Raw genomic sequence first — 105,787 nt, 5'->3', positions numbered from 1 at the left:
AATGCAAATATTATTATATTCGTGCTCATTTTCTCATCTATCAGTTGTTGTTTTTTAATATAAAATAAAAATAAATAAAAATAAAAAATATTAATGATGTTTTCATTTTAGATGACAAAACATATCAATCTGTGTACGTTTATCATATTCACATGTATATCTAAATGAGGTGTCTGGGTGATAGATTTCGGAGAATTTTGATGACAAACGTCCTCTTAATTACGATGTTCTAGCTGTAAGGCTTGAGCAAGAAATGAATGATCTAATAACAGACTGGTTTCTCTGCTTTCACAACTTGCCTAATTAATGGAAACATATTCTGAAAAAAGATTAAATGACTTAAAACTAGACATAATGTAGGACACAGATATGGTTTTACAAAGAAATGAAAAAGCTTTGTGCTAGTGGGTTAGGAGGGTGAGTGGCAGCCAGGTGCTGCTAATCAAATATATCTGATTAACTGATCATCAGTAAGTGTGAGCACCTCTAAAAGCACAAGTTTTGTCAGTTTGCTTGTCTATAACATTCAGGTCTGTAACTCAATTCAAGGATACGGTCATAAGGCCGTTTCCAAACTATTTGGAGTCCATCATACTACAGAGAGAAAGATTATTCACAAGTGGAAAACATTCAGGACAGCTGTCAATCTTCCCAGGAGTGGACATCCCAGCAAGGTCACCCCAAAATGAAAAACCCAAGAGCTACATCTCAGACTCTGCAGGCCTCAGTCAGCATGTTAAAGGTTAAAGTTCATGACAGCACAGTTAGAAACAGACTGAACAAGTGGCTTGTGTGGAAGGGCTGCAGGAGAAAGCCTCTTCTCTCTAAAAAGAACATGGCAGCACAGCTTAGGTTTGCAAAGCTGCATCTGAACAAACCACAAGACTTCTGGAACAATGTCCTTTGGACAGAGCAGACCAAAGTGGAGAAGTTTGCTCATAATGCACAGCAGCAGATGTGAGGCCGTCTGTCCGACAGCTGAAGCTGGGCTGAAACTGGCTCATCAACAGGACAAAGATCCCAAACACAGCAGCAGATCTACAACAGAATGCTGTAAAAATTAAACATAAAGTGAGAAAATCAAATCTAAGTTCTGAGCAAATGACCCTGAGGAGGTAAAAAGGAAAGAAAGAAAGAGACGGTCTGCACCTCTGGATGCTGGGGAGTTGTAGAACATACAGAAAAGTGTGCTGCCACAAAGGCCGGAGTGTGTTGCAAAAAAAAAGAACAAAAAAGAAATAAAACTGAAGAATAAAATCATCTCACTGAGCAATTGTCTGTTTTATGATCATTTAAGGGTTAAAGTGCTCGAACAACAAGGCCACACATGGTCTGAAGAATATTTGAAGTGTCCACATTCTCACCACAGATTTTTATTTATAAATACCTTATAATTACCCGCATAATTATGCGTGGTTTATGCATTGTGCCCGTCGGTTCATCAGATGAAGACTTTCAGCTGTTCCCTAAATTAGATCCAAGTCTGCTGAGGGTGCTTTCAGGTACCGTGGAGAAAAAAATCAGTAACAAATATGTCCACTTTCAAAAGTAGAAAATAAAGATTAAAGACACACACAGTGATGGTTTTAACACATTCACAGGCTGCAAACCGGGTTATAGAAACGGCTATGCTCCCCCTTGTGGTGACATAACAGTACTGCACCATAGTTCAAACATACTGTGGCATTAACAGTGTTAACAAAAGCAACGCATTACCGTAATATATCATGTTTGGGCAGCAACGGAGTAACATAACACGTTACTAACTATATTTTGGTGATATTATTACAGTTACTGAGTCCGTTGACGAGTTAAAATCCGAGAGGTTTCAAAAAGAACAACCCAGGCACAACAGCCGTAAATAAAGCGAAGAAGAAGACAGTTTCAAATCAACAGAAGAAGAAAACGGTTTCAAATCAACAGAAGAAGAAGAAGATGGGAACAACAACTGATAATTCAACGTTTCCCAAGTGGTTATACTCGCACTATTTTGAATTTCCCACAGAAATGGATAATAACCCCACAGTAAGGTGCACTTTATGTGCTGGTGGGAGGCTAAAAATAGTACAAGTAACCTCAAGAAACACCTGGAGAGAGCAGAAACCTTAAGCTGGAGGCTAAACGAGCTCCTGCTAGCAAACAGACGGAAGATGACAACTGTGTAACAACTGTGTCCATAATCAACAAGAAACCATAATCAATCAACATTACCCAAAATTAAATACTTCATTTTTAAACCATTAGAAATTAACCTTGAAAATAGGTAGAAAATACCCATATTTAAAGCCCCCAAAATAAATTCAATACGTTTTAAAGCACTCTTCAATGTTTTAACCTTACAAACTTTAGCAGCTTTTAACTCCTGTAAATTCAGCTTGAACCTTTTTTAAAATACATTTTGAACTGATATTAAATGTGACATTTTAACTTGTATTTTAATCACATGACTTTGTTTAATACGTCACATTTAACCTGATCACATGATTAGTCCACAACAGGTCAGTATTTTCTGTCCTTTTGCTGACGTTTGAGTGAAATATCTGGCAACAGGTGTCTTTTAAAAATAATCTCTATGAAAACAACTGGATTCAGCTGCCAGAAAACATACAAATAGATTCTTTTTATCAAGTAAAAATGTTCTGGTTCTGGTTCCTGAACAGATTTTAGACCTGTTCTCAGCATAGTTGCTACAAATAATGACATCAGGAACCATAAAGTCACAGCAGCGTGAGTCATTATCAGTGGGTGATTCTTATTTCAAAGACATGAAGAAGAGGAAAAGCTTTAAGAACAGAAACATTGTCCTGCTGGTTCTGCAGGACATCAATAACTTACTCCTGCAGCTCTGATGGACTGCAGGAAATATTTACCATCACACACAACAGATGTCTGTGTACAGGCAGTTTGGTGTGACACCACTTTATTTTATTCTATCTTCTTGTTGAGTTTTTCATGTTAAACACACAGTTTCTGCTTCAAACCGCTCCTCTTCCGTGAATCAGTCTCAACTTTATAACTCCTCCTTCTGCTTCTTATGAAACACACTCTGTCCACATATTTCCCTGATCCCTCCCCCTCAGATCTGCAGCTTTATAGATGGGTGTAACCGACCTGTGCTGAACGCTAAGAGCTGATTGGTTCATTTCACTGCAGACATGCAGGTTGTTTACATCAGAGCTGAAACCTGTTTCTGTTGTAAGGAAGTAAAACTCACACAGTCATTGTTACTGAGAGCTGAAATGGCGCAGAAAGGAGTTCAGCTGGATCAGGAAACCATCTCTTGTTCGATCTGTTTGGATCCACTGAAGGATCCGGTGACTATTCCCTGTGGACACAGCTACTGCAGGAACTGTATTCAAGCCCACTGGGATGGAGAGGATCGGAAGGGAATCCACAGCTGTCCTCAGTGCAGGGAAACTTTCCTGCCGAGGCCTGTGCTGAAGAAAAGCACCATGTTAGCTGATTTAGTGGAGCAGCTGAAGAAGACTGGACTCCAAGCTGCTCCTGCTGATCACTGCTATGCTGGACCTGAAGATGTGGCCTGTGATGTCTGCTCTGGGAGGAAGCTGAAAGCCATCAAGTCCTGTTTATCCTGTCCAGCCTCTTACTGTGAGAAACACCTTCAGCCTCACCGTGATGCTCCACCATTACAGAAACACAAGCTGGTCGACCCCTCCAAGAAGCTCCAGCAGCACATCTGCCCTCGTCATGATGAGGTGATGAAGATTTTCTGCCGTACTGATCAGCAGAGTATCTGTTATCTCTGCTTAATGGATGAACATAAAGGCCATGAAATAGTCTCAGCTGCAGCAGAAAGGACTGAGAGGCAGAAGGAGCTGGAGGGGAGTCGACAACAGATCCAGCAGAGAATCCAGGACGCAGAGAAAGATGTGAAGCTGCTTCATCAGGAGGTGGAGGCCATCCATCAGTCTGCTGATAAAACAGTGGAGCACAGCCAGAAGATCTTCACTGAGCTGATCCGTCTCCTCCAGAAAAGAAGCTCTGATGTGAAGCAGCAGATCAGATCCCAGCAGGAAGCTGAAGGGAGTCGAGTCAAAGAACTTCAGAAGAAGCTGGAGCAGGAGATCACTGAGCTGAAGAGGAAAGATGCTGAGCTGGAGCAGCTCTCACACACAGAGGATCACAGCCAGTTTCTGCACAGCTGCCCCTCAGTGTCAGCACTCAGGGGGGCTACACACTCATCCAGCATCAATATCCGTCCTCTGAGGCACTTTGAGGATGTGACAGCAGCTGTGTCAGAGCTCAGAGATAAACTACAGGACATCCTGAGAGAGGAATGGACCAACATCTCACTGACTGAAGTGGATGTTTTACTGCCAGAACCAGAACCAAAGAACAGAGCTGGGTTCTTAAAATGTTCAAGAGAAATCACACTGGATCCAAACACAGCACACACACGTCTGTTATTATCTGAGGGGAACAGAAAAGTTACAGTAATGAAACAACAACAGTCTTATTCTAGTCATCCAGACAGATTCAGTTTCTGGAAACAGGTCCTGAGCAGAGAGAGTCTGACTGGACGCTGTTACTGGGAGGTGGAGATGAGAGGGGAAGAAGTTTATGTAGCAGTCGCATACAAGAATATCAGCAGAGCAGGATTCTCTGAATGTTTATTTGGAAACAACAACAAATCTTGGTCATTACGTTGTGATAGAAACAGTTACAGGTTTTATCACAACTCCGTCCAAACTCCAGTCTCAGGTCCTCGGTCCTCCAGAATAGGAGTGTATCTGGACCACAGAGCAGGTATTCTGTCCTTCTACAGCGTCTCTGAAACCATGACTCTCCTCCACAGAGTCCAGACCTCATTCACTCAGCCGCTCTATGCTGGAGTTTTGTTTTTAGATGATGGAGACACAGCTGAGTTCATTAAACTGAAATAGACAGAAGTCATTTCAGGGACAGTTGGTTAGAATGTGTTTTAGTTTCCACTTTATTTAGTCTCCATCATTGTTGAGTCATTTCTTCACTGCACAGAGATCAGCTGTCAGTCACACTTTATGGGTGGTGTAGGAGCTATTTCTCTGTTTTTAGTTAAGTCTTTGAATTTAGATTTATTTTATATCATTTGATTAGTTTTTGGCCGATAATTTGTATTTTTGTTTAATTTTAGTTGTTTAGGATAAATTGGTTAGTAATTAATTTAATTAATTTAATAATTTTTTGTTTGGGGAAATGGGCGTTTCACACATAAATACGTAGGTTTTAGGGAGCTCTGGACGCACTTGGGTGGTCACATGGTTTTTTACCAGTTCTCAGTTCTCAGTCAGTCAATCAGTGGGTGAACAGGTGAGGCAAGCAGGCAGAAAGAGCGGGAATCAGAGCAGGAGAGGCAGGAAGGATCCTGTGAAGCATGAACCATGTTGGTTTTACCTGCAAACTTGGAATAAATCCATGATGAACTACATTTTTTGACGTTTTGGACCTTTTTGTGATGTTATGTTATGTTTATTTTTAGTTTGGTCACCTTTAAGTCAAAAGTTTTTATTATTTTCATAGACAAATAGTCACTACAGGTGGTACTTTGACCTCTGATTGGTTGGTGTTTAGTTGGTGTTGGACTTTGTTTGGGTGGCGCTCCTTCCTGTCTGTTCAGTCATGGAGGCTATCACTGCTCAGCAGGACTTTTATCCTCCTGAACTAATTACATTTACAATCACTGGTTTGTCAGACCAAATGTTGTTGTTGTTCAGATCCATGTACAGATGAGGTAAACTGTGATTATCATGATCATCATCAGTCATTATTTTATTGCTCACAGCTGATATTCTGAGTCATTTAGCAGATTTTACTGATTTAATGTGTCAACAAGCTGAAGTTTTATATGATCAATAGAGATTAACAAAGCTGGTGGTGTTTTAATTTCTGCTGAACTTAGTTATTCAAATATTTGAATCAACAGTGAGGAAACAAAGGGAATGTAGCAGTCACAGTGCCGTGTGGATTAAGAGTTTTTCAAACTTTGACAAAACCAACATTCCTGTGGGGGATGTTTACGTATATGGATAAAAACCAGATCTTCATTTTCTTTCCACAAAGGAAAAAGAGACAGAAACTGCCTAATTTACGTTAACCTTCTACCCTTTTGAGAGTTTTTGGGGAGTCGAACTCGCAACAGACGCTCTCCATAAATTGGGATAAACTCGAATGAACAAAGAACCTTTCTGTTGGAGATGTTGGAGACTTACTATCTTATCTTCACCATGAATCGCGGTTGACGTTTTAACGCCCTCTCCCACCAGAGAAAGAGACCAGATGGCTACACACGAACTGAGAAGACTTCACTAAGACTCACTTTTAGTCGAATCTTAAAACTATATTAAATGTGTTTGATAACCGTATACAATTTCTTTCAGGTTTCCAGCTTGATCACAAGACGCATATAGAGACAATTTGTACGATTCTGGCTTAAATATTGACAAAGAACTGATTTTGGTGGAAAATGCCCAACCTGCCTGATGGAACCACATTGCCCCCTAGTGGTCTACAGTGTTGATTAGTTGAACATTTAAATCCCAGAGGACTCAGTAAAATGGACAATATATGCAACTATTAACTTCTAACAGTGTCCCTTCGGTATCTATTTGGTATTTGTTTGGTATCCCCATTGTTAACACAGAAAATTAACATTGTGTGGTTCACTATTCATATGTCACGATTTCATAGATATTCATCTGAATTTTGAAAGTCATAATCATCAATTACGTTGTGTGTTATTTTGATGTCTTTATATTGCAAGTCTATGTTATATCTTTAATCTGCATATCTTAACAAGATGTGGTGTTTTCAGAATCACCGAGACAAATGTTCAATGAGACAGAGATTCTCATCCAGAAATCCCCATATAGCACAGATCATCTTACACAGACACCCAGGCAGACATTCACCACAGTTCAGGCATATCATTGGCTGAAAGAGTAGTGTAAGCTTACGTCACGCCCCGCCTCCGAGAGTCAAAACCCGGAGCCCGCGAAAAACACAGGTTTCTTGCTTCTGGCTTCTTGCTTCTTGCCTCTTGTTCCAGAAGAGTTTCAACCCAGAGTTTCAGAAGGAGATTTGAGCAGAGAACAGCTGCTCAGAGAGAGTTGGAGATGGTTTGAGCAGAAAAGAATAGCTCACCAGAGTTTGGGAGTTTTCCCATAATCTCAGGAGAGAGCGGAAGGACGTGAGGATAACGATGCAGCGGACGACCGGAGGAGGCCCTCCAGAACCCAGTGAGACCCCGGAGACGAGAAAGAAAGACCCGAACAAAGATAAGAACAGAATGAAGTTTTCCTACCAAGAAAGCCAATCCAAGCAACCTTTTATTAATCTCCTGTGAACTTAAGTTCACTTCATCAGAGAAGCAACGGACCAACTGACACTCGGAAGATTCGATCATCTAACCACAGCCCTCGGCACCATCGTTCCCGTTTCCCGGTGAAAAGAAGCAACTGAGAAGTCCGCTAAAGTCAGCCACCACAACCAGGAAGGTCCAGAGAGCGGAAGAGAAATCCCCTCGGACCCCGCGTGGCCGCTGCCGTGGTCCGAACCGACTGAACAGAACTTCAGCACAGTAAGACCGACCCGTTTTCACCTTAAAGTGGGTTTGATGGATGTCTCGAGGCTTTCACAGAATGATAAATTAATCCGAAATGTCAGTATTTAGATTCAAACAGTCAGCCAACCTAAACTATTTGAATACATCCAGTATCTCCCCATTCCCCATATTTTATTTTCCATTCACTAAGTGTTTTATGTAATCACCCATATTCAATGCATCTCCTGTTTGTTTTAAAGGTTCATGTTTTGGTCATATCATTTTAATAAATAGTTCATATATCTATATATATGTTATAATCACAGATTGTGTCGTATGCTTTCTTTACGTAATGTCTGTCCAACCAAACGAGAACTTCACGAAAGTAGCGAGATATGAGACTGATTATTAATTGATTATTATCTGATTATTAATTGATTATTAATTTAATATACCAGGATCGTAAGATTTTAACAGTTTTCCTCCCTGACTGTGACTTAAAGTTAAAATAACGGTAGGTGGTGCCCTAAATTATTCGAGGTTTAAGGTTTACTTGAGACAGTGAAAACGTCTTCTAAATCCTTATATTTGATGCAGATGCCCGATAACGCTACAGGAACCTGCATTTATTTTCAATCATAAAATGATCTGGAAAACAAGCCTCGTTCAGCACACATTTAATGTTGGTGTAAAGGTTGCATTTATAGTTCTGGACTGTTAAAAGTGTTGCTTTTGTGTAAAAGATGTTCTATAAATCTGAGAGTTAGAAGTCAACATGTGAGCAGAATGCTACATTTGTATTCATGCTAAAGGTTTTGATGTACAAGGGAAATAAAAATCACAAAATTTACAGCAGACTTGTTTTTTATTGTATGTTCTTCATGATTATGGTCAGTGATCATCATTTATGTTCAGGATGATGTAACCAGAAGCAGACACGTGTAGAGGTGGAGTCTGAATGTAAATAACTTAATCATTTTAATAATATGCAGCAATGAGCCCACACTGGAAGAAGAGGACTGCAGGGTGGTTTACGTGGTTCAGTCTTCAATGCCTGACGCCAACTGGTTGGGGTCCAAGTGTTCATTTATTGCACAAACATGTCCTTAATTCAAACATCTGCAGCCACAATCGACAGCACGGAGGCTTCTGGTGAACAGAGAAATCCCACGAACATACATTCATAACAACACATCTTCTGATATAAAAACGTGTGCAGGAACGGCGGGGGAGTCTATCCGTAGCTGCCGTCTGGAGGTCGGTAGAGTTTGGGAAGGTGAGGAGCTGCACGCCGCTGAAGGCGAACTTCCTGCTGCCCACGTTCTTCTGCACGTTCTCCATCCTGCAGCCGTCCCTGCACACATGCAGCATCGCACAAACGCACGTGCACACGGATCAGCAGTGAGACACAAGTTCACACCCGCCTCAACATGTTACTCTGTTCACTTCTCTGCTCACAACAAACATGGAAAACTGGAAATAAGAGGATGTCAGCATCTATATCAGCCCCTGGGAGGGTTTTCCATGGGAAACAGGTTTCAGAGGAGGGTCGGACTAAGATCCATTCAAAGGTCTGGGGGGGGGGGGGTCTCACCTGCGAGACTTGGCTTATGGGGCTTGGCCAGGCTGGTGTGTGAGATGGAGAGGTACCAACCAGATGTAGCTGGGCTCAGCTCCACACACAGCGTGGGCCCTGGAACCTGGGCTCTGCACGTAGATTCATCGGCCGATTGTGGGGATACTTCTGGTGTGTTCCCACAATGCAGTCCGGTGCGGCTCGGGTCGGAGCGGTTCTCTTATTTCAGTGTTTCCACTACCACGAAAGCGTACCGATCCGTACCGTTACCATGTCTGTAACCCTTCTGCTCGGGGTACCGAGCACACAGGACCGGTTCCAGGCTCTGCTCTCCGGTGTGTTTGAGGAGGCTGTGCAGCGGGAGCTCGATGGCGTTGTGCCAAACCAAAAAGTTTTCCAGCTGATTGCAGCAAAAATGGCAGAGAGTGGTTTCAACCAGACCGCGAGCCGGTGTGGCATTAAGCTTAAGAAGCTTGAAGGTGGTTCCAAATTATGGATGTTATTTGTTATTTGCTATTTACGCTTCGGCACGCACTCCGCCCACCCCCGAGGGTCCCTTTTGTACAGTGGGAACGCAAAGCTGACCCCAAAGCCACCCGACCCGTACCGTACCGTTCTGAACCGACCCGTAGCGGACTGCATAGTGGAAACGAGGCTTAAAGCTCCCGGCTGAGAAGCCCAGTGCTGGAGTTCTCCCCAGTGACCAATAGGGTCGCCTCGCTGCGGCTGCCAGTCGCAGGCAGGACGGTTGTTTGCGTGTCTGCACCCAGCAGCAGCTCAGAGCATGCAGCTTCTCTTGGTGCCACGTGGTGCTTCCATTTCTCAGCTGGGGGACTTAAATCCCCATGTGGGCAGTGATGGAGAGACTTTCAATCCAATTTCTGTGCCAGGAATTCTCCATTCGAGCAGCAAGGCCGGTGCATCAATGTACGAGGTACCCGGCCGCCTCAGGCCAAAGGTTGATGCTCGACTTTGTCGTCATACCATCAGAGCTGAAGCCATCTATCTTGCACAGAATGCAAATGTGTGCTGAACGTTAATGTCTGCTCAGATTCCACCAAGTTTACTGGATGGTGCTTCACAGGACGGGCCGACAGCTGCTGCTACACACAGATGCTGCACACACAGCTGCACACAGCTGCTGCACACGGCTGATGCACACGGCTGCTGCACACGGCTTCTACACACCGCTGCTGCACACCACTGCTGCACACGGCTGCTGCACACGGCTGCTGCACACGGCTGCTGCACACGGCTGCTGCACACGGCTGCTGCACACACAGCTGCTGCACACACAGCTGCTGCACACACAGCTGCTGCACACAGCTGCACACACAGCTGCACACACAGCTGCACACACAGCTGCATACAGCTGCTGCACACACAGCTGCACACACAGCTGCATACAGCTGCTGCACACACTGCTCCACACGGCTGCTGCACACGGCTGCTGCACAAATCTGCTGCACACAGCTGCTGCACGAATCTGCTGCACACAGCTGCACACACAGCTGCACACGGCTGCTGCACACACCTGCTGCACACAGCTGCACACAGCTGCACACAGCTGCTGCATACACCAGCTGCACACGGCTGCTGCACACGGCTGCTGCACACGGCTGCTGCACACGGCTGCTGCACACGGCTGCTGCACACAGCTGCACACGGCTACTGCACACGGCTGCTGCACACGGCTGCTGCACACGGCTGCTGCACACACCTGCTGCACACACCTGCTGCACACACCTGCTGCACACAGCTGCTGCACACACAGCTGCACACACAGCTGCATACAGCTGCTGCACACACAGCTGCTGCACACAGCTCCACACAGCTGCTGCACACGGCTGCTGCACACGGCTGCTGCACAAATCTGCTGCACACAGCTGCTGCATAAATCTGCTGCACACACAGCTGCACACGGCTGCTGCACACACCTGCTGCACACACCTGCTGCACACACCTGCTGCACACAGCTGCACACAGCTGCACACACCTGCTGCACACAGCTGCACACAGCTGCACACGGCTGCTGCACACGGCTGCTGCACACAGCTGCACACAGCTGCTGCACACACCTGCTGCACACGGCTGCTGCACAAACCTGCTGCACACACAGCTGCACACGGCTGCTGCACACAGCTGCTGCACACAGCTGCTGCACACGGCCGCTGCACACAGCAGCTGCACACGGCTGCTGCACACGGCTGCTGCACACGGCTGCTGCACACAGCTGCACACAGCTGCACACACAGCGAAGACGGTTTCAAATCAACAGAAGAAGAAGATGGGAACAACAACTGATAATTCAACATTTTCCAAGTGGTTATAGTCGCACTATTTTGACTTTATTTTATTCTATCTTCTTGTTGAGTTTTTCATGTTAAACACACAGTTTCTGCTTCAAACTGCTCCTCTTCCGTGAATCAGTCACAACTTGATAACTCCTCCTTCTGTTTCTTATGAAAAACACTCTGTCCACATATTTCCCTGATCCCTCCCCCTCAGATCTGCAGCTTTATAGATGGGTGTAACCAACCTGTGCTGAACGCTAAGAGCTGATTGGTTCATTTCACTGCAGACATGCAGGTTGTTTACATCAGAGCTGAAACCTGTTTCTGTTGTAAGGAAGTGAAACTCACACAGTCAGTGTTACTGAGAGCTGAAAAGGCGCAGAAAGGAGTTCAGATGGATCAAGAAACCTTCTCTTGTTCGATCTGTCTGGATCTGCTGAAGGATCCGGTGACTATTCCCTGTGGACACAGCTACTGCATGAACTGTATTAAAGCCCACTGGGATGGAGAGGATCGGAAGGGAATCCACAGCTGTCCTGCTGCACATGGCTGCTGCACACGGCTGCTGCACACGGCTGCTGCACACGGCTGCTGCACACGGCTGCTGCACACAGCTGCACACGGCTGCTGCACACGGCTGCTGCACACGGCTGCTGCACACGGCTGCTGCACACGGCTGCTGCACACGGCTGCTGCACACGGCTGCTGCACACGGCTGCTGCACACAGCTGCTGCACACAGCTGCTGCACACAGCTGCTGCACACACCTGCTGCACACGGCTGCTGCACACGGCTGCTGCACACACCTGCTGCACACACTGCTGCACACACAGCTGCACACACAGCTGCATACAGCTGCTGCACACACAGCTGCTGCACACAGCTCCACACAGCTGCTGCACACGGCTGCTGCACACGGCTGCTGCACAAATCTGCTGCACACAGCTGCTGCATAAATCTGCTGCACACACAGCTGCACACGGCTGCTGCACACACCTGCTGCACACACCTGCTGCACACACCTGCTGCACACAGCTGCACACAGCTGCACACACCTGCTGCACACAGCTGCACACAGCTGCACACGGCTGCTGCACACGGCTGCTGCACACAGCTGCACACAGCTGCTGCACACAGCTGCTGCACACGGCTGCTGCACAAACCTGCTGCACACACAGCTGCACACGGCTGCTGCACACAGCTGCACACGGCTGCTGCACACAGCTGCTGCACACAGCTGCTGCACACGGCCGCTGCACACAGCAGCTGCACACGGCTGCTGCACACGGCTGCTGCACACGGCTGCTGCACACGGCTGCTGCACACGGCTGCTGCACACGGCTGCTGCACACAGCTGCACACACAGCGAAGACGGTTTCAAATCAACAGAAGAAGAAGATGGGAACAACAACTGATAATTCAACATTTTCCAAGTGGTTATAGTCGCACTATTTTGACTTTATTTTATTCTATCTTCTTGTTGAGTTTTTCATGTTAAACACACAGTTTCTGCTTCAAACTGCTCCTCTTCCGTGAATCAGTCACAACTTGATAACTCCTCCTTCTGTTTCTTATGAAAAACACTCTGTCCACATATTTCCCTGATCCCTCCCCCTCAGATCTGCAGCTTTATAGATGGGTGTAACCAACCTGTGCTGAACGCTAAGAGCTGATTGGTTCATTTCACTGCAGACATGCAGGTTGTTTACATCAGAGCTGAAACCTGTTTCTGTTATAAGGAAGTGAAACTCACACAGTCAGTGTTACTGAGAGCTGAAAAGGCGCAGAAAGGAGTTCAGATGGATCAGGAAACCTTCTCTTGTTCGATCTGTCTGGATCTACTGAAGGATCCGGTGACTATTCCCTGTGGACACAGCTACTGCAGGAACTGTATTAAAGCCCACTGGGATGGAGAGGATCGGAAGGGAATCCACAGCTGTCCTCAGTGCAGGGAAACTTTCCTACCGAGGCCTGTGCTGAAGAAAAGCACCATGTTAGCAGAGTTGGTGGAGGAGCTGAAGAAGACTGGACTCCAAGCTGCTCCTGCTGATCACTGCTATGCTGGACCTGAAGATGTGGCCTGTGATGTCTGCTCTGGGAGGAAGCTGAAAGCCATCAAGTCCTGTTTAGTCTGTCCGGCCTCTTACTGTGAGAAACACCTCCAACCTCACCGTGATGCTCCACCATTAAAGAAACACAAGCTGGTCGACCCCTCCAAGAAGCTCCAGCAGCACATCTGCCCTCGTCATGATGAGGTGATGAAGATTTTCTGCCGTACTGATCAGCAGAGCATCTGTTATCTCTGCTTAATGGAGGAACATAAAGGCCATGAAACAGTGTCAGCTGCAGCAGAAAGGACTGAGAGGCAGAAGGAGCTGGAGGGGAGTCGACAACAGATCCAGCAGAGAATCCAGGACGCAGAGAAAGATGTGAAGCTGCTTCAGCAGGAGGTGGAGGCCATCGATCAGTCTGCTGCTAAAACAGTGGAGCACAGCCAGAAGATCTTCACTAAGCTGATCCGTCTCCTCCAGAAAAGAAGCTCTGATGTGAAGCAGCAGATCAGATCCCAGCAGGAAGCTGAAGGGAGTCGAGTCAAAGAGCTTCAGAAGAAGCTGGAGCAGGAGATCACTGAGCTGAAGAGGAAAGATGCTGAGCTGAAGCAGCTCTCACACACAGAGGATCACAGCCAGTTTCTGCACAGCTGCCCCTCAGTGTCAGCACTCAGGGGGGCTACACACTCATCCAGCATCAAGATCCGTCCTCTGAGGCACTTTGAGGATGTGACAGCAGCTGTGTCAGAGCTCAGAGATAAACTACAGGACATCCTGAGAGAGGAATACACCAACATCTCACTGACTGAAGTGGATGTTTTACTGCCAGAACCAGAACCAAAGAGCAGAGCTGGATTCTTAAAATATTCAAGAGAAATCACACTGGATCCAAACACAGCAAACACACGTCTGTTATTATCTGAGGGGAACAGAAACGTGACAGTAATGAAACATAAACAGTCTTATTCTTGTCATCCAGACAGATTCAGTGACTGGTTTCAGGTCCTGAGCAGAGAGAGTCTGACTGGACGCTCTTACTGGGAGGTGGAGTGGAGAGGTGGAGCAGTTTGTGTAGCAGTCGCATACAAGAATATCAGTAGAGCAGGAGACTCTGAATGTTTAGTTGGACACAACAACAAATCTTGGTCATTACGTTGTGACAGAGACAGTTACAGGTTTTATCACAACTCAGTCCAAACTCCAGTCCCAGGTCCTCGGTCCTCCAGAATAGGAGTGTATCTGGACCACAGAGCAGGTATTCTGTCCTTCTACAGCGTCTCTGAAACCATGACTCTCCTCCATAGAGTCCAGACCTCATTCACTCAGCCGCTCTGTGCTGGAGTTTGGCTTTTAGATGATGGAGACACAGCTGAGTTCATTAAACTGAAATAGACAGAAGTCATTTCAGGGACAGTTGGTTAAAATGTGTTTTAGTTTCTCTGTGTGGACAACACCATCCCCACCAGAACAGTGAGATGCTTCCCTAATAACAAACCCTGGATCACCTGTGAGCTAAAGGAACTATTGAACAAGAAAAAAAAAGCCTTTAGGGAGCGAGACAGGGAGTTACTGAGGAGTATACAGAAGCAGCTCAAAGTCAAGATCGGAGAGAGCAAGGAGGTGTATAGAAAGAAGCTTGAGAGTAAACTGCAGAGGAACAATATCAGAGATGTGTGGTCAGGAATGAAGAAGATCACAGGCCTCAAACAGAGGGAGGATCGGATGGATGGAAGTCTGGACAGCAAATGAGCTGAACACATTCTTCAACAGGTTCAGTTCAGGAACAAGCTCACCATCCTCCCCTCCTGTTCCCAGCCAAAGAGACATCCCACCCTCCTCTGACCCACAGCTTTCCTGTAACATCTCCACCTCCACCTCAGTCATGGATTCTTCTGCTTCCACTAGTTTGTCTTCAACCAAATCAGGAGATGCTGCTGTCCCCTTTGCCTCCCCCTCCCACTTTTCTGTTTCTAGAAGTCAGGTGAAGAGGCAGTTGGAGAGACTGAACCGGAACAAGGCTGCAGGTCCAGATGGTGTCAGCCCCCGAGTCCTGAAGGCCTGTGCAGAGCAGCTCTGTGGGATTCTGCAACACCTTTTCAACCTTAGCTTGACCCAAGAGAAGGTACCACTGTTGTGGAAGACATCCTGTCTGGTTCTGGTACCAAAGAAAACTCACCCCTCAGACATCAATGACTACAGACCTGTTGCCCTGACATCCCACATCATGAAGGTCCTGGAGAGACTCCTGTTGACCCACCTGTGTAAGCAAACCAGCACATATCAGGACCCCCTGCAGTTTGCTTATCGCCATGGAGTTGGAGTTGAAGACGCTATCATACACCTGCTTCAACAAACCCACTGTCATCTGGACAAAGCAGGCAGCACTGTGAGGATCATGTTCTTTGATTTCTCCAGTGCATTTAACACAATTCAGCCTGATCTGCTTCGTCTGAAACTCCAGAAGACTCAGGTGGAGGCCTCAACAATCACCTGGATTAATGACTACCTGACAAACAGACCACAGTTTGTCAGACTGAAGAATTGTGTGTCTAACCAGGTGATCAGCAGCACAGGAGCACCACAGGGGACTGTACTTTCACCATTCCTTTTCACTCTGTACACTTCAGACTTCCAGTACAAGTCAGACTCCTGTCATCTACAGAAATATTCAGATGACTCTGCAGTTGTCGGGTGTATCAGAGATGGACAAGAAGCTGAGTACAGAGAGCTGGTGGACCGCTTTGTGGCATGGTGTGGGAACAATCATCTCATCTTGAATGTTAACAAAACACAGGAGAATGATTGTAGATTTCAGGAGAAACAGGGTCAGATCAAACCCTGTTTCCATCATGGGAGAAGAAGTGGTGGTGGTTGAGGAATATAAATACCTTGGTGTTCATCTGGACAACAGACTGGACAGGAGACACAACAGTGATGCCATCTACAAGAAAGGACAGAGCAGACTGTACTTCTTGAGGAAGCTAAGGTCCTTCAAGGTTTGCAGCAAGATGTTGCAGATCTTCTACAAGTCTGTTGTTGAGAGCGTCATTTCCTCTTGCGTCATCTGTTGGGGCAGCAGCATCAGAACCAGGGACCTAAAAAGACTCAACAACCTGATAAGGAAGGCTGGTTCTGTTCTGGGGACGCCTGTGGAACCTCTGGAGACAATAATGCAAAGAAGGATTTTGCATAAAATCAAGAGAATTATGGACAACCCTGAACATCCTCTCCATGAGACTGTTATCAGAAAACAGAGTCTCTTCAGTCAAAGGCTTCTTCAGTTTGGATGCAAAACGGACCGCTACAGGAAATCTTTCCTTCCCACAGCCATCAGCATCTATAATAACTCCTTGATTTAATTGAGTTACATCAACATTTAATTTCCCTCTGGGATAAATAAAGTATTTTTGAACTTGAATTTGAATTAAATACGTAGGTTTTAGGGAGCTCTGGACGCACTTGGGTGGTCACATGGTTTTTTACCAGTTCTCAGTTCTCAGTCAGTCAATCAGTGGGTGAACAGGTGAGGCAAGCAGGCAGAAAAAGCGGGAATCAGAGCAGAAGAGGCAGGAAGGGATCCTGTGAAGCATGAACCATGTTGGTTTTACCTGCAAACTTGGAATAAATCCATGATGAACTACATTTTTTGACGTTTTGGACCTTTTTGTACTGTTATCTTATGTTTATTTTTAGTTTGGTCACCTTTAAGTCAAAAGTTTCTATTATTTTCATAGACAAATAGTCACTACAGGTGGTACTTTGACCTCTGATTGGTTGGTGTTTAGTTGGTGTTGGACTTTGTTTGGGTGGTGCTCCTTCCTGTCTGTTCAGTCATGGAGGCTATCACTGCTCAGCAGGACTTTTATCCTCCTGAACTAATTACATTTACATTCACTGGTTTGTCAGACCAAATGTTGTTGTTGTTCTGATCCATGTACAGATGAGGTAAACTGTGATTATCATGATCATCATCAGTCATTTTATTGCTCACAGCTGATATTCTGAGTCATTTAGCAGATTTTACTGATTTAATGTGTCAACAAGCTGAAGTTTTATATGATCAATAGAGATTAACAAAGCTGGTGGTGTTTTCATTTCTGCTGAACTTAGTTATTCAAATATTTGAATCAATAGTGAGGAAACGAAGGGAACCTGCATTTATTTTCAATCATAAAATGATCTGGAAAACAAGCCTCGTTCAGCACACATTTAATATTGGTGTAAAGATTGCATTTATAGTTCTGGACTGTTAAAAGTGTTGCTTTTGTGTAAAAGATGTTCTATAAATCTGAGAGTTAGAAGTCAACATGTGAGCAGAATGCTACATTTGTATTCATGCTAAAGGTTTTGATGTACAAGGGAAATAAAAATCACAAAATTTACAGCAGACTTGTTTTTTATTGTATGTTCTTCATGATTATGGTCAGTGATCATCATTTATGTTCAGGATGATGTAACCAGAAGCAGACACGTGCAGAGGTGGAGTCTGAATGTAAATAACTTCATCATTTTAATAATATGCAGCAATGAGCCCACACTGGAAGAAGAGGACTGCAGGCTGGTTTACGTGGTTCAGTCCTCAATGCCTGATGCCAACTGGTTGGGCTCCAAGTGTTCATTTATTGCACAAACATGTCCATTATAAACATCTGCAGCCACAATCAACAAGATGACGCAAAACTGTTTCAGTGGCCGTCATAATAGAGTCTGAGTCAAGAGCTTCCAAAAGAACGTCATCCACATACTGAAGAAGGGAGACGCCTGGTGGTAGTGTCAAGGATTGTAGTTGTTGTTTTAAGACATGATTGAAGATGGAAGGTGAATCAATAAAGCCTTGTGGTAGACGAGTGTAAGTGTATTGCTCACCCTCGAAAGTGAATGCAAACATCTGTTGAGAATCCTCATGCAGGGGCACACAGAAGAATGTATTAGCCAAATCAATGCAAAGGAAGAAGTGTTGGTCTGGTGAAATGCCATTTGACATAGTGTATGGATTTGGCGTGTCATAATTAGTGAGGACGATGACCTTATTGATGGGTCTGAGATCATGTATCATTCGATAATCAGGTTTTCCAAGTTTTGGGACGGGGTTTATGGGAGTGTTCCATAAAGACATTGTCGGTGTAAGAACACCAGTGTGTAAAAGTCCCCTTATTGTTTTCCCAATACCCTGTAGTTTGTCCCGGCTTAAGTGGGTATTGGGCCCTATAAATAGGAACAATGTTGTGTTTCAAAGGGATCTTCAGAAGTCCCACGTCCGTGGGTCCAAAAGACCACATTGGTTCAGGCAAACTCTCTAGCAACGCTTGTGTATGTGGGTGATCAGTGTTTTCTCTGCCATGAGTTCGGGACAAATAACATTTTTCTGGATGCAGTACAGTATGAGAGACATGAGCAATCATATAGGTCTGCGTGGAAGGAGAGTAACGAAGATTTTTATTCTGCGTAGGAGTCCAATCAGATGCCAGTAAACACTGTTTCACCATCGGACCCAAGTTCTTTGCTTCTCCTCCATTTGTTATCTGCAAAGTGATGTGAGGGGCAGATGTGTCTGACAAACCATACAATGTTTCCATTGAGGCCGGCACAGAAACAGCAGCAGCCGCACCCTCTTGTCCTACATAAATTTCACATATTTCAACACAGGGTTCCTCTCCAGTCTCAAGACATTGTAGTACAAACCCGTCCCACAGCGCATCATAGTTTTCATCACCATATAGCTCATAATTAAATGTGCAATGTGGTGGATCAACTGGATCGGTGTGGAGACGCATTACAGAAATCGTGGCGTGGCACAACGTTGTACAGAGCCATTTGGGAAAGTGATGTCCACATATTCCAGAGTCATAAGCACGGATATGTTTTGTGAACACAAGATATCCCTGGCTAAAAGATTCACCGGGCAAGAGGGTGAAAGAAGAAATGAATGATCAAAAGCAAGGGAATTCCATAAGCATGAAACAGGTGTTGACAGAGGCCACTCTTCTGTGTTTCCCGAGAACCCAACAACAGGTACGGTATTCTGTGATAGAGGAAGTGGCGTCTTAAGTGTGGAATACCTGGCTCCTGTGTCGATCATACACGTATAGTCTTGGCCGTTAATTGATAGTTTAACTAGAGGCTCAAGAAACAAGTCATTACAACACAGTGAGTCACCTGCTGTTAGTCCTGGGCCTCCCTATTGTGGCATTTGGTGGGAGCCAGGGGTGTGATGCCCAGACTCCTGGTGTGGGCCCTGTTGGGGACCCTGTTGTGGAGGAGGGAAGCTATTATACTGATACTGTGGAGTCCCTCCTCCTGATTGTACTGAATACGGAACATCACGACATTCAGAGGCCCTGATGTTGAAGTCCCGACGGTGTTTCCTTTTTTTATCAGTTATGATTGGAGATCTGCTCCGTTCTGGGTATGACCCATACAAAGAAGGTGGATGGTGTGGTCGTACAGCACGAGGAGGAGCATGTTGAGACATTTGTTTAATTTGAGCCTTATTTTGATTTACTTGGTTTCTCACGTCTTTCAGTTGTGATTTTGCCACTTGTGCTTGAAGGGAAACTAATTCTGCTTTCTCTTGTTCCCGTTCTTCGATTTCATTATCAATGTATTGAATGACATGGGCTGCCCATAATCCATACGTGAAGTTTGTTAATCCAACAATCCTTCTCAACGTAGCTTGCACAGAGGGAGAGAGTGATACTTCCACTGCTCCTCTAAAAAGCATCTCAATGGCATCACTGATGGCTGGATCTTCACCAGTTCTCTCATGCCATAGCTCTCTTACCCGCGGTAAATAGGCTGTGCCTTTCTCATTTCCATTAGGTGGAATTCGACACAACTCAACTGATTTGAGATGTACAGAGAACTTCTCTCGTACCTGTGGCCATAATAAGTACACAAGATCCTGGAGGCGTGTACTGTCTGGGGCCGAATCAGTTCGGCAGTGTTGTTCGATTTCTGTCAGCATGCCCAATGACGTACATGAGGCAAATACTCGTCTGATATTGCTTAAGGCTGGAGATAGTCCAGCACATGCCTCCAAGAATGCTTCAATCCATGCCCCCCCCCTTATCTATGTCTGGTAAATGGGATTTAATCATTACAGTATCCTACAAGGAGAATGGACTGTACGTGGTATTAATGCGACCATTAATATTGTTTGCTGATATCAATGGCATCTGATGATGACCCCGACGGGTGTCAGTGCATGCGTGAATATTACCACTATTTTGGTTCTGAGCAGGGACATCTGTGAGATTGTAATTTTCTGACTGGTTACTTTGATCCATCCACCCACCTAGTCTTTGTCTGTCCAGCAAAGCCGTTAAATCATGTACCAATGGACCAAAACATGCATCCCCTGATCTAATTATGTAGCCAGGTGCAGATGGTGTCGCATGCGATCAGGTTTCCAGTGATTGTGATCCAAATGTATCACTTGAGTAAATCAGTTTTTGTGACATATTTAAATATTATACACGTGTTATTCAGAGTGGCTGAATGGCGTAATGCCCAAATGTTGGAGCCGGTCAAGAAACTTCTACACAGAACCTAAAAGTTCTGCGCGCTTGATCGCTGGGGGTTCACCCACTCCAGTCATCCGTTTTAATTCAACCCTCTGTGTAACACCCTATCTACCGTTCCCCTTATCTATACCATTGGCCTTTTGAAACAGAACTACTCGAGATCTGCAGGATATGAGCAGTAAAATATCAATCAAGTAGCGAACCACCCCACATTTTCAAGAAAAATAACAAATCTTTCCCTGTGTCCCTATACCGAAATCTCAGCCTACCCACCACACGTGGAATGAAAGACCATTCGCGCCCAGATCTAAATCAGTCCTAACACCTGTCAGGGAAAAAAAAAAAAAGACTCTCCGCCCGCGGTAATCTCTCAAATTTATTTCTATTAGCCCACCCACCGCACGTGGAATTAAAGACCCTTCGCCCACGGAGCTCTTCGCGCATGGTAACCTCTCAATTTAGAAGACAATTCCCTCCATGGGATATTCATTTATAAGATTAATTTATTTTGTCTTTTATTTGTTCGAATTAAATTATCAGGACACTTATTTTTTTTCCCTATGTGAGACTATGTGTTTTATACTTCATGTGTCACTATTCAATGTAAATATCAGACAGTACATTCATACTTGGATTTTTAATGATCAGAGGACATCTTAATTCAGACAACTTAATTTAGCTTGACCAATGTGCAGAAATTTCACATGTATTCATATAAGAGGTTTTCTGCTCACCTTATGTTCGGGCGCCTCGAATCGTCTGAAAAAAGGGTCGCCCTCAATCACCTCCAGCTGTCCTCCCTCGGACCGTCCTCAGTGTCACCAATCCAGGTCACGGCACCAAATTGTTAGATCGATTCTTTCATTGGATGCTCAAGAACAAGCCGGAGTAATCTCAAGTTAAATTAAGTCTTTATTTGTGTGGTAACAAATGGAGTATATCAGCGCTGGACCCAGTATGACAGACCTCTCGCAGGAAATCCGTCAGACAGAGCCTTGATTTCCTGTAACATTTTGTATTTATACGCCTCATTATTTCACATAGGTTGGACTCCTTGTCGACCAAATATGATTGGATATGAGTAGGTTCAACATGCTACGTCATATTGTCTGAATAAGCCAAATAATGTGTGTGTGAATCTTGCACCTGCTTTCCCAGGCTAATTGTTTTGTCTCCCTATTCCTGGATCACTTAAGGTCATGTATCGTGTCCATCGTGGAAAAGTACAGCATTTAACAAAGCCAACTTTAACAAGCACAGAGGCTTCTCTTGCTTTCCAAATCCAAACTCTCACACACTGCTGTCTCCTCACTGTCCTGTGAGTGAGTCTCTCCAAACCCACCTGATGCACTCAATCTGCTGCCTTGAGGCTGGGAGACACACCCTGACCTGGTGCACTCGGGCAGAGAGGGCGCGGCCTGCAGCTCAGCTCAACAGTGTGTCTGAAACCTGAGACTTCAATAGACAGCAGCGGAGAAGAACATGATGATAACCTTACAGCCAGAGTTTCACCACCATGATAAACCTTTCTGTATCTTACAAGTGGTTTTATGAGGCTCATGGAGAAAACAAACTGTAATCGGGTGAACATGCCTCTAAAGTTCAGTATTTTCTGGCCTTTTGCTGAAATTTGAGTGAAAATCTGGCAACAGATGTCTTTTAAAATAATCTCTATGAAAACAGCTGGATCACACACAACAGATGTCTGTGTACAGGCAGTTTGGTGTGACACCACTTTATTTTATTCTATGTTCTTGTTGAGTTTTTCATGTTAAACACACAGTTTCTGCTTCAAACTGCTCCTCTTCCGTGAATCAGTCACAACTTGATAACTCCTCCTTCTGCTTCTTATGAAACACACTCTGTCCACATATTTCCCTGATCCCTCCCCCTCAGATCTGCAGCTTTATAGATGGGTGTAACCAACCTGTGCTGAACGCTAAGAGCTGATTGGTTCATTTCACTGCAGAGACGCAGGTTGTTTACATCAGAGCTGAAACCTGTTTCTGTTGTAAGGAAGTGAAACTCACACAGTCAGTATTACTGAGAGCTGAAATGGCGCAGAAAGGAGTTCAGATGGATCAGGAAACCTTCTCTTGTTCGATCTGTGTGGATCTGCTGAAGGATCCGGTGACTATTCCCTGTGGACACAGCTACTGCATGAACTGTATTAAAGCCCACTGGGATGGAGAGGATCGGAAGGGAATCCACAGCTGTCCTCAGTGCAGGGAAACTTTCACACCGAGGCCTGTGCTGGTGAAAAGCACCATGTTAGCTGAGCAGCTGAAGAAGACTGAACTCCAAGCTGCTCCTGCTGATCACTGCTATGCTGGACCTGAAGATGTGGCCTGTGATGTCTGCTCTGGGAGGAAGCTGAAAGCCATCAAGTCCTGTTTAGCCTGTCCAGCCTCTTACTGTAAGAAACACCTCCAACCTCACCATGATGCTCCACCATTAAAGAAGCACAAGCTGATCGACCCCTCCAAGAACCTCCAGCAGCACATCTGCCCTCGTCATGATGAGGTGATGAAGATTTTCTGCCGTACTGATCAGCAGAGTATCTGTTATCGCTGCTTAATGGAGGAACATAAAGGCCATGAAACAGTCACAATAGAAGACGAAAGGACTGAGAGGCAGAAGGAGCTGGAGGGGAGTCGGCAACAGATCCAGCAGAGAATCCAGGACGCAGAGAAAGATGTGAAGCTGCTTCAGCAGGAGGTGGAGGCCATCGATCAGTCTGCTGATAAAACAGTGGAGCACAGCCAGAAGATCTTCACTGAGCTGATCCGTCTCCTCCAGAAAAGAAGCTCTGATGTGAAGCAGCAGATCAGATCCCAGCAGGAAGCCGAAGGGAGTCGAGTCAAAGAGCTTCAGAAAAAGCTGGAGCAGGAGATCACTGAGCTGAAGAGGAAAGATGCTGAGCTGGAGCAGCTCTCACACACAGAGGATCACAGCCAGTTTCTGCACAGCTGCCCCTCAGTGTCAGCACTCAGGGGGGCTACACACTCATCCAGCATCAAGATCCGTCCTCTGAGGCACTTTGAGGATGTGACAGCAGCTGTGTCAGAGCTCAGAGATAAACTACAGGACTTCCTGAGAGAGGAATGGACCAACATCTCACTGACTGAAGGCGGTGATCCCTCAATGCCAGACAACTATCGCCCCATTTCCAGATTATCAGTAACTGCTAAAATATTTGAGTCTTTAGTGAATGAGCAGGTTAAACATTACTTGTCTGATAATGGAATTTTAACATCTACACAATCAGGATTCAGACAACATCATAGCACGATCACTGCCACTACTTTAGTTGCCAATGACATCATCTCTGCCCTGGATAACAAGAAGTCCTGTGCTGCTCTTTTTGTTGATCTTTCTAAGGCTTTTGACTGTGTGAACCATGATCTTCTTTTGCAACGTCTTCAACATATTGGTTTTAGTGACATAACATTGAAGTGGTTTTTAAACTATTTATCTGGGAGAACCCAATGTGTAGCTGTTGACAGCAGTAGTTCAGACCTAGTGGAGGTCAAAATGGGTGTACCTCAGGGGTCGATTTTGGGGCCTATTTTGTTCACCATTTATATAAATAACCTTTGTGTTGGTCTTGATTCAGCTAGGGTGCATCTCTATGCTGACGACGCTGTTTTATATACATCTGCCCCCTCTGTGAAGACAGCAGTTGATAATCTTCAATCTGCTTTTAGCATTTTGCAGGCGTCTTTGCTTAGTCTGCGACTGGCTCTAAATGAAAAGAAAACAAAGTACATGGTTTTCACGCGTACCCGCTCATCATTACCTAATGTTGAAGTGTCCACTACAAATGGGACCTTGTTGGAAAGGGTTAAAACATATAAGTATTTAGGGATTTGGCTTGATGAGAAGTTAAATTATGAAACACATATTGCCCATCTTCTTAAAAAGCTTAGACCAAAATTGAGTTTTTATTTCCGCTTGAAAAAGTGCTTTCCTATTGCTGCCAGATTAAGATTGGTACAGAGTACATTTTTACCCATCCCAGACTATGGTGACATATTGTATATGCATGCCTCCACCTCTCTTTTAAAAAAGCTGGATGTAGTTTACCATGCAGCGCTGCGTTTCATCACTAATGCAAACATGAGAACACATCACTGCACACTATATGAAATGGTATCATGGACTTCACTACCACTCAGGAGAAAAATCCATTCACTCATTTTTATTGCGAAGGCATTGGTTGGTAAACTCCCATCATACATCAACTGTCTGTTGTCACGCCAAACCAGTTCCTATGGCACTAGGTCAGGAAATAAAATAATGTTAAATATTCCTACTGTACGTACTGTACTAGGCAAGACTTCTTTTAGTTCATATGCCCCATATGCTTGGAATAACCTCCAAAACATCTTAAACTTGGAATCTGTCCCCTCTATAGATGCTTTTAAGAATCTTTTAAATACAACTTTGGTAGAGGAGTGTCACTGTTTTTAGGTTATCAGTTTTATTGTTTGTTTTTTTATGTCATTCTGTGTCTTTTGTGGTCCCCTGTATTCCTGTCTGTTGTGTGTTTGCTTTTCTTTTCACTTTTTTTTCCCTTTTTTTTTAGTGCTTGCCTGTCTGGCTTACTAGCCTTTGTCTAATATTTGTTTGTCTTTATGTCTTATGCATGTGCATATGCCGTCTTGGCCAGGACTCCCTGTGAGAAGAGGTTTCACACCTCAATGGGACCTTCCTGGATAAATAAAGGTCAAATAAAAATGTTTTACTGTCAGAACCTGAACCTGAACCTGAACCTGAACCTGAACCTGAACCTGAGCCTGAACCTGAGCCTGAACCTGAACCTGAACCTGAACCTGAACCTGCGCCAGAGTCAGAACCAGAACCAAAGAGCAGAGCTGAATTCTTAAAATATTCAAGAGAAATCACACTGGATCCAAACACAGCACACACACAGCTGTTATTATCTGAGGGGAACAGAAAAGTTACATTATTGAATTATCTTCAGTCATCAATTCCAAGTCATTCAGACAGATTCACTCACTGGAAACAGGTTCTGAGCAGAGAGAGTCTGACTGGACGCTGTTACTGGGAGGTGGAGTGGGGAGGGAGAGGAGAAGACTTTGCTGTAGCAGTCGCATACAAGAATATCAGCAGAGCAGGATTCTGCCATGATTGTTTATTTGGATCAAACAACGTATCTTGGTCACTAAGTCGTGGCACAAACAGTTACAGGTTTGAACACAACAAGTTCCAAAAGCGAGTCTCAGGTCCTCGGTCCTCCAGAATAGGAGTGTATCTGGACCACAGAGCAGGTATTCTGTCCTTCTACAGCGTCTCTGAAACCATGACTCTCCTCCACAGAGTCCAGACCTCATTCACTCAGCCGCTCTGTGCTGGAGTTTGGCTTTTAGTTGATGGAGTCACAGCTGAGTTCATTAAACTGAAATAGACAGAAGTCATTTCAGGGACAGTTGGTTAAAATGTGTTTTAGTTTCCACTTTATTTAGTCTCCATCATTGTTGAGTCATTTCTTCACTGCACAGAGATCAGCTGTCAGTCACACTTTATGGGTGGTGTAGGAGCTATTTCTCTGTTTTTAGTTAAGTCTTAGAATTTAGATTTATCTTATATCATTTGATTATTTTTTGGTTGATAATTAGTATTTTTGTTTAATTTTAGTTGTTTAGGATAAATTGGTTAGTAATTAATTTAATCATTTTTTTGTTTGGGGAAATGGGCGTTTCACACATAAATACGTAGGTTTTAGGGAGCTCTGGACGCACTTGGGTGGTCACATGGTTTTTTACCAGTTCTCAGTTCTCAGCCAGTCAATCAGTGGGTGAACAGGTGAGGCAAGCAGGCAGAAAGAGCGGGAATCAGAGCAGGAGAGGCAGGAAGGGATCCTGTGAAGCATGAACCATGTTGGTTTTACCTGCAAACTTGGAATAAATCCATGATGAACTACATTTTTTGACGTTTTGGACCTTTTTGTGATGTTATGTTATGTTTATTTTTAGTTTGGTCACCTTTTAGTTCAAAGTTTTTATTATTTTCATAGACAAATAGTCACTACAGGTGGTACTTTGACCTCTGATTGGTTGGTGTTTAGTTGGTGTTGGAGTTTGTTTGGGTGGCACTCCTTCCTGTCTGTTCAGTCATGGAGGCTATCACTGCTCAGCAGGACTTTTATCCTCCTGAACTAATTACATTTACATTCACTGGTTTGTCAGACCAAATGTTGTTGTTGTTCAGATCAATGTACAGATGAGGTAAACTGTGATTATCATGATCATCATCAGTCATTATTTTATTGCTCACATCTGATATTCTGAGTCATTTAGCAGATTTTACTGATTTAATGTGTCAACAAGCTGAAGTTTTACTTGATCAATAGAGATTAACAAAGCTGGTGGTGTTTTAATTTCTGCTGAACTTAGTTATTCAAATATTTTAATCAACAGTGAGGAAACAAAGGGAACCTGCATTTATTTTCAATCATAAAATGATCTGGAAAACAAGCCTCGTTCAGCACACATTTAATGTTGGTGTAAAGGTTGCATTTATAGTTCTGGACTGTTAAAAGTGTTGCTTTTGTGTAAAAGATGTTCTATAAATCTGAGAGTTAGAAGTCAACATGTGAGCAGAATGCTACATTTGTATTCATGCTAAAGGTTTTGATGTACAAGGGAAATAAAAATCACTAAATTTACAGCGGACTTATTTTTTATTGTATGTTCTTCATGATTATGGTCAGTGATCATCATTTATGTTCAGGATGATGTAACCAGAAGCAGACACATGCAGAGGTGGAGTCTGAATGCGTCTCTTTGTAAATAACTTAATCATTTTAATAATATGCAGCAATGAGCCCACACTGGAAGAAGAGGACTGCAGGCTGGTTTACGTGGTTCAGTCCTCAATGCCTGATGCCAACTGGTTGGGGTCCAAGTGTTCATTTATTGCACAAACATGTCCGTAATTCAAACATCTGCAGCCACAATCAACAAGATGACGCAAAACTGTTTCAGTGGCCGTCATAATAGAGTCTGAGTCAAGAGCTTCCAAAAGAACGTCATCCACATACTGAAGAAGGGAGACGCCTGGTGGTAGTGTCAAGGATTGTAGTTGTTGTTTTAAGACATGATTGAAGATGGAAGGTGAATCAATAAAGCCTTGTGGTAGACCAGTGTCAGTGTATTGCTTACCCTCGAAAGCGAATGCAAACATCTGTTGAGAATCCTCATGCAGGGGCACACAGAAGAATGCATTAGCCAAATCAATGCAAAGGAAGAAGTGTTGGTCTGGTGAAATGCCATTTAACACAGTGTATGGATTTGTCATAATTAGCGGGGACGATGACCTTATTGATGGGTCTGAGATCATGTATCATTCGATAATCAGGTTTTCCAAGTTTTGGGACGGGGTTTATGGGGGTGTTCCATAAAGACATTGTCGGTGTAAGAACACCAGTGTGTAAAAGTCCCCTGATTGTGTTCCCAATACCTGTACTTTGTCCCGGCTTAAGTGGGTATTGGGCCCTATAAATAGGAACAATGTTGTGTTTCAAAGGGATAGATACCGGAGGGATCTTCAGAAGTCCACCGTCCGTGGGTCCAGTAGACCACATTGTGTCGGGCAAACTGTCTAGCAACGCTTGTGTGTGTGGGTGATCAGTGTTTTCTCTGCCATGAGTTCGGGACAAATAACACTTTTCTGGATGCAGTACAGTATGAGAGACATGTGCAATCATATAGGTCTGCGTGGAAGGAGAGTAACGAAGATTTTTATTCTGCGTAGGAGTCCAATCAGATGCCAGTAAACACCGTTTCACCATCGGACCCAAGTTCTTTGCTTCTCCTCCATTTGCTATATGCAAAGTGATGTGAGGGGCAGATGTGTCTGACAAAGCATACAATGTTTCCATCGAGGCCGGCAAAGACACAGCAGCAGCCACACCCTCTTGTCCTACATAAATGTCACATATTTCAACACAGGGTTCCTCTCCAGTCTCAAGACATTGTAGTACAAACCTGTCCCACAGCGCATCATAGTTTTCATCACCATATAGCTCATAATTAAATGTGCAATGTGGAGGATCAACTGGATTGGTGTGGAGACGCATGACAGAAATCGTGGGGTGGCACAACGTTGTACAGAGCCATTTGGGAAAGAGATGTCCACATATTCCGGAGTCATAAGCATGAATATGTTTTGTGAACACAAGATATCCCTGGCTAAAAGATTCACCGGGCAAGAGGGTGAAAGAAGAAATGAATGATCAAAAGCAAGGGAATTCCATAAGCATGAAACAGGTGTTGACAGAGGCCACTCTTCTGTGTTTCCCGAGAACCCAACAACAGGTACGGTATTCTGTGATAGAGGAAGTGGCGTCTTAAGTGTGGAATACCTGGCTCCTGTGTCGATCATACACGTATAGTCTTGGCCGTTAATTGATAGTTTAACTAGAGGCTCAAGAAACAAGTCATTACAACACAGTGAGTCACCTGCTGTTAGTCCTGGGCCTCCCTATTGTGGCATTTGGTGGGAGCCAGGGGTGTGATGCCCAGACTCCTGGTGTGGGCCCTGTTGGGGACCCTGTTGTGGAGGAGGGAAGCTATTATACTGATACTGTGGAGTCCCTCCTCCTGATTGTACTGAATACGGAACATCACGACATTCAGAGGCCCTGATGTTGAAGTCCCGACGGTGTTTCCTTTTTTTATTAGTTATGATTGGAGATCTGCTCCGTTCTGGGTATGACCCATACAAGAAGGTGGATGGTGTGGTCGTACAGCACGAGGAGGAGCCTGTTGAGACATTTGTTTAATTTGAGCCTTATTTTGATTTACTTGGTTTCTCACGTCTTTCAGTTGTGATTTTGCCACTTGTGCTTGAAGGGAAACTAATTCTGCTTTCTCTTGTTCCCGTTCTTCGATTTCATTATCAGTGTATTGAATGACATGGGCTAACCCATAATGCATACGTGAAGTTTGTTAATCCAACAATCCTTCTCAACGTAGCTTGCACAGAGGGAGAGAGTGATACTTCCACTGCTCCTCTAAAAAGCATCTCAATGGCATCACTGATGGCTGGATCTTCACCAGTTCTCTCATGCCATAGTTCTCTTACCCGCAGTAAGTAAGCTGTGCTTTTCTCATTTCCATTAGGTGGAATTTGACACAACTCAGCTGATTTGAGATGTACAGGGAACTTCTCTCGTACCTGTGGCCATAATAAGTACACAAGATCCTGGAGGCGTGTACTGTCTGGGGCCGAATCAGTTCGGCAGCGTTGTTCGATTTCTGTCAGCATGCCTAATGACGTACATGAGGCAAATACTCGTCTGATATTGCTTAAGGCTGGAGATAGTCCAGCACATGCCTCCAAGAATGCTTCAATCCATGCCCCCCCCCTTATCTATGTCTGGTAAATGGGATTTAATCATTACAGTATCCTACAAGGAGAATGGACTGTACGTGGTATTAATGCGACCATTAATATTGTTTGCTGATATCAATGGCATCTGATGATGACCCCGACGGGTGTCAGTGCATGCGTGAATATTACCACTATTTTGGTTCTGAGCAGGGACATCTGTGAGATTGTAATTTTCTGACTGGTTACTTTGATCCATCCACCCACCTAGTCTTTGTCTGTCCAGCAAAGCCGTTAAATCATGTACCAATGGACCAAAACATGCATCCCCTGATCTAATCATGTAGCCAGGTGCAGATGGTGTCGCATGCGATCAGGTTTCCAGTGATTGTGATCCAAATGTATCACTTGAGTAAATCAGGTTTTGTGACATATTTAAATGTTATACACGTTTTATTCAGAGTGGCTGAATGGCGTAATGCCCAAATGTTGGAGCCGGTCAAGAAATTTCTACACAGAACCTAAAAGTTCTGCGCGCTTGATCGCTGGGGGTTCACCCACTCCAGTCATCCGTTTTAATTCAACCCTCTGTGTAACACCCTATCTACCGTTCCCCTTATCTATACCATTGGCCTTTTGAAACAGAACTACTCGAGATCTGCGGGATATGAGTAGTAAAATATCAATCAAGTAGCGAACCAGCGCACATTTTCAAGAAAAATAACAAATCTTTCCCTGTGTCCCTATACCGAAATCTCAGCCTACCCACCACACGTGGAATTAAAGACCCTTCGCGCCCAGATCTCAATCAGTCCTAACACCAGTCAGGGAAAAAAAAAAAAAGACTGCCTGACCAATGTGCAGAAATTTCACATATATTCATATAAGAGGTTTTCTGCTCACCTTATGTTTGGGCGCCTCAAGTCGTCTGAAAAAAGGGTCCCCTTCGATGGGCTCCAGCTGTCCTCCCTCGGACCGTCCTCAGAATCACCAATCCGGGTCACGGCACCAAATTGTTAGATCGATTCTTTCATTGGATGCTCAAGAACAAGCCGGAGTAATCTCAAGTTAAATGAAGTCTTTATTTGTGGTAACAAATGGAGTATATCAGCGCTGGACCCAGTATGACAGACCTCTCGCAGGAAATCCGTCAGACAGAGCCTCGATTTCCGGTAACATTTTGTATTTTTATGCCTCATTGTTTCACATAGGTTGGACTCCTTGTCGACCAAATATGATTGGATATGAGTAGGTTCAACATGCTTCGTCATATTCTCTGAATAAGCCAAATAATGTGTGTGTGAATCTTGCACCTGCTTTCCCAGGCTAATTGTTTTGTCTCCCTATTCCTGGATCACTTAAGGTCATGTATAGTGTCCATCGTGGAAAAGTACAGCATTTAACAAAGCCAATTTTAACAAGCACGGAGGCTTCTCGTGAACAGAGAAATCCCATGAACACACATTCATAACAACCCACCTGATGCACTCAATGTGCTGCCTTGAGGCTGGGAGACACACCCTGACCTGGTGCACTCGGGCAGTGAGGGCGCGGCCTACAGCTCAGCTCAACAGTGTGTCTGAAACCTGAGACTTCAATAGACAGCAGCGGAGAAGAACATGATGATAACCTTACAGCCAGAGTTTCACCACCATGATAAACCTTTCTGTATCTTACAAGTGGTTTTATGAGGCTCATGGAGAAAACAAACTGTAATCAGGTGAACATGCCTCTAAAGTTCAGTATTTTCTGGCCTTTTGCTGAAATTTGATTGAAAATCTGGCAACAGATGTCTTTTAAAATAATCTCTATGAAAACAGCTGGATCACACACAACAGATGTCCGTGTACAGGCAGTTTGGTGTGACATCCCTTTATTTTATTCTATCTTCTTGTTGAGTTTTTCATGTTAAACACACAGTTTCTGCTTCAAACTGCTCCTCTTCCGTGAATCAGTCACAACTTGATAACTCCTCCTTCTGTTTCTTATGAAACACACTCTGTCCACATATTTCCCTGATCCCTCCCCCTCAGATCTGCAGCTTTATAGATGGGTGTAACCAACCTGTGCTGAACGCTAAGAGCTGATTGGTTCATTTCACTGCAGAGACGCAGGTTGTTACATCAGAGCTGAAACCTGTTTCTGTTGTAAGGAAGTAGAACTCACACAGTCAGTGTTACTGAGAGCTGAAATGGCACAGAAAGGAGTTCAGATGGATCAGGAAACCTTCTCTTGTTCGATCTGTCTGGATCTGCTGAAGGATCCGGTGACTATTCCCTGTGGACACAGCTACTGCAGGAACTGTATTAAAGGCCACTGGGATGGAGAGGATTGGAAGGGAATCCACAGCTGTCCTCAGTGCAGGGAAACTTTCCTACAGAGGCCTGTCCTGAAGAAAAACACCATGTTAGCTGATTTAGTGGAGCAGCTGAAGAAGACTGGACTCCAAGCTGCTCCTGCTGATCACTGCTATGCTGGAGCTGAAGATGTGGCCTGTGATGTCTGCTCTGGGAGGAAGCTGAAAGCCATCAAGTCCTGTTTAGTCTGTCTGGCCTCTTACTGTAAGAAACACCTCCAACCTCACCGTGATGCTCCACCATTACAGAAACACAAGCTGATCGACCCCTCCAAGAAGCTCCAGCAGCACATCTGCCCTCGCCGTGATGAGGTGATGAAGATTTTCTGCCGTACTGATCAGCAGAGTATCTGTTATCTCTGCTTAATGGAGGAACATAAAGGCCATGAAACAGTGACAGCTGCAGCAGAAAGGACTGAGAGGCAGAAGGAGCTGGAGGGGAGTCGGCAACAGATCCAGCAGAGAATCCAGGACGCAGAGAAAGATGTGAAGCTGCTTCAGCAGGAGGTGGAGGCCATCGATCAGTCTGCTGATAAAACAGTGGAGCACAGCCAGAAGATCTTCACTAAGCTGATCCGTCTCCTCCAGAAAAGAAGCTCTGATGTGAAGCAGCAGATCAGATCCCAGCAGGAAACTGAAGGGAGTCGAGTCAAAGAGCTTCAGAAGAAGCTGGAGCAGGAGATCACTGAGCTGAAGAGGAAAGATGCTGAGCTGAAGCAGCTCTCACAAACAGAGGATCACAGCCAGTTTCTGCACAGCTGCCCCTCAGTGGCAGCACTCAGGGGGTCTACACACTCATCCAGCATCAAGATCCGTCCTCTGAGGCACTTTGAGGATGTGACAGCAGCTGTGTCAGAGCTCAGAGATAAACTACAGGACATCCTGAGAGAGGAATGGACCAACATCTCACTGACTGAAGTGGATGTTTTACTGTCAGAACCAGAACCAAAGAGCAGAGCTGGGTTCTTAAAATGTTCAAGAGAAATCACACTGGATCCAAACACAGCAAACACACAGCTGTTATTATCAGAGGGGAACAGAAAAGTTACAGCAATGGAACAACAACAGTCTTATTCCAGTCATCCAGACAGATTCAGTGACTGGTGGCAGGTCCTGAGTAGAGAGAGTCTGACTGGACGCTGTTACTGGGAGGTGGAGTGGAGAGGGGAAGGAGTTTATGTAGCAGTCGCATACAAGAATATCAGCAGAGCAGGATTCTGCCATGAATGTTTATTTGGACACAACAACAAATCTTGGTCATTACGTTGTTATACAGACAGTTACAGCTTTGACCACAACAAAGTCCGAACTCCAGTCTCAGGTCCTCGGTCCTCCAGAATAGGAGTGTATCTGGACCACAGAGCAGGTATTCTGTCCTTCTACAGCGTCTCTGAAACCATGACTCTCCTCCACAGAGTCCAGACCTCATTCACTCAGCCGCTCTGTGCTGCAGTTAGGTTTTACTCTCACGGAGTCACAGCTGAGTTCATTAAACTGAAATAGACAGAAGTCATTTCAGGGACAGTTGGTTAAAATGTGTTTTAGTTTCCACTTTATTTAGTCTCCATCATTGTTGAGTCATTTCTTCACTGCACAGAGATCAGCTGTCAGTCACACTTTATGGGTGGTGTAGGAGCTATTTCTCTGTTTTTAGTTAAGTCTTAGAATTTAGATTTATTTTATATCATTTGCTTATTTTTTGGTTGTTAATTCGTATTTTTGTTTAATTTTAGTTGTTTAGGATAAATTGGTTTGTAATTAATTTAATACATTTTTTGTTTGGGGAAATGGGCGTTTCACACATAAATACGCAGGTTTTAGGGAGCTCTGGACGCACTTGGGTGGTCACATGGTTTTTTACCAGTTCTCAGTTCTCAGTCAGTTAATCAGTGGGTGAACAGGTGAGGCAAGCAGGCAGAAAGAGCGGGAATCAGAGCAGGAGAGGCAGGAAGGATCCTGTGAAGCATGAACCATGTTGGTTTTGCCTGCAAACTTGGAATAAATCCATGATGAACTACATTTTTTGACGTTTTGGACCTTTTTGTGATATTATGTTATGTTTATTTTTAGTTTGGTCACCTTTAAGTCAAAAGTTTTTATTATTTTCATAGACAAATAGTCGCTACAGGTGGTACTTTGACCTCTGATTGGTTGTTGTTTAGTTGGTGTTGGACTTTGTTTGGGTGGCGCTCCTTCCTGTCTGTTCAGTCATGGAGGCTATCACTGCTCAGCAGGACTTTTATCCTCCTGAACTAATTACATTTACATTCACTGGTTTGTCAGACCAAATGTTGTTGTTGTTCAGATCCATGTACAGATGAGGTAAACTGTGATTATCATGATCATCATCAGTCATTATTTTATTGCTCACAGCTGATATTCTGAGTCATTTAGCAGATTTTACTGATTTAATGTGTCAACAAGCTGAAGTTTTATATGATCAATAGAGATTAACAAAGCTGGTGGTGTTTTCATTTCTGCTGAACTTAGTTATTCAAATATTTGAATCAACATTGAGGAAACAAAGGGAACCTGCATTTATTTTCAATCATAAAATGATCTGGAAAACAAGCCTCGTTCAGAACACATTTAATGTTGGTGTAAAGGTTGCATTTATAGTTCTGGGCTGTTAAAAGTGTTGCTTTTGTGTAAAAGATGTTCTATAAATCTGAGAGTTAGAAGTCAACATGTTAGCAGAATGCTACATTTGTATTCATGCTAAAGGTTTTGATGTACAAAGGAAATAAAAATCACTAAATTTACAGCAGACTTGTTTTTTATTGTATGTTCTTCATGATTATGGTCAGTGATCGTCATTTATGTTCAGGATGATGTAACCAGAAGCAGACACATGCAGAGGTGGAGTCTGAATGCGTCTCTTTGTAAATAACTTAATCATTTTAATAATATGCAGCAATGAGCCCACACTGGAAGAAGAGGACTGCAGGGTGGTTTACGTGGTTCAGTCTTCAATGCCTGACGCCAACTGGTTGGGGTCCAAGTGTTCATTTATTGCACAAACATGTCCGTAATTCAAACATCTGCAGCCACAATCGACAGCACGGAGGCTTCTGGTGAACAGAGAAATCCCACGAACACACATTCATAACAACACATCTTCTGATATAAAAACGTGTGCAGGAACGGCGGGGGAGTCTATCCGTAGCTGCCGTCTGGAGGTCGGTAGAGTTTGGGGAAGGTGAGGAGCTGCACGCCGCTGAAGGCGAACTTCCTGCTGCCCACGTTCTTCTGCACGTTCTCCATCCTGCAGCCATCCCTGCACACATGCAGCATCGCACAAACGCACGTGCACACGGATCAGCAGTGAGACAAGTTCACACCCGCCTCAACATGTCACTGTTCACTTCTCTGCTCACAACAAACATGGAAAACTGGAAATAAGAGGATGTCAGCATCTATATCAGCCCCTGGGAGGGTTTTCCATGGGAAACATGTTTCAGGGGAGGGTCGAACTAAGATCCATTCAAAGGTCTGGGGGGGCACACGGCTGCACACACAGCTGCAAACAGAGCTGCACACAGCTTCAAACACAGCTGCGCACACGGCCGCTGCGCACACGGCCGCTGCGCACACGGCCGCTGCGCACACGGTCGCTGCTGCACACGGCCGCTGCGCACACGGTCGCTGCTGCACACGGCCGATGCACACAGCTGCAAACAGCTGCACACGGCGGCTGCACACGGCGGCCGCTGCACACGGCGGCCGCTGCACACACGGCCGCTGCACACACGGCCGCTGCACACACGGCCGCTGCACACACAGCTGCACGGCCGCTGCACACAGCTGCACACGGCGGCCGCTGCACACAGCTGCCGCTGCACACACGGCTGCTGCACACACAGCTGCACGGCCGCTGCACACAGCTGCACACGGCGGCCGCTGCACACGGCTGCACACGGCGGCCGCTGCACACGGCGGCAGCTGCACACGGCGGCCGCTGCACACGGCGGCCGCTGCACACGGCGGCCGCTGCACACGGCTGCACACAGCTGCACACGGCCGCTGCACACGGCTGCACACAACCGCTGCACACGGCCGATGCACACGGCTGCCGCTGCACACGGCTGCACACAACCGCTGCACACGGCCGATGCACACGGCTGCCGCTGCACACGGCTGCACACAGCTGCACACGGCCGCTGCACACGGCTGCACACAACCGCTGCACACGGCCGATGCACACGGCTGCCGCTGCACACGGCTGCACACAACCGCTGCACACGGCCGATGCACACGGCTGCCGCTGCACACGGCTGCACACAGCTGCACACGGCCGCTGCACACGGCTGCACACAACCGCTGCACACGGCCGATGCACACGGCTGCCGCTGCACACGGCTGCACACAACCGCTGCACACGGCCGATGCACACGGCTGCCGCTGCACACGGCTGCACACAGCTGCACACAGCTGCACACAACCGCTGCACACGGCCGATGCACACGGCTGCCGCTGCACACGGCTGCACACAGCTGCACACAGCTGCACACCGCTGCACACAGCTGCACACAACCGCTGCACACGGCCGCTGCACACGGCCGCTGCACACGGCCGCTGCACACGGCCGCTGCACACGGCCGCTGCACACGGCCGCTGCACACGGCCGCTGCACACAGCTGAGGAAACCCCATAGCTTCAGAAATCAGAGAAATGTGGTGTTCTGAAATGCATGAGAGCAAACTGAGAGCAAAGCCACAAACAGGCAGCGGTAAAGGCCTGGAAAGATGTTCCCAGACTTCAGGTGGTTCATGACTGCAAAGGATTACGCCAGTTTAAAACAACATTTGCTCTTTATTCACTGGTGAGCCTGAGAAAACGGAGACTCCTGCATAGGTTGATGAGAAATCTTTAACAGTTGAATCTGAAAGTCTACATCGGATTGCTTCCTTTCAGATCCACCGAGGTGAAGAAAGAAGCAAAAACACTCAGATTGTACCGATGCTAAACACTCTGGGAAGCGGCTCTCTGAAGTGAGGCCTTGGTTCCCAGCGGTGGAGTCTGGAATTGTGTTGCTACAAACATCATTTCACCTCCGTAATGAGCTCATGTCAGCGAGGAATAAGAAGCCTCGGTGTTAAAGGAAGACTTGGTGCATTTCCAGTTCGGATGTTACTTGTGTCTGGATGGCTCACTTTTGGTCTGTGGGGAAAAAAGGAGTCGTACGAAACAATATCTGATCTTTACTGGTATTTGGCCAGCAGTATCACCAGGCTGAGGATGAGCCAAATAACCAAGAGGTGAGAAGTCACTAAGAGGAAGGCCACAGGGTAAAGGTGACGTCTGGGAGCCTTGGGGGCCAAACACTGCGGGAGCAGGGAGCTCTGCAGACCTGAGGGACGCTCGTCTGGATTTAACCCAGAGACGGTGAACCCGGAGTGGGTGTAACAGCCCAGCACCTGCCCCCAGGACAGATGAGATCTGAAGGAGGAGGAGGAGGAGCGTTTGTGTGCATGTGTGTGAGATGAGTGGGAGGGTCGGAGGAGAAGGAGAAAGAAAAAGAAAAAATGAAGACAAAGCAAAGAGAGCAACATAGAAAAAACAGAAAGATTGAACTGAAATTAAGAGGAAAGAAGGAGGACAAAGGAAAGAGAGCAACATAGAAAAAACAGAAAGATTGAACTGAAATTAAGAGGAAAGAAGGAGGACAAAGGAAAGAGAGCAACATGGAAAAAACAGAAAGATTGAACTGAAATTAAGAGGAAAGGAGGAGGACAAAGGAGAGAGAGCAACATGGAAAAAACAGAAAGATTGAACTGAAATTAAGAGGAAAAGAGGAGGACAAAGGAGAGCAAAGGAGGCCCAAAAGGAAAGAGGAAGGAGGCCGTGCTCACACCTCCTCATGCAGTCCAGCGCAGTGCTGAAGTGCTGCTGGCTGAGAGCGTGGCGCTCCCGCAGGATGGCACACTGCTCCAGCGTCACCGACATCGCCGTGCGGTCCTTGGCGCTCTTACAGCTCGTCAGCCGCACGCCGTTCACCTTCCGACACGCCTGCACACAAGGAAACACGGTCAGGGTCTGGCATCACTGCCTCAAAGAAGAACACAACCCTGCCCCACAGTCAACTCAAAAGTCTCTTTTATCTAGTTTAAGTCACGAGAAAGAAAAAGGCCCCCTCGTTCAGCTGTAAGATTTCACACATCGGTACTTATGAGCAACAATAACCTGCTCCTGACCGGGTCTGAAAATCAGGTAAATGCAACCTCAGGTGAAAAATAAAAGAGACAAAACGCAGAATCAGTGTGTGGAAAACTAAGTGAACCCTTCCTGCAAGTAGCAGCCAGCTGCTGCTGATCAAATACATCTGATTAAGTGTGAGCAGCTCTATAAAAGCAGCATTCAGGTGTGTGTTAACACGATGCCAAGGAGGAAAGACATCAGCAGCTGCTGCTGCCCATCTGTCTGGGAAGGGTTATAAGACCGTTTCCAAACTATCTGGAGTCCATCGTTCTACAGAGAGAAAGATTATTCACAAGTGGAAAACATTCAGGACAGCTGTCAATCTGCCCAGGAGTGGACGTCCCAGCAAGGTCACCCCAAGGTCAAAAACCCAAAAAGCTACATCTCAGACTCTGCAGGCCTCAGTTAGCATGTTAAAGGTTAAAGTTCATGACAGCACAAGTTAGAAACAGACTGAACAGGTATGGCTTGTTTGGAAGGGCTGCAGGAGAAAGCCTCTTCTCTCTAAAAAGAACATGGCAGCACAGCTTAGGTTTGCAAGCTGCATCTGAACAAACCACAAGACTTCTGGAACAATGTCCTTTGGACAGACCAGACCAAAGTGGAGATGTTTGCTCATTATGCACATCCATGTGAGAGACTGATGACATCACACAGAAAACCACGACTTCAACATATGCTGCTGCTGAAGCTGCTTCTACAGGCTGTTGGATCATGGGATGGACTTTGTGCATGATAAGTCGAATACAGGAAAGGTTGCTGAATAAAAGAAAATCACATTATATTTGAATCGGGTCAAAGGACCTTCCTAAGAAAACATCTGACGAGTCTTAATAAGTCTAAATAAAGGAGAGAAAATTTGTCAACAACCAGAAATTAAACAGTAAAGTGACTTTGAGTCACTCTGAGTTTTCAGAGCAACCTACCATCGCTGCGATCCACAGCACCTCCACGTTCTTCCTCTTCTTGGCCTCCACGCTGCGATCCAGAGACGCCAACATGTCCGCCAGCGACTGGACGGCAGCTGAGAATAAGAGAAGCTCGGTCAGGCATCGTTTCTGTCCGCCGCCCACTGATCACATTGAACTTTGACTCATTATAAGTTCCCTCATCCCTAAGAAACGCAGCCATCCATCAGAGCCTCACCCGTGTGAGGCAGGGCGCCTCTGAGCGAGTTACAATAAGCTCTGAGGCGCTCGCAGCTCTGCTGATTCACTCTCTCCTGCAGGGAGCTGTCACCAAACCTGAGAACAACAACAACACGTCACTGCAACATCCCAAACATCCCTACAGCGTTCAAACAGGTGATCAAACAGGTGTTCAAACAGGTGATCAAACAGGCGATCAAACAGGTGATCAAACAGGTGATGTGTGTGTGTGTGTCTGTGTGCGTGTGTGTGTCTGTGTGTGTGTCTGTGTGTGTGTGTTTGTGTGTGGCTGTGGCTGTGTGTGTCTCCGTGTGCGTCTGTGTGTGTGTGTGTGTGTGTGTGTGTGTGTGTGTGTGTGAGTGTATGTGTGTGTGTGTGTGTGTGTCTGTGTCTGTGTGTCTCTGTCTGTGTGTGCGTGTGTGTGTGTGTCTGTATCTGTGTGTCTGTGTGTCTGTACGTCTGTGTGTATGTGTGTGTGTGTGTTTGTCTGTGTGTGTGTGTGTGTGTGTGTGTCTCTACCTCTCAGCCAGACTCTGCTGCTGGTTGATCCCGATGTTGAACAGCACGGGCTCGACTCGTATCAAACCCCCATTTTTTAGTTCCTGTGGCAACGACCCGAAGGTTTCCGGGGGCAACGGGACCTTGACGACATAACTGCCCCTGGAGGAAGGTGAATACACACTGTGCTGAAGCTGCACCTTCCTTACGTATGTGTTAGCCGTGTGTGTGAGTAAGACTTCCCACCATGTTCCACTGAGCGCTGGCAGCAGGTCGCCCGGCTGCTCCGTTCTGGCCTCAGTAACGGTGAACGCCATTCCACTCAGGTCGGCCACGCCCACCTCCATGTCCTCCAGCATCCCCAACTCATCCCCTGCCGAACACAAACGCTTCATGGACATCCACGGATTGTAAGCATATTACTCTTAACTAACTGGAAGTGTGTCCTTATGGATATTTTTACGTGATTTTACAAAAAGTCCTGATTCAGCTCTTAAATCTTAAATTTTTTTTCCAAGCAGCCAGACTCTGCTCTAATCTTTTAAAGTGCTCTTGATCAGTAGTTCTCTTTCAAAGTTTTTCTTTGGACACTGGCTGCTTGTGAGGTTGGTCCTCGTCTCTGAGCATTTTCAGAGGAATGAATGTGTTTGTGAAGCCACTGAAAAAAAAGACACATAACCCAAAGGATGAACCAGTACTGTGTCCACACAGAACAGACAACTTAGCAAAGAAGCCGTTTTAAACTGGATCTTTAGGCACTTTGTTCCCAGCAGCCTGTCACAGAGACACATCAATTTGTATTTGTTTGTGTACCATACGTGCTCAGCAGGCTTTCAAACTGAGCCAGGATTCCCACAGTGTGAAGTTGTTGCAGGAAATCAGGATCCTCCAAACCTCCATACAGCTTCAGCAGGAAGCCACAGACCACCGCCGACAGCTGGGAGACAGAAGGAGACCCGGTTAGTTTAAAAAACACAGAGAAAGTTTGAAGTTAATCTGTTCCTTTCTCACCGCCTGGCTGAAGACGGCGTGGCGTCGCTGGACGATCTGCCCCGACCCCTGAGCGACAGTCGCAGCCACCGCCCCCTGCAGGACAACGAAGGTCATGGCGGCTCGAGCCTTCGTCACTGCCTCCCGAACACAATCTCTGAGAGTGACAACGAGGGGGAGCAGCTGCTCCTGCCAGGAGGAGGCGGAGGAGGAGGAGAAGGAGGAGAGAGAGGCTGGAGGGAAAGAAGAAGACCGAATATGAAGTTCAACCGACAAATATTACAGAATCAATTAAAAGTACAGCTTTTTATTCAAGCTGCAACACAGAAAAGGAACAACATCTCTGAACGAGATGTGCGCACGTTGGCGCATGGCGCATACTAACCCCAATGCGGAGGGGTTTTTGAAAATTTCTAGGGGGCGCCACTGAGCCATTTTGCTCCGCCCACACACGATACCCTTTACATACGTACGAGGTCGTCAGGGTGGACGTGTGTGCCAAGTTTCATGACTTTTCAATGATGATAAGGCTTTCAAACCACAAACGCCATCACACGATTTTCACCGCCTGGCCACGCCCACACCGTTTAGAGTTTGAAAAAGTTTCTCCATGATTTATTTCCCCCCATGTCTTAAGAGTAACCTGGCCAAGTTTGAAGTCTGTAGTATTAAATCTGTAGGACGAGTTCGATCATATGCAAAGCGTGGAATGGGTAAAAAAATGGCACCAAAACGCACTTTCAATTCAAAATGGCCGCCTTCCTGTGGACGTGGGATCATGGAGGCCTAGACTTTTTTGTGTGTCTGGGCATGATGAATGAGTGTACCGAATTTCGTCGTCCCACACGAAACTAACCCCAATGCGGGGACCATTTTTTAGCATCGTAGGGGGCGCTACAAAGTCAATGAGCCCCTCCCAAAAATATAAAGTTTAGATTCTTTCATGTCGTCGACAAATTTCAAGAGTTTTCCAGCACCTTTTGCATAGAATCGGACGGAAGACGGACGGAATAATAATAATAAACCTTACAGATACATAGGGTCCGTGCAGTTTCACTGCTCGGTCCCTGATAAAGGAGGGCGTAAACCAGGGCTATTCAAATGGCGGCCCGCGGGCGACATGCGGCCCAGAAGCAATACCCGAGTGGCCCAACTAGTGGTTCAGCCAAAAAAGCAGAGAAAAACCATGAAAAACACCGTTCGCGAAAATTAGCTCAAAATCCCTACAGTAGATCAGAATGTGAATGCAACACTCCACGTAGCCTAGCAACACACAACCAACCCACAAGGCAGCGCGTCGTTTTGAAAGTTATTGATAGAACCATGTTAGCAACTCCAACTGAAAAAGTACATCTCTCTCAACCCTCAAACGAAAAACTGACGATGAAAACCGTCGTTTTAACCCTGCCTGGGCGGACAGATACCGTTTAATTTTTCTTTACCTTGTGATGTGCTACGGTCAGACATGACCAGGATGTTACTTTGATTTCATTTCAAAATGTAGACAACATTTTGTCACCAAAATATTCTTTTTAGTATTTTAAAGTGAAAAATAGCATTGCTGTTACCTCAGGTTCTATTTATTTAGAGAAGTTTTTAATTCACTTTTTGATGTTCTTATGTCAGATATGTTTATTTCATTTAAAAAGGGAAAACTATTTCATCACCATGGATGTGCACTTTCTGTTTTAATGCCGGGATTTTTCAGGAGCGAGAGTATTGTGACTACCTCAGTTCATTTAAAAGTTTTGAAATGTGTTTTTATGCACTTTTTGAAGTGGCTGCGTTTTACAAAAATACGAAGAGGGGAAATGATGAATAAACATCACATGTTATTTCTTTATATTTGTGTTGGTTTGAAATTTGTCATCACCTCCTCCTTACTGACCGCTGAAAATGTCCGGCCCAGCTTAAGGTCTCGGTTTTAAAATCTGGCCCAACTGAATTTGTAATTGAATAGCCCTGGCGTAAACTAAGCAGCCTGTTACTGTCCTGCTGCCTACACAGAGGTGGAGCTTTTCTGACTGGCTGCTGATCAGCTGCAGGATGCATACACAGCGGTCTGATGGGGTTAGTGATGAAGCCGCCTGCTGCAGCTAAGGCACAACAGAGAGAACCCAACTCTCCCTTTCGGCTGTTTAAATCATACCGACGTCAGAAACATGAAAGAACGTCCCACCGGTGTTCTGAGATCTGGTGTCGCCTGCGGATTCCTTCAGCTCATGCGGGCGGCGCTCTCTCCCCTGCAGCCGGTCGACCATGTCGATGATGCAGTTGAGACTTTTGGCCACGTTCACCCAGGCCCTGTCCTGCACACACACACACACACACACACACACACACACACACACACACACACATCTGTGTAACATCTGTAACCAGAGATGGGACCCATCTCACACATGTGCAAGTCTCAAGTAAGTCAAGTCACCTTATTATTGCAGTTTTACCTGCAGAATCTGATCTTAATAAAGTGAAAACACAAGATATAAGTAACTGTCAGTAAACATCATTGGCCAATGTGTCCAACCTGTCCACCCCGTATCATATCAAGCTAACATTAGCTAAATACCGACTAGGCTAACAGGATAATATTAGCTAATTTGACAAGCAGTTACTGGTCAGAATGGATCTTCAAATGACGAACAAAGTTCAAAGTCATCTGGCTGTCTGAGATGTTGATGCCGCATGTCTTGCACTGTGCTGTTCGTCTTTAGCCTTCAAAATGGTAATTACGAAAGCCGAAGACAATGACTCTCTGTCCCGCTGACATGTTGATGCATATCTGCAGTTTATTCTCTCCAATAAACACTTAACCCTCCTGTTGTCTTGCGGGTCAAAAGTGACCGACTACCATGTTTAGCTGTAGAAAAAATACCTTAAACTATCTTTTTCCAACTTGAAATGTTATGACTTTTCCTAAAGGGAGTCCATCATTAGAAAAAGTCACACTTTATTTTTGTTTATGTTTCCATGTGGGCTGTACACCACTAGGGTACAAAGATTGTCTTTTGGGTCATTTTTGATCCGTGAATTATAAAAACATTTAAACACCAGAAAAAAGTTCACTGTTTTTTTCCCCTTTCAATATAATTAATTCAGAAGTAATTACTTCACATTTATATAATAGCAATAATAAACCTTTATTATGTAAAAGAAAACTGAGAAAACAAGAAAACTGTTGGTCCAACTGACAGTTGGTTTGTGGTAAAAAAAAAAAAGTGTAATCCTGAAAACTGGTGATTGTCTTTTTGTATTGTGTAACAAAAAATACATGATAAAAAATGTATTGAATTGAGTTGAATAGATAAATAACAGGTGGTTTCATCATACAAAATAGATTTTGGATTTAAAATTCAATTAAGTTGCTTTATTTTGGGGCTTTGGTAGGGCGGCTCATTTTTTACCCATACGACAAAGAAAAGGGGAGTAAACACAATGTTAAGACCGCACAAGGGTTAAGGTATGTAGAGAGGGCATGACTGATTGACAGGGTAGTGATCCAATCATGACGCCATTCTCAGCCTGCGCTCCTACCGGGTAATCGATATTATTTTTTAAATTAATTTATTAATTTCATATTAAAACTGAAAACATGAACTGAATAACACTCAAGTCATTCAAGTCATCGTGTCTCAGGTCAAGTCAAGTGCCGAGTCTTTAACTTCCAAGTCCGAGTCGAGTCTCAAGTCTTTTATTTTTTGTCAAGTCACAAGTCATCAAAACAGCGACTCGAGTCGACTTGAGTCCCCATCTCTGCCTGTAACATACTGTCACAGTCAGAGCGAGCTGCGGCCACACACACTCCAACTTGCCCACTCCTCCTCGTCATACTCCGAGTCACGCAGGCTGTCGAGCGGCGACTGACTCTCCTCAGCGGCGGGCGAGTCCTCGCAGAGCAAACCGTTGCTGTGGACGTGGCTGCCGCTGCAGTCCGAGGTGCACTGGTTGTGGATCGCCAGCAGGGCGCCTTTAACCAGCTCGTCTTTGAGCGCGTGGACCAACTGCTCGATCTGGGTGGGAGGCACAGAGAGGCCGCTGCAGACGTGTGTGAACCCAAAAGACTGGTTGCTACCTGCGCTCTTATTCCCTCCTGACCTGCTGCGTCAGGCTGTCCAGGACCTCCTGCAGCCGGGCGGTGTTCAGCTCCAAAGAGACGGAGAGCAGCTCCTCGGCGAGCCCGAAGATCAGAGGCAGCAGCTGGGCCACGCTGGCCAGCAGCTCCCTGGCTCTGGAGCTCTCGTCCTGAGAATACGAGACAGACCTGGGAGGGAGATGGGTCATAAATGAGGAGAGACTTCAGGGAACTAACAGCAAACTCTGACACATGTTAAAGGAGCCAATGGCATGAAATTTTCACTTTTTAAGGTTGTTTAACATTAATATGAGTTCCTCTAGCCTGCCTGCGGTCCCCCAGTCGCTAAAAATGAGGATAGACCTAAACCATGCAATGGAAATTATTCTCCACCTTTGGTAATGTGACCATGCAGGTGGCCTGATCGGGAAAGCCGCCGCTTATGACGTCGAGGTTGTTTCCCCCCAGAGCCCATATATGGCTATGCCAAAACTGCCTTTCCCCGCCCACAGCTCTTTGCCCAGCTCATTGCTCATTGCCGAACGTCTGAAAATGAACCCTGGATCAGTACCAACTCTCTTTGGCCCAACTACAGACCTCGGACAAGTAAGTAATTTAACGCTCTATAATTGTGTTGCTTTCCTGTATGTACAGTATAGTTACATAGCTTGTTACCACAAGGAAGTGTCTGTATCGTTAGCTATGCAGCTAATAGCATCAACTGGGCTGTGGGAGGTGTTTGCATGCCCATGAGATGGTTAGCTCGCTCATTTTAGACCAAAACCCCCTACTTCAAGCTTCCTGAAGAACAATGAATCCACAAATTCAGTGCATTTCATCAGGATAATGATTCATTCATGGTTCCAGAGTCAAAACGGTCAGTCTGTCTGTCGTTAGCTCTGCAGCTAATAGCTCAGTCACTGTCGCTACTGTAACGGTAAATAGGATGAGGTATGCGAGTGGACACCTCATTTACTGTAACGCCAGTGTTGTGTACTTATTTGTTGTTTTGATAGCCGTCCTGCTGTTGGTGTTATGGCGCGCACGATATCTGCCTTTCCCTTGATTGAAATGACTAGCTCTAGGTGCATCTTTGCAAACCAGAGCAATCTTTGCCCCGCCTTTCTCCTCCTAATTTGCATTTAAAGCTGCAGACCCTAAACAGCTCATTCTGAGGATCCTAAGGAAAGCTCATTTTTGGGACTGGCTGTAATTCTTCACCAAGGTAGAATTTTTGGGGGAAAAAACTCAAGATACAGTATTAGGGGACCAAAGCCTATAAAAATATATAAAAGCCTCCATTTATTTTCATGCCATGGCACCTTTAATATTTGATCATATCTTCATCTTTTCGCTGCAGACCGACTGACCCAAACAATTCCACGAAACACAAAGTATTTGTGTGCTAATCTACAACGCTGCGCCTCTAATCCAGACAGAGCAGAGATTACAGAGATTAACCGACACCAGCCAACAATGGAAGAGTGTAAAAAAAGAGTGGAAGAGGAGTGAAAACGTCCGAAAGGGAAGGTGAGGAGGTTACCCTTCCGTGTAGTGTGTGTGTTTGCTGAGAAGTCTTTTCAGCCCTCCGTGTTTGAAGGCGTGGTGGTGATCGGCCGCAGCACCGAACGTGATAACCTCATACCAGACACCTTCTGCAGAACGGGTGAGAAAGGTGCATGAAAGAAACCCGCAAAAGAAGCAGTGATTGGAGGTGGAGAAGCAGGTGGTGGGCGTTACCCGTGCTGCCTGGGCTGGTGACCTCCATGCGCTGCGAGTGCAGGTTGGTTGGAACAAACTGCAGGTGTCTGTTAGACTTGGTGCTGCTCGATTTGAAGCAGGAGGAGGCTGTTTGTACGAAAAAGATGGACAACTATCATATAACTGTTGTGCCAGAGATCAAAATAAATTTAAAAAAAGGCAGAATTCTGTTAGAACCATCATAAAACTCTGCTTTTTTTTAATAATATCTAAGAATTGGCGCCACATGGCCGTAAATTGACCTCACCTGAGAGTTTGTCGATCTCAGCCAGCGTTTCCTGATGAAGGCCGATGAGATGGTTACAGTGTTTGGTGACATCGTGGCGGAGCCCGTCCCAATGGGGCGAAAGCTCACCAAGCTCCTCGAGTTCCAGGATCCTGAGATGATTAAAAACAGACTGTTAAAAGTGTTACTGTCAGAAACACTCCAACCAACCGACGCCTGAACCGTCGCAAAATCCCGGAAAGTTGGTACAACAAGAAATATCCAAATGAATAACGAAGCAACAGGCTCGGAAAACTGCAGCCAGCAGCATCGGGAGGTCAGAGGAAGTCAGGATGTAATCGGACGAATCATCACCGGTGTCACAAAAAGGTCTAAAACAGAGATACTCATTAGTGGCTCCTCAAGATTTAATTGGCGGCTCGCACTCGCATAGTAGCTTATAACAATATGGTAACAATAACAATACATTTTTTCAAATAACACACAGCGAATACTGCACAGTATTAAGAACTTTTATTAAGTTTGCGTTTTTGTAGTATTAAGTATTTTTATTAAGTATTAATTAAGGCTTAATGGTGTTTCCTGAAGGGGGCTTTGTTAAACCTGGCAACGCAGCCCGCTTAAACCACCGTCACACTTGACCGCAGAGCACGCTAGCTCCTTTAGCCAGCGCGAGATGCAGGCACAATGGATCGGTCTTTAATCAAAAAAGGGCAAAAACCAGCACAAAAACCATGCTCATCCTGAATGTCTCACTATGATTACAACATCAAACTACAAATACAACATGAAGAAAGTCAAGGGCTGTGTTCGAGGGCCTACTTCTCCTACTACTCCTACTAACATTAACTTTTTTTAAGTTCCCGGATGCATACTAGATTCTCCGAAATGTTGGGTATGCATCATGAGGTTACTACTCATACTCAAACTACCCAAGATGCAACGTAACGTGACGTCGCAGATCGTCATTTCCTGTCAAAACGGCAGTTTCAAGCTAGCTACAACGAGGGTAGGTTCACTTCCTGTTTTCAAAACAAAAGCAACAATTGTTTCGTAATGGCTTTCCCTATGATAAAAGGCAACGGGTATTTTATTTTGTGAAAATAACCGGAAGTGCGTTGCTCACTGCGGCTAGCTTTAGTAGCGCCGAATTCGTGGGAACAAAATTGTAAACAGCCGGTATTTTGGCAGGTTTTCAACACGTTGGGGATCTAAACGACTACTTTCTCGCCTGAAAATGTTTCAAATGTTGCTAAAGTTTACAGAGTTTAGAGCTTAAGTGAAATCAGCTTCAGGCCGGCTGATTTCGGCTCGGGCAGGAGCGAAATGCATTGTGGGTAAACGCTCTGCATACTGTCTGATCGATGAGTATGCAGTATGTAGTCTGTAGTAGGCGGTTTCGAACACAGCCAAGCACATGCACGCCAGCTTCCGCTCATCCCAGTATTAAGGTAAATGTGGTCTTAATTGAAAATGTATTGGCTGTGTTGTTTCTTTTTTGTGGGATGTTTTATATGTACAAATGCATATTTGCAAAAAGGGACTTTAGTATGTTGTCGTAAGTGGCTCTTCCCTTGATTTTGCTCCGCCAATGTGGCTCTTGTGAGAAAAATAGTGAGTATCACTGGTCTAAGTGAACATACCTGTTCGTGTGCTCCTGAATGAGCGCGCTCAGCAGCTGTTTGGGTAAAGAGAAGGAGAGCGGCGTCTCTGACATCTGTTCCCGCACCAGCAGCCACCTCCGGTCCTCCGTCTGAAACCGGTACACCTTACACAGCTGCGCACACAGTGCTGCACACACACGTGCGACACAATGAGAAAGGAAAAGTCACGCAGAGGGTTTGGGTTAGGGGGTTAGAACATGTAGTACGTGTAGCTGTAAGTGTGCGTCTCACCCGCTCTCATCATCGGACTGTTTTCTTTGTCTTGGACGGAGCCGTGAAGCGTGTCGCACAGAGCAAGACACTGTGGCAAGACAAACAAGAAACGTGTTTACACCTCTTGTACCAACTATTGTGTACTCTCTGCCTCTTGTCAGTTTCCTGTGATCATACTTGAACCCGACAAACAAAATCAAACGGCGGTTTTGATAAAAACACGACCGTGACTCATTTAAACATCCAGAAAGTGACCAAGAGGAAACCACGAAGCAAAAGTGACAGGATGCCACCTCTGCAGTGTTTCACACAAGCACTACAGGAAAGAAAACAGCTGAGACTCTTTCTCAACCTTGTGTTCAGGAGCAGCTTTATTCTCGCTCTCATCTTGCATCTGCAGCCGGGACACCTTCACCTCCCCGACCTCGTTCACACCGTCCATCGTCCTGACAAAAGAGACGAAAACAGAGTGAGGAAAGCTTTCTTTATGCAGTTACATCATCTACAATGAAACACGTTCGACTTCCTCTCAATGTTCCTGCTCACTGAAAAAAATTTGAACTGGGAGGTAAAACTCATTTTTACACCAAGTGAGGAAGACATCGAGAAAACTGACTGGAAACAAGATAAGGAACAAAACAAAGACACTTGGAAACAAGATAACTAACAAAACAATGTAAACAGTAGTGAGATTAAACTAATTGAAACAAGATACCTCATAGGATAAAGATAAAAAAAAGAAGGTACTTCAGAGAAACCTAAGTCAAAACAAGATAAAGCCCAAGACTAAATCAACTGAAACAAGATACCTCACAAGACAAAGTAGACGAGGAAAGCTGGAAAGCAAGATAACCGCCAAGATGAAGCAGACTAGAGAGTTAACTGGCAAGAAAAAGCAGCCAAAACAGGTTAGCAGCCCAAGACGAGGCCCAAACAGCTTACAGTGCACTGAAAGACGAGCAAGAACTAGAAAAACTGTAACTCGCAGGACAAAGTGAGTTAGAAATGAGCAAAGGAAACAAATGAAGCTGCACAGTTAACTTTATCTAAGACTTAGAAAGTTACCTTGAACAACAAATAAAATATAAAAAGATAAAAAGCCGGTTAACTAATAAAACCAATCGTTAATTAATCATTTAACGAGCTAAATAACATAATAACTACAGTAGGCTGACAGTGGATAAAACTAACTGCAAACTAAATAAGGCAGATAATAACTAGAAGGAAAGACTAATGAGAAAAGATGGCTGCAGTCAAGCTAACTAGTAGGATAAGTGAAGTAGAAACTAGATAACAAGGGAGATTAACCACACTAGAAAGATAACTAACAAGGCAGACCGACAACAAACGAGAGGAAACTGGCTAACAAACCAGCTGAGTGTTCAGTGACACAAAGATAACGATCAGCACAGAGTGGGGCATTAACAGCAGGCTGCAGAAAGTTGACACAAAACAACTAACAATGAAAAAGACGACTAGCTAAATGAAATATAACCGGGAGAAAACAATGAAGAAGTCTGACGAGCGAGACGAGTTTATAAGAGACTTAATAAGTACAGAGAAAAGCCACCTGCACCCAAGATAACTAGCAAGGCAGAGCTGTGAACCCTACCGGGAAGACAAGCAACACAACAATAAAGACATGTAGCATTACAAAACAAGGTGATAGCATCAGCAAACATGCTTAGAAACAGACCAACACTAAAGAAATTAGAAGGCACGATACACTACAGAAATAAACCCAGAAGCACAAACTATTCTAGCTCAGGCTCTGCAAACCTGTGCCAGAGGAATGCATCAATCATCAGGCAGCTGGATGCAACATGCCAGGACAGAACTGTGCACCGTCTGCTTACATCTCGTTTTCTCCCTCTACGTGTCTTTCTCCGTCGTCATACTTTCAGCCCCGTCTTTCTTCTGCCTTTCCCTTTCTTTTTTAATCTCTTTAATACTCTCCGTCTGGCTCTCTGAAGGTGTTGTGATGCCAAAACAGGAAGAGAGTCTTTTTCCTCACAACTTAAGAGGCTGGGCCACATGCTACCCTCTCACTTCCTCTTCTGGTCGCAGGTAACCAAGCAACAGCCAATCAGCCACCTCCTGGACCTTTTGAAAGCCTTTATGACGTGCATTTCATTGACTTCAAAGAGCTTCTTCAACAAGTAATAAATAAGGGAGTACACAGAGGTCATGAATGGTGAGTATTTACAAATAGGGTTGAGGGATAATAGAACACAGGAAAAATTAGTTTTTTAATTATTTTGAATGTGTTTGGGGCCGTTTTCCCTGATGATACAAGATGTGACAGTAAAATGAAAGAGGTGACAAACATCTACAGCAAAACGATCAAGAGTTCAAGGTGAGTTTACCTGAGGCTAAGAGAGATGTGAGGTTCCTTGGCCCCGAGCAGATCTCTGATGGAGAAAGAGGTGAAGCCCAGAAAGCTCCTCTAAGACAGAAAGGGGAGGAGAGCGATGTCAGTGATCATATAAAACAGGGGCTGTGTTCGAAACCGCCTACTACATACTACATACTTGCATACTGCATACTCATCGATCAGACAGCATGCAGAGCGTTTACCCACAATGCATTTCGCTCCTGCCCGAGCCGAAATCAGCCGGCCTGAAGCTGATTTCGCTTAAGCTCTAAACTCTGTAAACTTTAGCAACATTTGAAACATTTTCAGGCGAGGAAGTAGTCGTTTAGATCCCCAACGTGTTGAAAACCTGACAAAATACCGGCTATTTACAATTTTGTTCCCACGAATTCGGCGCTACTAAAGCTAGCCGTAGTGAGCAACGCACTTATCTTGTTTCCAGTCAGTTTTCTCGATGTCTTCCTCACTTGGTGTAAAAATGAGTTTTACCTCCCAGTTCAAATTTTTTTCAGTGAGCAGGAACGTTGAGAGGAAGTCGAACGTGTTTCATTGTAGATGATGTAACTGCATAAAGAAAGCTTTCCTCACTCTGTTTTCGTCTCTTTTGTCAGGACGATGGACGGTGTGAACGAGGTCGGGGAGGTGAAGGTGTCCCGGCTGCAGATGCAAGATGAGAGCGAGAATAAAGCTGCTCCTGAACACAAGGTTGAGAAAGAGTCTCAGCTGTTTTCTTTCCTGTAGTGCTTGTGTGAAACACTGCAGAGGTGGCATCCTGTCACTTTTGCTTCGTGGTTTCCTCTTGGTCACTTTCTGGATGTTTAAATGAGTCACGGTCGTGTTTTTATCAAAACCGCCGTTTGATTTTGTTTGTCGGGTTCAAGTATGATCACAGGAAACTGACAAGAGGCAGAGAGTACACAATAGTTGGTACAAGAGGTGTAAACACGTTTCTTGTTTGTCTTGCCACAGTGTCCTGCTCTGTGCGACACGCTTCACGGCTCCGTCCAAGACAAAGAAAACAGTCCGATGATGAGAGCGGGTGAGACGCACACTTACAGCTACACGTACTACATGTTCTAACCCCCTAACCCAAACCCTCTGCGTGACTTTTCCTTTCTCATTGTGTCGCACGTGTGTGTGCAGCACTGTGTGCGCAGCTGTGTAAGGTGTACCGGTTTCAGACGGAGGACCGGAGGTGGCTGCTGGTGCGGGAACAGATGTCAGAGACGCCGCTCTCCTTCTCTTTACCCAAACAGTTGCTGAGCGTGCTCATTCAGGAGCACACGAACAGGTATGTTCACTTAGACCAGTGATACTCACTATTTTTCTCACAAGAGCCACATTGGCGGAGCAAAATCAAGGGAAGAGCCACTTTTACGACAACATACTAAAGTCCCTTTTTGCAAATATGCATTTGTACATATAAAACATCCCACAAAAAAAACAACAACACAGCCAATACTTTTTCAATTAAGACCACATTTACCTTAATACTGGGATGAGCGGAAGCTGGCATGCATGTGCTTGGCTGTGTTCGAAACCGCCTACTACATACTACATACTTCCATACTGCATACTCATCAATCAGACAGTATGCAGAGCGTTTACCCACAATGCATTTCGCTCCTGCCCGAGCTGAAATCAGCCGGCCTGAAGCTGATTTCGCTTAAGCTCTAAACTCTGTAAACTTTAGCAACATTTGAAACATTTTCAGGTGAGAAAGTAGTCGTTTAGATCCCCAACGTGTTGAAAACCTGACAAAATACCGGCTGTTTACAATTTTGTTCCCACGAATTCGGCGCTATTAAAGCTAGTCGCAGTGAGCAACGCACTTCCGGTTATTTTCACAAAATAAAATACCCGTTGCCTTTTATCATAGGGAAAGATGTTATGATACAATTGGTGCTTTTGTTTTGAAAACAGGAAGCGAACCTACCCTAGTTGTAGCTAGCTTGAAACTGCCGTTTTGACAGGAAATGACGATCGGCGACGTCACGTTACGTTGCATCTTGGGTAGTTTGAGTATGAGTAGTAACCTCATGATGCATACCCAACATTTCAGAGAATCTAGTATGCATTCGGGAACTTAAAAAAAGTTAAAGTTAGTAGGAGTAGTGGGAGTAGTAGGAGAAGTAGGCGGTTTCGAACACAGCCTATGTGTCCCGCAGACTGTGGTGGGATCACCATCCTCTGAGATGATTGGGTTAGTTTATCATCATTCCCAACAGATGTCGACCCCACAACAGCAGCACAGAGCGAGCTCAAAGCCATCGAACAGACGGCCGACTTATCGCTTAACGTGAGATTCCATGAAGAAACTGCGCCCACTCCGGCTGCCCAGGATGCACCATCCACCAGGTGTGGTGTTCTCCGATCAGAGTCGGAGCCGATAAACACCCGTGACTACTCCCGAGTTCTGGGACTGAACTCATGGTGGAACAAGTCATTTAAAATTCCACTCAAAAGCCAAATGTGAGCGTGTTTGGGTTTTTACGAGCTCGTCCACTGGAAGTTGGACAAGCTCTTTGAATTGGCTCTATATGAATGAATTGGATTATTTTGTAAATAATTATGATTACAATGAATTGAATTCCAATTGGCTTGAATTGGACTTTATTATTTAAGTTCCTTCAATCAATCAATCAATTCAACTTTATTCATATAGCCCTTTACAATAGCCAACTGGTACTCAAAGTGCTTTACAACAGGATAAAAACAACAATACATAAAACAATACATAAAACAAAACATAAAACAAAACATAAAACACGATTCAGAAATGGTGAAAGTGCTAAAAGTGCTGCAGGGCATTAAAAGCTTTCCACAAGAGCAATAAAATGAATTGAATAAAATTTGTATAAAATTAAGATAATTACAAAAGAGCGGATAGAATGGATGCATAGTGGCCCTAATCAGAGTTCGAACGCCAGTCTAAAAAGGTGGGTCTCGATTTAAAAAGGCCGAGATCAGTGATGGTGACATTTGTTGTATTTGGCGCTAAATAAATAAAACTGAATCGAATTGAATTGAAAGTTGCTGCTCGGTACTGGTTCGGTAAGTTATAGCTTTGCAGAGGGTAAATACTGTGTTTAAAAAAACTGTTTAAACGTGTTCCTTTTGGTGTAAAAACAGCAATGATCTAAAAGGTGGACTTAAAGGAAGAAGCCTGGAATATGAAAGCTGACTGTCACAGAGCGAGCGTCAGATCCAAAGTGATGGAAAACAAGCTAATCAGTGTTATATATTTAGTCATTTGTGTGACTACATAAAGCTAAACACACTGTAACATGTACATGACAAGACTTTAGAAAATGACCTAATCCAAACACACTCATGAGCTCATCTCCACCTGGTCACGCACCAAAAAGCTCCACAGCAACGGCACTGAAATCCCTCTGCTGCTATGACGATAATCAGAAGCTCAGAGGATTACCTTGACAAGTGAAAAGCACTCAAATATCACACACACACACACATGCAACCCAACACACTGAAGTGAAACTACGTTGAGTGGGACACAAATCTAAAAAGCACCAGTTCCTGCTTCTGAAATGTTCATATTTACTGGTTCTCACGAGAAGAGTCGGAAAATTGTCAGAGTTTTGGGCTGCTGGTCACAAATAACGGGGACATCGTGGATATTTTACAGAAACTTGTCCCACACACATGCTAATCCAGCATTTCACAGCTTTTAAGAAGTGAGAAATGGTCACAATTCTAACAGTTTGCATGCGCCTGAGGTGGCATCCCGTATGATGTCAGACATTTATAATCAGATTTTAGAAAAGAAAGCTTAGTAACTGTAGGAAATGGAGCAGGTGATATATTAAAGTGATACTCCGGAGTAGATTCAACCTGGGGTCATTTGAACCGTGATATCCAGCCAAGTAGCCCACCCGCAGTTTTTTCGATATTGGCTGAACATCAGCTGAGTTACTGAGTTATCCCGAATAGCTTTGTACAAGGGTTAATGGATCCTGGTCCGTATCTCCAAAATTACCACACTAAAATCACATGCCATGACACCAAACTTCTACAGTAGTACAAATATGGTCTGTACTCACCAAACGATGCATTTGGAAGTTTGAAAATAGTCCAGGAGTTTATTATTATCAACACAAGCCTAATAGCTTCTCTGCAGCTAAAGCTGCGTCGACGTCACTTCAGAGAGCTGGGAGCTTCAAAGTAAGATGAGGGTTGATCTACTACTGTAGACAACAAAGTATATGCTATATTCTACATGTTTTTTTATGAATTTTTATGTTGTAGAGTTGTGAAGTTATTTTATCAATGGAGAAACTGAGCAGCCTTGCTTTGTTGTCTACAGTAGTAGATCAACCCTCATCTTATTTTGAAGCTCCCAGCTCTCTGAAGTGACGTCGACGCAGCTTTAGCTGCAGAGAAGCTATTAGGCTTGTGTTGATAATAATAAACTCCTGGACTATTTTCAAACTTCCAAATGCATCGTTTGGTGAGTACAGACCATATTTGTACTACTGTAGAAGTTTGGTGTCATGGCATGTGATTTTAGTGTGGTAATTTTGGAGATACGGACCAGGATCCATTAACCCTTGTACAAAGCTATTCGGGATAACTCAGTAACTCAGCTGATGTTCAGTCAATATCGAAAAAACTGCGGGTGGGCTACTTGGCTGGATGTCACGGTTCAAATGACCCCAGGTTGAATCTACTCCGGAGTATCACTTTAAGGAAGATGTCCCCATTAGCACAATGCAGTTAAAATAAAGACATCTTAAAGCTTAAAGCATAAAGCTTATCCCCTACCTGTTTACGCATTAATCAGAGATCAAAACCGAAGGCATGTAAACTGTTGGAGCTCTTTTTGTAGCAGGTTTTGTGGCTTTTTTGAGAGAAAATGAAGGAATGAGTTGAAATTTGGTTTTCCAAAGCCAAATATTAGGTCTTAAATGAGCTGTTTTTGTATTTGAGTGCAACTCTGAAACCCAAAGGTGTTCAATTCAGGGAGAAATAAACCGATTCGTAGAACGTGAAAAGAAGCTTTCACTTCTCACCTTTGTGTTGAAAATGTAGCTACAGGCTAATTTTGTCATAAAATGGAGCTGATTTTACTCAGCGAGACATCAAGATGAATCGTGTGAGGTGACACCACAGCTTTGAAACCGCGAACGCAGTCCAACAACTGACGTCACATCCTTCATTTCCAAAGACAAACGCAAAGAAAGAGGCTAAATGTTGCCACATTTCCTCGCTTGCAGCTCAGAGTTTGGGCAACAAACACTCAGACGTGCAAATCAGCACTGAGCTCAAGGAGTTCTTGGGCAAAACAGACAAAGAAAAGAAAAGTTCAAAGTAGAAGCAGAAGCAGAAGTGTTGAGGAGAGTTCATTTAAGATGTATCATGGACACAGAAAAACTAAAACGCCTCTTTGGCCGCTAACGTACTTTGTCTCAGAAATCAACTGTAACTTGCCAAAATCTTCACCGTTTTTTTCATTAAATTCTCTTCTTCACAGACGTGAAAGCTGGACATCCCGCTGAGAACTATGTGGGATTAAATTCAGTGAAAATGTATTTAACATTTCAACCTAATAGTTCCCCCCAAACGTGTAAAATTCTGCACCATCTGGTTGCTTGATAATGCATTCGTAGTAGGGCTGGGTTGATTTTACAATACAAATCCTCAAATCCTTGGATTTATTTTCAATAGAAGCCATTTTTGGCATCGTCTGCGTTAGGAATCTCATTGTGGAGTTTATTTGATCTGTTTTTTGCAGTCATTTTTGTTAAAAACCTCTCTGACAGGAGGGTCAAATCTGTACTAAAACCAAATTATCTGAATAGAAAATTAATCGAGTTGGAAATCAAACTGAATCGCAACTTTCTGAAATAGAATTTAATCGATTCAGGAAATGAGAAGCGATACCCAGCCCTAATTAAAGGGATAGTTCACCTCTTTTGACATGAATCTGTATGACATCCCATATTAGCAATATCATTTCTGAACATCTTCTTACCCCCTGCTGCGTCCTGTGAGCCGAATTCCAGCCTCGTTTTGGTGTTGACGAAAGTAGTCCGGCTAGTTGGCTGGGGTTTAAAAAATAAAGCGGGGGGTAAGAAAATGTTCATAAATGATGTTGCTAATATGGGATGTGATACAGCTTCATGTCAAAAGAGGCGAACTATCCCTTTAAGTCGTCTGAGAGTGTTTGACCGTGCATGTTGGACTCTGCCGGGGATGCCCCCTCATCACTGATCCTGTTTGCTGTTTTCACCGACAGGAACTCAGAACAGAGCTGAGTCAGCTCCTTTTGGAGGTTTTTCTGAGTACATCCAAAGAGGAGGAGGCCCGGGGAAGACCCAGAACTCACTGGAGGGTATATATATATATGTACCTTCTGGCCTGGGAACCAGTTTGTTAAATAATGCCTGCTTACTTTATCACTCATGATGTTATCTCAGGCACAGCACTGATCAACACAGATCATATTTATGTGTAAGCCCCTACCTGTCCAGCCGAGGAGCTGCTGTTTCCTGGTGGACGGAGACACTCGGTGCACGCCATCATCGCCATCTGCATCCAGCTCTGCTCTTTATCTCTTTACTTCGGGCTTTCTAGAGTTCCCTGTTTCGGCTGCAGATTTCAGCGACTGACTGAAACTTTGATGAGAGTCTCTTCTTCTCCTTCTTTTGTTTATGTTATGTGCATTATCAGACGCTGTGACCTCTGACCCCTGATTATTGGGTTGCTTTAGAAATTTACTCCTAAAGAAAGCCCCCTAAAGTACTGCTGCACGGACATTAGTCATCATTTAATCATAAAAACAACATGAAACTGGCAAAAGACAGACAGAAATGTCCGTTTGCTTCTTGAGTCTGATAAAAAAGCCGAGATACAGCTGTTACATTGGACCTGAAGTTTCCTACCTGCACCTGAAGGCACCACAGCTATCAAAGCCTACTGCATATTTTACCGAGTGAAATAATCGAGAACCTAAATAATAATGATTCCTTTTGCTTGTGATCCATTTACAAGAAGAAAAACAAAGCAACGATTTAGACGAATTAAACAAAGATGCTGAAGAGCAGAAGTGTCCATTAATCCAGGAAGGAAGCAGGTCCCGACAAAATGTTTTGTCTCAGTGTCCCGATTTAGTCGTCTCCTGCGATTGCGTTTAGCCAAAAAGACCAACACACACCGGCTGAGTATCTGTCTGCTCCCTCAATCAGTGCTTTTTCATCACTGCCAGAGGGATTAAAAACACACGCCCCTGTGCATCATGGGAAATATGGAGATTACTGAAGTGCCTGGCGGGATGGAGTTTGGCAGAAAGGAAAGGAGAGCGAGTAAATATCTATTTATCTAAAACGTTACTTTCTATGTGTGTGTGTGTGTGTGTCAGAGAGAGATTAAATGAGAAGTCAGGCTCCCACACACGTACACACCCTCAACACTAATCCTCTCATACACCCACGTGCACCCAAACACACTCACTGTGGTTGGTGTCGCCGACTCCTCCGCACGGCAAACTGCGACTTTGATCCTGCTGTGATGGTACAGAGGGCAGTCGCCACGGAAACACACCGAGGTCAGAAACCCGCCGTCTTCCCGTCCCTACAACGACACACCGAGCAGTGTTCCCATCGCCTCAGATTAAAATACACTGAGGTGCAGTGAGGACCAACAGAGACGTCTCAGTGACACTGGTCCCCACGACAACACCATGTTGAAACAGGAGGACTTTGAAGCACACGTTTCAGACTGTATTTACATATCAAAGTGTGTGTGTGTGTGTACCTTTACTATCTGAGTGCTGCAGTGCTTCCTGGCTTTGTGTGCATCAATCACAGAAACTTGAACCTGGACTCCGGCCTGCGTGGCCACCACACCTCTGCACTCTGTGGGAGGAAGCAAAGCCACGTGAATAAAAGATACTCAGAAATTTAATGGACTGAATAAATAAAGAAGTATTTTTCTACAGTGTGTGTGTGTGTGTGTGTGTGTGTGTGTGTGTGTGTGACAACTCACCAACAGTTAGATGAAGAGGAGACACTACGGCAGCAGACTGGACTCCATCTTGTGGCCACAGAACAACATCACAACAATCATCAAGTGTAGGTTTTATAGAGTATTCAACATCAGCTTTAAAGGGATAGTTCGCCTCTTTTGACATGAAGCTGTATGACATCCCATCCATCATCTTCCGCTTGTCCGGGGGTCGGGTCGCGGGGGCAGCAGCTTTAGCAGAGAAACCCAGACGTCCCTGTTCCCGGCCACTTCCTCCAGCTCTTCTGGGGGGACCCCGAGGCGTTCCCAGGCCAGCCAAGAGACATAGTCTCTCCAACGTGTCCTGGGTCTTCCCCGGGGTCTCCTCCCAGTGGGACGGGCCCGGAACACCTCACCAGGGAGGCGTCCAGGAGGCATCACTTGTGAACAAGACCCCGAGATACTTGAACTCCTCCACTTGGGGAAGGATCTCATTCCCGACTAGCAATATCATTTATGAACATTTTCTTACCCCCTGCTGCGTCCTGTGAGCAGAGTTCCAGCCTCGTTTTGGTGTTGACGAAGGTAGTCCGGCTAGTTGGCCGGGGCCACAAAAATAAAGCATCTTGCTTCTCAAAACAATATGCGTTCAAAAGAGTAATACATTTGCATCACAAAATCGTTCTCCAGGAAAAAGTCAGACCTCACAATCGCTTGGCCCTATTTTCTCTCCCTTCGTATCACTGCCTGCTGTGCAGACCGTGCAGACCGAGCATCAAACACCGTAACAGGTGCGGCTATCGCTAGGTGGCTGAACGCAGTGATACGAAGGGAGAGAAAATAGGGCCAAGCAATTGTGAGGTCTGACTTTTTCCTGGTGAACGATTTTGTGATGCAAATGTATTACTCTTTTGAACGCATATTGTTTTGAGAAGCAAAACGCTTTATTTTTTAAACCCCAGCCAACTAGCCGGACTACCTTCATCAACACCAAAACGAAGCTGAAACTCGGCTCACAGGACACAGCAGGGGGTCAGAAATTGTTCATAAATGATGTTGCTAATATGGGATGTCATACAGCTTCATGTCAAAAGAGGCGAACTATCCCTTTAAGTAAATCCTTTCAAAGTGAGGCTGGTGGTTGTTTCTGTTCTACTAAATAAACTCTGCACATAACTCACCTGCTCCTGCATCATTTTCCAGGCTGTCATCCCGTGCCGTGCGCTCCGCAGCAGCGTGTGCGTGGCTGCTGATGAGCGTGCGCAGGTGTGCGATGCGTCTCCCTAGCGACTCTGCGCTGGCGTTTTTCAGAGCGACCACCCAGGACGCGCACTCCGCAGAGCTGCTGGACTGCATGAACACCGCAGGGTCGCCGCTCTCAAAGCCTAAACTCGCACACACCCAACACGGTTCATTGCATTTGCTCGCACTTTAAACGTTTTACATAAAAACGTACGTGTGACGTACCGACAGCCAGTCGTCTGCCGTCACCTGGAAGCTTCGTGGCGCTACATCTCTCCAGCAGCAACACTTCCTCCAGCTCTCCTGCCTGTGTTGACATTTTATTCACTTTGAGTCCAAAACAAATAACAATTTCCTCTGTTTCCCTGGTGTCTTTTCTCTGTGGCCCACCTGTTTCTTCAGGATGAACAGCAGGTTTCCTCTCAGCCGACAAAATCTCTCTGAGAGAGCTGAAACACAGAGGGTTTGTTCGTGAACACCTGAAAGGCTTTCTGCTTTCACTGGAGAAATTTAACAACCTTTTAAGGCCGTAGTGGCTTTGGACATTAGCTGCTTTATTACTGTCTTTCACCGCGTGTGTGGTGTCCACACAGAACAGACAACTTAGCAAAGAACCCATTTCTTCCCATTTCTTTAGTTGCATCTGTGAAAAACAGCAAAGATGTCTGACCTCCGTTCTCACAGCTGTCAATATACCCTTTAGGCTGTGGGAGCTGTGTTTTACAGGTTGCGAGATGTGTTTAAAGTCACTTGTTTGGTTTCCCTGTGAAGGAATTGAGCCAACCCCTCATTTATGGACTGAGAGGTCCATGTTGTGTGTGTTAGCGACCACTAGGTGGCGATAGATGGCAGCAGGACGAGTGTAATGAGTGAGACGGTACCGGCACTTTTAGAATATTGAATTAAGCTACATTTATGGTATTATAGTTTTGTTTAAATGTACTTAAAAGTCTTGATCCAGCTCTAATTTCTTTGTAATTTTGGTCAATAGTTCTCCTTTAAAGTTTTTCTTTGGACATTTTCTGCTTTTTCCCTCATCTTCAGTCCAGTCCTTGTAGCTGAGCATCTTCAGAGGAATGTGTTTTTTCTTTGTTAAACCACTTAACTCTGACCTATGAACCATTCAGGCTGGAAAAAGGCTCCTAACTCAAGAGATGAACCAGTGTTGTGTCCACACAGAACAGACAACTTAGCAAAGAAGCCGTTTTAAACTGGATCTTTAGGCACTTTGTTCCCAGCAGCCTATCACAGAGACACATCATTTGTTCCCATTTCTTTAGCTGCATGTGTGAAAAACAGCTTCATAGTTTCAACTTGTTTGTACATTTACATTAAAACTGCTTTCAGTTACCAAAAGAGACAAATTAATATATGAAATTCAGTTTTTAAAAAATCCTAATCCCAAAAAAATGAATGTTATCACATCTAAAAGTAGAAAAGTACGAAAAAAACAAACAATAATAAGAATTATATGTTATTCAACATCAAGAAAAAGTAAATAAGACTAAATTTAAAGCTTAAAAAGGAATATAAGATATAATCTAATGACAAATTATGGAACAATTAATATAAATTAAATGATTACACTGTTTTATGCCACCAGAAATGAATAATCTAGAAGCTCTTTGTGGGTTTTAGACTGGAATTAAGATTTGTTCCCATTTCTTTAGCTGCATGTGTGAAAAACAGCAAAGATAACACAGTGTGACAGACAGAAAACAGGATTTCTGCAGCAACAAGGTGATTCCCAAAGAGCTGTTAGCTGAAAACTTGGCATATCTCAGCATGGTGTGCAGCGTGTCCTGAAAACATTTGAGGAAACTGGACAAGTTGGAATTGTGCAAACGCTGTTTTTGCTTTGTTTATTGTACTAATATTTGCACAGTATGTTTTTTCTAATGTTGACTACACAAATATTCCAGGAAGTAAAGACGTAGTGAGTCATGGGATGGAAAGAGATGGAGAGGACCAAAGAGAGGACAAAGTAAACCCAAGAAGAATAAAGAAAAAACACAGAAACAATTCCATTTTCCCATTTCCCAAACAGTACATCTTTCAATCCTCTCTCCATTAGATGCATTTTATCCCGACACAGGCAGAGGGAAGAAGGGATGAGGAAGCACAACTTAGGCAAACCGAAGTACGCAAAGAGAAAAAGACAACAAAAAAGATGCGATAAAAAAGGATAGAATAAAGGAGAACATAAATTGATTTGTTACAACTGTGAACCCAGAATAAAAAAGAATTATACCCGTCTCCTTCCGCCCGACCTGCAGCGTTCCCTCCTTCTGGAAGCTTCCAGATGTTGGTTCTCTGGACAGAGACAGCAGCTGACCGCGGTTCACCCTCAGCTTCATCCTCCTCATCTTCATCCTCCACCCCACATCTGGTCAGCAGTCTTCTGAGCCCATCATCTTCCTTTCTTCATGCTCATTCTCTGAATCAGGCTCCCACGAGCTGTGTTTCCTTAATAAGCACACACAAAGTACTGGTGTTTACATCATTTAGACAAAAAAAAAAAGAAAAAGGAATGAATGAATATTTGACCTCTTTCACAACAGTGAGGTTATTTCAACTTTCTGCCGGAGGTCAAGGATCCACCAGATGAAAATACTGCATGAATCATCTAACACCTGACTCAAAATAAATCAACGAACATGGAAGGAAACTACCGCAAAGCCAAGAAGGTGTAGAAGCAGAATAACAGCCGTAATATGACACGTTTAGATACCATTTCAGCCTGAATCAAAAGCTTCCTTTTCACATGCTGTCATAACAGTTGAAAGCTCATTGGGTTAATACTTAACGTGAGGTCGTTGGCATGCCTTCAAAAAACATATTTAACTCGACACAACCACCTCATATAATGTGTATAAGGTATACAATATAAAAGTAGCATTTTAGAAGGTTTATGCGCATTTCTTACCTGAATATAAGGCCAGTTTCTGGGCTTGCGATCAACTTATTCACCCGCTGTTTGTTTGGACTGGATACCATAGTGGAAAATCTCAAGTATCGCGAGAGGTGCTTGTTCCCGCCTGCAGTGCCGACCTATAGCCACAAGATGTCGCGAGATAGTAGCATATAGCCTTATTAGCATGTGTCAAATCTAGAAAAAATAAACGGTTTAAATTAAAAATAGTTGCATGTAAAATTAAATTTAAACATTTGTCACTTTTTATAAATGTTTCCTGATGTTTTTGGAGTCCTTTTTAAATAAATGGACTGCTAAAAAAAAAAAAAAAATTTAATAAACACTGGCTTTTGAGTCCAAATCTAACCTAATTTTGTATAGGGACATTTATAAAGTTCCATATTAGTTTTTTTAATTAGACACATTTTAAGCTTTCATCTGACAGTATTTTTCTAAACAGTGTCACCACCTCTTTTTCTTCTCTTCTTTCCTTCCTCTTTTTCTTCTCTTCTTTCCTTCCTCTCACTTTGCAGCAGGTCAGCATGAAGGTGGCAGCTCTCTGTCTTCTTTTCTGTAAGTAAGAGCTGTACTTTCAAGTTTTATTTCAGTTTTGAATGATTTTTGACCGATTTATACAATCTATATGTTCTACATGTGAATATTTGCTTTTGTACAGTTCTAATCAGGCTTTTACTTTTAGATAGATGATGGGTATAACACTTATTTCAACATGTAGCTCCAATTGAGAAGAAGTTGTGACAGTATGGAAAATGTTAATTATAAAATATATTGTGATTCGTACATTTACTTAAACTTCTTTTGATTGCAAACAGCATGATCCCAAGATGTTTCATATTTTGTCTTTTCAACTGAAACACACTCAAAAAAGTTTTTACCAGTTTGTAATGTTGCATTTCCTTCTCACAACACTTAAAAGATGTGAGGATACGAAGTGAATTCACCTGAAATGGAGCACCGAGTTAGTTCTGGCAGACCACGTAGTCAACGCGCCCTTTGCCTATTGGCTGACGTCGACCCAACCCTTATGGCCAGCTGTGCTCAATGGGTAATCAGCTGCAGCTCGTAATTGGATGCTGGCATTTGGGGCGCTTCATTTAAACTTGGTTTGCTGTCACTGCTTTTTTTTGCTCTCTGCTTGCAGCCTTCCACAGCAGCTCCCCGCTAGGGGCAAAAAGTTTTTGCTTCTGCTTACAAGACTAGCTCCGATTAGCATACGCGCCGATGCTAGTATTATTATTGTGCTGCTTACCCTGTCGTCCGGCATGGATCCCCGCTGCCGGCGGAGTCGGAGATTCGGCTGAGATGGACGCGTGGAGGACATCCAGCCGAGCCAAGACGCGACACCGGGCGAGCTGTCACAGAGGCCGCGGTCAGAGTCAAGGTAGGCCGCGGCGGGCTCCTGTACGTGGCAGGGCTTGCCGCGGTTAGACACGCGGCTTATTTTACACCGATTCACATGATTTTGCGTGACTATTGGTCCGTGGATCCTCGCGGTGATGCTCTAAGGTGGAGCGCGCGCCTCTGGCGCTACACGCTGTTGATTGGTAGCCTATTATCTGCATACAGTCTGATGGGTGCGGCGCCACCCGTCGTGTCGGGGTGTGAGTGCTTGTGCCTGTGGATACAGTGGGAGGTGATGTGAGTCAGCGGATTAACAACTATTGCCTTTCCTCGGTCAATGTCGGAAACATTGTTTGGACTAGTTCCTCCTCTCAGTTGCTAGCTACAGCATTGCTCGTTTATCCACCAGCAAACAAGTCTATTTTATTTTTATTTTTTCCCACTGTATTGAATGCAAAGCTGCCAGGTAAAGTGAAGTGAGTGCTTTTATAATAAAATCAGAGATTCACTGACAAGTTTTCAGGGTTTCACTGTGAACTCAGTGGAGGGAGAATCAATTCTGTGCATGGAGAATGCAAAGTCAGAGCTGTTCTGCTGCTAAAATGACCACGGTGTCATGAACTGAAATCCCATGCTCAATGGATGAAGAATGGATGAATACAAAATGCATTTTGTGAATGAAGCCCAACTGTGGCTGTGGTCGAATTGATCTCATCATGTAGATCCGTGATTATTATTGCTCATGTATGTTCTGCTTGTATTAATTCGGCTCATCGTTGATAGGCCCTGAAAAGGTTTTGATCCTGAAGAGAAGAACGTCAGGATGCTACCCTGTTTGCTATAGGCATGCACTTCGTCGTATAACAACCTCCAGAGACCTACAGTGAAACTTCACTACTTAGCTGCATTTTTTTTTGCTTAACAAAAGCAGCAGTAAGAGGCGATTAGCTAGGCTATCGTTAAACAATGGAGCCTAAGTGTACTTGGCTGACTGAACTACCTTTGAATATTTATTCAACTGGTAAATGAGCTCTGGGAATTATACATTTTTAAACAGTGGAGGTCTCTACAGACGCTCATATAGAGCTATTTAAAGAGACTTGTCCAGTAATACACAGCCATTGCCTCTAACAGGAATCCTTTATTTAACGCTCCATAATTGACAATAAGATAGCTAGTCTTATGCTCTATAAAGCCAGTCCTCTAAGCTACAAATAACACCATATCATAAGGATACATACTGCTCTCCTGAGCACTGCTGTGTGAGCTGCGATGCTCGCATACTAAGAGAATCATACGTACTGGCCAACTGGCTTTTGTGCTTCCCGTCCAAACAATCCCTGCCATCCTCACTCGTTTCTTTGGGGCCATTTAGGGGACAATTTCAAGCACAATGCGTCCAACAGTTTTGTGTTTAAAGGCTTGAGCATAAACACAAGATGGCACTTGAGATCAGTGATGCACTCTGATTTAAAGGATCTGACATCTGTAGCAGTTCTACAGCATATGTCTGTGATGCTTTGTGGACAAGCGTCCGGCCACTTCGTGTAACACCAGCCTGATTGTGATTGGCTCTTGCACAGCAATGGCATGCTAATTGCATGACATCAAAACATTTCAACCATCGTCCCCACGGTTGATGCCACAGCTAATCCCTTCAGGAGGAGCGTTGTCATTTTTCCTTCTGTGAGAAGCAGCCTGTAAAAGCTGATTTCAGCTGTGAACTGATAAAAGAGCAAACTGTCCAGTAAGTACTGGTGCAGGATGAACCTCTGAGAAACATGTTGCAGGAAACACTGGAGGCTTTTCTTTCTTCCCTTTAGTTTCTTGCTTGCAAATACTGAGTGTTGCTTTCTGGCTATTTGTATACGACTTATGCATGTGATGTGCTCGTGTTAGGAAGCACTTGCCCCTTCTCATTTTGGAGGCTGCTGGCCTTCTTGGAAGTTTGAAAATAAATGGCATCCTGTTTCTCTGCTTACTCAAGCCATTGTGATGCCCTGTTGATGCCAAGTTGCCATGCTACGTCTCATCTTGCCACAGCTAGATTTTCAGTATATTTTTACTTAAAGCTGCAGTAGGCAGGTTTTCAAAATTGCGAGTCTAAAGTCGGAAAATTCGAACTGATACAACTTTCAGGTCCCTCCCCCAACCTCTAACAAGCTCCGAATCGCCCCCAAACCCCTCCCCCTCTGTGGACGAGGTTGTGCACGTGATTTTTCCACTTAGAATAGCTGCCTACTGGTATATTTTAAAAAAAAAAAAAAAAAAAAATTGTGCAGCTGTGCCTCTGTTTAAATAAAACAAGAGCCACTGGTAGGGCTCAACTTTGCATGAAAGATGCTGATTAAGATCGAAAATAGATTTGGGATGAAGTCAAATCATTAAAACCGCTCCCGGAATTGATGGCACGAACAGCAATGACAGAGGTCATTTGTGTCAGGCTTTATGGCTTTTAATTGTGTGGATAGCAAAATAAGCAAGCTGACGGTGACTTTAACTTCCTAGGTGGTCAGGTGAAGTGTGTTAAAGCCTGGTTTATAGTCGGTAACGCAAGACGCAACGCAAGCCCTTGCACGGTTGCAAGCCCCCCCTTGCGTGTGTCACCTCAATTTTCTAAACTTTACGCAAGCGCAAGCCACTGGCTGTGTTCGAAACCGCCTACTACTAGAAAACGGCATACTCGATCTAACAGTATGCAGAGCGTTTACACACAGTGCACTTCACTCCTGCCCGAGCCGAAATCAGCCGGCCTGGAAAGCTGATTTCCCTTAAGCTATAAACTCTGTAAATATATAACTTTAGCAACATTTGAAACATTTTCAGGCGAGAAAGTAGTCGTTTAGACCCCCAAAGTGTTGAAATCTGACAAAATACCGGCTATTTACAAGAAGAAGAAGCATGAATCCACTCGAAGAGGTCCTGGCGGTGAATTTCCTTTCATCATAGTAGGCTTGTCATTGGAAAAACCCGCTACTCCACCTACTGTCCTGGCGGTGAATCGCCACGCAGCACACGCAACCGCCGACAAAGCAAAATGAAGTATAAACGTCTCGAGCCATTAACATACGCGCAAGGCGCCAGGGCAGTTAAAAGAAGTATAACTCAGCCTTAAAGCTCTGCTTGCTTGGATGTTGCTTTGCTTTGCTTGGATCTCGTTTTGCTGTCTTGGATCGGATGTTGCTCTGCTTGCTTGGATCCTGTTCTGCTTGCTTGGATCTTGCTCTGCCTGCTTGGATCTCATTTGCTGTTCTTGGATCGGATCCTGTTCTGCTTGGATCTTGCTCTGCTCTGCTTGGATCCTGTTCTGCTTGCTTGGATCTTGCTGCTTTGCTTGGATCTTGCTCTGCTTTGCCCTGCCGCAAAGCGCTGTTGCTGCTGTGGAGACCGAATATATTTTTATGGTGTACCTAAGTGGTTGAGTTCAATGCTTGCCCCAATTAAATACTCGCATCACATTTCAGTCTGTGTTAATGTGAGCCTACGGCAGTTCCACCTTTTTAACGTCAAGCGTAGTCGCGGTTTAATAATTATTTTGTAATATTAATACTACTAATCATAATGGTGTCACACGTTGGTAGCTAATAAATCGTTGGGGGGGGGGTAGGATACCCTGGTTCCAACTTATCAATTGGCTGGCTGCGTTCCGGTATGGTCAGTTGGGGGGTTGTAGGACACCCTGGTCCAACAATCCAATTGGCTGGCTGTGTTTCAGTATGGTCTGTTTGGGGGGTTTGTTGCCTTTACAGCAAATGGAAGGCACTCCACCTGAGGATGCTGCTGTTCCCTGTCTTGGCTTCCATGGAGCTCATGGAAAAGTCGGGAACTTCCTCCGAACAGAGCCATACCGCCAAACATAAATTGTATGCATTCAGAATAAGCTTCTGAAATTCATCTCTGTTCTCGTCTCGTTTTGACGAGTGGTTCTGACAGAAATGGAGCACCGCGTTAGTTCTGGCAGACCACGTAGTCAACGCGCCCTTTGCCTATTGGCTGACGTCGACCCAACCCTTATGGCCAGCTGTGCTCAATGGGTAATCAGCTGCAGCTCGTAATTGGATGCTGGCATTTGGGGCGCTTCATTTAAACTTGGTTTGCTGTCACTGCTTTTTTTTGCTCTCTGCTTGCACCCACCACCTCCCCTGCTCCACCGACTTCTCATTGCAAACAATGTCATACTGTGTTCATTGTTGCTTGCTCTGTTCTAGGGGGTTTGTTGCCTTTACAGCAAATGGAAGGCACTCCACCTGAGGATGCTGCTGTTCCCTGTCTTGGCTTCCATGGAGCTCATGGAAAAGTCGGGAACTTCCTCCGAACAGAGCCATACCGCCAAACATAAATTGTATGCATTCAGAATAAGCTTCTGAAATTCATCTCTGTTCTCGTCTCGTTTTGACGAGAGTGGTTCTGACAGAACTTCTAATTGGTCTTTGTCACATGGCGTCCATTTCTTGCAAAAAATATCTGGAACAAGGCAAGGCAAGGCAATTTTATTTATAGAGCACAATTCATACACAGGGCAATTCAAAGTGCTTTACAGCTACATAAAATCACAAGAAGGCAATAAAACCATTAAAAAGGAATAAAAAAATAAAACTAAAAGAAAGAAATTTAAAACCCATTAAAATAATCATTAAGTAATTAAAAAGTGAAGAGTGCAGATAAAATACTTTCAGGTGTCATATGCACAGCTAAATAGAACTGTTTTCAGCCTGGATTTAAACATTGTCAGAGTTGAGGCCTGTCTCACATCTTCTGGAAGACTGTTCCAGATTTTAGGAGCATAAAACTGAAACGCAGCCTCAGCTTGTTTAGTCCTGACTCTGGGCACCAGCAGGAGACCCCTCCCTGAGGTTCTCAGAGCCCGAGTTGGTTCATATGGCTCTAACATGTCAGAGATGTACTTTGGCGCTTGACCGTGAAGAGACTTGTACACAAGCAGAGCTGTTTTAAAGTCTATTCTCTGAGCGACAGGAAGCCAGTGCAGAGACCTGAGCACTGGACTAATATGGTCGTATTTCCTGGTTCTAGTCAGGACTCGGACCAACAGTGATTGGTCTGAGCACAATGCATGTTTCCTCGGTGTGATGGTCCATCTAGATGCCTCCGAACCCAGTGAATACGCTGCCTCTGGATAAGGTTAACATAAGGCTGTCAGTAAAATTTTAAGCAGCGTTTGTGAACATAATCCATGTTGTTGCTGTTGAAGGTTTCCCATATTGATCCCTTCCCCATGTGGTCCTTCATATTTCTTTAAACATCTTATGTCAATGTGTAGATGGAGAAATAATACCCCTTTCACTAATAATTTGTGGAGTAAACACTTTCATAGATGCAGCTTTGCACCACTCATGATTATAATCACCCCCTGGCCTGTTTGAATTAGCATCGTTCTTTTTTATTACCTCAGTACAAGCACTAATTTCCCACTGTACTAGCTTTTTGAAAAATGTGCTACAGGCATGAAATCCGTAAATAAATGTATGTTAATGAATGAAATTAAGTAGTATGAGTCATTATATGACAAATCTTAGGTTCATAATGTCTGCAACAATAGAAAAGTCAGAGTAAATGTAAGAATCATTGCATTTTGTTTAACTTATTTTATGTTATTTGCGTTACTCGTACCATCCCAAATAAATAAATACAAACATATGACAGAGTTACGATGCAGTCAGCTGCTTTGTTTACTTCCACTAAAGATGACTTGCTTTTTTGCTTTATTTTGTCTGATTCAGTGATGATGTTCATGGCTTCTGATCAAGCAAAAGGTAAGATTACAGCCAGCGGTTTCAAATCAGAGGCAAGATATTTCAATTTAATTATTATTCATTGTATGTTGACACAAGTAATTCAGAGCCGAATATTTTCTCCACCCAATTTCCAGTCTCTTTGAAAGTGACCCCCCCAAGATCTCAGTTCTTTAAGTATGACAGCTTTTCTGTGAGTTGTGACGGCGAGAATGGCGAAGAGGGGGTGGCCGGATGGAGAGTGATGAAGAGGATGACGGATAGAGAGGTTCACTTGATCTTTCCACAGCTGATTCTGGACCTTTATATCTGTCAGAATATGTCAAAACAAGGCTGTTTGTAACCCTCAGTTATCCTACAGGTGCACCCGTGTCAGCACCCCTGCACCATCCGTGATGCCTTTCCTGTCACAGACAGCGGAGAATACTGGTGTGAAACTGGACTTGGAGCAACCAGCAGCAACGTCAACATCACCGTGACCGGTAGGATCAGTAGCTTAATTAGAGCCACGTGCTGCCTGATCATCATGGACAGCACAGACTGGATATTCAAATCATTTCAATTTTAAACAGTTTATATAATTAAATAAGAATTTATGTTGTACATTTTTAACTTCCAGCATCTCAAATTTGAAGATTTACAACTTTATAAGTTTGTTTAGTTTCCTTGAGTCATTGGCTCTGATGCTGGTGCCCCAACAGGTGGCTGCAAAGCACATTTCACTCTCAACAACAGACTTATGGAAGATATTTGTCAGGTTTGGGTGGGGTGGTAGGACACGGATGCGGACTCAGAGATGTAAAAAGCAAAGAACTTGCATGAAGGACATTGACAGGTAGGATCTGGCAAAAACTGTGAGGAAGTGAAGTGAATGAAGGTGATGGCAAAGCAACAAACTATGAGGAAAATATGGCTAAACTAAATTCCGGACCTGGACTAGAAAACTAAGGCATGACAGAAAACTAAAACATGGCAAAACTAAACAGGAGCTTGAAAACTAAAGACATGACAGAAAACTAAAGCATGGCAAAACTAAGAACTAAACAGGAACTAAAAACATCGACTCAGACAGAGCGTTTACCCACAATGCATTTCACTCCTACCCGAGCCGAAATCAGCCGATCGTCATTTCCTGTCAAAACGGCAGCTTCAAACTAGCTACAACGAGGGTAGGTTCACTTCCTGTTTTCAAAACAAAAGCACCAATTGTATCGTAATGGCTTTCCCTATGATAAAAGGCAACGGGTATTTTATTTTGTGAAAATAACCGGAAGTGCGTTGGTCACTACGGCTAGCTTTAGTAGCGCCGAATTCGTGGGAACAAAATTGTAAATAGCCGGTATTTTGTCAGGTTCCCAACACGTTGGGGATCTAAACAACTACTTTCTCACCTGAAAATGTTTCAAATGTTGCTAAAGTTTACAGAGTTTAGAGCTTAAGAGAAATCAGCTTCAGGCCGGCTGATTTCGGCTCGGGCAGGAGCAAAATGCATTGTGGGTAAACACTCTGCATACTGTCTGATCGATGAGTATGCAGAATGAAAGTATGCAGTTTGCAAGTATGTAGTATGCGGTTTCGAACACAGCCATGGTCTCTCCTGAACTTTAATGATGTGGGATGTTAGGGCAACTGCGTAGGGTTGCCAGAGGGTGGTGGTATGGGCTGTATTGCTAGTGGTGGTAATTTAGTTGAAGAAGTAGTTGTCCTAACCGGAGACAAACCTCAAGGAGGAATAAAACAACTGAGGCAGACATCCACAAGGGGAAATCGGAGAAGTGAATGAACCATCAGAAACAGTCTCATTAAATGTGATGTGGACATCCTATGTGTTTTTCTACCTGTCGTTCAGCTGGTTCTGTGATCCTGGAGAGTCCGGTTCACCCTGCGACAGAGGGAGTCAACGTGACTCTGAGGTGCAGATGCAAACCTGGAGCGTCCGCCTGCAATCTTGCATCTTATTTCTACAAAGATGGCCTCCTCGTCAAGAACAGCTCCACGGGAAGCATGACCATCCGCAACATTTCCAGATCTGATCAAGGATCCTACAAGTGTAGCGTCTTCGGATTCGGAGACTCACAAGAGAGCTGGCTGACTGTCAAAGGTAAAGGGATGTTTTAAATGCTTCGTACAGGGTGTAGAAACATATTTGGTGTTCAGATTCTGTTAAAATGGCGGTATGTCGCACAAATGTAGGCGGAGCCAAAGAACAAAAACAATTCCCAAATATTTTAAATATCCCGTTTTGGAAATATTACTGCTCCAATTTAAAAAAGAAAGGTTAAGCATTGTTTGATTTTACAGAGATTTCTTTATCATGTAGTACATGATGTTTGTAAGAACCGAAAAAGTTGAATATTTAGTGACATTGATAAACCTCTCATTCTGATGCATTATGTTTGGTTTTCCTGCATTTTCACAGCGGCTGTGTTCGAAACCGCATACTACATACTTGGATACTACACTACATACTATACTACATACTTGCATACTACATACTAATCGATCAGACAGTATGCAGAGCGTTTACCCACAATGCATTTCGCTCCTGCCCGAGCCGAAATCAGCCGGCCTGAAGCTGATTTCGCTTAAGCTCTAAACTCTGTAAACTTTAGCAACATTTGAAACATTTTCAGGCGAGAAAGTAGTCGTTTAGATCCCCAACGTGTTGAAAGCCTGAGGAAAATACCCGCTGTTTACAATTTTGTTCCCACGAATTCAACGCTACTAAAGCTAGCCGCAGTGAGCTTCCGGTTATTTTCACAAAATAAAATACTCGTTGCCTTTTATCATAGGGAAAGCCATTACGATACAATTGGTGCTTTTGTTTTGAAAACAGGAAGTGAACCTACCCTCGTTGTAGCTAGCTTGAAACTGCGGTTACGTTGCATCTTGGGTAGTTTGAGTATGAGTAGTAACCTCATGATGCATACCCAACATTTCGGCGAATATAGTATGCATCCGGGAAAAAAGTCAGTATGAGTAGTAGGAGAAGTAGGAGAAGTATGCGGTTTCGAACACAGCCTGAGTCTTTAATCACTGGAATTCTCTGTCTTCTCACAGCGCCACCTGCAGGTCAGGATCCTTCAGCTACGCGACACTCCGTCTCAACACTTGTCCGTCACCTGGTTGTTGGAGCTCCGTACTTGCTGTCCACCATCTTACTTGGCCTCATTTACAAAGATAGGAAGAGGAAGGAGAAAGGTGATGTTGGTAGAATACAATCAGCCTCTTTATAATCTCCTTTTTGTCAATGTTTAGAATAAAGTTTCCATCACTGGATCACTAAAAGGCCTCATGAACTGAGTGATAGTCCCAGAGAAATGTTATCAGACTCAAGTGGGCCTCCCCTAAAAACAGTGAGTCCTGTGTTGCTAATGTAGACACTGATAACAGCTTCTGTCAAAATGAAACTCAGTGATGGAAAAACCAAGGGGGCGATTTGACCGCTGGTATTAAACAGCTGTTAAACAGCAGGACGGTTTCTGCTGTGGGTGTCAAATAGAACCAGGCTATTTAAATTAGATTACTGTTTCTTCTGTTCCTTCGTAATTTCATTATATTGATTCTATTTTCTGCACTTTAACTTTAATTGGTTTCTCCGGTTGGTTTTTTTTTTTTGCATGTTTTTCGGTGCTTTACACGTCATGTTGACTCCTCTTGCTCTTTATTTTTATCCATTAATAACTATCAGCACACGTTTACAAACCAATTACCAGAGATGGGGACTCAAGTCACTGTGACTTGGACTCGAGTCGACTCCAGTCTCTGTTTTGATGACTTGTGACTTGACTTGACAAAAAATAAAAGACTTGAGACTCGACTCGGACTTGGAAGTTAAAGACTCGGCACTTGACTTGACTCGAGACACGATGACTTGAATGACTTGAGTGTTAAGCATCTAGCATAACTTCCAACTTTGTTCGTCATTTGAAGATCCATTCTGACCAGTAAGTGCTTGTCAAATTAGCTAATATTATCCTGTTAGCCTAGTCGGTTGTTAGCTAACGTTAGCTTGATATGATACGGGGTGGACAGGTTGGACACATTGGCCAATGATGTTTACTGACAGTTATTTATATCTTTACTTATAACTTTATTAAGATCAGATTCTGCAGGTAAAATTGCAATAATAAGGTGACTTGACTTGACCAAGAAAAAAAATACTTGGGACTTACTTGAGACTTGCACATGTGTGACTTGGTCCCATCTCTGCCAATTACTAATGTAATGTATTTTTTTTGTATATTTTTTTGTGTCTGCAGAGTGGCAGACGAGTCAGGCGGGACAAGCATGTGACGATGTCATCATGGAAGTGATTCAATAGCTAGCTGTGACATCACAGATCACCTTAATCGATGGGAAAATTACCCCAAAGTCAAGTAAAATTTTGCAATATATAATGTCTCATAGTTTTCTTTTAATCTGTTTGTACTTGTTTGCCACCATCTTTGTTTTATTTTTTCTGTTTTTGGCTTTAATTAGTTACAGGAATGAATAAAGATCAGAGTTAAACCTGAGGTGTGTCTGGCAGAAACACTCTGGTGCCTCTGGGTCGCTGGCTGAGGTTTCAGTGTTTGTGGGGGTGGATGGACAGGAAATTTGGGGGTTTCAGGCGTTGTATGAGTGTGTCGAAGGCTGCGAGTGTGTTCACCTTTATGTGTTTACATTTGTGATTCTGAAATGTTCCATCATAGTTGCTGTAATCACTTAAAATGTTGATAAAAGCAAACATAACAGACCACAGTCATTGTAATGACTGCTGAATGTTATGAATAATGAAGATAAAGACTAAGCTTGTCTGTGGTGTAATGATTTAAGCCACCACATACACACATGTTACCGTGATGCATTTACAGATAAGTGCCAGTTTATGGGCAGCAGCAGCTGAGCAACACCTTTTGCTCTGTTTCCTTTAGCTCAGCCAGCGCCCTGCAGTCTGACTTATAAGTCACCTTCCGGTTTAACAGGAAACTGCACGACGTTTAGAGGAAAACCTGTTTTTCTTCACTGCCCCTCTATCTCGCCTCTCTATGTGTGAAAAGACACAGCTAAAAATAAAATTAAAAACACTTTCAGATATTTTAAGTGTACGGAATATTATTTCTATGCTTTTATTTTCGTTTATGTTTTTAAGTTACAGTGGAATGTATTGTTGTAATGTTTTAAATACTTGAACGCAGTTTTTCTAGAGAAGATAATTGTTTTGTATATGTGATTATCGTCCATCGACTCTTTTGGGCTTTCACATGCGCGAGCGTACAAACAGCCGGTGAGTGACATGCTGTTTATAAAGTTGTTTTGTAACGTCCCCATGCCAGTAATGTGAGAACCATGCATATGGTTTTGATGGTAAGGCTTGTGACTTTATTGTCGGATGGTTTATAAAGTGGTGTGACGTTTCTGCAGTGTGCAAGTTGTTGTTTTACGTGGAAGGGTTAGCTCTTGCCCCTTAGCCACCACGTATTAGCCTCGCATGACATGCTGTGCGAAAAGAGCAATCTCCACACAGGGAGCGCAGATTTGCACCTCTCTGTGTCCTACTATCAGTATTTGACAACCTCTAGCAATGGAAACGCGCTTCAAATGCCCCGGAGTTCCCCTTTAAATTTTTTTATACTGATTTTTGTTTTTAGAAAAAAAAATTTCCACTGAATTTTTTAAGTTGAATTTTTTTCTATTGAATATTTTTAAGTTAATTGTTTTTCCACTGAATTTTTAGATGTTGAATTTTTTTTTTAGATGTTGAATTTTTTTTATACTGATTTTTTTTTTTTTTTTTTTTTTTTTTACACTGTTGGTTTTTCAAATTCAAAGTCTGATTTTGATGCTGTAAAAATTCAATATTAGAAATTCATATTCAAACTGATGGCACAGAAAAACCTCCATAGTCAGGCTGTTTTGGAGAATAAAGGAGCTCAGACCATTTATCTAATGTTTTTTTTTTACCTTATCTACCACGTTTCCTTTCACGTTATTGCCTATATTACAATAAATTACTATCCTGCTTCCTGCTCTCTTGACAATAAGTAATGAAATGATGGGTAGTTAAAGGAGCACTAGGTAGCATTTTCACCTAAAATTATAGCCTTCAGGAGTTTACCAAAGGTTAAACAAGTCAATGGTAAGCGAATGAAGCCTGTCTCGCTCCCAACAGGGGTCTGTATGCTGAAAATCCCATATGTAACTTCGGCAGGAGCGACCCGCTTCTGAAGTGTCGTGATGCGCGAGAAGAGTCGTTTGTGTTTACGGCACTTAGCTAGGTACTGTATGCTAACTGTAGTTGTAGGCTATGTGTTCGCTTGCGTTGAAGAGCCAACACCAAGCGTTTCATATTCTGCCTTTCACAGACTGAAAATGAAACGTTCGATGTTGGCACTTCCCATCTTCGTGAAATTTCTCCAAGCGTGATCTTGTTCATCTACCATAGTGATCTGCGTTTTAGATCACAAAGAGACAGGTGATGACGGTGCTCTAATTCCTCCTGAGTTCGAGACGTAGCCTAGCTTCAGAAATATACGGACTGACCTGATTAGAATAAGAATAGCGTTTTGATCCGAACAAGAATTGTTGTCTACTCTGCGTTTATTGCGGCGTGTGTTGGTAGTGCCTGCGCGCATCTGTCTAAGATGTAACTTTTGTAAGTGTCTGCTAATACAAAGGAATCACTCCACGAATACACCATGATGAGGGAAGAATCCCATTCAAGATCAGCAACAGTCCATCCATACATCCATCCATTATCTGCCGCTTGTCCGGGGATCGGGTCGCGGGGGCAGCAGCCTGAGCAGAGAAACCCAGACGAGCTGTCCCCGGCCACTTCCTCCAGCAACAGGATTATAGCATATTATCTTGAGTTCTCTCTACAGAAAATCTCTGATTATAGTATCTTACGTGGGCAGTCTACACTTGTGAATTAGATGACCTAACTGCACTGACTAAATAACACAACGGCAGCATTCGCCACGATGTTTAGTTAGTGGGTGTGTACAGGTGGGGATTTTTACGACAGTGTAGAATTTCAGTTTGACCAATAGAGATCGCTATACTGCCGCTAAACTACCTTGTATCCCTTTAATAGGTTGTAAAAGCTGAATGCAATGAGAAAATGTTCAAACCTGCAGAGATAATACAATATTTATTTATTTTTTTAAGTATTTTTTGGGGCTTTTTATGCCTTTATGGTTAAGACAGTTTGAGAGAGACAGGAAGCAGGGGCAGAGGGGGGGCGGGAGTCGAACCGGGGCCAGCTACAGCGAGGACTGTGGCCTCAGTACATGGGGCGGCCGCTTAACCCACTACGCCACCGACCGCCCCATAACACAAAATTTATTACTCTGTTATATTTGATCCCATTGAAACATCACATTATATTATAAAGTTATAGTGGAAAATGGATTCCATTAAAAATTATGTAAAATGGGTTATAGAGTAAATGTATAATCAAATGACCTAATTGTAACACAAATATTATGTTAGAAATGATAAAAAGTCTTACTGACTGGATCATGTGAATTTACTCCGCCAGCTTCTTTCAGGTTTGATAGTAATTACAGCCCGTTAAGAGGCTAAACTACTCTGTTGTAACTTGTATGAAGTTAGTTTTAAGTTGGATATTCGACAGACATTCGCAACAAGCCACTCCAACATTTCAAGTTCACCCGTATTGCAGACTTTACAGTAAACACACGGAGAGGACGACTGCAGCGTGTTCCAACTTCCTGTTTTCAAAATAAAATAAAAATGAAAAAAATGTGATATTTAAAGCAGAGCTACTGTGTGTAAAGTTATTGAAAATTATACTAGCCGGACTACCTTCGTGGACGCCAAAACGAGGCTGGAACTGGGCTCACAGGACGCAGCGGGGGGTAAGTCAATGTTCATAAATGATATTGCTAACATGGGATGTCATACAGCTTCATGTCAAAAGAGGCGAACTATCCCTTTAACCACTAACTCTGATACAACCAACACTCTACCTTTCACCAATACCAAACAGCAACTCAAAACCCTTGAAGTGCCGCGAGGTTCAAACCCTTTTTATGCGGTAGTGACGCTCAAAATGAATCAGTGACGTGTACACTGAATCCGAGGCCTCGTTTGTCATCAGTCACGTGATTTTTACGGAAACGATACAAGCCTCAAACCATGCTCGACACACGCTCCACTACCTCGAGGTACTGATCTAAAACCAGGGGAAAAACATTTCAGACAATGAAGTCATAACATGAAAAATATAGTTTGCTACTTAAAGCTGCAGTCTGCAGGATTTGTTGTTGTCATACGTAAAGTCCTACTTTTTGGCATTTTAAGAGTTAACATGATCTATCAGAACGCTTGAAGTTGAAAACGGTGACCTCCGTAGTCGCAAAATGCAAGAAATGCTTATTTTTTAACCGAAAAATAAAAAGTTATTCAACTTCCTGTCCCGCCACATCAAAACACATGAGAACTCGTGCACGTCTACGTGCACGCCAGATGCGCCTACACGACTCCTCATTCATCAACTCACCTGTCATTTGCGATCATGGAAGACACAGTAAGTAGACTAGCCCGTAATGAAGTTCAATAGTCCAGATAAATAAGCGTGGGGACGAGCCTACCTTGTATCGCGCGTGCACAATCGGTGATTGACAGGCAGCAGAGCCCAGCTCGTAACCTGATTGGTTACCTTTTACCGGTCCGGTCTGCAATTTTGTAAACAAACCTGCTGGCTTTGGAGGGACCTAGCGGGACATACAGGGGACCTAGAGAACTCTTTTTTTTTTTGTATTGGGGTATTTAATGTAGTACTTTCAGAATCCCCGGACAGTTCCAGGCATTATGCTTGAAAAAGAGTTGCAGACTGCAGCTTTAAGTAAATGTCTTCTTAAATAATGATAAATAGCTTACCACATGATTTCAGTATGCGCACATCATATGTTCCCCAGTCAGATCCAGGCTCCTCTGCGTTTTTGACTGGCCTGTTGACTCGCTCATGTGTTATCTGAAAGTCAGTCAATTTTGTGGAGTCATCCCTAATCTGTTCAAGTGGCTTCTCTACATCTGCAAGGGTTCTCCGTCTTATGGTGGAGCTGGAGACTGGCACAGTTTTTCTATTCATCTAAAAGAAATTGGTCAGAAACAAGAAATAAAGTGTATCCAGTGAGGTGTGGAAAAGAGAACACTCTTTTGTTTCCAATGATAAAAATACAGTTCAAATTAAAAAATACTTTAACAACTGTAACAAAAGGCAAATTTAATGAAGAATTAGAATCAGAATCATCCAACTTGCAGGGTTGCCAACTCTCACGCATCTGACGTGACACTCACTCTTTCAGACTTAGTGTCACGCTCTCACACTTAACAAAGAAATCTCATGCTAGATCATTTTTTCTTTCTGTGTTGATTTTTTTCACTCTCGTTCTATAATTTCCGAATGCTTAAACTCATGATTGGACCACAGCAGAATGTCTAATCCCTCTCTGATCGTTGATTCGCTGGAAACGGCTTGTCATTACATCAGTCTGCCAAGGTGAAATCTGATTGGTAACGCAGCGCTGTCTCACTACAGCAATGTAGTGTTATTCGATTCAAGTGAGCGCGGCCAGTTCAGTGTGAGGGGAAGGACAGAATTTGCTACTTCACTGAGAAGCCGCGAAATCAGTAAGATAACACAAGAAATAGGCTTTCACTTGATGGTACCCTCACTTCCATTATGTGCATAAAACTGAACGACCTAGTTCTTTACGATGTGATGATTAGATATGCACACACTGATATCTTCTGGGGTTTTTTTCTGTCCGTCCGTCCGTGTGTGTGTGTGTGTGTGTGTGTGTGTGTGTCTGGTAGCCTTTTGGAGGGGACTGTACTGTATGAGTTGGAAATTGAAGAGAGACACTTTGGATATGGACATTAAAGGCAAAAAAAAGAGACCAAGAAAAGGCAAACAAAAAAATGGATCAGCAACCCTGATGAATGGTTACTTTATGATGTTTAAAAATCTACATATACCATCTCACCTTTGCCTTGAAATTTGTTGAACCAGCATAGACTAGTTTCTCTCTGTTAAACAACATTGTCTTTTGAAGGGCAGCTGAGGATGTAGGCTATGAATGAGACGTGGATTTAGGATTTGCCATGTCTAACTAGTCCCCCTAAAATTGACTAGAATGGAAGAAATTGCATTTAAGAAATGCAAAATTTTCTAGAGGAAGGCCCCACACTCTGCACTATTGCATATTCATAAAATGTATACATGTATCTACATCATATCTACACAGATATACATATATATATATATATATATATCAGTACTGTGGAACAACTTCTGAGACCCGCTGAAATCTCACTCCAAGGTTTTTGGAAAAGTTGGCAACCCTGAACTTGTCAGAGTCAGACTTGAATAAAATATAAGTACAAACTGGAGAAGAAATATTATAAAAAAAAATATTGTATCATGATATAGTGACCAAAACTACCAGGGTTAACTCAAATCTACATTACCTACCGGTAACATGCTATGTGAGCTAGCTAACCAGGCTCGCTATGCTATGAGCTATATGCTATATCGCTGTGATATATTACAAAGTTAAAAGTTAGATCATAGAGACAGATTCACCCGCTTTCCATCTACATAAACAAGCACATATTAACAGTTTTAAGAGTTTACTTACAGTGTAGGAAGTTAACGTTCTGCCGAAGGAGACGTTTCGCTGTCCAGCTTCCAACTTCGAATGATCTTTTCATATCGGGACTGGTTGCGTAAAGCCATTTCCTTTCTGTAACGGAAATACGTCACTTAACGTTCGTTGACCCTGATCAAAGAACATTTAAAAAAAAAAAAAAAAAAGTTCCAGAACATTCTGTGACGTGCGAAAACAGTGACGTCACAAAGATTCCCTGAAAACAAAGGCGTGACGTCACAGTTGAAGTTTATAAATACAGGCTTGTTCATCGACTTAACAATTTCTTTTAGGACCTGAAAGCTTGGAAGAAGACATGTCAGGAGACAGCAATCAGTTTACTGAGGAGGCTTCTGTCGAGTCAGAGCACACCAGAGAAGAGGAGATGGAGCAGCTGATGGAAACAGAGAGCAATGACGACATGTCAGGAGACAGCAATCAGTTTACTGAGGAGGCTTCTGTCGAGTCAGAGCACACCAGAGAAGAGGAGATGGAGCAGCTGATGGAAACAGAGAGCAATCCTGAGATTTTGACGAAAAATTATCAACAAGACTTCTTAGACAAGATGGCCAAAATTAAAATGGATATGCAGGTGAGATCGTATTCTTTCACAGAGCAGAAGCTGAAGGACGGAGGCGGACTGAATGATCTTGAACAGAAGCTGAAAATAGTGGTAGCCCAAATGGTCGAAATTAAAATGGATTTGAAGGAGAGAGCGCAATCTTACGTAGAGCAGAACCCGAAGGACACAGCTGAACTGAATGACCTTGAACAGAAGTTGGAAACAGAGAGCAATCCTGAGATTTGGAAGAAAAAATATCAACAAGACCTCTTAAACAAGATGGCCAAAATTAAAATGGATATGCAGGAGAGAGCGCATTATTTCACAGAGCAGAACCTGAAGGACACAGCTGAACTGAATGACCTTAAACAGAAGTTGGAAACAGAGAGCAATCCTGAGATTTGGAAAAGTTATCGACAAGACCTCTCAAACAAGATAGCCAAAATGAGAAAGAATATGCAGGAGACAGATAATTCTGTCAGAGAGCAGCACCTGAAGGACCTAGATGGACTGGTTGTTCTTGAACAGAAGCTGACAAAACTGGTAGACAAGATGACCAAAATTAAAATGGATATGCAGGAGAGAGAGCATTCTTTCACACAGCAGAACCTGAAGGACAGCGCTGGACTGAGTCTTCTTGAACAGAAGCTGAAAACAGAAGAGGCAAAGAAAATCCAGATTCTCACTGAAAAGCTGGCCCAAACAAAAGAAAAAAATAAACATTTGATGAGTGATAAGAAAAATCTTCAGGACCAATTGGAGGAAGCCCAAAAAGAAAATCAGGGTAACAAGCTGATAACCAAACAGAGCAGGGAAATACTTCCTCAGGAGTTTAACAATTTAAGACAAGCAGACCAAGATCAGATGCCCCAGACTTCTACTGATGCCTCAACAGGTGAACCTCAGAGCAGCGATGGGTGGCAGTTCATTTCCAAAGCCATGTTTAATGTAGCTGGATATGCCGTTGTCACCGGCATTTCATATTTGATAGCAAAACAGTTTTTTTAGCTGGCTGCCAGACAATTTCCATGGACATGGAGAATTAATATTTCAAAGACAATAGATTTTGTAAACTCCAAAGACAGGACTGTCGCTTTGGATAAAAGCGTCTGCTAAATGCATAAACATAAGCATAAACATAAAGATTGTCAGGCCCAAGAGTGGAGGACGCAGGAGTTGATGTATACAAAAGCTTTTATTTGAGGAGCAGAAGTTCTCAAGTCTCTCCAGAGAGAAACAAAACAGGCTATGGAAGTCATTCATTATATATATATATATATATATAACATTTATCAAAATCACTCCACTATAAGGAGGAACAAACAAAAGGACTATCAAAATTTAACTTTATCTAAATATCACTCCAACTGGGAGGGAAAACAAGAATGCTATGAAAAACTTAAACTGGTACTTTAGCACGACTATTTTATCAAAGTTAAAAAGAACAAAAAAATCTCTCTTGGCGAGGATACAACAACAAGGTAATCTTGGAACTTGGCTAGAAACAGGCTTGGAAAAGGCGAGAGTGATGCACGTGAGACCAACTGATACAACACAGTGGCACAGGACAAGGGGAGACGCAGACTCTTATGCACACAGGGATAATAGGGAACAGGTGGAATCATTCACACGACAATCAGACGGGAACACGAGAGGAAGGGCAAGTGACCTGAAACGAGAGGGAGAGTTCATATTTCAAAATAATTCAACTTTCATTTTAACTGGCATTTCAAACATGATTAATCTTTCCTCCACTTCAGGCAAAATTTAGATGGAAAAGATATAAAAATTAAATAAAATTTGATTTATAAATTAAAAAGCTCAATGACTGGACATTATTTTTACAAAAATGTTGTTATTTAGACATTTTGTGTTTGTATTTATGCTTGAAATGTTTACTGTAAGAATGCATGTGAAGCATTATTCATTTATTCAGCAGTTCAAATTAAATTCTGCAATAGAAATAAATAAATGAAGCGACTCTTATGTTATTTTTCCTGCCGTATTGTTGTTATTAAATGCAAATAGACTGTTATGTCAGACTGAAAAGCTTTCGTGTTGCATTGTGTGCATGGTGGCTGTACAGCATATCTTATCACAGAAAAGCTGAGTCTGTCAGGTGTTATGTCAGACCTATTGGCTGACAATAGTATGTGTTATTGCTTTTCCAGGCTCTTGATTTATTCTTAACTGTCCAGTCGGGAGTACTTAGGAAACAGCAGAGCAACCGTACACGCAACGACACAGAACAACATGCATGTTCTTTGGTTGAGAAAATGGAGACAAAGTACATCAATGCAAAGATGCTGTGTGAACAAATCACTTTATAAAGTGTTTACTTGAACTTCTGTTAAAAATGTTAAAGTTTGAGTTTTTTGGGGAGTGTTTTTATGGCTAAAATTTGTTCTCCTGGGGTCCTGTTCTGAGCAGCTTAGCTCCCGATCAGAATTCCTCCGATATTCTCCAAACTGAGAGTGATCCGACTGCTTTCTACTGTAGGTAGGAACACTGACTACTTAGAAGTACTTCACACAACCATACTGAAAAAAAATCCCTTTAAAAAGAGAAGCTACACTTCAAGTTTGTGTTCCATTTGATTTAATAGTTATACAGTGCATTGATACTTTATGAGAATAAGTCATTTATTTACTTTTTTATAGTTGTTAGTTTACTTTTACATCTTTAGACAGTAACAGTAGGTGTTTAAAGTGTTAAAAGCGAAAGAAGCTTTGCAAATTAGCTGTGTCATGCCATGTCATGTCATGTCACTAAATACTGAAGTGGGTGAATGAGTGCAGCTGGGGACAATGAATACAGGTGACGTGAGTGAAAAGCAATGGCAAAAACTAAACATGGACTTAAAAACTAAGACATGACTACGCATGATAAAAACGCAAAACCAAAAACATGGGGAAAACCCCATGAACGTGACAGTAACAAGTTATGATATTTTAAGAAATAACAGATTTCTTCACCCAGTCACTGCCAAGCTGTCTCCTTGGAGTCAGCGGAGGTGGCAGTAATCACCTGAGCAAAAAAATGATAAAAAAGAAAAATGACTTTAAAGGCCTTTGCACTCTTTGTGAAGTCAAACATCGGAAAAACCGTCTATGTCACCGCCCCCGCGGTGCGTAAAGGAGGTTATACCGCGCAGCCTCTGTGCGATGAGCAAACACTTCCGGGTGTGTCCGACGGTTCCTGACTTTTTGTCCGCACAACAACTTATTTTAGTCTGAAGGATTCGTGCAGAAACTTTCAGACATGACGAGCTGACGGAGGAGGGAAGAAAAGCGGACAGAAGAAGATAAAAAAGAAGAGTTTAACATCCGTGAAGGTAAAAATAAAACAGCCTGTAAATGACACTTGTTGAACCTCTGAAGTGTCCCTAGGAGGGAATCAATCACCGTCTAACCGTCGAAAATGATGATTTACTGATGCATAAAGTCGGCTTTATTGGCTTTTTCATGCGTGGAAATAGTTAAAGAGGAAGCAGAGTTCAGTGACTGCAGTGCAAAACCTGATAAGGAGAAAATATTGAACACACCCATCAAAACTAATGCAACCCACTGCTTTACTTTAACATTCACCGGCTGCTCACTGTAAACTTTATATTACGAAAATTAACTATTATCAGACAAGGATGTGTTATAAATAGTTATTTAATATAATATGCAGCTCCATGTGCTTGTTTATCATATTTCTACATATATATATTTATGCTTTATTGCTATTTTTGATTGATTATATTGTCATTTTTTTATCTTATTGCAGCTATATTACATGCATATCCCACTAAATAAGAGTTCTTTTTTAAGGCTGTCTTGCTGTTAACACTCAATTAAAACATGAAATCAATAACTTAATCTGCAAAATATTCAAACAGAACTCGTTTAGGGAGTCAGACTGTAAAGAAAAGGATGTAAAATCAAAATATCTTTGACTTATGGAAGCCTCTGACTGAACACACACCGTCATTTAACCACTATCTCGTGCAGAGAGTGTGCGGTTCATCTCCTCCAGAGACTCATGGCACATTTTTACGAGTCCGATCTTATTGCACACTTTGTTTACACCCTTTTGAGCCAAACACACCTGTAGATATTCAAATGAGCAACACGGCACACAATGGTGCAGTGTTTACCGGCCTTGTTCTGTAAGGAAGTCAGACTCGTCTTCCTTTTTCCTACACAGAAGTACTTTTTCAATGCTGTGCTGTTTCGTGCATGCTTTTTTTCTTTTACCATAGTCACACTTTAATGTGACTTTGCATCACACCGTCACTAAATAACTTGTACGTTCATAATCTGGATAATTAAGGTTTTCTGGGTCGTGACATGACTGATAAGAGACCTAAGGTCACCTCTTTCTGTTGTATTGTCCTATCAGTAAGGAGAGATCAGCTGTGTGCACTTTGTACTTGCTGTATATAAAGTCTGAGAAAAATTAACTTGACAGCCAAAGACGTTACCTCACTTCCAAGTATCTCCTAAATCGCCATAACAACAGGGTTTGTTGTCTGCCACTGAGCCGCAGGCTTCATTATATGTATGTTTTTCATGCTGCTCACGGTTATAATTACGTGTCTGACCTCCGTTCTCACAGCTGTCAATATATCCTTTAGGCTGTGCGAGCTGTGTTTTGCAGGTTGCGAGATGTGTTTAAAGTCACGGGTTTGGTTTCCCTGTGAAGGAATTGAGCCAACCCCTCATTTATGGACTTAGAGGTCCATGTTGTGTGTGTTAGCGACCACTAGGGGGCGATAGATGGCAGCAGGACAAGTGTAATGTTAAAATGTTTTGTAATGTTTTGTTTAAATGTACTTTATTGTATAAAAGTCTTGATCCAGCTCTAATTTCTTTGTAATTTTTGTCAATAGTTCTCCTTTGAAGTTTTTCTTTGGACATTTTCTGCTTCTTCCCTCATCTTCAGTCCAGTCCTTGTACCTGAGCTTCTTCAGAGGAATGTGTTTTTTCTTTGTTAGGCCACTTAACTCTGACCTATGAACCATTCAGGCAGGTAAAAGGCTCCTAACTCAAGGGATGAACCAGTGTTGTGTCCACACAGAACAGACAACTAAGCAAAGAAGCCGTTTTAAACTGGATCTTTAGGCACTTTGTTCCCAGCAGCCTGTCACAGAGACACATCATTTGTTCCCATTTCTTTAGCTGCATGTGTGAAAAACAGCTTCATAGTTTCAACTTTTTTGAACATTTACGTTTAAAACTGCTTTCAGTTACCAAAAGAGTCAAATTAATATTAGAAATTCAGTTTTAAAAAAACCTAATCACAAAATAATGAATGTTATCACGTCTAAAAGTAGAAAAAAAAAGACAATAAGAATTATATGTTATTCAACATCAAGAAAAAGTAAATAAGATTCAATTTAAAGTGATACTCCGGAGTAGATTCAACCTGGGGTCATTTGAACCGTGATATCCAGCCAAGTAGCCCACCCGCAGTTTTTTCTGATATTGGCTGAACATCAGCTGAGTTACTGAGTTATCCCGAATAGCTTCGTACAAGGGTTAATGGATCCTGGCAGTATCTCCAAAATTACCACACTAAAATCACATGCCATGACACCAAACTTCTACAGTAGTACAAATATGGTCTGTACTCACCAAACGATGCATTTGGAAGTTTGAAAATAGTCCAGGAGTAAGCTGGCAAGGCTGCTCAATTTCTCCATTGATAAAATAACTTCACAACTCTACAACATAAAAATTCATAAAAAAACATGTAGAATATAGCATATACTTTGTTGTCTACAGTAGTAGATCAACCCTCATCTTACTTTGAAGCTCCCAGCTCCCAGAAGTGACGTCGACGAAGCTTTAGCTGCAGAAAAGCTATCAGGCTTGTGTTGATAATAATAAACTCCTGGACTATGTACAAACTTCCAAATGCATCGTTTTGTGAGTACAGACCATATTTGTACTACTGTAGAAGTTTGGTGTCATGGCATGTGATTTTAGTGTGGTAATTTTGGAGATGCAGACCAGGATCCATTAATCCTTGTACGAAGCTATTCGGGATAACTCTGTAACTCAGCTGATGTTCAGCCAATATCGAAAAAACTGCGGGTGGGCTACTTGGCTGGATATCACGGTTCAAATGACCCCAGGTTGAATCTACTCCAGAGTATCGCTTTAAAGCTTAAAAAAGGAATATAAGATATAATCTAATGGCTAATTATGGAACAATTAATATAAATTAAAGGATTAAACTGTTTTATGCCACCAGAAATGAATAATCTAGAAGCTCTTTGCGGGTTTTAGACTGGAATCAAGATTTGTTCCCATTTCTTTAGCTGCATGTGTGAAAAACAGCAAAGATAACACAGTCTGACAGACAGAAAACAGGATTTCTGCAGCAACAAGGTGATTCCCAAAGAGCTGTTAGCTGAAAACTTGGCATATCTCAGCATGGTGTGCAGCGTGTCCTTAAAACATTTGAGGAAACTGGACAAGTGGAGGACAAAAGAAGTGTCAGGCGACATTACTGAAGCAGTGTGGGATCATGTTGGCAGAGAACGGAACAAAAGGCAGCCCACATCCAAAGAAGAGCTTTGGGATGTCCTTCAAGAAGCCTGGAGAACTATTCCTGAAGACTCCTTAAAGAAAGGACAGAAAGCTCGTCTGAGAGGGTTCAGGCTGTGCTGGAGGAGAAAGGAGCTCAGAGCAGATATTCACTTTAAAGCTGCTCAGAACTGAACTAACTCTGTTTCTGTATTTATATTTATGTTTCAAATTGAGGGGAGGCTCAAGATTTTAACGTCACTGCCTGCAGTTATTAAATGTCAGAGATGTTTAACTAACGACTAAGTTAGTTTTTACATCCTTAAATCCAATCTCGATGGAAATAAGATTCACAGAACTAAAGTTTTGTGCAGTGAGCTGATTGTTTTGCTTCTTTTGTGTGTCCAGGCGAGGAGGAAGATGGAGGTATCGGAGCAGGGAGGCGTTAGTGTCACATCCAGCGGCGCAGAGGAGGAGGCGCCTCAAAAGGTGAGACATCTCTGTCTGCTCCTGCTTTCCAGTTACTGCTGCTGTGCTTGTGTAGTTATGAGGAACAGGATCACTCCCTCTGGCCTGCGCGTCCGAAGCCTCAACGAATTCTCAACTACAAGCTGATAATGTTGTTGAGTGATAATAGAAGGCTTCAACAATCAACTCTTTTTTTTATTTTTCTTGAGAGGGTGTTTAGTTTCTTGAGTTTAACCCCAAAGTACGGCGATATAAGAGCCGTGTGACCTCACTCAAATGTTCATGCTTAGATCCTCTCCTCTTGGAGGTTAGACGAGTAGACCGACTCCCCTCTCAGAGGAATCCCAGAAAGATTCTGAAATAAGAAACAGTAATCCATCCTTATTAATCACAGCCTCGCTGTTACTGTTATTAACGCAGAAGAATTCTGCCCATCCGGGCTGATTGTCGTGCAAATTGCAGCTGAATCTGTCCACCATGTGCCTCAGACTGGAAAAAGTTCAAAAACTTATTTATGTTCTTAAATATACACAAAGCAACGATTTGTCATTTTAAGGTCAAATTTCCAGGTTCAGCTGATTCTGTGCTCAGCAGAGGTGGCGCACAGGAGGGCTCCAAAAACTATTCAAATGGAAGTTTCCAGCCTTTAAAGCCAGGTTCAAGTCACAGAAGGGTTACCGTGGTAACGATGAAAAGGTTTTTTTTAGCTGACATGCACATCTGCAATCAAGTCATGATAAAAACTGCAGGTTCGTGACATTGCTTCTGGTGGCGTTTTTAATTAAATCAACAGTCATTAGAAATATAAATGTCTATAAAGGGAACCATGGTAACGAAATGCTTAAAGGGATAGTTCGCCTCTTTTGACATGAAGCTGTATGACATCCCATATCAGCAACATCATTTATGAACATTTAAGAACTTTTTTACTTTTTATTTTGTTTCTGATTCTGAAAATATTCCAAAAACACGTCTCATTATGTTTTCAAGTTATTTCTCCAATAAGACATAATTATTTACATATTGAACATTTATTTCGAAATATCAGGACTTCATTTCTCAAGATGAAACTTAGGATATTAGAAGTGATATGTTCTTTATTTTGATATAAATAGATAGATCTCCTTCTTTTTTATTCTTTAGAGTTAATTCATATTGTTATTAAAATATTATTATTATTATTATATTATATTGTTACTATTTTATTTTTTAAATAAAATATCAGAAGGGAGAGAAAATAGCACCAAGCGATTGTGAGGTCTGAATTTTTCCTGGAGAACGATTTTGTGATCCAAATGTATTACTCTTTTGAACGCATATTGTTTTGAGAAGCAAAACGCTTTATTTTTTAAACCCCAGCCAACTAGCTTCCTTCATCTACCTTCATCAACGCCAAAACTCGGCTCACAGGACGCAGCAGGGGGTAAGAAAATGTTCATAAATGATGTTGCTAATATGGGATGTCATACAGCTTCATGTCAAAAGAGGCGAACTATCCCTTTAACAGAGAGTCAAGGACTAAACATCTGCATGAAAGAGAGGGTTTGAGTCTCTGATAAAGCTTTGAAAAGGCCGCAGTAGAAGTCAAAGCAAAGCAGTGTGGTCAGTCATGTCCTCAGAGATGCGACGTGTTCATGGTGAATTTAAACCAGACATCAGAGCTAAATAGCTTGCTGCTACTGAGAGGAATGTGCCTTTAAGAGGCCGTAGTCGGGATTGGGAACGTCGGGGTCGCCCTCCGGCCTCTCTAACCTTTGGAAAGAGCAAACGTGGACCCGCTGAGGTTGCTTTGCGTCACCACATGCTTCTCTGTCTCTTCAATGTGACACGAGAACTGTGAGCCAGTTTCCTCCGGGCCGGCGAGCCGCCCGCAGGTGTGCGTCCGTCTTTCTTCTCGTTGTGAGGACGGCGTTTCAGATCCAGGTCGGACCCAGGATCAGGTGCGTTCAGACCTCCCTTCTGTGACATCTGACTGCTTCCTGCCGGTGACCTCTGACCTCCCGTCGACGCTGTGACTCCTGACCCTTTCTCAAGGCCTGAGGCTCATTCTGCATTCAGGAACTGCAGGAAATGTTAGCCTCAGGGGAAAAGGGAGATTCTTTTCATCCTTTAGCGTCAACAAACTCAGTTAAAAAGGAGATGATGGAGACTGAGGTATAAATTCTACAGCAGGTTGATTTATGGGGCCAAAGATGGGATGTTTTTAGGTTTCAATCGTCTTTTTTTTTTGTTATTATCCATCCTCCAACTCCAAGGCTGTGTTCGAAACCTCCTACTACTCCCACTACTCCTACTATCTTTAACTTTTTTTAAGTTCCCGGATGCATACTAGATTCTCCGAAATGTTGGGTATGCATCATGAGGTTACTACTCATACTCAAACTACCCAAGATGCAACGTAACGTGACGTCGCCGATCGTCATTTCCTGTCAAAACGGCAGTTTCAAGCTAGCTACAACGAGGGTAGGTTCACTTCCTGTTTTCAAAACAAAAGCACCAATTGTATCGTAATGGCTTTCCCTATGGTAAAAGGCAACGGGTATTTTATTTTGTGAAAATAACCAGAAGTGCGTTGCTCACTGCGGCTAGCTTTAGTAGCGTTGAATTCTAGGGAACAAAATTGTAAATAGCCGGTATTTTGTCAGATTTTCAACACGTTGGGGATCTAAACGACTACTTTCTCTCCTGAAAATGTTTCAAATGTTGCTAAAGTTTACAGAGTTTAGAGCTTTAGGTGAAATCAGCTTCAGGCCGGCTGATTTCGGCTCGGGCAGGAGCGAAATGCATTGTGGGTAAACGCTCTGCATACTGTCTGATCGATGAGTATGCAGTATGAAGTATGGAAGTATGTAGTAGGCGGTTTCGAACACAACCCAAGTCTGAGCTTTGATGAAGTAAAAGTTCAGACTGCCAGGAACGTTAAAACCACTTTGATGCAAACTGTCTCCACCGCCTGTGGGACTTTGTTGAACCATTTGTTTACCCGCGCTGATGATCTCTACAGGAAGCGAACAGTAACTGCAACCACTCCGACAACAATGTCACTTCCTGTCCAGCTGAAGCCACGCCGGAGGTCACAGAAACGGAGCAAAGCAAAGGTAAATCAGGGGCGGGTGCACACACTGTCACGTTGAACTGGATAACAACCACAGCTTTCATGTCTGATCTAAATATTCTCAATCAGAAACGAAGCAAAATGATCCTCCACCTGCTTCCAAAACCACTGAAAACGTTCTCAAATATCTGGGTGGATGAAAAACTAGATACTGATCAAGTTAAGACTAAAACTCAACATTAGTGTTCATGAGCCACACTTTGATTTAATTTCACTTTTATAGGTGGTATTATTGTTTTCCAAACTGCCTTGTTAGGTTATGAAGGATGAAAAATGTTCAAATTAAGATGTGAATTCAGCTTTTAATTATATTTGTGGATAAAAAGGGAAACATTTGAATTACTTCTTATATGTATAATTACATGAACTGTTCTAAAATCTGAAGCCAGCTCTCATTTCTGCATATTTTCCTTCTACGCAGCCAGACTGTCTTATTATCTTTGATAGTCTCTTTTTCTTTGGCCATTAGCTGCTTTTTCACTCATTTTCAGTCCGGTTCTTGTACCTTTTTTCTGCTGATAATCCACTTAAAGCCATTTTAAATTGGAAATTTAGGCACTTTGTTCCCAGCAGCCTGTCACAGAGACACATCATTTGTTCCCATTTCTTTAGCTGCATCTATAAAAAACAGCAAAGATAAAAAAAACTATATACAGCAGATGAACTGTATCAACTTGTAAATTAGGCTAAAATGTATTGAAGTTCATAGCATCGTTGACCTCTGACCTCCAGAGCTCCCGGTGACACCACAGACACCAACAAGTGGACCTGTGGTCATTCAGGGCAGCAACAAGAACCCGGCCAGCGAGAAGCTGCAGCGGGTCCGCAAGTGGAGCATCACCAAATACAAGGTGGGAGGAGACTAGCCCACGTTTGTCTCTGTTCATCTATCACAGATGTTTCTTTTTTTTAAACATTTATTTATTAAGAATTTTGTTCATTTTAGAAACAAACAGAGATCAATACAAAACAGCACAATGGCACAGTAAGGTACATAAAAATATAATAAAACAAAACAAAATAGAGAAAGGATAAAGCATAAATAAAGCAGGCATATGGTTTGTACTCACACAAATCCACACTAAAATCATAAATAAAGATTACATTATAATATTAAAAAAAAAAACTAAAAAGACCAGAGATTAAATGAATAAATCAAATAAAGACAACTAAGTCCTATTTGTCATCCATCCAAACATCTACATCCATATTGTTATTCTCAAGAAAATGATAGAAAATATTCCATATTTTCCAAAACTTGTCAACATTGTTCTTTGTTGAGTAGCTTATTTTTTCTAAAGCAACATAAAAGGTCAATCCCCTCAACCATTGTGCTGTAGTACACGGCGTGTCTGACTTCCAAGAGCAGGCAATACAACGTTTGGCTTCCAAGAAACAAATGTTCAGCAAAGATTTGACTTTTTGGGTGGTAATGAAGCCCTGCTCTGGGTAGAGATTTAATATGCATAATTTTGGCTTAAGAGGAACCTCCTTACCAATGATTTGGCTAGCCAGGTCTAATACTCTTTTCCAAAATGATAGTACCTGTGGACATTCCCTGATACAATGGAATAAAGCACCTTTTTGGTCTTTGCATTTGAGGCAAGTGTCAGGTATGCTGGGATTAAAGCGGTGCAGTTCAGCTGGAGTTATATATATATAGTCTAGTTAGCCATCTATACTGCAGTAGTTTTGAATTTGTATTGATGGATTGGGTCTGAGCAATGAGACATGCACCTGACCATTCCTGCTCTGTTAAATCCAAGTCCGTTCTCCACGCTTTTAGTAAGCATTCAGATCACTCTTTAGACTTACTTACAAACAGCTTATGTAACAATGAAATCTGGCCCCTGTTCGGTAAGAAAGTCAAAATGTAGTCTTCCAGAGAAGTTAGGGTTTCACAGATGTTTGGTCAAGAAACATCTGTCTGATCAGCAGTGACACCTCTCCCCCGCAGTGTACCCGGCAGGCGCTGTCGGAGAAGCTGGGCCGTGGGTCCCGTACGGTGGATCTGGACCTGGAGCCGCGCCTCGAGCTGCTCAAAGACGACCGACAGCGCTACGATCACATGACCAAGCTGGCTCAGACGCTGGCCGCCCAGCTCGCCCAGTTCACCGTCACCCAGAGGACTCTGGGGGACGCCTTCTCCGAGCTCAGCGTGAAAACACCGACGCTCCACGTAAGTCCTGAAAGCATCTTCCAGATGGACCGCGCCGCCTTCAGAGACGCTCTGATGGCGCCGCAGGACGACCGTCCAGTTTGGTGATGATCGATGTTGCTTCCTTAAAACTTCAGGTGGAGTTCGGCCTGAACGCAGAGGCTCAGAAGTTCCTCTCAAAGAGCGGCGAGACTCTGGCCGCGGCCCTCAACAGCTTCACATCCGACATGGACACGCTGGTGAATAAAACCATCGAGGACACCATGATCAACGGCAAGCAGTACGAGGCTGCCAGGTGGGTGGAATACGCACCTCCTCTTTACTTTACCAGAGTCAGCTAAAGGCGAGCAGGAATTCTGGGAAATGTAGGACATGACTGACAAAAACATCTTTTAAACGTGGGGAGTTCAACCTAGATCAGATCAAATCAAATTTATTTATATAGCATATTTCATGTACAAACAATTAAAAGTGCTTCTCATAAAATAAAAGCATTGCAGCAGGGAGTGGAAGAAGCATTAAAAATACATAAAAGAATATAAAGAGAAACAAATAAAATCATTTAAATGAATTTAAAAACCAGCAACAGTCAAGATAAATTCAAAGATATCGTGCAGATTTCATGCATAGACACATGAGAACAGAAATGTTTTTAACCTGGATTTAAAAATGTCTCCATTTGGTGAAAGTTTAATCTCATTGTGCAGCTCCTCAAGCTTTAATTGGCGATTCGCATAGCAGCTTATAACAATATGGTAACAATAACAATAAATTTTTTCAAATAACACACAGCGAATACTGCACAGTATTAAGTATTTTTATTAAGTATTATTTAAGGCTTAATGGTGTTTCCTAAAGGGGGCACACTGTTAAACCTGGCAACGCAGTCCACTTTAACCACCGTCACACTTGACCGCAGAGCACGCTAGCTCCTTTAGCCAGCGCGAGATGCAGGCACAATGGATCGGTTTTTAATTAAAAAAAGGGCAAAAACCAGCACAAAAACCATGCTCATCCTGAATGTCTCACTATGATTACAACAACAAACTACAAATACAACATGAAGAAAGTCGAGGACATGCACGCCAGCTTCTGCTCATCCCAGTATTAAGGTAAATGTGGTCTTAATTGAACATGTATTGGCTGTGTTGTTTCTTTTTTTGTGGGTTGTTTTATATGTAGAAATGCATATTTGCAAAAGGGGAACTTAGTATGTTGTCGTAAAAGTGGCTCTTTCCTTGATTTTGCTGCCAATGTGGCTCTTGTGAAAAAAATAGTGAGTATCACTGACCTAGATGTACAATCTGGTTTCCAAAATAGAAGGGACGCTGTGTAAAGTGAAATGATTCCAGCTGCCAACCAAAAACAGGACAGTTTCTAACAAGGATCTGAAACAAAAACAATACAGCATGGCTGTCGGATCTTTATCAAACACCTTGTAAAGAGTGTAACAAGTAAAATATATATATATTTCATAAATAAGTGACTTCCACAATTACTTTTTAATGTTACTGCAGAGTCAAAACGCTTTGCACCATCATTAGCAGCTCATAAGGTTGATCTTTATTCCCCGCTCCTGTTGTACCTTTTGTGAACTCTCAGTTTGAGACGCCATGTTTTTACCCCGACTTCCAGAATTGAGTATGACGCGTACAGAGTCGACCTGGAGGAGCTGAACCTGGGGCCCCGGGACACCACCACCCTGCCTAAGCTGGAGGGGGCCCAGAAGGACTTCCAGGGCCAGAGGGAGCGCTACCAGAAAGTCAGAGACGACCTGTCCGTCAAAGTCAAGCTGCTGGAGGAGAACCGGGTGAGAGGGAAAGGAGAAACAACGCCTGGTGTTATCTAATTAATCTTAATCTGAACCGCAGAGTCTCCAAGTTACACGACTGACAATCTGTGACTTTAAAGATGTCGAAGCTCGATCTGTAACTTTAAAGATGCCGCAGCTCGATCTGTAACTTTAAAGATGCCGAAGCTCGATCTGTGACTTTAAAGATGCCGAAGCTCGATCTGTAACTTTAAAGATGCCGAAGCTCGATCTGTAACTTTAAAGATTCTGTAACTTTAAAGATGCCGAAGCTCGATCTGTGACTTTAAAGATGCCGAAGCTCGATCTGTGACTTTAAAGATGCCGAAGCTCGATCTGTAACTTTAAAGATGCCGAAGCTCGATCTGTAACTTTAAAGATGCCGCAGCTCGATCTGTGACTTTAAAGATGCCGAAGCTCGATCTGTGACTTTAAAGATGCCGAAGCTCGATCTGTGACTTTAAAGATGCCGAAGCTCGATCTGTGACTTTAAAGATGCCGAAGCTCGATCTGTGACTTTAAAGATGCCGAAGCTCGATCTGTGACTTTAAAGATGCCGAAGCTCGATCTGTAACTTTAAAGATGCCGAAGCTCGATCTGTAACTTTAAAGATGCCGCAGCTCGATCTGTGACTTTAAAGATGCCGAAGCTCGATCTGTAACTTTAAAGATGCCGAAGCTCGATCTGTGACTTTAAAGATGCCGAAGCTCGATCTGTGACTTTGAAGATGCCGAAGCTCGATCTGTGACTTTAAAGATGCCGAAGCTCGATCTGTGACTTTAAAGATGCCGAAGCTCGATCTGTGACTTTAAAGATGCCGAAGCTCGATCTGTGACTTTAAAGATGCCGAAGCTCGATCTGTGACTTTAAAGATGCCGAAGCTCGATCTGTGACTTTAAAGATGCCGAAGCTCGATCTGTAACTTTAAAGATGCCGAAGCTCGATCTGTGACTTTAAAGATGTCGAAGCTCGATCTGTAACTTTAAAGATGCCGAAGCTCGATCTGTAACTTTAAAGATGCCGAAGCTCGATCTGTAACTTTAAAGATGCCGCAGCTCGATCTGTAACTTTAAAGATGCCGAAGCTCGATCTGTGACTTTAAAGATGCCGAAGCTCGATCTGTGACTTTAAAGATGCCGAAGCTCGATCTGTAACTTTAAAGATGCCGCAGCTCGATCTGTGACTTTAAAGATGCCGAAGCTCGATCTGTAACTTTAAAGATGCCGAAGCTCGATCTGTGACTTTAAAGATGCCGAAGCTCGATCTGTGACTTTAAAGATGCCGAAGCTCGATCTGTAACTTTAAAGATGCCGAAGCTCAATCTGTAACTTTAAAGATTCTGTAACTTTAAAGATTCTGTAACTTTAAAGATTCTGTAACTTTAAAGATTCTGTAACTTTAAAGATGCCGAAGCTCGATCTGTAACTTTAAAGATGCCGAAGCTCGATCTGTAACTTTAAAGATGCCGAAGCTCGATCTGTAACTTTAAAGATGCCGAAGCTCGATCTGTAACTTTAAAGATGCCGAAGCTCGATCTGTAACTTTAAAGATTCTGTAACTTTAAAGATGCCGAAGCTCGATCTGTAACTTTAAAGATTCTGTAACTTTAAAGATGCCGAAGCTCGATCTGTAACTTTAAAGATGCCGAAGCTCGATCTGTAACTTTAAAGATGCCGAAGCTCGATCTGTAACTTTAAAGATGCCGAAGCTCGATCTGTGACTTTAAAGATGCCGAAGCTCGATCTGTAACTTTAAAGATGCCGAAGCTCGATCTGTGACTTTAAAGATGCCGAAGCTCGATCTGTGACTTTAAAGATGCCGAAGCTCGATCTGTGACTTTAAAGATGCCGAAGCTCGATCTGTGACTTTAAAGATGCCGAAGCTCGATCTGTGACTTTAAAGATGCCGAAGCTCGATCTGTAACTTTAAAGATGCCGAAGCTCGATCTGTGACTTTAAAGATGCCGAAGCTCGATCTGTGACTTTAAAGATGCCGAAGCTCGATCTGTAACTTTAAAGATGCCGCAGCTCGATCTGTGACTTTAAAGATGCCGAAGCTCGATCTGTAACTTTAAAGATGCCGAAGCTCGATCTGTAACTTTAAAGATGCCGAAGCTCGATCTGTGACTTTAAAGATGTCGAAGCTCGATCTGTAACTTTAAAGATGCCGAAGCTCGATCTGTGACTTTAAAGATGTCGAAGCTCGATCTGTAACTTTAAAGATGCCGAAGCTCGATCTGTAACTTTAAAGATGCCGAAGCTCGATCTGTAACTTTAAAGATGCCGCAGCTCGATCTGTAACTTTAAAGATGCCGAAGCTCGATCTGTGACTTTAAAGATGCCGAAGCTCGATCTGTGACTTTAAAGATGCCGAAGCTCGATCTGTAACTTTAAAGATGCCGCAGCTCGATCTGTGACTTTAAAGATGCCGAAGCTCGATCTGTAACTTTAAAGATGCCGAAGCTCGATCTGTGACTTTAAAGATGCCGAAGCTCGATCTGTAACTTTAAAGATGCCGAAGCTCGATCTGTGACTTTAAAGATGCCGAAGCTCGATCTGTGACTTTAAAGATGCCGAAGCTCGATCTGTGACTTTAAAGATGCCGAAGCTCGATCTGTAACTTTAAAGATTCTGTAACTTTAAAGATGCCGAAGCTCAATCTGTAACTTTAAAGATTCTGTAACTTTAAAGATTCTGTAACTTTAAAGATTCTGTAACTTTAAAGATTCTGTAACTTTAAAGATGCCGAAGCTCGATCTGTAACTTTAAAGATGCCGAAGCTCGATCTGTAACTTTAAAGATGCCGAAGCTCGATCTGTAACTTTAAAGATGCCGAAGCTCGATCTGTAACTTTAAAGATGCCGAAGCTCGATCTGTGACTTTAAAGATGCCGAAGCTCGATCTGTAACTTTAAAGATTCTGTAACTTTAAAGATGCCGAAGCTCGATCTGTAACTTTAAAGATGCCGAAGCTCGATCTGTAACTTTAAAGATGCCGAAGCTCGATCTGTAACTTTAAAGATGCCGAAGCTCGATCTGTAACTTTAAAGATGCCGAAGCTCGATCTGTGACTTTAAAGATGCCGAAGCTCGATCTGTAACTTTAAAGATGCCGAAGCTCGATCTGTAACTTTAAAGATTCTGTAACTTTAAAGATGCCGAAGCTCGATCTGTAACTTTAAAGATGCCGAAGCTCGATCTGTGACTTTAAAGATGCCGAAGCTCGATCTGTGACTTTAAAGATGCCGAAGCTCGATCTGTGACTTTAAAGATGCCGAAGCTCGATCTGTGACTTTAAAGATGCCGAAGCTCGATCTGTGACTTTAAAGATGCCGAAGCTCGATCTGTGACTTTGAAGATGCCGAAGCTCAATCTGTAACTTTAAAGATGCCAAAGCTCGATCTGTAACTTTAAAGATGCCGAAGCTCAATATGTAACTTTAAAGATTCTGTAACTTTAAAGATGCCGAAGCTCGATCTGTAACTTTAAAGATGTCGAAGCTCAATCTGTAACTTTAAAGATGCCGAAGCTCGATCTGTAAATTTAAAGATGCCGAAGCTCAATATGTAACTTTAAAGATTCTGTAACTTTAAAGATGCCGAAGCTCGATCTGTAACTTTAAAGATGCCGAAGCTCGATCTGTAAATTTAAAGATGCCGAAGCTCAATATGTAACTTTAAAGATTCTGTGACTTTAAAGATGCCGAAGCTCGATCTGTGACTTTAAAGATGCCGAAGCTCGATCTGTGACTTTAAAGATGCCGAAGCTCGATCTGTGACTTTAAAGATGCCGAAGCTCGATCTGTGACTTTAAAGATGCCGAAGCTCGATCTGTGACTTTGAAGATGCCGAAGCTCAATCTGTAACTTTAAAGATGCCAAAGCTCGATCTGTAACTTTAAAGATGCCGAAGCTCAATATGTAACTTTAAAGATTCTGTAACTTTAAAGATGCCGAAGCTCGATCTGTAACTTTAAAGATGTCGAAGCTCAATCTGTAACTTTAAAGATGCCGAAGCTCGATCTGTAAATTTAAAGATGCCGAAGCTCAATATGTAACTTTAAAGATTCTGTAACTTTAAAGATGCCGAAGCTCGATCTGTAACTTTAAAGATGCCGAAGCTCAATCTGTCACTTTAAAGATTCTGTGACTTTAAAGATGCCGAAGCTCAATATGTAACTTTAAAGATTCTGTAACTTTAAAGATGCCGAAGCTCGATCTGTAACTTTAAAGATTCTGTAACTTTAAAGATGCCGAAGCTCGATCTGTAACTTTAAAGATGCCGAAGCTCGATCTGTAACTTTAAAGATGCCGAAGCTCGATCTGTGACTTTAAAGATGCCGAAGCTCGATCTGTGACTTTAAAGATTCTGTGACTTTAAAGATGCCGAAGCTCGATCTGTAACTTTAAAGATGCCAAAGCTCGATCTGTAACTTTAAAGATTCTGTGACTTTAAAGATGCCGAAGCTCAATCTGTAACTTTAAAGATTCTGTAACTTTAAAGATGCCGAAGCTCGATCTGTAACTTTAAAGATGCCGAAGCTCAATCTGTGACTTTAAAGATTCTGTAACTTTAAAGATTCTGTAACTTTAAAGATGCCGAAGCTCGATCTGTGACTTTAAAGATTCTGTAACTTTAAAGATGCCGAAGCTCGATCTGTAACTTTAAAGATGCCAAAGCTCGATCTGTAACTTTAAAGATTCTGTGACTTTAAAGATGCCGAAGCTCAATCTGTGACTTTTAAAGGTTCGACAGTATGAAACGGACTAATCCTTCCTTTTGTGTCTGCAGGTGAAAGTCCTCCATAATCAGCTATGGCTGCTCCACGGCGCCGTTGCTGCTCACTGTTTGTCGTGTCACGGTTTCCTGGAACAAAACATGCATCAGGCTGTCCAACACCTCAACAACCCCGACGTGGACGCCCCCTCCTGGCTGGAGGAGAGCTGACGCAACAATTAAAAACAACAAAAAAACACAGGTGGACCCATGTGATTGGGGCTGAGGGGAATCAGTTTGGATAGCGGTGAAACTGGGGTCGCCTGGATCGGTGGGTGCGTAGTTAATTTATACCAGAATGGAACTCAACTTTGTAGGTTTGTGATGGACTTCCTGCCTTTGGAAAGGTCCTAAAAATGGGTGTTTGCATCAGACGTAGAGGAGCTGGTGGAAAAGTAATTCATTTCGGATGGTGAATGGGTTCTGAGCTAACTCGTGTAGGTCGGGGTAGGCCTTTAAAATGTCTCCGAATTATTGTGGAGCTGCATAAAAAGTCATTCTAAAAATTCTGTTTTTATACCCTATAAATAAATGTATGAATAGACGTAGAAAAAGTCATAAATGTACAGTATGCCTGCCCCCCCCAAACTGGGTTTTCTTGCTTCAACATCCATCTAATCCTTTGTGAGGCACTAAGCCTCTCTTTGAACTTGAAGAATCCGCTGCCACTGCAGTCAGAAGCTCACAGCATCTAAAAGTGCCTCAATAACGCTGCTGGAAGCCATGTGTGGAGCAGATAAGTGCTGCCACAGTCTGCCACAGCTCAGAACCAGCCAGGCTCCATGATTAAACCTCCCAATGAGGCCCGTGCTTCTCACTTCTTTTATAAACAAAGACGCTTCTCAGGTGGCAGCCGGGTAAAAAAACAAAACTGTTTGTTCTTAAATATTTTGAATTACAAGTCATAAAGGGATTCACGAGGGTTCGTATTTTGCAACACAGATTTGTGAGTAGATTTAATATCAGTGAAATACCAAAAAAAAAAAACACAGTTTTTAAACCAGATAGTTGAAGTTGAATGAATGGTGACCTGTAAATGTAACGTTCCTGATATAGATTGAGCTTGAGAAACTCGTCTAATTAGCTGCAGGTCATTTTCTTTTGGTTTGCATCACATGCAACAAATCCAGAGTCCAATAATGTGGATCCAGCCAAAATGTTTTTCATATGTAAGCAATGTTGTTTTGTTGGTAATCAGCTTTGTTGTTGCCTTTTTAGATTTATTTTCAACCTTATGGGAACAGATTTGGTTTCAGTTGGACTCTGGTTGAGACCAACAATTTTCTACAAGCCAAAAACTGTTGCTGGGAGTTTTCTAATGGTGTCTTTTTTTTTGATTGGATGCTGCCACCTTTTCCTCAGTCGGGGTTTCGGTGTTTAATTACTTTAATGAATTTTCTCAGGTTGGATCCTGGTTATTTTCTTTTTCTTTTTTCATTCACACGACAACGGACCAAAGATTTGCTTTGAATCAAAACATGTTGCAACATTTGATCAGAAACCAAAGTTTTTCAGCTCATTTTAGCTTCCTGGGAGAACATTTGTCTCATCGAGACCAGTAAAAACTGATGTTGATGATATTTGTTGCTGAAGTTTGGCATTAAGACGATGTCTGAATGTTCATTCACGGGGGTGAGTAGCTGCACCGCTCATGACATTTACAAAGAAAAAGCTGTAAAGGCAAATATTTGCTACGAGCCAGAAAAGTTACCACTGTACGCCGACAATGTTGCCTTTTCTGTTGGTGAAGAAATGTTAGATTCATCTCACTTTTGTGGCAAGTTAATCAGCTTCCAAAGTGTTAGCATTAACTTCCTTTCATCAAAAACTTCTTTCCCCTCAGTGTATGTAAGCTTTTTCTTCTTTTAAGCTGCATAGACGGATACTTCAACACACTCCAGTTGATGAATAGCTTCCTGCACTTTATTCGTTTTAACTTTTTTTGTGAAAATAGAAAAATAAAAACTATTTGAGTTGCAGGTCTTTACTCTTTGTTTTGTTGGTGAGGAGAGGTTTGTATCAGTTAAGGTTTTACCGAACAATTTATCAGTTATTTGAACATTGTTTGAGCCATTCTTAAACCAGTCGGCTGTTATATGTTCTACAGACCAGGAAGAACAATGTGGAGACTAAAAGTCTTAATTAGCTTGATTGAAAATGCGGATTTGTTTTGGGTTTTTTTTTTTCATTCTTTTGTAATGTTTGATTGAGACCAAACAATTGTTGACTTTTTTATGGTCAAAAGTACGGATAAAATGGAAATATATCATTTTAAATAATGAGTTTGGTGTTTGCGTCACATTTTTAACCACTTCCGTTAATTTGTCCTCCCACTCTGTTCACTTTATTTGCACTTAAAGCTTAATCTGCCTTAAATATCTCTTACAATGAAATGTTCATTAAAGTGACTCCTTTCATGTATGAATGTGTTTTTGTTTGTGTACATTTACCTCTAAGACAACTATGCAATGACTGTGGATGCTTCTGTGTCATCATAACCTCGTGAAAACCTTTTATTTATATATGATGTGTATTCTGCCAGCAGCTGAGGAAGGTCTTGTTTGAAAATATTGTGGCATTAAAGGGAAATTTCATTAAATCCAGAAATATCAAAACAAAGAGCTTTGACTTTACAGGAAAGCTGTCTCTTTCTTCAAAAAATTTGAAGTAATCACGCTACTTTTTGATTGTGTTTGAACAATTCAAAGCATTGTCCAGGACGATCGTTACATCTGCCTCAGGGGTTGTAATGAATAAATCCTGTCCACTGGTTTTTACAACGTGGACATCGGTGTGTCGTCCTCTCATTAATTGAGTACCAAACGCCCTGAAACAGAAAAATCCCCACTTTGTTTAAAGGCTTTTTTCCCACGTGTGTTTGTTTCCTTCTAAATGTTTACATCGGCATTATTTTAATGACATTTCAAGTACTTTTTGGCTTTTTGTTTGGACTGAAACATGATGCATCCGTGAAAAAAGTGTCACATTTTCACATTTTCACTCATAGATTACCATGTTGGATAATCTGGGAATCTATGCTCCATGAAATATCAGAATAGGGTGAAGAATTGTGCTCCAAAGATGCCAGAACAGCCTTGAATTCAGTTAGATTGAAATGATGACAACGTGAAACCAAGAAAGCAGCAAATTATTGATGAATTAACTTGCTTTAATGTTCAGAAAACTGTCCCCAATAAAAGCTGCAGCCTTGAGTTATATTTATTCGGTGAGAACTCACAACAACCTCCGTAGCCTGCTCCTTTAACCTCTCTGTTGTCACGTGTTTTCTGTAAAAAAAACAAAAACCTGGAGGCTGCTTTCGTAGTCAGAAACTGTTGATTTTCTAACTCACAACCTTTGTTCTTGACCCAAACTCCTAACTTCTGCAACTGTTGTGAAGTAAAAGATCCTTTTTAGCCACTGAGAGCCGTGACTTTCACATAAGCAAGCGTTTTATCCTCGTGTGAAGAGACTGTAGTGCGATTTAGGATTTTTATCGGGTTCTAATTCCATCATAAGTTTTTGAAATCTCTTCAGCGATGGCGTTTTTACGAACGTCTGTGAAGAGAAGCTGGAAAGCAGGCAGTCAGACGACACTCAACACTCACTCTCACTTCTGTGATGCCTCCTCTGCATCACTGGGGTGGCAAACCGGCAGCTGTTGTTGTATAATAGGACAGATGTGTTGCTCAAAGTTGTAAAATGTCTCCTGATATTACGTTGTGCCCATATTTGTCCTCTTAAGGCCGCTTTACTCGCTCATTTTCTCCATGTTCAAAGCAACAAAGCAAACAATATTAGCTTATTTTGCTAAATTACCAGGGTTTGCAGTATATGCATGTACTGGATTACAAGGCAAATTACTTCTAATGGTTTGATGCATCTGTCTATAGTCGGTAGTCTGAAGCCTTCAGACTCATTTTTCTATTTAAACGTCATTATAAAATGTTCATTGAAGTTTCCCCATTCGAACTTTGGAGAAAAAGTGACAGCCCTATTTAACAGTCAAAGCTAAACCTTCCAGATTTAGATTACTTGAACGATGTTAAGTCTGTTTACAGTTAAAGAACAGTTTAAGGTTTTGGAGTGTTTGGGTTTTGTTTTTTTTTCCGGCAGGGTTTGTGGTTTGTTCCCTGGCTTTTTTCCAATTAACTGATGATATGTCAGCTCTTCCTCAGCTGCTTTTAACAAACAAATTCTCTCTCAAAATTGGACTTCAAATCTACATTTAGTCTCAAGGGAGCATGAAGCCCCATTTCTATCTGTCAGAATGAAATTAAATAATTTAAATGTTGCCCTTGAGTTGATATAAAAGTGTGCACAAATGCACCATTTTTGTTTTTAATCTGGTTGGAAATCTTCAAGTTATAAATAAACAAGTTGAGTCTAAAAAAATGACTGACTTTCTGGTTAATGCGTGATTTTTAACACCACGAGTCCTGACTCCATGATAGGTTTGTGTAAACTCTTCCTCCTGGTAAGTTTCTGGGTGCTTTCCGCTGCCACAGGGTTGGTTTTTACCTCCCTTTCCTCGATCGTTTTCACCTTCAGGCTTGTAAACGATTGTGTAAAAGTTATATTGGGAAAGGATGAACTTTTGAATTTTTGTGTGTTAACAGGTGTTACATGGGACTTCTTAATGATTT

The 105,787-nt window shown here is 43.1% G+C and overlaps 8 protein-coding genes and 1 long non-coding RNA gene across 13 annotated transcripts; 7 read left to right on the top strand and 2 right to left on the bottom strand.

Annotated features, from left to right (window-relative positions):
• Nucleotides 1-3,196: 3,196 nt before the first annotated feature.
• LOC142369130 (tripartite motif-containing protein 16-like) lies at nucleotides 3,197-6,519 on the top strand. Its single transcript, XM_075451391.1, has 2 exons — nucleotides 3,197-5,025; nucleotides 5,538-6,519. The coding sequence occupies exon 1, from the start codon at nucleotides 3,240-3,242 to the stop codon at nucleotides 4,902-4,904; it is 1,665 nt and encodes a 554-aa protein (XP_075307506.1). The 5' UTR covers nucleotides 3,197-3,239; the 3' UTR covers nucleotides 4,905-5,025; nucleotides 5,538-6,519.
• Nucleotides 6,520-8,587: 2,068 nt separating this feature from the next.
• Nucleotides 8,588-64,071, bottom strand: LOC142369435 (type II inositol 3,4-bisphosphate 4-phosphatase-like). 4 transcript variants are annotated; one of them, XM_075451794.1, is made up of 26 exons: nucleotides 63,978-64,071; nucleotides 63,303-63,517; nucleotides 61,442-61,500; nucleotides 61,277-61,358; nucleotides 60,991-61,194; nucleotides 59,852-59,899; nucleotides 59,621-59,721; nucleotides 59,318-59,437; nucleotides 51,837-51,916; nucleotides 49,823-49,916; nucleotides 49,489-49,558; nucleotides 49,237-49,384; nucleotides 47,615-47,745; nucleotides 47,347-47,454; nucleotides 47,150-47,261; nucleotides 45,630-45,795; nucleotides 45,347-45,544; nucleotides 43,681-43,840; nucleotides 41,553-41,764; nucleotides 41,355-41,478; nucleotides 40,788-40,914; nucleotides 40,563-40,703; nucleotides 40,042-40,139; nucleotides 39,822-39,919; nucleotides 38,552-38,706; nucleotides 8,588-8,894 (listed from the first exon to the last, which is right to left on the bottom strand). In XM_075451794.1, exons 2-26 carry the CDS (start codon nucleotides 63,421-63,423, stop codon nucleotides 8,624-8,626), a joined length of 3,228 nt encoding a protein of 1,075 aa, XP_075307909.1. In that variant the 5' UTR covers nucleotides 63,424-63,517; nucleotides 63,978-64,071; the 3' UTR covers nucleotides 8,588-8,623. The 4 variants fall into 4 exon arrangements, with proteins under 4 accessions (XP_075307909.1, XP_075307910.1, XP_075307912.1 ...); XM_075451795.1 differs by having other exon boundaries at nucleotides 43,711-43,840; XM_075451796.1 differs by lacking the exon at nucleotides 8,588-8,894 and adding an exon at nucleotides 35,456-35,974.
• Nucleotides 13,172-15,294, top strand: LOC142368492 (tripartite motif-containing protein 16-like). Its single transcript, XM_075450668.1, has one exon. The coding sequence runs from the start codon at nucleotides 13,210-13,212 to the stop codon at nucleotides 14,851-14,853; it is 1,644 nt and encodes a 547-aa protein (XP_075306783.1). The 5' UTR covers nucleotides 13,172-13,209; the 3' UTR covers nucleotides 14,854-15,294.
• Nucleotides 23,005-27,677, top strand: LOC142369236 (tripartite motif-containing protein 16-like). Its single transcript, XM_075451549.1, has 2 exons — nucleotides 23,005-24,117; nucleotides 25,847-27,677. The coding sequence occupies exons 1-2, from the start codon at nucleotides 23,040-23,042 to the stop codon at nucleotides 26,413-26,415; spliced, it is 1,647 nt and encodes a 548-aa protein (XP_075307664.1). The 5' UTR covers nucleotides 23,005-23,039; the 3' UTR covers nucleotides 26,416-27,677.
• Nucleotides 32,527-35,434, top strand: LOC142369436 (tripartite motif-containing protein 16-like). The gene has a single exon (XM_075451798.1). It carries the CDS (start codon nucleotides 32,533-32,535, stop codon nucleotides 34,198-34,200), a length of 1,668 nt encoding a protein of 555 aa, XP_075307913.1. The 5' UTR covers nucleotides 32,527-32,532; the 3' UTR covers nucleotides 34,201-35,434.
• On the top strand, nucleotides 52,451-54,237 carry LOC142369415 (inositol polyphosphate 4-phosphatase type II-like). Its single transcript, XM_075451778.1, has 4 exons — nucleotides 52,451-52,549; nucleotides 52,814-52,883; nucleotides 52,988-53,135; nucleotides 54,186-54,237. The coding sequence occupies exons 1-4, from the start codon at nucleotides 52,460-52,462 to the stop codon at nucleotides 54,235-54,237; spliced, it is 360 nt and encodes a 119-aa protein (XP_075307893.1). The 5' UTR covers nucleotides 52,451-52,459.
• A 424-nt stretch (nucleotides 64,072-64,495) lies between the features above and the next one.
• LOC142368841 (low affinity immunoglobulin gamma Fc region receptor III-A-like) lies at nucleotides 64,496-75,477 on the top strand. Of its 2 annotated transcripts, XM_075451038.1 has the most exons (7): nucleotides 64,496-64,538; nucleotides 71,066-71,098; nucleotides 71,215-71,345; nucleotides 71,439-71,559; nucleotides 72,927-73,178; nucleotides 74,138-74,278; nucleotides 75,340-75,477. In XM_075451038.1, the coding sequence occupies exons 1-7, from the start codon at nucleotides 64,508-64,510 to the stop codon at nucleotides 75,399-75,401; spliced, it is 771 nt and encodes a 256-aa protein (XP_075307153.1). In that variant the 5' UTR covers nucleotides 64,496-64,507; the 3' UTR covers nucleotides 75,402-75,477. The 2 variants fall into 2 exon arrangements, with proteins under 2 accessions (XP_075307153.1, XP_075307152.1); XM_075451037.1 differs by lacking the exon at nucleotides 64,496-64,538 and having other exon boundaries at nucleotides 70,993-71,098.
• On the bottom strand, nucleotides 69,932-81,831 carry LOC142368842 (uncharacterized). Its single transcript, XR_012767437.1, has 4 exons — nucleotides 81,730-81,831; nucleotides 79,967-80,177; nucleotides 74,008-74,244; nucleotides 69,932-71,386 (listed from the first exon to the last, which is right to left on the bottom strand). It is a non-coding gene; the product is annotated as an uncharacterized LOC142368842 (long non-coding RNA).
• Nucleotides 81,832-85,467: 3,636 nt separating this feature from the next.
• LOC142369033 (arfaptin-1-like) lies at nucleotides 85,468-103,562 on the top strand. The gene is made up of 8 exons (XM_075451262.1): nucleotides 85,468-85,634; nucleotides 89,227-89,307; nucleotides 92,291-92,384; nucleotides 93,134-93,252; nucleotides 94,359-94,580; nucleotides 94,697-94,854; nucleotides 96,195-96,369; nucleotides 101,157-103,562. Exons 2-8 carry the CDS (start codon nucleotides 89,239-89,241, stop codon nucleotides 101,310-101,312), a joined length of 993 nt encoding a protein of 330 aa, XP_075307377.1. The 5' UTR covers nucleotides 85,468-85,634; nucleotides 89,227-89,238; the 3' UTR covers nucleotides 101,313-103,562.
• Nucleotides 103,563-105,787: the final 2,225 nt, after the last annotated feature.

Source organism: Odontesthes bonariensis, chromosome 19 (assembly GCF_027942865.1).
Source record: "Odontesthes bonariensis isolate fOdoBon6 chromosome 19, fOdoBon6.hap1, whole genome shotgun sequence".
Classification (NCBI taxonomy): domain Eukaryota; kingdom Metazoa; phylum Chordata; class Actinopteri; order Atheriniformes; family Atherinopsidae; genus Odontesthes; species Odontesthes bonariensis.
This window is presented reverse-complemented; position numbering and strand designations above follow the sequence as displayed.

Excerpts from the sequence above, each read along its gene's own strand:
- LOC142369033 (XM_075451262.1), top strand. The coding sequence starts at position 89,239 with ATGGAGGTATCGGAGCAGGGAGGCGTTAGTGTCACATCCAGCGGCGCA. Across the intron at positions 93,253-94,358 it reads GGAGCATCACCAAATACAAG|TGTACCCGGCAGGCGCTGTC; the intron begins GTGGGAGGAGAC and ends TCTCCCCCGCAG. Across the intron at positions 96,370-101,156 it reads AGCTGCTGGAGGAGAACCGG|GTGAAAGTCCTCCATAATCA; the intron begins GTGAGAGGGAAA and ends TTGTGTCTGCAG.
- LOC142368841 (XM_075451037.1), top strand. The coding sequence starts at position 70,996 with ATGCAGTCAGCTGCTTTGTTTACTTCCACTAAAGATGACTTGCTTTTT. Across the intron at positions 71,099-71,214 it reads GGCTTCTGATCAAGCAAAAG|TCTCTTTGAAAGTGACCCCC; the intron begins GTAAGATTACAG and ends CCCAATTTCCAG. Across the intron at positions 73,179-74,137 it reads GAGCTGGCTGACTGTCAAAG|CGCCACCTGCAGGTCAGGAT; the intron begins GTAAAGGGATGT and ends GTCTTCTCACAG.
- LOC142369415 (XM_075451778.1), top strand. The coding sequence starts at position 52,460 with ATGGACGGTGTGAACGAGGTCGGGGAGGTGAAGGTGTCCCGGCTGCAG. Across the intron at positions 52,550-52,813 it reads AAGCTGCTCCTGAACACAAG|TGTCCTGCTCTGTGCGACAC; the intron begins GTTGAGAAAGAG and ends GTCTTGCCACAG. Across the intron at positions 52,884-52,987 it reads CAGTCCGATGATGAGAGCGG|CACTGTGTGCGCAGCTGTGT; the intron begins GTGAGACGCACA and ends GTGTGTGTGCAG.
- LOC142368492 (XM_075450668.1), top strand. The coding sequence starts at position 13,210 with ATGGATCAGGAAACCTTCTCTTGTTCGATCTGTCTGGATCTACTGAAG.
- LOC142369130 (XM_075451391.1), top strand. The coding sequence starts at position 3,240 with ATGGCGCAGAAAGGAGTTCAGCTGGATCAGGAAACCATCTCTTGTTCG.
- LOC142369435 (XM_075451794.1), bottom strand. The coding sequence starts at position 63,423 with ATGAAGATGAGGAGGATGAAGCTGAGGGTGAACCGCGGTCAGCTGCTG. Across the intron at positions 41,479-41,552 it reads ACGCCGTCTTCAGCCAGGCG|CTGTCGGCGGTGGTCTGTGG; the intron begins GTGAGAAAGGAA and ends TCTGTCTCCCAG. Across the intron at positions 8,895-38,551 it reads GCGCTGGACTGCATGAGGAG|GGACGGCTGCAGGATGGAGA; the intron begins GTGTGAGCACGG and ends GCATGTGTGCAG.
- LOC142369436 (XM_075451798.1), top strand. The coding sequence starts at position 32,533 with ATGGCACAGAAAGGAGTTCAGATGGATCAGGAAACCTTCTCTTGTTCG.
- LOC142369236 (XM_075451549.1), top strand. The coding sequence starts at position 23,040 with ATGGCGCAGAAAGGAGTTCAGATGGATCAGGAAACCTTCTCTTGTTCG. Across the intron at positions 24,118-25,846 it reads CATCTCACTGACTGAAGGCG|AACCAAAGAGCAGAGCTGAA; the intron begins GTGATCCCTCAA and ends AGTCAGAACCAG.